Source organism: Pristiophorus japonicus, chromosome 7 (genome assembly GCF_044704955.1).
Source record: "Pristiophorus japonicus isolate sPriJap1 chromosome 7, sPriJap1.hap1, whole genome shotgun sequence".
Classification (NCBI taxonomy): domain Eukaryota; kingdom Metazoa; phylum Chordata; class Chondrichthyes; family Pristiophoridae; genus Pristiophorus; species Pristiophorus japonicus.
This window is the reverse complement of record NC_091983.1, coordinates 230,133,173-230,277,351: the sequence shown is the minus strand read 5'-3', so window position 1 is coordinate 230,277,351 and position 144,179 is coordinate 230,133,173. Positions and strand designations below refer to the sequence as shown.

General features: G+C 52.2%; 1 protein-coding gene across 1 annotated transcript; it reads left to right on the top strand.

Annotated features, from left to right (window-relative positions):
• The first annotated feature begins 35,185 nt into the window (after window positions 1-35,185).
• On the top strand, window positions 35,186-108,049 carry LOC139266689 (heme-binding protein 2-like). The gene is made up of 4 exons (XM_070884279.1): window positions 35,186-35,317; window positions 36,272-36,401; window positions 37,373-37,547; window positions 107,884-108,049. The coding sequence occupies exons 1-4, from the start codon at window positions 35,186-35,188 to the stop codon at window positions 108,047-108,049; spliced, it is 603 nt and encodes a 200-aa protein (XP_070740380.1).
• The last annotated feature ends 36,130 nt before the right edge of the window (window positions 108,050-144,179 follow it).

Genomic DNA, 144,179 nt, shown 5'->3' with positions numbered 1-144,179 from the left:
GGTACCTTCAATAATTCCCACAATGGTTTTGCTCCCTCTGCGAAGTGGGGAATGAAAGATCGCTGGTATCCCACTAATCCGAGGAGTGACCTCAGTGTCTTTGAAACTGGTAGGGGAAGTCTTTGAATAATGTGCACCTTGTGCTGATCAGGACTGTGCACTTTCTGCAAGATGAGAATGCTTCAAATCCCATTTACAATGTCCAGGGTGGAGAACCACCTGGTTTTCCTTGGTATTTGGGAGAGTAATGTGGGCGTCCCTCGCACTACATGGGTACATGCCAGTGTTTAATGTTCGGTAATCGATCATCATCACAGGAGGTTCCTTGGAATCGAGGAAGACTTGCTTCCACTCTTAAAATGAGTTCTAAGGTGGCTGAATAGTCCAATACGAGAAACAGAGACTCTGTCACAGCTGGGATAGATAGTTGTTATGGGAAAGGGTGGGTGGAACAGGTTTGCCACATGCTTTCCGCTGCCTGCGCTTGTTTTCTGCACGCTCTCGGCGATGAGACTCGAGGTGCTCAGTGCCCTCCCGGATGCACTTCCTCCACTTAGGGCGGTCTTTGGCCAGGGACTCCCAGGTGTCGGTGAGGATGTTGCACTTTATCAGGGAGGCTTTGAGGGTGTCCTTGAAACATTTCCTCTGCCCGCATTTGGAGTTCTGAGTAGAGTGCTTGCTTTGGTAATCTCATGCCGGGTATGCGAACAATGTGGCCTGCCCAGCGCCAGGCCCTCAAAACTACCACCCAGCTCATGGTCTACAGGGTTGTAGTGATACCCGCCCTCCTGTCTTGCTCAGAGACATGGACCATGTTCGGCAGACCCCTCAAGTCGCTGGAGAAATACCACCAACGATTTCTCCGCAAGATCCTACACATCCCCTGGGAAGACAGCCGCGCCAACATCCCCAGCATTGAAGCGGTAATCGATAGTGAGCCACCAACTCCCATCTGGTTTCTTAACTGGACAATTGGTGAATTATTCGTAAAGATGCCCTGCTGTAGCAATGCGTCTTGTGTGGTTTGTAGCGCTAACTGACTCTCAGCTGGAATGGGACACTGTTTTACTTTAACATGGGCCGGCCCATTACCCACCTCCTCCTCTATTGAGCACCCACAATCGTGTTTGTGAGTAGCGAACATGGCCTGATACTGAGTTAACAGAGCTTGTGTTCGGGTCTGTGTGTGTCTGTAACTACCACGCATGTCTCATGCTCCTCAATCGCAGAAACAACATGCGTGTCTGATATCGCTCTGGCGTGAGAATTTCCTTTCCCAAACCGTAATAGATCATTCGCATAATCCACAATTACACCGCATTTATCGAGGAAATTTGACCCACAATACCTTCCCCGTTCATTAAGTGCATCACAACCGGCCTCTCTAGAGTAACATGCTCCAGCCCAAATTTAAACCGTCCCTCCTTTATCTCGGGTGCCTATTGTATCGATCCTACAAAGGCAGTTAAATAAATAATCTTCCCTGTGGCCAGAGAGTGGCGCTCAGGGCATGGGGTGTGTTTAATGGTAACAGCCCAACCAGTGTCCACAAGCATTGTCTGCCGCTGGCCTCCATTAATTACCACAGGATCTACCGGACGATTATCATCACGCCAGAACCCCATTACCCACTTTGGGGAAGCCTCTGCCCATCAGTAAAGTTTCTATTAACCTTCCCACCACCGACATTAAGCTCACTGGGCTTTAGTTCCCTGGACTTTTTCTATCTCCCTGTTTAATATAGGAATCACATTAGCTGTACACCAGACCCCTGTCACTATCCCTATTTATCTGTGTGTATATATATGTGAATTTTTATCAATATGTAATAGTGCCTCTGCAATCTCTCTGTTTGCTTCTTTTAGTATTCGTGGATGCAATCCATCCATACAGGGGTTTTATCCTCCATAAGTTTAATTAGTTTATCAAATAAATCCCATCTTGCTGTCTCAAAACTCATTATATTTTTTGATCTCTTTTAATGTCCTATCCATCTTATTAGTGCCCCTGGTAAATACTTTCTCATAACCTCCGTGTTTTTGTATTCTCTGCCTCTATTTATAAAGCTATCGATCCGGTTTGTATTTCAGCAGTGTGACTAACTTGTTCAGTCACCTGCAAAGATATTTGTACATAAACCCCAGGTCCCTCTCTACCTGCACCTGCTTTAAAATTGTACCATTTAGTTTATAATAATTTAGTTTATATCGCCTCTCCTCCTTCACCCTGCAAAATGCATCACTTCACCCTGCTCTCCATTTCTGTGTGTCGGCCCATTTCACCAGTTTGTTTATTACTTTTCTGAGTTTCATCTCATCTGCACAATATGAAGTTATGCACGGTATATCCAATTCCACATCAGTGATAGCTATCAAAATGAGCAGTGGTCTGAATACCGACCCCTGGGGACATCACTGGAAAACACCCGTTCACCACTGGTCTCTGCTTTCTGTCCCTCAGCCAATTTGTATCCACAAAGCCACTGGCTCTTCAGTTATGTTGTGTTCTCAGAACACATTCATATACTTCCCAAAACATATTTATATATCCAGCATGCATTTATATATCCAGAATACATTCATGTACCCAAAACAGATTCATGTACCCAAAACACATCCATGCATTTCCCAGAACACATTTATATACTGCCCAGATATACAGGGTGTTCGCAGGCACAAAGCTTTGAATGAGACAGACAAAGTTTAAGAAAGCGTACGGACCCTTGGTTTTACAATAGGGCATAGTGTACAAATGCAAGGATGTTATGGTAAACCTCAATAAATCAACGTTTGGACCTCAGCTCGAATATTGTTCACAAATCTGGGCACCACAGTTCAGAAAGGGGTCAAGGCCTTGGAGAGATCCAGAGGAGATTAACATGAATGGTTCTAGGGATGAGGGCTTTCAGTTACTTGGATAGACTGGAGAAGCTTGGATTGCTTTTCTTGGAGCAGAGAATGTTAAGGGAGATTTAGTAAAGAAGTTTATGAGGGGTTCTGATAGATGTGATAGGGCGAAACTGTTTTCACTGGGCAGGACGTTTGGTAACCAGAGGACACAGATTTAAAATAATCCTGAAATAAGCCAGGGGAGAGATGAGGAGTATTTATTTTTACCCTGAGAGTTGTTATGATCTGAAATGCATTACCTGCAAGGGTGGTGAAAGCAGATTCAATAGTGACTTTCAAACTGGGAATAGGATCTCGAGTTAAAAAGTTAAAATGGGGAAAGTGTGGAGAGTGGTACTAATTGGTACATTTTTCAGAGGCTGCACCGGCTCGATGGGCCAAATGGCCTCCTTCTGTTCTGCACGATTCAATGATTCTACAACACATTCACATACTTCCCACAATGCATTCATGGACTTCAACAACAGCAACAACTGGTATTCAAGGGGCTGGAGGAGGTTACAGAGATAGGGAGTGGCAAGGCCATGGAGAGATTTGAAATTAAGGATGACAATTTTAAAATGAAGTATTTGCTGGATCGGGAGCCAATGTAGGTCAGCGAACACAGGAGAGATGTGTGAACGGGACTTGGTACAAGTTAGGATAGGGGCAGTGAGCATAGGGGTGATGGGTGAACGGGACTTGGTGCGAGTTAGAATAGGGTCAGTGAGCACAGAGGTGATGGGTGAACGAGACTCTGCGAGTTAGGATAGGGGCAGTGAGCACAGGGATGATGGGTGAATGGGACTCAGTGTGATTTAGGATAGGGTCAGTGAGCACATGGGTGATGGGTGAACGAGACTCAGTGAGAGTTAGGATAGGGTCAGTGAGCACTGGAATGATGGGTGAACGGGACTCAGTGCAAGTTAGGATAGGGTCAGTGAGCACAGGGGTGATGGGTGAACGGGACTTGGTGTGAGTTAGGATAGGGTCAGTGAACACAGGGATGATGGGTGAACGGGACTTGATGCGAGTTAGGATAGGATCAGTGAACACAGGGGTGATGGGTGAACGGGACTCTGCGAGTTAGGATAGCGGCAGTGAGCACAGGGGTGATGGGTGAACGGGACTTGGTGCGAGTTAGGATAGGATCAGTGAACACAGGGGTGATGGGTGAACGGGACTCGGTGCGAGTTCATTTAGGGACGGCAGAGCTTTGGATGAGCTCAAGTTTATAGAGGGTGGAAGATGGGAGGCAGGCCAGGAGAGCATTGCAATAGTCAAGTTCAGAGGTAACAAAGCCATGGATGAGGGTGTCTGCAGCAGCTAAGGTGAAGCAGGGATGGAGACAGGTGATGTTATGGAGATGTAAGTAGGCAATCATTGTGATGAGTGAACTTGGGGTCAGAATATCATCTCATGGTCAAATAGGACACCAAGGTTACAAACGGTCTGGTTTGGCCATAGATAGAATAAAACTAGGAAATTTTACTGTGTGATTGGAGAATCAACTGGAAAGTGATGTAGTGTTTCACCGGTCAGAAGTAGTTGAACAAAGACGATATAGAAATTGAAGACATAAATGGGGAAACTTGGATCAGATGTTCTCAGTTAAAGTAACATTATAATGATTTGTGGCCCACTGTAAAGGTGCAGGCAGCAATGGCCTGGGGGATAAAGGGAGAGATTCACTGTTCCAGGACCATGGGAAGAACGATTAGTTAACACTTCTCAGAGTTCGACTCTGGAAAATAATGACAAGACACCAATAAGTATAGTTCACACTTTGTGTGACCATCTTTACTGAGTCTGATCAACCTGTTATCAACATTACATCTATCAGTCTGTCCCGTGAGATGCTAAGCTATGTTATAGTTACCAGTTCCTCAGTTCCCTGCATGCTCACAATCGTCCCAGTGGTTCGCTGACGATTCGTGATGCGCGTCTTCTGATGACTGACCAGGTCACCCTTCCTTGACTGCAGCCGTGTTCCCACTCTTCTTTACTGAGTCTCTGCCTTAGTTTCCCTGCACACTCACAATCGACCCGGTGGTCTGACAGGTTCGTGGAGCACAACTTCTGATGACTGACCAGGTCACCCTTCTCTGACTACTGCTGTCTCCTTGCTCCCTTCATCTGTGAGATTTGACCCTGCTTTTTCTCATGTGTTGTTTCCATGGCTACCTGCCACACCAACCTTCACTCTTTTGATCCATCGATGATGTATATCTTCCTTGAGCATACATAAGCACTTCAGAAACTGGTCACTATTGTCTATAGTCCAGCACTATCACAGACCTTACTGTGTCTCATTGATTATATTTCTTGCACTTTAAGTAGTCACTATCAGTGTCTACATTTCTACAAAGGTTTCTTACTGACAGTATTGCTTCTATTGTGTTGGGGTTTCTCTTAATGTTTGTGCTGATTATAGTTTGTGCGTTTTTACATTCCTACACACAAGGTTTCTTACAGTCCAAGTGTTGGGGTGTCTCTTCAGGGGTTTCTCATCGTTAGCACAGATCAACATTAAACATTTTAAGCAGAAGTCTCCAGAAGTTCTTACAGATTACAGAGAGTCAGTATTGACAGCGTTTGTGTTTTACATGTGCATTAATACAGAACGTTTAAAAAGGTTAATCACAGAATTTGGTTTCTTTGGCCTTACACTGGGAGCTTTATATAGAAGCTTCTTTTGAAAGTTATTACTGATTTTCAAAAGTGAGGTTTTCAAGCCCGACAGTGTCCGGTGTCGAATATCAGAAAGGGATACAATGGCTCCAAGAACAGCTGAGAGGAAAGAGAGACACAATGTGTGCAATGACCCAAGCGGGTAGCAATGGAGACAAGGTAGACAGGGAAGGGTTGGCAGAGGAGGCTACGAACTATCGCTCCCTACACAACACAGTGACTGACACAAGGAGCCGATAATGAGAATAAAGTAGATTATGAAGGATTGAATGAGAAATGCTAAAGGGAAGTTGCAGAAATCAAAGACACATTTCAGTAAACCCAAAGCGTGTTACAGGATAAAAGACCAGAAGGGAGAGAGGAAGTCGCAGAGGTTGTAGAAAGAGACTGGAACTGTGGGCTGGTTCCCCAGGAGCCCCTTTCCATTCACTACACCCCGTCCTTCCAGCAATGGAGGAGGAGAATACTTTTAAACAGGAGCCACTACAAGCCTGACAAATAGTCTTTCCCACGTGGGATTTTAAATTGACAGGCTGAGTGTCTGATCAAATTATCAAATTACTGGTTTTCTGGGAGGGCCACGACAGACAGCGAGTTATTTAAACTATATTGATGTTCCTTGGGTGTACGATCTGTCAGTTCATAACCATTACAGGGAATTCAGATATTTTTTAAGGTGGATGAGAGTAAATAAGAATTGAATGATTGAGTGTGATTAAGGAACCGGGAGTGTTACGTTGAAAGCTTGAATATGGTTGTTAAACTGAAATTAATGTCACACATTTCAGATGGTGTCCCCAGTAATAGGAGATTTAAGGAAAACTCCTGTGCTTTAATGAAATGTGGAAATTTTAAATCAAAGATGCTGGTCAGAATTTTATTTTGACTGAAGTTTGTATTATACCACTGTTAAAATGCACCATGAGTTTATTTAAAGATGGTATAAAGGAGCTTTTTCTTGACTTAAACAGCAGGTCTGAAACGGCCGTGGTGCTGGTTGACTCCTCCCCACCCTCAGGGGTTTTTCACAGTGAACAAGTAATTAACCCCTTACTTCTATTTGCCACATCGGATTGCTGAATGCAAAGACAGGCTGTATTAGGTTTTTAAGTAACAGCTCGAAATGAGACCACAACGCCCATTTCTGAAAAAGTTCTTGTGAAACAAGTTATTTCGAGGTGGGGAGTTCGAGGTGATCGACAGTGATAATGGAGCGTGAATTGTGGGCTTGGTCATGAAAGAAATGTACACAATGTTCGGGATAGAATAGGTTTTGCACATCCCATAATACCCGCATGTGTCAGGCTTGGTGGAAAGAATAAATCGAACAGTTGAATCTATGTTGGAGAAAGTAGTCAGTGAGACACAGATCTTAAATACCCCGGAGTTTGATGGCAATTGGAGGAACTGTTTAAAAGTTCTGATGTGTCACAAATTTTCCTACTCTTGTTAAATTTTCTTTTGTACCTTTGCTTTCTGATTGAGGCAACCATATGATTGCAGAATTTCACCATCCAGTGCTAAGAGAAATGGGAACGATTTTACGAAGAGCAATTCGGGAAGAAAATCAGGTGAATTGACATAAAGAGAATGTGGGAACATGATAAACCATGCACAAGTAATTAAAGGGACTGTTTAAAGGAATAAATAGGCAGGCAGAGGATGTTATATCAGAACAACAAAGACGACAAGGAACAATTGATCGCAAAGGCAAATACATGTAGTATGTATGGAGATTTATAAATAATCAGATCCAAAAGGGCTTAAATGATTGGTTCCCAAATTTTGTATTAGGTATACAAATGGAAATCTGGAAATCAAATGGGAATATGGTTTGGTGTAAGGTGTGAAGATTCCCATTGTATTATGCCAGGAAACCTTGCAAGCAAAGGGACAGTATTTCACAGGCAATAAAACATCCATTTCTTGAGACTAATTGTGCAAGTTATTCCTGAGATAATTTAATGATGGGACTGTATCAAGCCTCTCCAGGAATAGACAAGCAGGAATGAATTGATCAATTAAATGAAAGATAATTTTTGGAACAAAATGTAGAATTTAATATAATTTCTTAAAGCAGGTTTTTCCCGCTCCATAAAACTTGACTCAAATGTTTCCACAAAAACAAGCACTGATAAAATGTCTTTCTGTCTCTTAGTTACAAAAGTAAAATGAGCTGGCACAAACAAGGCAGCAAACAGTGGGCTCCTGAATATACTTACTTTGAATGAAATGGACCCTAAAGGCTCAAGGCAGTAAACTTCATGGCAGAAATCAGCCATCTCCTGATCTGTTCCTGTTCCCACAATCACAAGCCACACATTCTCAAGGGAAATTAGGGATGGACAATAAATGCTGGCCTTGCCAGCAATGCCCTCAACCCATGAATGAATAAAAAATATCTCCCCTTGTTTAAATATGGGTCTCTGATAATCGGCGGTTGTCTCAGTGGGTAAGTTGTCCTGTGTTGTGGAACTGAACCATACAGATCAGGAAGGACCCAATGGATTAAACTTGTCTTGGGCGGCAGAGCAAATCGGGCGATAGCAGATCGGCCGCTAACGTTTTACATTCCGCCCGGTTCCATTGAATTCAATAGAAAAGAAAATCAAGCTTCCGCCCAGGACGGGTTTCACCCCCTGGTGTAATCTGCAGTCTGTGCTGAGTTATCGGATCTCAGACAGGTAAAACGGGCGGCCGATGCAGTGACCCAGTGGTGGTGTAACAGGGGCACCCACCCTGGTGACCAGGTGGAATATGGGAACAGCTCCTTACTGGTCTATGAGGAGTGTAACAGCCTGGTGTGGCTGAAGAACTTGGTCCGTCAATGTCTTTCTGAATACTGGTCCCTCATTGGTGGGCCCAGAATTAAATGATTTCCTCGGTGGGGCCCAAAAAAGCACCTAACCAGCTTAATGCAGCGTATGTAAATACAGCTCTCTGGCGGGATATCCGGGCCGCCTGGGGAAACCCCCAGATTCAGCACAAACTAATGGCAGGATGTGGCCCGGGTGGGGGGTGTTGCGGGGAGTGGAAAGAAGCACCCAAACCCACTGCAATGAAATGCACCATTCCTGCTTCCCTGGAATTGCATAACACGTACAGCACAGAAACAGGCCATTCAGCCCAACAGGTGTTTATGGTCCACATGAGCCTCCTCCCACACCAATTCATCTAACCCCAGCAACATTATCTTCTATTCCTTTAACCTTGGGCCTGTCTCGCTTCCCCTTGAATGTATCGATGTTATTCACCTCAACGACTCCCTCAACTACTTGTGTTTGTGCTGTGTCCTTGCTCGAGCAATCCAAACCTAATCGCACCGTCCTGCTTTGTCCAAGAAGCTCTGTAACTTGCTGTGCTTCAAATCTGAGTCTATTATAGAGATGGTGTGTGGGCAACTGATGGGCTGTTGCTTCTCCCAAGCCCCCTGTCTGAGTGATGGAAAAGAAGAGATGCTGCTGATGAGGTGGGAGTGAGGAGGACCTTTTCAAACAATTGTTGAGATTTTAGAATCACTGGCAAAGCTGTATTTATTGCTTATCCCCAGTAGCCCTCAGAAGGTGGTGGTGGGCCCTCTTCTTGAATTGCTGCTGTCCTTGTGTTGATGGTGCTCCCACAATGGTGTTATGTGGGGAAAAGCAGCCGATATAAATACTGTGGGGCACATGGCTCAATCAGAATACCAGTCCAGCCTTCGCTGCAGAACTCATGTCTTCTTCTCTTCTCTCTCACAGGAGGAAGTGTCCCATAACCACCCGGAATCTCAGGTCCTGAGTTGTGGCCCCTCTTGGAATAGACAGCTGACCCCTCATGGGGGAGGAGACTTGGTGATCCTGAGCAGCCATGCAGCCGAACCTGTTGGGGACACGGCCATTCCGGGGCCAGTGGCTGCTGCAGCTTATTCTGGATCATCTGCAGCTTGCCTGTGTAAAGGTTTGGGAGCGCAAACAAAGGTACAACACGATCAGGCACCTACTGAAACTACAGAGGATCGTCATGGTAAGTGCCGATATACCATCTCTACCTGTGTTATTGCTTTAGATCACCTTAATTAGGTGCTGCTGTGGGGAGGAGTAAGAAAGATACAAGTGGTCTTCTACCTCTGCCCTACCAGTGACATCTTCACCCACCTGTCATTCCCCGAACAAGGGCCATAACCAATTCCTACCCCGGAATTAGCTGCTCTTCTCTTCCTCCCACTTGCTTCTGCCACATCCAGTTCAGGAATGAGGACTCTTCTCTTTGAGTGCAGGCTGCCTTTAAATGAGCTTACTCTCTGCCTTCTTCCCTCTCTCCAGCAAGTTGTTTGACAGAGCTCTCCCACTGCGCTGCACTTTCCACTTCGTCTGGCAATTTTCTCCCCTTCAGTTATTTAACCAATACTTTTTGAAAGTTACAATTGAATTTGCTTCCACCATCATTGCTGTGCATTCCAGATCATAAAAACTCGCTGCATAAAAAACATTTTCATCTCACCTCTGACTCTTTTGCCAATTTCCTTAAGTTTGTGTCCTTTGGTTCTCGACACTTCTGCAAGTGGAAACAATTGCTCCTTACTTTCTTTATCAAAACCCTTCACGATTTTGAACCTCTCTATTTAACCTCCGTAAATCTGAGTTTGTTTTGGTGCAAGTGTTTCCGGTCAATGAGAACATTTGAAAGTTTGACCCGAAACACCCTGCTCCCCCCTTTGGCCACAATAGTATCGGGAAGCCACTTGGGACCTTGTCCATAATTCAATGCAAATACAGGATCATTGATTTCAATCTCGCGTGACACATTTGTGCTATCATGTTATTGACTTTTTTGAAGCCGCCTGCTCTCTACCTGTTCATGTAGATCGGGGTGAACTAACGAGAGCCTTGCCTTAACTGCTCTTTTCATGAGCAGTTCAGCAGGTGGGATCCCAGTGAGCGAGTGGGGTCTCGTGTGGTAGCTAAGCAGGACTCGGTACAGGCGAGTCTGCAGTGAGCCTTCTGTTACCCTCTTCAAGCCCTGCTTGATGGTTTACACTGCTCTCTCTGCCTGATCATTGGATGCTGGTTTAAACGGGGCAAATGTAACATGTTTGATCCTGTTGCGGATCATGAATTCTTTCAACTCAGCACTGGTAAGACATGGCCCGTTGTCGCTCACAAGGACATCGGGCAGACCGTGCGTGGCAAACATGGCCCGCAGGCTTTCAGTGGTGGCAGCGGACGTGCTTGCCGATATTATCTCACATTCAATCCATTTGGAGTATGCATCTACAACCACAAGGAACATTTTGCCCAAGAATGGGCCTGCATAGTCGACATGGAGCCTAGACCATGGTTTGGAGGGCCAAGACCATAAACTTAGTGGTGCCTCCCTGGGTACATTGCCTGGCTGTGAGCATGTGTTACATCTGTGCACACAGGACTCTAAGTCCGCATCAATACCGGACCACCATACTTGGGATCTGTCTATCGCTTTCATCATTATGATGCCTGGGTGGGTACTGTGGAGGTCACGAATGAAGGTGTCTCTGCCCTTCTTGGGAACCACTACTCGATTACCCCACAGAAGGTAGTCTGCTTGTATAAACATTTCATCTTTGTGCCGCTGGAACGGCTTTATCTCTTCTTGCATTTCCACTGGGACACTGGACCAGCTCCCGTGAAGCACTCAGGTTTTAACTAGGGACAGTAAGGGGTCCTGGCTTGTCCAGATTTTAATCTGTCCAGCTGTGACGGGTGATTACTCACTCTCAAATGCTTCCATAACCATGATTAAATTTGCCAGCTGCGCCATTTCACCTCCATGGTGGGCAATGGCAGCCTACTGAGAGCATCGGCGCAGTTTTCTGTGCCTGGCCTGTGGCAGATGGCATAGTTGTATGCGGACAACATGAGTGCCCATCTCTGGATATGGGCCGATGCTTTAGTATTTACCCCTTTACTCTCAGAAAGCAGTGATATAAGTGGCTTATGGTCAGTTTCCAATTCGAATTTTAGCTCAAACAGATATTGATGTATTTTCTTTACCAAGACACATGCTAACACTTCTTTTTCAGTCATGCTGTAGGCTCTCTCAGCCTTAGACAGACTCCTGGATGCATAAGCAACCGGTTGCAATTTCCCAAAATCATTAGCTTGTTGCAATACACACCCGACGCCAAATGACGACGCATCACATGCTAGTAACAAACGCTTACATGGATCATACAACACAAGCAATTTGTTTGAGCATCACAATTTTCTCGCTTTTACAAAGGCATTTTCTTGGCTTTTGCCCCATACCCATTCATCCCCTTCATGCAGTAAGGCATGCAGAGGTTCTAATAGTGTGCTGAGACCCGGTAAGAAGTTACCAAAGTAGTTCAGGAGTCCTAGAAATGACTGCAGCTCCATCATGTTCTGTGGCCTCAGTGCGTTCTCGATTGCTTCCATCTTCGAATTGGTTGGCCTGATGCTGTCTGCCGCGATCCTCCTCCCCAGGAACTCCACCTCAGGCGCCAGGAAAATGCACTTCTAGCATTTTAGCCTGAGCCCCACGCGGTTGAGTTGACTCAGAACCTCCGCCAGGTTCTGCAGATGCTCGACTGTGTCCCGACCTGTGACCAAGATGTCGTCCTGGAAGACCACCGTATGCGGGACCGACTTCAGTAAGCTTTCCATGTTTCTCTGGAATATCGCCGCAGCTGATCGAATTCCAAATGGGCATCTGTAATAAATGAAGAGGCCTTTGTGCATGTTGATGCAGGTGAGGCCCTTCGATGATTTCTCCAGCTCCTGCGTCATGTAGGCTGAAGTTAGATCCAGCTTCATGAATGTCTTTCCTCCCGCCAACATTGCAAAGAGGTTGTCGGGCTTTGGTAGTGGGTATTGATCCTGCAAGGAGAAACAATTGATAGTTACTTTGTAATCACCACAGATTCTGAATATGTCATCTCCCTTGAGGACTGGGATGATCGGGCTGGCCCACTCATTGACTTCGACCGGTGAAATGATGTCCTCTCGTTGCAGCCAGTCTAGCTCAATCTCTACCCTTTCTCTCATTACGTATGGTACTGCTCTCACCTTGTGATGGATGGGTCGCGCCCCCGGAATTAGGTGGCTCTGCACTTTTGCTCCTTGGAATTTCCCGATACTTGGTTCGAACAGCGAAGGGAACTTGTTTAAGACCTGGGCACACGAAGTATCGTCAGCGATGATAGAGCTCGGACGTCATCCCAGCTCCAGTGTAACTTTCCCAGCCAGCTCCTACCGAGCAGCGTGGGGCCATCGGCCGGTACCACCCAGAGTGGTAGCTTATGCACCGCTCCATCGTAGGAGACCTTTACAGTAGCACTGCCAATTACGGGAATCAGTTCCTTTGAATAAGTTCTTAGTTTCGTGCGAATTGGTGTTAAGACTGACCTTGAAGCCTTGCTGCACCACAGTTTTTCAAAAGTCTTTTTATTCATGATGGATTGGCTTGTGCCCGTGTCCAGCTCCATTGACACCGGGAGTCCATTTAGTTCAACATTCAGCATTAGCGGGGGACACTTTGTGTGAATGTGTGCACCCCATGTACCTCTGCCTCCTCGGTCTGAGGCTCTGGTTCAACGTGATCCGCCGTGGATCTATCCTCCTCTGCAACATGGTGGTTTGCCGGATTAACAGGATTTGCAGCTCACCTGCACACTCGTTGGAGGTGTCCCATTGTTCCACAGCCCTTGCAAATGTACCCTTTGAAGCAGCATGAATGGAAACTATGATCACCCCCGCAGCGCCAACAAGATGTTAATGGCCTGCATTCATCACATTTGATGGTGGACTCTGAGACATCTGCGGACATGCAGCTACAGACATGTGTGACCTGCCCTGTACGTTGCAATTTGAAAATAACTTCACTTTGTTCACAGTACTTGTAGCAGCAATTGTGTGCTGAGAAAAATTGCTTTGTATTGTCATTGGTGGCAATGAATGCCTGGGCTATTGCTATAGTCTTACTCAAGGTTGGTGTCTCTACAGTCAAAAGTTTGCTAAGTATTGTTTCGTGGCCAATGCCAAGTAAGAAAAAGTCTCTGAGCATGTGCTCCAAATGTCCTTCAAATTCGCAATGTCCTGCAAGGCGTCTTAGCTCGACGACATAACTCTCCACTTCCTGGCTTTCAGACCTTTTGTAGATGTAGAACCAATACCTTGCCACCAGAACGCTTTCCTTCAGGTTCAAATGCTCCCGGACCAGTGTGCACACATCATCGTACGATTTCTCTGTGGGTTTTGCTGGAGCAAGCAGATTTTTCATGAGGCCATGCGATGGTACCCCGCAGACGGTGAGGAGAATCGCCCTTCTTTTGGCAGCATTCGCTTCTCCATCCAGCTCGTTGGCTACGAAGTATTGGTCGAGTCGCTCCACAAAGGATTCCCAATCATCTCCCTCTGAGAATTTCTCCAGGATGCCCACTGTTCTCTGCATCATTGGGTTCGCTGTCTGTATCTCGTCGACAGTTGTTATGTATGAAGAAAAAGTCAGACTCAATACTGTGAGCTCAAAGTAAAGTATGACCTTCCTCTTTTATTGCAGGTCTCCAGAGTGCCTCTCCAACCTGTGAGGCCTCCTTAAATACCAGTGCTCACAAGGGATTATGGGATCCCTTGGGACTCCAGGGGATGAGCCCCCTGGTGGCTGTACAGTGTATATACAAGCTTACATATATAACACATACGAGGTGCATACTCGCCTGTGAAGGTTCCCACAAGTTCCGTGTTTGCGCATGTGAAGCGTATGCACCTAAACCCGGCACTTGCAATCTGTCAAAAGTTCTATTCACAGATTGCCACATGCGAAACTAAAAGACCTCCTCAGCTGGAGAGTTGGGCGATTTGCCCAAATCCTGCCCAACGAATGTTCTTCAAATTCTTACAAATGGAAAAAGCAAGCGTAAGGCCTGCTTTTATCAATGTAAAAATTTTAAAGTACATTAAAGTACAAATGTAAAAAATACATTTTTTACACATAATTTAAACATTTAAAATCCTGTTTATTTAAGGTAAGTTTATTTTTAGACCCTTTAAAATATGTAAATTTATTTTTCAAAGAGTTAAATTTTTGTTTTAAATAATTAATTAAATTCCATTTTTATTAATTGAAATATATTATTTTTTTTATTTTCAAAATATACTTTATTCATGTAAAAATTTGTACAGTACATTCAAAAGCAGTTCAGTACATTTAGCTGCGGTCAGCAATCCCATACATTACATTTGGCAGTTGCTGACGGCAGTTCCGTTCGATACATTTCCTTGCTTTTCAGTCAAGTACAATTCGGTACAATACGGGATACATTGTAGTACATTCAACAAAATACATTACATGTGTCACTATACAGTACATGGAATGGGTGACCGTACATTTACATTTTTCTTTTCAACGTGCATTACGAAACAGACCTTGCATTGTACATGGCACTACATAGGTGTTTACAGATCATGGTGCTCCATGTACACAAAAAAGAAGTTATAAGTACAGGCCGAGGGGAGTTTTGTACTGATTCCAGCCCCTGGGTTTACCGTGGCAGAAGGGCTTTAAACTGTGGCCCTTCCCCACCGTGCCTTTGCGGCGAATGCACCAATTTTAAGTGCATCCCTCAGCATGTAATCCTGGATCTTGGATTGCGCCAGTCTGCAACACGCAGGCGTGGACATCTCCTTGCTCTGGAAGACCAGCAAGTTTCGGCAAGACCAAAGAGCGTCTTTGACCGAGTTGATGGCCCTCCAGCAGCAGGTGATGTCTGTCTCGGTGTGTGTCCCTGGGAACAGTCCGTAGAGCACAGAGTCCTGTGTTACGGAGCTGCTTGGGATGAACCACGACAGCAACCACTGCATCTCTTTCCAAACCTGCCTTGCGAAGGCGCAATCCTGAAGGAGATGGGTGACAGTCTTGTCTGCCCCGCAGCTGACTCGGGGGCACCGTGCCGTTCTGCTGAGATGTCTGCTGTGAATGAATGCTCTGATGGGTAAGGCCCTCCTCACCACCAACCAAGCTATGTATTGGTGCTTGTGTGACAGCTCTGGCGATGAGACGTTCTGCCAAACGAGTTCGACAGTCTGCTCGGGGAACCATCCAACAGGGTCCACACTCTCCTTCTTTCGTAGGGCGTCCAGGACCTTACGTGCTGACCACTGTTTTATGGCCTTGTGGTCAAAGGGGTTTTTTGTTATAAACTTTTCCACAAAGGACAGGTGGACAGGCATGGTCCAACTGGTGGGGGCGTTTTGCGGCAGCGTGGACAGCCCCATCCTTCGCAACAATGGGAACAGGTAGAACCTCAGCACATAGTGACACTTGGTGTTTGCATACTGGGGGTCTGTGCACAGCTTGATGCAGCCGCACACAAAGGTCGCCATCAGGATGAGGGTCACGTTCGGAACATCGTTTCCTCCACTGTCCAGAGATTTGTACATTGTGTCTCTGCGGACACGGTCCATTTTGGACCTCCAGACAAAGTGGAAGATGGCCCGGGTGACTGCCGTGGCACAGGAGCGAGGGATGGGCCAGACCTATGCCACGTACAGCAATCCAGAGAGCACCTCACTCCTGATGACCAGGTTCTTTCACCAGCTTCCACCATCCCAGTTTTTGCTTCACTTTGGCAATACGCTCTTCCAAGTTTTCTGTGTTTTGGGGATATTCCCATTCATACTTATGGTGATTCCATAGATACCATCAGTATGGATGGGAGATGCCCCTACTCTGATCGGTTGTTCCGGCCCACGCGATATCATTGAATCGTACAAAACCCTTACGATCCTGAGATACATGTGCGTCTACGAAGGTCTTAGTGTAGAGGACCAGGACCAGAAGTCTCCAAACCTCCGCAACCACCAGGTAGATTCATAAAAATTTTTCAGGTCAGAACCGCGGGATATATTCAAAAGGGAGTTAGATGTGGCCCTGACTGCTAAAGGGATCAAGGCGTATGGAGAGAAAGCAGGAATGGGGTCCTAAGGTTGCAAAAATAATCAGCCATGATCATATTGAATGGTGGTGCAGGCTCGAAGGACCGAATGGCCTACTCCTGCACCTATTTTCAATGTTTCTATGAAGCCTCCAACTGCAATTTGTGATAATGATCAGATAATCTGTTTTCGTGATGTTGATTGAGGAATAAATATTGGCCAGGACACTGGGGATAACTCCCCTAATCTTACACAAGAACATAAGAACATAGGAAATAGGAGTAGGAGTAGGCCATATAGCCCCTCGCACCTGCTCTGCCATTCAATACGTTCATGGCTGATCTGATCATGGACTCAGGTCCACTTCCCCGCCCACTCCCCATAACCCCTTATCCCCTTATCATTTAAGAAACTATCTATTTCTGTCATAATTTTATTCAATGTCCTAGCTTCCACAGCTCTCTGAGGAAGCAAATTCCACAGATTTACAACCCTCTGAGAGAAGAAATTTCTCTTCATCTCAGCTTTAAATGGGTGGCCCCTTATTCTAAGATTATGCCCTTTAGTTATAGTCTCCTACAATCAGCGGAAACATCCTCTCTACATCCAACTTGTCAAGCCCCCTCAGAATCTTATACGTTTCGATAAGATCACCTCTCATTCTTCTGAATTCCAATGAGTAGAGGCCCAACCTACTCAACTTTCCTCATAAGTCAACACCCTCATTTCTGAAATCAACCGAGTGAACCTTCTCTGAACTGTCTCCAAAGCAAGTATATCCTTTCGTAAATATGGAAACCAAAACTGCACGCAGTATTCCAGGTGTGGCCTCACCAATACCCTGATTAACTGTAGGACAACTTCCCTGCTTTTATACTCCATCCCCTTTGCAATAAAGAACAATATCCCATTGGCCTTCCTGGTCACTTGCTGTACCTGCATACTATCCTTTTGTGTTTCATGCACAAGTACCCCCAAGTCCTGCTGTACTGCAGCACTTTGCAATTTTTCTCCATTTAAATAATAACTTGCTCTTTGATTTTTTTGCTGCCAAACTGCATGATCTCACACTTTCCAATATTATACTCCATCTGCCAAACTTTTGCCCATTCACTTAGCCTATCTATGTCTTTTTGCAGATTTTTTGTGTCCTCCTCACACGTTGCTTTTCCTCCCATCTTTGTGTCGTCAGAAAATTTGGCTACATTACACTCAGTCCCTTCTTCCTAGCCGTTAATATTGATTGTAAATAGTTGGGGTCCCAGCGGCACCCCACGAGTTACTGATTGCCAACCCGAAAATGAACCATTTATCCCGACTCTGTTAGTTAGCCAATCCTCTAACCATGCTAATATATTACCACCAACCCCGTGAACTTTTATCTTGTGCAATAACCTTTTATGTGACATCTTGTCAAATACCTTCTGGAAGTCCAAATAGACTACATCCACTGGTTCCCCTTTATCCACCCTGCTCGTTACATCCACAAAGTATTCCAGCAAATTTGTCAAACATGACTTCCCCTTCATAAATCCCTGCTGATTCTGCCTGACCGAATTTTGCTTTTCCAAATGTCCTGCTACTGCTTCTTTAATAATGGACTCCAACATTTTCCCAATCACAGATGTTTGGCTAATTGGTCTATAGTTTCCTGCTTTTTGTCTGCCTCCTTTTTTAAATAGGGACGTTACATTTGCAGTTTTCCAATTTCCCCAGAATCCAGGGAATTTTGGTAAGTTACAACCAATGCATCCACAATCCCTGCCACTACTTCTCTTAAGACCCTAGGATGCAAGCCATCAGGTCCAGGGGACTTATCTGCCTTCAGTCCCTTTGAAATAGTGCAATGGGACCTTTTAGGTCCACCTCAGGGAGCCTCGGTTTAAGGTTTCATCTGAAAGACGGCACCTCCGACAGTGCAGCACTCCCTCAGCACCATACTGGAGTGTCAGCCTAGAATTTTGTGCTCAAGTTTCTGGAGTGAGACTTGAACCCACAACCTTCCGACTCAGAGGTGAGGGTACTACCAATTGAGCCACAGCTGACTCTTAACTAAATACATTGGTGTATCCAGGGAAGTATATGAATCTGTTCTCGGAATGTATATTGGGCAGTATATGTATGTATTATGGTATATGAATGAGTTGTAGTATTTTAATATGCTCTGGGTACATGAATGGTTTTCAGGGAATACATTGGCCTGGATATTTACTGGGACGGTTATGTAGGCGGGGGAAGCAGAGTTTCGGACAGGTAACCTGAAGTCTGGGTTTCCCAGCATGCTGTGGAGATTTAACTCACAGCGGTGTCTATTGGCCCTGACAGGTTCCCCCCCCCGGAGGTTTGCCTGATTGACAGGCTTGGCTTCCAGTCGGGTGGGGAGCACTCCAGACCAGGTGGCAGGACCAGGTAGATCCGATCCATTACTCTGGCGGAGTTTGACCCTGAGGGGTCCGATCCGAAACCTGACCCCGGGCATGGGTCCGGTACTGGGGTCGTCCAATCCCTGACCCGGGGGTCTTTGTATTGTGGGGGAGTGTGATGTGTTCAGGGTGGGTATTGGCATCTGTTTTAGGAATGTATACTGGGATGTGTATTGATGTGTTATGGGAAATATATGAATGTGTTCTCGGTATATAAATACATTCTGCGACGTACATGAATATGTTCTGCGATGTATATAAATATGTTGTGGGAATTATATGAATATGTTATGGGATATATTTGAATGTGTAATGGGATGTATATGAATCTGCTCTCAGAAATATATGAATCTATTCGAGGAATATGTATTGTGAAGCATATCAATGTGTTACGATATGTGAATGTGTTCTGGCAAGTCAAAGATTCATCTCTGTTCCCCAATGGTTGATGCTCAGAAATATTGGAGGAGAATCGATTTTTGCAATTGTGTGAAATCTTGTGCGGTGAAGTATGTAGTTGGTCACTATCTACCTGTATGGACAATCCCCACCTGCTGATCACCTCACTCAGCACCAAGCGCCCTGCAGTAATTGCCCCGTCAGTTTTACATGGGAAGGTCCCAATCCACTTGGTGAATTTGTTGATAATCACCAGGCAGTATTGATGCCCTGCATTGGACCGTTGCAGGGGTCCAATCAAATCGATTTGAAGGTGTGTCCACGGCCCCTTCGAGGGTGGGGCAGACTGGAGAAAAGTGCGATTAGTGAGCAGAGAAAGGTTATGTTGTAAACAAACTAAACATCGTTGACGCGTTTTGTAATTTCAGCTTTTATACTGGGCCACCAAACACATTACACACGTTTTGAGACGTAACCTCGGCTGAATAGTGACCTCTGTTGGATGGGAATGAAACATGTGGAAGGAATCCTCCGCCAGCTGTGGTGGGACACACACGATTGGTACAGACTCCCCCAGTACTGCAGGGGGTGGTGTGTGGGGTCAGTCGCCTCCCCTGACCCAGAGCGGTTGCGAGTCGCTCCCACTCCCTGGTTCTCAAGCCTGGATTTATTAATCAGGGTGTGATAAAGTGCAGCAGACAACTGTTTTGTACGAAGAAGGTATGGATTTTATTCAAGAAAGCAAAGAACACAAATATACTCCAGTAAAACTGTAAAATCTTACAAAAGGTTCTAAACAATGGGGAATACTTTGTTTCGGTAATAAACACGACAGAAATACCTCCCACCTCCCACTTACTCTCTAGCTAAGTTAGACTCTAGGGCAACAGGGATAATGCTCACCAATCCTTCCTTTGACAGTTAGGGCTGTTTCGCGGTTTCGGGGTTCTTTGGTTATAGCCGGTTTGCCTTGTCATACCCTGGACGTGGCAGAAGACCCCTGCTGCGTATTGAAGCCAGTTGGGGCGAGTTATTTTCTCCGATGTTTCTTCCTGCATTTTCTTGCCGTGTGCTCTCAATCTTGTTGTTCCAAAGTGCTTGGTCAGAAAAGTTCTTTCTGTGATGGTCAGCATAGAGATAGCTCTCTTGGTACGATAGGCCCTGAATTATACTCGGAGAGACTGTTTAATCTTCGCGCCAAATCTAACGTTTCTTTTGTTTAAGTTTTGCTGCCCAGCTAACTGAAACTTGATTAAGTTTTAATCTGGCGTTGATAGATTTTTTTGAGTTGATGAGCTCTTGTCCATTGTGATAGCACTGCTTTTTTTGCTTCCAGAAGTGTGGCCTGAGCCAGATATTTATATGTCTGTTGAAAAGGTGTTGGAATAGGTATGTGATATTTGGGTCCTCTGGGTGGGGTGAATAATGTTTCTTCCGTGGTCGACTGTTTAAATGCTAATGTTTTCTAGGGGCAGATTTTGAGGATAAACAGTTCATTAGCTCCAATGTCCAAACTGGCCTTTTAGAGATTGATCCCACCCCTTTTCTTGCAGACCCAACATTCACCTTTTAAAAATCCCAAACTTGGTTAAAAACTCATAGATTTCTTCCATAAGCATTTTAGGATCCCAAACTTTCTGTTTGATAGTCCCAAATTGAATTTCCTTTCCAATGAGTCCAAACACTGAGGGAGGGGTTTCCACGAATTTTGGAATCTTACAGTTCCCCATTTGACACTCTTCGCCACAGAGTATCATCCTCAATGATCAAAATTCCTGATTCCCGAGAGCCAACCTTACCCTGTGGTTTACCTAGCTAAACCCAGACGTATGTATTACTGTTTACAGGGCAATTCAGTCATAAGTTACATTACAGCATAGAGGGTGTCCAACACCCCTCCATGACTCCAGTTTCACAAAAGTACACAGTAAAACACACCTAGTACAAACTTTTTAACACTTGACCTCTGCGTTTTACAGCAGGTGGAATCTGAACCCGACCCCACCGGGTGACTGCGATTTTCCTGCAGTGTCCTCTCATATTTTGTGTTTCCCTCCCTGATGCAACTCTCAAGTTGCTAGGGCTCGTCCAGCACCCTCTGGTGGCGGGACCGATGACCTCTGCCTCTCACCCTGCAGGTAGTACACCATAGATAAAGAGTAATCGCGAGCTATTCTGATCCCGGCTGGGACCTCTATATTTCTGAAAATATCCCACCAGGGTGGAACTGTGATCTCCGAAATCTCGCCCCCTATCTCAATTGTTTTTTGTTATAGAGTATAGAAATGTTTCTGCGATATTTCTACAGCTTTGAGTAGAGCGGTAAGATGTTCGGGGAGAGGGGGAATTTTGTAACCAAAATGTGAAACATAGTCTTGCAGGTTTGTTATGTTGTCACTTACAGTGAGATGAACAGTGGAGGGTTCAGGAATGGGGACAATCCGTTCCTGGGCCACTTGAACTTCTGCCTCGGGTTTAAAACAGAAATTGCTGTCACTTACCGGACACCAGATGTGCTGTCCATGCTGGGCGCACTTGCGGTGACACAATATGTCCCACCCCCTATGAATGCTACCTGTGGAGGAACATGGTCTTGTGCCATCACTTCCATGGCGCAATTGATAGGTTCCGCGCCTGCAGAAGCAAACTCACATTCTGATCGAGCAAAACCATTCAAGTGCTGGGGACACAGTATTACTTGTGCACCCCGGTTCTGGCATCCGGAGAGATCAATGCCTGTCATAGCATGCTCCCACTTTATGACATACGGCGGGACCGCTTTAAAACATGCACTCCTCTGCGAATGACCCCGATATTCTCAACCCTGTATACCGGTGCTGGCTGGGGTGACCTGCCCATTACCGGCATCCTTACTACAATTCCCATCATTGTATGGTTGGACCGCCCGCAATCTACAGGGACAGGGTAGGCTTCAGAGGCTAAACGAAGCTGGCACGGGCTCAATAAATTGCTATACGGGTGCAGCACAGCAAGATGCTTGTTGCTTATCCATGAAGGGACGCAACCTTGCCTCAGGTCCTCCAGGTTGCTGCGGCCCTCGTCCAGCAACCATGCTCCATACAGCAAGCACACCTCATTCCATGCGGCCTGCTCCGAGGTGCTCCTGTCCTCCTGTATCAAATTATTAACAGTTATTAGCGTGCCTCTCCAGCTCCGCAATTACCTCCTTTAAATGAACTCATGAAGCTCTGAACCCACTATTGTATTCTCTTCCCCTAAAATCTTATGCAGTGGTTTTTTAACCCAGTGATCTGTATCTGGAGTTGCACATTATCCATACTATTAACAATACCCGTTCCTGTACTGAACACTGGGGCTACATCGTTCCAGGTTTCTCTTCTCTGCCTCCCGGACCCCACACTATTCCCAACATTCAGACCATAAAACTGTTCTTTATCTACATTTCCATAGTCCAGTTCATAAAATTCCTGAAACATCACTTTTAACATCACTTTGTCAGTAGGGATTAACACTAACTCGTTCCCTGGACCCCTGGTGGTGGTGGGGACACCTATCTACAGTTGTCTGTACCATCGGGGCCCTGGGCGGGGGCTTCCTGGTGTATGAGATGAGCTCTGTGGCGTTGATGGTGTTCGGGGGATTTGGGATCACAGACATTGAGCCTCAAACCCACACCGACAAACAATGTATTCTGGGCCTCAAACCCATGCAGACAAGACATTGGGCCTCGAACCCACACAGACAAGTCAGACATGGATCCCTTGTTTCTCCTTCCACCACTATTCCCAACACAATCTCGTATCTTTGGCTCGATTCGTTCCCATTAAGACAAAAAGAAAAGAAAAATCTTTCGCTCTGTTGGGGCTGCCCCCTCACAGGTCCTTCTCCAGTTATTCAATTTTTTCATCTTTAAATCAATTTAGCTGAGTCAAATGTCCAGCCTTTGTGATCTAATTACTGGAGTTCACACAGCAATGTCCCATCCAGGTTCAAGTTCAGCTGCACCTTGAGGTCATTTCCCTATAAATGAATTACACCTCTCCGGTAATTGGCTATTTGAAAGAAACTAAAAAACATCCATTGTGGCTTTTCTGCCCGCCCAATGGGTTAATTCATCCAGCTATTTTCCCCTTACTGTTACTGAGGGAAAACATCCACTCAAAATATAACTTAAAATATAACTTCAACATTTTACAAATGCTCAGAATAATAATACACTCTTGACAAGGTGTTGCTTTCTGCTTGTGCAGAGGGTTACCTTTTTTTTCGACAAACTCGCCGACTAATGCATGGTACCACACATACCAATAGCTTACACATTACAATGGTTCTCTCTTTCATGTCTAATAGCAGCACACAGCCTTTTCTCCACTGGTTACATTCTTCAATTGGTCAGAAAATTATTATTTTAAAATACCAAATATATGTGATTCCACCATGGCCATAATGAAAGTTTGGTTTTCCCAGGTTAATTAATCTCAATTCCAAATTAATTCAAACCAATTTCAAACTAACCAGTGCCAGTTGAAAAAAAACTATAGACACACACACACTTAAAGACAAGTTACAGACCATCCACATGCTTTTAATAATTATTCACACTGAAACATCAGAGATTTTTAGTCCAGTATTTCTCCACCTGAGCCCATAAGCTGCTGTAATGTGGCCACTAACATTTGTACCGGGTCGTCGGCTGCCTTCCTGTGGCTCTGTTTTGCCTCAGCACCCTCGTAACCTGGCTTCCCTCCTTTCGGGAGCCTACAATTCCAGCTCCAGTGTCCCAAAATTCCACAGTTATAACACTCTTGGGATTGACCCACATTACCTCCCTCTTGTCTCCCTGTGCCCATCGTGTTCCCAGCGTGTAGGGTGTATAAATCTGCTTTGTCTACGTTGCCAAAATCGAACTCGTAAAATTTCTTGAACATTTCTCTGAGTAGGGCCTGGTATAGCTGCTCCGTTTCCTTCGGGCACAATACAGGTAAGTGTACTTCTGTAAGGTTTAAGATAAATGAAGCTACTGTATAGTGTACCCCCTGGTATTCCTCGATGTCACCTCTGTGACCCATACTCGCCCCCATTAGGGCAAGCAGTAGCAAGGCCCCTCTCCTCATTCGGTTCTTTCTGTGCAGGGACAAAATAGATAGCCCTGTCCTTGAGAAAAACAGTTCTCTGGCTTGGCAAAGGTGATCCAGTTCTACAATTCAACTTGAACTTTAAAATTTTAAAATTTCTAAAATCTAAACTTAACTCCCAAAAATATTTAAAACACCCTTAAAATCGTACAGTAACACTACGTACATTCGCCACCCGTCTCCAGGTGGCCAGGCTAAATCCTGTTCTGCTCCTTCCTTTTGCGGCCTCTGGGCAGCTTGCATGGCTGGATGTAAGGTGGTCTATACCACAGGACCCCGAGAACTGGGGGTTTCCCTGAGTCCCAGATGATCGGGGGAATGGCCCCTCCGGTACTACAGTACACTACCCCCTTCTGTGTAACTGCTGGGTCCATGTCCTTCCCTGTGTGTTCTGTGCAGCCTGAGGCTGCAGGCTGCGGACTCTCAGTTGGTGGCTGGTCCACCACTACCTCTCCCGTCAATCTCTCACCGCTGAAGGCTGCTGGCTGGGGAGTCCCTGTCCGTAGACTGATCCCTGATTTTGGGTATTCTTTTACGGATGGCAAACCTCCCGGGGCTGAACCACTGAAACTGGGGCACTGGTGATCACGGTATCTTAGGCTCTGGTGTGCGGGGAGTCCTTCTTAAGGCTCTGGCTACTGGGGGTGTGTCCGAGTCCCAAATGATTGGGGGGATAGCTCCTCCAGTAATACAGTTCACCGCCCCTATCGGTGCAATCTGTGAGTCTGCAACGTCCCCTGTGGGCTTTCCACAGTCAGAGGCTGGTGGCTGAGGATCCCTGTCCCTAGAACGGTTCACTGTTCCCAATGATAGTGGGATGGAGAACAACCCAGCCTGTTCGTTCCCTGTGAAACCTTCTCGACTGTACTGGACCCCATTAGATAGAGGTGAGGCGGCTGGGTTATCTGTGTATACAATGGTGCTTGAAGTTCCAGTATCTAGCAGATAGGTCCCTGTCACGTCCTCCACCTCCATCTTAATGCATGGAAAAGGGGAGGTGCAAAGAGACCTGGGTGTCATGGTACATCAGTCATTGAAGGTTGGCATGCAGGTGCAGCAGGCGGTAAAGAAAGCAAATGGCATGTTGGCCTTCATAGCAAGGGGATTTGAGTACAGGGGCAGGGAGGTGTTGCTACAGTTGTACAGGGCCTTGGTGAGGCCACACCTGGAGTATTGTGTACAGTTTTGGTCTCCTAACCTGAGGAAGGACATTCTTGCTATTGAGGGAGTGCAGCGAAGGTTCACCAGACTGATTCCCGGGATGGCAGGACTGACCTATCAAGAAAGACTGGATCAACTGGGCTTGTATTCACTGGAGTTCAGAAGAATGAGAGGGGACCTCATAGAAACATTTAAAATTCTGACGGGGTTAGACAGGTTAGATGCAGGAAGAATGTTCCCAATGTTGGGGAAGTCCAGAACCAGAGGTCACAGTCTAAGGATAAGGGGCAAGCCATTTAGGACCGAGATGCGGAGGAACTTCTTCACCCAGAGAGTGGTGAACCTGTGGAATTCTCTACCACAGAAAGTTGTTGAGGCCAATTCACTAAATATATTCAAAAAGAAGTTAGATGAGGTCCTTACTACTAGGGGGATCAAGGGGTATGGCGAGAAAGCAGGAATGGGGTACTGAAGTTGAATGTTCAGCCATGAACTCATTGAATGGCGGTGCAGGCTAGAAGGGCCGAATGGCCTACTCCTGCACCTATTTTCTATGTTTCTATGTTTCTATGTCTCTTGTGTGCATTGTATTCTCGGGGACACAGGTACACAGGGGTGCCGGTTCTAGTCATGGGTCATGTAATGTCTGTTAGCTTGTAATGTTTGTAGCTCCACACTGTGGATCTGCATGTATTGTGTACTGCAAGTGCATAGTTAATCATTAAACAGAACCAGGCAGTTTCCGGAGTCTTCTGAGAGAGCTGCCTCCATGTAAAGAAGCTGTGTGTGCTGTGCTCTGTGAAAATATCACAGTTGACGACTGAGATTGGATTTTTCGGATGATTTAAAGCTAAAATTTTGTTGGTGAAGGATTCAGCCAGCTGACAGAGAGACATTGGAAGTTTCTGTCTTTGGAAAAAAGCTACAAAATCCGAGGTAAAATACAGCACATGGTGAGAACAGCTAGAGATTAAAATGGCAGGTGTAATCGGATATTTGGGAGAATATAGACAAGACCGGGAACATTTTAAAGCGTATGTGGATCGGCTAGAAATGTATTTCACTGCAAATAATATAATCGAAGTTCCAGACAATGCAGTCCAGAACCAGGCTGTGTTGGAATGTAAGATTACATATCGAAATACTCCTCATACAACTACTGGTAGAACACCAGCAGAGTTGTTTCTCAAATGACAGCCACGAACCAGATTCTCGTTGTTAAAGCCAAATTTGGCACAGTCCGTAGAAGAGTCACAATTAAGACAGAAAGAGAATCATGATAAAGGTAGAGTAAAAGAGAGAAGTGTGAAATTAAACCAGAAGGTGAGTGTGAAAAACCATCACCATAAATGGTTAAAGTTGTTACCAGGAAGAGTGGTGAAGATATGTGGTCCTCGCACATATTTGTCAAAGACAGTGTTAGGTTTGTTCATATTGATCATATTTTACCTACAGACATGGAAGGAGTTGAAGGTGGGAATGATTTTAATTATTTCTGACTCATCAGACAGTTTTGATATACCAGTTGCAAATAATAAATCCAATGTACTGGAAACAAATCCAGGAGAGAATCAGAATGAAAGTCTGAGTCCGAGTCAGGAAAACAAAGAGCCTGAAGTTAGAGTGAGTTCAAATGAAAATCAAGGAAATTCCGTGGAGGAAAACATTCCTCAGGATGAGCCTCGAATGAGTTTAGATTCGACACCATGTTTGGAAGGTACTGTTCGAGAGCGAAGGTATCCTCTTCGAAACAGAAAACAAGTGGTGAAGTTAAATTTGTAAATATAAAAAAAAATAAGTTTATATCCTGTGTTATGTAGAAACATGAAAGTTATGTATGATGTTTGTTGTGATGGCTTCTTCATTTAGGAGGGAGAAGTGTAATGTCTGTAAGCTTGTAATGTTTGTAGCTCCACACTGTGGATGTGGACGTATTGTGTACTGCAAGTGCATAGTTAATCATTAAACAGAACCAGGCAGTTTCTGGAATCTTCCGAGAGAGCCTCCTCCATGTTAAGAAGCTGTGTGTGCTGTGCTCTGTGAATATATCACAGGTCAGGATTTGGCGGGGCGGATGGGGTTCCCCTTCCGATGGCTGTAGCTACCTTCCCTGGGCCGTCCAATACGGACCAGAGCGCGGCCACGAACTCCTCGAAGGAAGAGGGAGAGTTCTGCGCTCCAGGTCCGGGTCCGGCCTTTTGGGCAGGTGCTGGGAGTTACTTAGCTACATTATCCTTCCAATGGTTCCTCCAACCCTTTCTCCAATGCCCACTTTTCTCGCATCCAAAGCAGTTATGCTTGGTGTCGGAAGTGATACCCCCTTCCTGGTGCCATTCCCTCTTTGCTTGGTGGGGCCTTAACTCATCTACCCTCCCCTTGGGTGGGTTCTCCTCTGTCCCTCGGCCGCTCCTAAAAGCCAGGGTTAGTTGCCTAATCACTGACTCCTCGGTGGCGTTGGGATCCCTAGGATCGAACCACAGCTCAGCTTTGGCCTTCACCCATGGCAAACTCTTTGCCACCAGGCTCCGGAACCAGTGAGCCTTCTCATCCCGGGTCAAGTGATCCCGGTTGAGGGTCCCACTGCAGGCACTCTTGTAGACGAGCCACAGCCTGTCTGTGAAAGCTTGTGGGGTTTCCCCTGCCTGTTGCAGTGTCCTCTCCACTCGGGAAAACGGGCTCCCATTGTTGAGGCCCATAGCCTCCAGGATTTCTTCCTGGATGGCCGCAGATATACTTTGCCCGCACTTGGTGTTTGTGGAGAGAGGCTGGTACAATCTACTTTCTCGGGAGAATAGGAGCATTTTTTCCGTTTCGGAGTCGTCGCACCCATTGATGCCTGTCGCTTGGTCTATTTCCATAAAGTGAACCGAAGGGTCCCCTTTATGGGTGAGCTTGTCCTTTATGGGTGGGTTACCATGGTTCCAGGCTGCTGGGTGCTGTGGGGGACCACGAAGTTACTTTCGAGGGGCCCTGCTGCCTCACCGAGAATGGGCGTACCGTACTTCTGCTGCCGGACCGGGCACATCGGCACCAGTCCCGGCCCTTGTCGTACTGGTGTCACTCCCACCTCACCCTGCTGCCAAGTCGCGTTACAACCCGATGTCACAGGTGGTGGTGCACCGTCCCCATCTGCCCCGCAAACTGTTCGCCCCTCCTGCTGCCAGACCGGGCTAAGCCCCAGTGCCACAGATACTGGGTGAATGTCCCTCTCCGTTCGCCCCTCCTGCTGCTAAACCGGGCTAAGCCCCAGTGCCACAGATACTGGGTGAATGTTCCTCTCCGTTCGCCCCTCCTGCTGCTAAACCGGGCTAAGCCCCGGTGCCACAGATACTGGGTGAATGTCCCTCTCCGTTCGCCCCTCCTGCTGCTAAACCGGGCTAAGCCCTGGTGCCACAGATACTGGGTGAATGGTCCTCTCCGTTCGCCCCTCCTGCTGCCAAACCGGGCTAAGCCCCGGTGCCACAGATACTGGTCGAACGGTGCCCCCTGCTCTTCCTGCCGTACTCGGGTTTATTAGGCAGAACATGTCTTTGGCCTTGGAAAGAGCAAGGCTCAGACTCTCAATTTGCTTTTGGCAGGGACCGTGGTCTCCAGTCTCGAACCCTCAGCTGCTTGCTACCTTATAAGTGGCCTGAACGTCCCTTAACTTCTCCTCCTGCGCTTTAATTATTCTGGTGAGGCGGGTGTTTACCTCCTGCAACACCAGTTCTTATCCCTTCGCTTCGGTGACCTGGTACTGAAGGTAATCCTGGCCGTTTCTATGTGTTTCCACTAACTGTACTTTTCCTTGCTTTTGCTTGCCTAACTCCTCAAATGATCACTCCCCCATGATAGCTCTGGCACTCGAGTGTTCCTCGGACTCCCTGAGGTCTGCCTCCAGAGACTCGACTTTCTTGTCCAATTGCTAGACTTGTCGGTGTAGGCAGACTAACCATATTGCTTTCTCCACAGAGCGCTTATGGTCCTTACTCTCAGTCCATTTGGCTGCAGCGTCCACAGGATGCTCAGCGCGCAATAGGTTCAGTACCATTTCTTTGTTATATTGACTTTCTTGAACATGTAAGAGGAAATCCTCTCTTCCATTTTGCTTCTTTTCTCAAAAACAGTGTCTACTGCATCACACCCTTTTGACCACGCTCCTAACTGGCTCACCATTCTGTAGGGGGTGGTGTGCGGGGTCAGTTTGCCTCCCCTGACCCAGAGCAGTTGCGAGTCGCTCCCACTCCCTGGTTCTCAAGCCTGGATTTATTAAACAGGGTGTGATAAATTACAGCAGACAACTGTTTTGTACAAAGAAGGTATGGATTTTATTCAACAAAGCAAAGAACACAAATATACTCCAGTAAAACTGTAACATCTTACAAAAGGTTCTAAACAATGGGGAATACTTTGTTTCGGTAATAAACACAACAGAAATACCTCCCACCTCCCACTTACTCTCTAGCTAAGTTAGACTCGAGGGCAACAGAGATAATGCTCACCAATCCTTCCTTTGACAGTTAGGGCTGTTTCGATGTTTCGGGGTTCTTTGTTTATAGCCGGTTTGCCCTGCCATACCCCGGACGTGGCAGAAGACCCCTGCTGCGTATTGAAGCCAGTTGGGGCGAGTTCTTTTCTCCGATGTCGCGATGTTTCTTCCTGCGTTTTCTTGCCGTGTGCTCTCGATCTTGTTGTTCCGAAGGGCTTGGTCAGAAAAGTTCTTTCTGTGATGGTCAGAATAGAAATAGATCTCTTGGTACGATAGGCCCTTAATTATACTCTAAGAGTCTGTTTAATCTTCGCGCCAAATCTAACGTTTCTTTTGTTTAAGTTTTGCTGCCCAGCTAACTGAAACTTGATTAAGTTTTAATCTGGCATTGATAGATTTTTTTGAGTTGATGAGCTCTTGTCCATTGTGATAGCACCGCTTTTTTTGCTTCCAGAAGTCTGGCCTGAGCCAGATATTTCTCTGTCTGTTGAAAAGGTGTTGGAATATGTGTGTGACATTTGGGTCCTCTGGTTGGGGTGGATAATGTTTCTTCCGTGTTTGACTGTTTAAATGCTAATGTTTTCTTGGGGCAGGTTTCTAGGGTAAACAGTTCCCAGGCAATTTGATTAGCTCTAATGTCCAAACTGGCCTTTTAGAGATTGACCCCACCCCTTTTCTTGCAGACCCAACATTCACCTTTTAAAAATCCCAAACTTGGTTAAAAACTCATAGATTTCTTCCATAAGCATTTTTGGATCCCAAACTTTCTGTTTGATAGTTCCAAATCGAATTTCCTTTCCAATGAGTCCAAACACTGAGCGGTTTCCACGAATTTTGGAATCTTGCTGTACTCGGTGGAACAGCAGAGGCTGCTCTGTCCCCATCACCTCTGTTTGCTCCACCCAGTCGGTGGGTGGAGGTGACGCAGTCCCATTTGAGGGACATTCATTGACCACTCGGTGAGGGCCAAATGTATCCTGCAGGGTCACCCAATCTAATTCATGTGGGGCCCCTGTTGTTATGTGGGTAAATTCCCAGGACCGACAAGAATAAAGAGTCAGAGAATTGCAGGAATATTTTGTGTCCCATGTTATAAAAGCTCCAATTAGTAAAATTCAGGTTTTTGGTTTGTCCAAAGGAACAGGTGCAGATGAGGTCACTTTACGAACTGTAACAATGTTTTTCTTCATCTCTCATTCGTTCAACATAAAAAGATGTAAAACCCCATGTAAATGTTACTGAGAACAGGAGCCAAGAGAGGACTTGCGTGTCTCTTATTGCAAAGTAGTAAAATCAGCTCGAAACTTCGCTCAAAAACAGGGTCATTGTAAATGTCGGAGAGATCTAGACCACCCAAAGTTCACTGAAGTAAAGCCGACCTCCAAAGGCAGATCTGAAGCCAAATCCCAATTCTTCATCCCGATATTTACAGGGTCGGCATTTCAGAGCAATACGTGGAGCTGATTTTTACATTTGTAAATTGTTAAAGTGCTCTTCGGTCACGCAGTAAAAATAAAGCTGTATAAACTTTAACCTGGGACATATTTAGCCGGATCATTGCACATTGAGCTCACTGTATTGTTTATTCCTCCTTGGGTTATGGGTGTCGCTGGCAAGGCCGGCATTTATTGCCCATCCCCAGGTGCCCTTGAGAAGATGACGGTGAGCATCAAAGTTCCTGTAATATTTTTTCGGGCCCTGCGTCTCCTTTAAGGGGCTCCGCGGCCCATTTAAAATACCGTGCATGTGTGTTTATCTATTGAAAAGCCGACTGCGTGGGACCCCTGGAGCACTGTGCAGACATGCGGCTGTGCGGCCACGGGGCTTACAGGGAACATTAGTGAGCATTCTTCTTGAACCGCTGCAGTCCGGTGGTGAAGGTATGTCCACATTGTTGTTAGGTAGGAAGTTGCAGGATCTTGACCCAGTGACGATGAAGAACAGTGAGATATGTCTTGGTGAGGAACTTGGAGGTGCTGGTGTTCACGTGCACCTGCTGCTCTTTTCCTTCTCGGTGGTGGAGGTCGTGGGTTTGGGAGGAGCTGCCGAAGAAATCCTAGGGACTTGTTGCAGTGCCCCCTGCATGTGGGAATATGCCGGTGTTACCGTGTTCAAGGTTCGGTAATCGATCGTGAGCCGCCAGCTCCCATCTGCTTTTTTAACTGACAAAATTGGTGAATTATTTGCAAAAATGTCCTGCCCTATAATGCCCTGCTGTAGCAATGTGTCCAGTGTGGTTTGTAGCGCTAACTGACTCTCAGCTGGAATGGGGCACTGTTTTACTTTAACATGGGCCGGCCCGTTAACCACCTCCTCCTGTATTGAGTGCCCACAATTGTGCTTGTGAGTAGCAAACACGGCCCGATACTGAGTTAACAGAGCTTGTGTGTTCGGGTCTGTGTGTGTGTGTAGTTATCTCGTATGTCTCAGGCTCCTCAATCACAGAAATAGTCGGGACCCCTCTGCCATGAGAATTTTGGTCTCCTAAACTGAGGAAGTTCTTGCTACTGAGGGACTGCAGTGAAGGATCATCAAACTGATTCCCAGGATGGCAGGACTGGCATATCAAGAAAGACTGGATCAACTGGGCTTGTATTCACTGGAGTTTAGAAGAATGAGAGAGGATCTCATAGAAACGTTAAAATTCTGATGGGGTTAGACAGGTTAGATGCAGGAAAAATGTTCCCAATGTTGGGGAAGTCCAGAACCAGGGGCCACAGTCTAAGGATAAGGGGTAAGCCATTTACGACCGACATGAGGAGAAACTTCTTCACCCAGAGAGTAGTGAACCTGTGGAATTCTCTACCACAGGAAGTTGTTGAGGCTAATTCACTAAATATGTTCAAAAAGGAGTTAGATGTAGTCCTTACTACTAGGGGGATCAAGGGGTATGGCGAGAAAGCAAGAATGGGGTACTGAAGTTGCATGTTCAGCCATGAACTCATTGAATGGCGGTGCAGGCTCGAAGGGCCGAATGGCCTACTCCTGCACCTATTTTCTATGCTTCTAATGTTCCCAATGTTGGAGAAATCCAGAACCAGGGGACACAGTCTAAGGATAAGGGGTAAGCCATTTAGGACTGAAATGAGGAGAAACTTCTTCACTCAGAGAGTTGTTAACCTGTGGAATTCCCTACCGCTGAGAGTATTGATGCCAGTTCATTGGATATATTCAAGAGGAAGTTAGATATGGCCATTACGGCTAAAGGGATCAAGGGGTATGGAGAGAAAGCAGGAAAGGGGTACTGAGGTGAATGATCAGCTATGATCTTATTGAATGGTGGTGCAGGCTCAAAGGACCGAATGGCCTACTCCTGCTATTTTCTATGTTTATATGTTTCTATGTTTTCTTTTCTGAACCATAGTAGATCATAATCCACAATTATACCACCCTTATCGAGTAAATCAGTAAAGACCCCATGAACCTTCCCATCACTGACTTTAAGCTAAATAGTCTTTCGCTCCTTGGACTTGTTCTATCTCCCACTTTAAATATAGGAATCACATTAGTTGTGTGCCAGTCCTCTGGCACTATTCCCTTTTATACATTTATCAATATATAATAGTGCCTCTGCTTTCTCTCCCTTTGCTTGTTTTAATATTCACAGATACAATCCATCTGGACCAGGGGTTTATACTCCCAAAGTTTGATTAGTTTATCAATCATCTCCCCTCCTTCTGTCTTAAATATCTTTGTATCTTTTTTGATCCATTCTTCTAATTTCATGTTCACATTGTTAGTCTCCCTGGTAAATACTTTACACTAACTTCCTTGGTATTTTAATCAATTCCTCTGTTTATAAAGCCAAGGATCCTGTATGCTTTTTTAACATTCTTAAAAACTTGTCTTCCACCTTCGAAGATTTCCATTCATAAAACTCCAGGGCCCAGAAATTTGAGTCCGCCACGAGAGTTGCCTTAGTAATGGGGTGGCTCGGGTTAACGGCCACTGAAAATGGTCATGGCGGTCAGAGAGAAAGATTCGTGCTGGGGATGAAAGATTTTTAGCCCAGCACTAACTCACTGTGTAACACCCTCCTGGTGGAGTTAGTGCAGGCATTTGAGGCAAAGTTGGTGTCCAGAAGCGGCGTTCCATCTTCCAACCATCTCTGGAAGCAAGGCAATAAATTCACTAGGAATTGTCGGATATTAAAAGGCCAATGTCTTCTGAACTGATCAAAATAAAATTGAAGGGAGAAAATGCAGTTTTCAGCCCTGACTGCCTTTAAAAAAAAATTAGCATTAAAAAGAAATCCCAAATGGAAGTATTTAGCTCCTAAAGCTGAATTCCCTTCCACACCTCAAAAAATGGGAAAAGTGCTTCAGCACTAATACAAATGGGTGAGCAAGCCAGGGAAGGGCACCCAGGGTCTCGCACGCAGCACTCCAGCTTTGTACAGGGGGCCAACACTGCAGGAGAGGTCCTCCGCCCACAGGGGCCAGGAGGCCCTCCAGAAAGAATGATGTGGGACCACATCACCGAGGCCGTCACTGCCAGCAGTGTCGCCCCAACCACCTGGCTCCAGTGCCCAAAGAAGCTTCATGGCCTCAGACCAGGGGTCAAAGTCAGTGACTCCATCTTCAAAAGCCATTTCCTACCAACTGATTCACCAGCCTCACACACTGCTCAATGCACGACTCCGGCCATGCTGATCACTCACCTGCAGCAATCTGCACCAATCACAAGGCACAGCTCCCATTCCTAGCCTCACCTCACCATCTGGGAAGAGACAGTGCAGGCCATTCTTGGTAGCAGCATGGCTAAGCCATTGGCCAGCTCCTGGGAAATCAATCATCCATTCCCGTAGATCCCAAACAGAGAGGGTTGGCAACCCGAAGGGTGTGAGCTGGAATAATTGCAAAATGGTTGCCCCAAATGTTCAGACTTCCCGGGAACCGACTCTCAGAGAGTTAATATTTCTAAATCCATCACATGGATGGAACAGAGTAACATTTCCATAATCAGTCAGCGACGGTATTTCTTCAACACAACGCTCCTACCTGCAGCTAAACTGTATTCAAAACCGTCTTCATAAAACACTATAAAAAGATGTGAACTCGCTGCTCAAACACCAGAAGGGACTGAGAGTCATTCAGTGTGTTCGACAGTGATCGGAGCGGACACCAAGATGCTGAGACTCTGCTTAACTGTGTCTGTCCTCTTCGGACGTCAGATCGCTGCAAAGGAACAAGATCAAGATTTGTACGATTTCTGTGGTGACTATGGCTGCCCTCAGCCCATAGAAGTGATTCAGTTCAACGTGAGTATAGTTAGCAGTTCACTGCGTTCTATGTTTGTACCTGTGGGAATGGTTTATGGCCCGTTTTTTAGTCCATAACGAGCGATGCGCCGACAGCACGTGTCCCAACCGAGAGGCCTGAGGTCGACCCGAAATTGGTCCTCGGGCCACATTAACATTTTATGGGTTTCTGTAACCCCCTGCTGTGTCTCCACGGGCAGCTTGTTCATTTTACTAAGAAGAATATCGGGCCACTTGTCTCTCCAGCAGCGGCTGTAAGCTAAACCCTGGGAGTGGGGGGTTGGTGTGGCCACAGAGAGGGGGCATTGGGGCGATGGCAGGGACTGTGGAGTCGGGGAGCACTCCTGCTTCTCCTGGCTCCACTCAATCCAAGTCGGTTTCTGAAAGGAAGCTTGTAACAAGCATAAGGCACCTACTTTACATATGTAAGAGACCCAACGCATTTTTTGGGCAGCCCCCCAGGATGCTGGCGAAGCCATATCAATATTGTGACGCCTTTAATGCAGGCACAGATTGGGCCTGAGGCTTTGCACTCTGAAATTATGCCTTTTTGTCCCAGTCTTCTTCACAGAAATGCGGACCAATTTCTAACCCAGTGGAATTTCCCTGTATATATAAAGTGGGAAAAGACTCACAGGGAAACACGGTACCTGGACAATGGGTCATTAGCACTGATTCAGTGTGGGAGGCTTTTAATAATGTTCTCCATGTTTGCTTATTGAAAACCCATAAGGACCAAGGCCCATAGTGCAGGACATCACCAAGGGTGAAAGAGTGAGAGAGACAGGAAGCTGAGGCCAAGAGCCCATCATAAAATCCTAACTCTCTTTCTAGCCCAGTCCATCCAGGACATGAATACTGCTGCCACACCTGGGCACCTCGGACAGTCCTCTCAACACAGATTTGTTTCAGTAACTGTACAGTTGTGCCATGTGTTAATATCTTTTCTCTTAGAATTATGACGAGATGGAATATTTACCCGTTCAATGGATTGAAATAGAGGTTAATGGAATGGATATCAAGAGTGCACTCGCGACTGGCCTGGACAAACTACAGAATTATTCATGGTTTTTGAATGCTGCAGGTACATGAGATATTCCTTCAATGTAACAATAGAATATAAAACAACCCTTCGCTGTTTGAAATGTTTTCTTTGAAACTTCCTGTATAGAGAGACACACTGACCAAATAATGCCACCATTTTCAATCCCAAGGGTTGTGCTAGGATTGTGCCCATTGTGCCCTCCATAACTGACCCAGCCTCAGTTTGTGAGATCATTGACATGTTGCTGGTGGGCAGAAGTGCCACATGGGCTACTTCTTTGGTGCTTGCAGGCCATGTGTGCCCAGAATCTGACGAGGCTGCCCACACATGGGGGTTTGGGATACCAAGCTCATGTTCCGACTCCAGCCATGGCCCTTGAATTGTCTCTGGATAATAAAGGTTCTTTGCCAGACCTGAACCAGAGTCCACATACACCCTTGTGGAAGCCCATACTCTTCATTTCTCTCAGCTCACTGGCTGCTACTGGAATGCCGGGTCCTGACTGAGGCTCAGTTCTGTTTAGAGAAGGTTAAGAGCAGATTTGATAAAGATGTTCAAAATCATGAATGGTTTTGATAGAACAAATAAGGAGAAACAGTTTTCAGTGGCAGAAGGGTCGGTAACCAGAGGAGGCAGATTTCAGGTGATTGGCAACAGAACCAGAGGCGACACGAGGAAACATTGTGTTGTACAGAGAGTTGTTGCCTGAAAGCAGAGTGAAAGCAGATTCAATAGTAATATTCAAAAGAAAATTGGATAAATAGCTGAAGGGAAAAAATGCAGGGCTGTGGTTACGAACATGGGAGTGGATTAGTTAGAAAGCTCTACAAAGAGCGAGCCACTTTCTGTGCTGTACCATTCTATCATTCTGTGATTCAGTGTATCACATGAGTGTCTTCCACACCCCAGCACTGTCCCCCTGCCCCAACCTGTAACTTCAGACTCACCATGAGCAATGCCGCAGGTGACCTTCCAGTAGAATGCTGTAACAGTGTTTTCTCTGTCTGCAGATACAATTGTTCCTGTCTCTGCACCTTGGGGACTTCAGGGATACTTGGTAAATGGCACAATACAACAGAAATTCGGGGTATTTGTTGTACTAGTTCCTGAACTCACCAGCCCACCTGAACCAACGGATCCAACCATTAAAATAGGAATGTCACATATCGGCTGGTTCTATGTCAGGTGAGTTTAGTTGGTGATATATTGTGATTGATATTTCTTTACATCAGATACTTAGCCAACATTATTTAACCTGTAGCAAGCCTGTGATTAATGGGCTGGTCCAGTCAGGTGGGTCGTTGGCCAACATTAATCGTGTAATAAGTTGGTTCGTGTCTCATAACCTTCAGTTCCTTCCTCTGAGGACACGGCTAGACCTCCACACTCACATCACTCAGGTTCATATCGAGCACTGGACATAGCCGAGCCACAATTCCTCGGGACGCGATCCCAGGATGTGAATTCTACACTTTGTAACTAAAGTAGTTGGGCTTTTCTCTGCTGGAATGTCCCAAGAGCATAGACTTCCCTATTGTAACAATAATGGGGCTGGCTCCTGTTTTCAGACATTCTCACACACACCACATTCTGGGGGTTATTTTGACCAAAGGGTGAAAACAGGCGCTAAATGGCTGCAGTGCTAATAAGACTAACCTATTTGAAAGTCTGGATTTAGCACACAATTTGGGTCCTAATTGCTGAATGCCAAAATTTGAACTTGCTGGAGATGGTACAACACAAACCTGCAGGTTTAACACTCAAGTGCTGATTAGACACCATTTTCATGGAGCAGTATATGTGGCCTTCTCGCACCCACTTCCACTGAAGGTGTGGAGTGCTCTGGCTGGTACACAGCGGCACATTGCAGGATGGCTCAGGGACCGAGGGAGAGGGTGCAAAGGTTCTCGGATGTGGTACTGGAGACTGGGGTGGAGGAGTTCCAGAGGAGGAGGGACGTCTTGTACCCTCAGGGGGGGAAGGACATCACCTCGCCCTCCTGTCCATCTCTTCTACAGCATCTGGTGCTGCTCTGCCAGGCCTCATGTCCTCCTCCCATTCCTCGTCCAACCCAAGAGGGTGCCCTCGCAGGTGACGATGACCAAGCACTCCCTTTCTCCTGGTGACTCCCATAAGGTGTCCAATAAGGTGGAGTAGCTCAGCACTTACTCATTTTAGGTGAAGTCCTCAGAAAAATTCTGGAATAAATGTTACTCAAGTGTTGGTGAGGTCTTGACAAAGTATCCCAGAAAGTCTGCTGATGTGCCTCAAAAGTTCTCTTCACAACTGCAGCAGCAATGAATTTTTGATGAGGTAACCAGGAGAGTCGATGAGGGTAGTGCATTTGATGTAGTGCATATCAATTATAGCAAGGCTTTTGATAATGTGCCACATGGCAGACTGGTCAGGAAAGTGAAAGCACATGGGATCCAGGGCAAAGTGGCAAGTTGTATCCAAAATTGGCTGAGAGGCAGGAAGCAAAATGTAATGGTTGATGGGTGTTTTTGTGACTGGAAGGCTGTTTCCAGTGGGGTTCCGCAGGGCTCAGTACCAGGTCTCATGCTTTTTGTGATTATATAACAATGATTTACACATGAATGTAGGGGGTACGATTAAGAAGTTTGCAAATTATACTAAAATTGGCTGTGTGGTTGATAATGAAGAAGAAATCTGTAGACTAAACGGTGGAACAGTGGAGGACTTTTAAGGAGCTCTTTCATAGAGCTCAACAAAAATATATTCCAGTGAAAAAGAAGGGTGGTAAGAGAAGATATAACCAGCCGTGGATAAACAAGGAAATAAAGGAGAGTATTAAATTAAAATCCAATGCATATAAGGTGGCCAAGATTAGTGGGAAACTAAAAGATTGGGAACATTTTAAACGACAGCAAAGAATGAATAATAAAGCAATAAAGAAAGGAAAGACAGATTACGAAAGTAAACTTCCGCAAAACATAAAAACAGGTAGTAAAAGCTTTTACCGATATATAAAACGGAAAAAAGTGACTGAAGTAAATGTTGGTCCCTTAGAAGATGAGAAGGGGGATTTAATAATGGGAAATGTGGAAATGGCTGAGACCTGAAACAATTATTTTGCTTCGGTCTTCACAGTGGAAGACACAAAAACCATGCCAAAAATTGCTGGTCACGGGAATGTGGGAAAGGAGGACCTTGAGACAATCACTATCACTAGGGGGTGGTGCTGGACAGGCTAATGGGACTCAAGGTAGACAAGTCCCCTGGTCCTGATGAAATGCATCCCAGGGTATTAAAAGAGATGGCGGAAGTTATAACAGTTGCATTTGTTATAATCTACCAAAATTCTCTGGAGTCTGGGGAGGTACCAGCGGATTGGAAAGCAGCTAATGTAACGCCTCTGTTTAAAAAAGGGGGAAGACAAAAGGCAGGTAACTATAGGCCAGTTAGTTTAACATCTGTAGGGGGGAAATGCTTGAAGCTATCATTAAGGAAGAAATAGCGGGACATCTGGATAGGAATAGTGCAATCAAGCAGACGCAACATGGATTCATGAAGGGGAAATCATGTTCAACTAATTTACTGGAATTCTTTGAGGATATAACGAGCATGGTGGATAGAGGTGTACCGATGGATGTGGTGTAGTTAGATTTCCAAAAGGCATTCGATAAGGTGCCACACAAAAGTTTACTGCAGAAGATAAAGGTACACGGAGTCAGAGGAAATGTATTAGCATGGATCGAGAATTGGCTGGCTAACAGAAAGCAGAGAGTTGGGATAAATGGGTCCTTTTCGGGTTGGAAATCGGTGGTTAGTGGTGTGCCACAGGGATCGGTGCTGGGACCACAACTGTTTACAATATACATAGATGACCTGGAAGAGGGGACAGAGTGTCGTGTAACAAAATTTGCAGCTGACACAAAGATTAGTGGGAAAGCGGGTTGTGTAGAAGACACAGAGAGGTTGCAAAGAGATTTAGATCGGTTAAGTGAATGGGCTAAGGTTTGGCAGAGGGAATACAATGTCGGAAAATGTGAGGTCATCCACCTTGGGAAAAAAACAGTAAAAGGCAATATTATTTGAATGGGGAGAAATTACAACATGCTGCGGTGCAGAGGGACCTGGGGGTCCTTGTGCATGAAACTCTTTTGAGTTTACCTGCAAAACATAAAAACATTAAACGGTGCCACCCAACCTGGGTGACACTCCAGACATTTACAAGGCCCTTTTTTTTCCCCCCCCTTTTTTTTTGTTTTTTTTTGTGTTTTTCTTTTTTGGTTTTTTTTTTTGGGCACTAAATTCACAATTTTCCCCAGTGCCCCCTATAAAAGGGAAGGGGGACACTAAAAGCACCGGCAATTAAAACAAATTAAACTTAAAAAACGTAAAATCAAATTAAAATTTGGTTGCCGGGCGTGATGATGCACTCCAGTCCCTCCGGTGCCCACCTCTCGCGGAAGGCCGCGAGCGTACCGGTGGACACCGCGTGCTCCATCTCCAAGGACACCCTGGACCGGATGTAAGAGCGGAAGAGAGGCAGGCAGTCAGGTTGAACGCCCCCCTCGACCGCCCGCTGCCTGGACCGGCTGATGGCACCCTTGGCCGTGCCCAGGAGCAGTCCTACGAGGAGGCCTTCGGACCTACCCGCTCCCCTCCGCACAGGGTGCCCAAAGATCAGGAGAGTGGGACTGAAGTGCAGCCAGAATTTCAGGAGCAGCCCCTTCAAATAGTGGAACAGGGGCTGCAACCTTGTGCACTCAATAAAAACATGGAACACGGACTCCTCCAGACCGCAGAAATTGCAGGCGGCCTGGGAGTCCGTGAACCGGCTTAAAAATTTGTTGCACGGCACTGCTCCGTGCACCACCCTCCAGGCCAAGTCCCCGATGAATAGTGGGAGGACCCCTGCGTAGAGTGCCCTCCATCGGGGACCCCCGCCTCCTCCGGACGGCAAGATGGTACGCCATGGCGTGTCCGGACGGCCGGCGAGGATGGCAAAGTTGAGGGTGTGCAGGAGCAGCCCGTACAGGAAACCCCTCCGCGCGGAACTGAAAGGCACGGAGGGGATTTCCCCGAGGCAGCTCAAGTTGTGAGGCGCCGGCCCCCGAGGGAGGTTCCGGGGTTTGGCGCCGATGAGGAATTCCGTCCGGACGGGGGTCAGTTCGGACGGGATCTCCCCACGTGCTTGAGCCTACTCGATGCACCTAACGGAGTCAGGGCCCAGAGCTGTTTTTAGCGACTCGATGGCATCGGCCGCGTGGCGGACGTTGGCAGAATTTAGGCGCCGCGCCAGCGTGTCTGGCGCCATCCAGCCCGCTCCTCCGCCATCGAGCAGGTCCCTGACCCTGGTCACCTCACCAGCCACAGCCCTCTCTTCCGACCGCCACATAAAGCCTCGGCCGTGGAGGTACGGATTCCCGAGCAGCGGTTCCTGCAGGACGGCCGCCACTCCAGCCGGCGGAGAGCTGCGCTTGGTGGAGACTTTGTTCCAGACCCTGATGAGTTCCCTGTAAAAGACAGGCAGCTCCCGGAGGGCGGTCCTGGCACCCCCCAAGTTCACAAACAGGAGCTGCATGTCATAATTGAGGTCGAGCTGCTGGCGGAAGAAATACCTCGCCAGAGCGCACCACCTAGGAGGGGGCTCGACGTAAAGGTATCTCTGCAGGGTCTGAAGACGGAAAGTCGCGAGCTGGGCGCTGACGCACACCAACGACTGACCGCCCTCCTCAAGCGGGAGACTCAAGACCGCAGCAGAGACCCAGTGCTTCCTGTTGTTCCAGAAGAAGTCCACCAGCTTCTTCTGTATCTTGGTGACAAACGCAGGGGGAGGGGTCAAAGTGACCAGCCGGTACCACAACATTGCGGCCACCAGCTGGTTTATGACTAGCGCTCGACCCCTGTAGGACAGCACTCGGAGCAGTCCTGTCCAGCGCCCTAGGCGAGCGGCGACCTTGGCCTCCAGCTCCTGCCAGTTCGCCGGCCAGGCTCCCTCGTCGGGGCTAAGGTAGACTCCCAGATAGAGGAGATGGGTCGTGCTCCAGGCAAAAGGCCTGAGCTCCTCCGGCAGGGAGTCCACCCGCCACTGACCCACCAGGAGTCCGGAACATTTCTCCCAGTTGATCCTGGCGGAGGACGCGGCCGAGTAAATCTCCTGGCACTCACGCATCCTCCGCAGGTCAGCGGGATCCTCTATCGCGAGGAGCACGTCATCGGCGTAAGCCGAGAGGACGACCTCCACGCCCGGCCCTTGCAGAGCCAGTCCCGTCAACCTCGTCCGCAAGAGGCGCAGGAAAGGCTCCACGCAAACGGCGTATAACTGGCCGGACATGGGGCATCCCTGGCGCACCCCTCTCCTAAAGCGAAGGGGCGCCGTCAAGGACCCGTTAACCTTAATCAGACACTCCGCGGCGGCGTACAAAAGTCGGATCCGGGCGACGAAATGCGTCCCGAACCCGAAAGCGCGCAGAGTTCCGAGCAGATAGTCGTGATCCACCCTGTCGAACGCCTTCTCTTGGTCGAGGGATAGGAAGGCGACCGACAGACCAGCCTCCTGGGAACAATGGATGAGGTCCCGGACCAGATGGATGTTATCGTGCATTGTCCGGCCCGGGACCGTGTATGACTGGTCGGGGTGGATCATGTGGTCCAGCACGGCACCAAGGCGAGCAGACATCGCCCTGGCGAAGATTTTGTAGTCCGTGCTGAGGAGGGAGACCGGGCGCCAGTTCTTAAGGAGGCGGAGATCGCCCTTCTTAGGCAGCAGGACGATGACTGCCCTGCGCCAAGAGAGGGGCATCTCCCCGGTCGCCAGACTTTCCCCCAGGACCCGCGCGTAGTCGCTCCCCAGGACGTCCCAGAACGCCCTGTGGAACTCCACGGTCAGCCCGTCCAGCCCCGGGGATTTTCCCCTCGAGAGCCGGGCGAGGGCACCGGTCAGCTCCGCCAGGCTTAGCGGAGCTTCCAGATTTTCGGCGCCCTCCGGGCCGACCTTCGGCAGGTCCTCCCACAAAACTCTACGCGCTTCCTCGCTGGACGGATCCGGAGAGAACAGAGCCCCGTAATATTCACGGACCCTGTTGTTGACGCCCTCCGGATCCGAGACGAGAGAGCCGTCGTCGGCCAGCAGCGTCAAGAGCTGCTTACGGACACTCTGCCTTTTTTCCAGCGAGTAGAAGAAGGGGGAGCCGCGGTCCAGATCCCGCAGGAACCGGATCCGCGACCTCACAAACGCGCCTCGGGACCCGACGAGCTGCAGGTCCTTCAGCGCGGCCTTCTTCGCTTCGTACACCGTCCACAGGGCCGGGTCCTGGACGACTTGACCGAGACGGGCTTCCAGGTCGAGCACCTCTTTTTCTAGGCGCCCGACTCTGGCCGCCCGCCTCTTGGTCGACCCCCTCGCGTACTCTTGACAGAAGACGCGGACGTGAGCCTTGCCCACGTCCCACCATAGCCTCAAGGAGGGGAAGCCCCCCTGCTTCCTTCTCCAGTCGGACCAGAATCGACGGAACGAGTCCTGGAACCGCACGTCCTCCAGCAGCCGGTTGTTAAAGTGCCAGTACGCGGACCCCGTCCTCGCGCGGAGCGAAGCGAGCTCCGCCCACACCAGGTGGTGGTCCGAACACGGCACCGGCCGCATGGAGGCCGCCGGGACGCAGGAAACGTACGCCCGAGACACGTAAAGGCGGTCGACTCTAGACCATCCAACTCCAGGCCTCACCCAAGTAAAGGCGCTGGAGTCGGGGTGGAGATTTCGCCAGACGTCCACCAAGTCGAAGGACCCGACCAGGTCCCTCAACTTCTCCATCGCCGTCATGCACTGCGGGGCACCGGAGCGGTCCCTCGCCTCGAGGGTGCAGTTAAAATCCCCCCCGAGGACAATGCAGTCGCCGACGTCGACGGAGCCAAGAAGAGCGGACACCTCTTCAAAGAAGCGCGTTTGCTGCGGGCCGGGATGAGGGGCGTACACGTTCACGAGATGGAGCGGCACGTCCCCCAGGCGAACCGTTACGTGCAGCAAGCGGCCCGGCACGGGCTCCTCGACCCCCAAGATCTCCGGCTGAAAATGCGGGCCCAGCAAGATGGCCACCCCACTAGAAATGGCGGTGAGGTGGCTCATGCGGACCTCTCCTTGCCATTCCAGGAGCCACGTGGCTTCGTCTCCCGGAACGGTGTGGGTTTCTTGCAGGAAGCACACCGCATATTTCCCCTCCCGCAGGAGCGAAAAATTGTCAAATCTACGGCGTGCCCCTCTGCCGCCGTTGATGTTGAGGCTGGCTATGGTTATCTTCATGGCAAAAGCATAGTGCAACCTCTACCTTAACCTATTGTGGGGGAGGGAGCGGAGTCTTTTGTTGAACTCCGCTCCCTCCGCAGCCCAGCGAGAAGTCCCTCGAGCTCGCGCAGCTCAAGGTGCTGCTCCTTTGTCAAGGGCCCGCCCGCGGCCAAGGTTTTAACGGCGGCGCGGACGGACCCCTTGATCAGCTCCGGCTCGGACCATTTTTCCAGGGCCAGTCGGGCTTGGTCGCGGCGACCCCGGCTCTGGGCCAAAAAGTCCCGGAGTTCCTTTGCAGGAATGAGGAGGGCCTCAGCGGCGGCCGCGAGCAGATCCACCGCCTCACTGGCGGTGGTCTCTAGGTCTTCACCCGCGTCCCCCACCGAGTCCCCGTCCTCCTCCGGGAGGTGGCCGCCAGCAGCCGGCCCATCGACCGCACAAGGTACGGCAAATGAACCGGCCGCTCCAACCGGCCCTGGCACTGCCCCGATCCCACCCCCAGGATCGTCGGCAGAGGAGTCCCCACTGGGCTCTTTTAAAAATGGTGCTGGGTCGGGAAATGACAGCGGAAGGGGTTCCCCCTCCGCCCCAGGAACCGGAGAACAAGGAGAGACCCGGCCATAGGAGATCCCCAGGCTCCCCAAGTGCTCCAGCTCCAAAGTAAGAGGCGAGGGTGGGTGTTCCTCCCCCTCCCCGCTGCCACCCCCCGGCCCAGCATCTACAGTTTCATTAAAAACAGTAAATTGTGTTTCTGCCGGATCGAGCGTCTCCCGGGGGAAGTTGGGAATTGGCTGGGCGGGCTCAGGTTCGGCCTTTTCGGCCTCGCCCGCCTCAGTCCCCGGGACGCCCGGCCCGGCGGCTACGCATTCCTCCGCGGTCCCCACGCCCCCCACGACAGACAGATCTTCCACTCCATCCCCAGGAGGCAGCGGCTGGGCAGCCTCGACTACCTCACCCTCCCCGGGGACAGACTCTTCGCGCCTGCAGCGCAATTTGGGAGCGCTGGTGGGGGACGCGGGACACGCGGCGGGCACCGACTCCTCCGCGGAGGGATGTTGTTCCCCCTCCGCCTCATCGGAGCCGCGCCTCCTTTTGTTCCTGGGGGTGCGCGGAGGCAGGGAGACCCCCGTGTCTGCCGAGGCCTCCCGCTCCGCCCCCCCCTTTTCCTTTCCTTTCCCCCGCCCGGGCCCCTCTGTGGTGTTATTCAAGGGCTCGGGCACGGGCTCAGGGCACCCCGCGCTCGCCGGTGACTGGGTTGGGCTGAGCGCGGTGGTCAAATTATCTGGCGCACCGAGGGGACCCGCCTCTAGATGTTTTGCCTTCTTCCGCGCCTTCTTTCCGGTCGGACGCTCTCCCTCCCCCCCGCCGGAGGCCCTGAAAACAAAGGCCTCCGACGCTGCCCGCGCACCCATGGCTCCCGGCACGCGGACGCAACTAGGGGGAGGGGTGGCGGCGGCGCCAGCCTTGGCCGCCTTCGGTGGTTTGGCGGCCTTGGAGGCGGGGCAGTTCTTACGAACATGCCCCACCTCCCTGCAGGCATGGCACCGCACGCCGTCCGACGTCCAGAAGACGCGGTAGGCAGTCCCCTCGTGCACCACATTAAAATTCCCCTCCGTCGTCTCCTCCCGCGCCAGCCGGACAAAGAGCTGGCGGCGGAAGGAGAACACGTGGCGCAGGCTGTTCTCCCTGAGGCCGAGCGGTATGGGGTTGATCCCTGACCTTACCTCCCCCAGTTGTTGTAGGTGAGGGAGGAGGAGCTCAGCGGGAACAAAGGGCGGGACGTTTGAAATGATGACCCTCTGCGCGGTGGCCTCGAGAGGGTCCACCGGCAGGAACGTCCCGCCCACCGTGAGCCCCTTTTCAAGGGCCAGGGACACCGCCCGCTCCGACCCCAGGAAGAACACGGCCTTCCCAGACATCTTGGAGGCTGCGACAATGGCCGAGGGGCCGACTACCCCAGCCATCGCCCGCACGCACTCCTCGATGGTCATTGTGGGGTGAGTGTAGCTCTTGACCCCGTGTTTTTTAGTAATGAGTCTGAAAGGTGGCAGGGCAGCGGGTGGCGCAGGAGGGGCCGTGGAAGCGGTTGCCACCTGCGCATATGTCTTCGCTGGCCCTGCCACCGGCGTGGATGGGGTCGCCATCACGGGGTCCCTTTAAGGGCCACACCCACCCCAAAGTCACAGGCCTTAATGGTCTTTAATGGCCTCGTATATTAACTGAGCAGAGGAGCCCTTAACGAGGCACCTCTCCCCTCGTTGACAATTGGGGAGAGGCCTTGCTCCCTCTGCTCAGTTGTCTTAATTGTTTTTTTTTTTTTTTTTTAAATTAGGAAGAAAAGGGGCCTCAGAGAGAGAGGGGAGAAACAGAGGGTAACGGAGAAAGAGAGAGGGGGGTGGGAAGGGGGGGGGCTGCGAGGGCAGGTCTCCCCTCGCAGCTGTGGGTGGGTGCACTCCCCAGATGGCAAAACACACAAGTCTTTGGGGTGGTCTTCAGGTGGGGGGAGAAGATGTCTTCACCTGGGGTAGCTGGAGCCACCAGGCACTCCTAACGATCTTTAATTGGGTGATTAAGAAAAACAACAATCTTCAGCCTGGTAGCTCCAGCTATCCCAGGCTAGGCAAATGTGGGGGGTGGGGGGGGGGTTCCAATTGTGGGGGGGGCCTAGTTGTAAGCACGGCCCCCACGCACACTACCACACACACACACACCCCCCGCGATGTTCCGGCCCTCAGTGGTCTTCTTTCCTCCCCCCACCGATACAACAAAGTCTTTTTGGGAAATGCACCCACACCCACCTGTATAAATGTAGAGTCTCCCTCCTTCCACACTGGATGTTGTTGGTCTTTTCCCCCTCTCTCCAACTCTTTGCAGAAATGGTAAAGTTGTTAAAGTTTTCTGTTCTCCTCCTCTCCCTCTGGGTAAAGTTGGTGGTGAAGCCCCTTCCTTCCTTCTTTTCCTGGGCTGGTCTCAGGGCTCTCCAGGCAGGAGCTCAAGTTGCTAGCAGCTTCACTCACTGCTCACAGCTCCAACTGAGCAGGACACGCCTCCACAGCTCCACGATTGGTCCCTTGTGCATGAAACTCTTTTGAGTTTACCTGCGAAAACATAAAAGATTAAACGGTGCCACCCGACCTGGGTGACACTCCAGACATTTACAAGGCCCTTTTTTTTTTTTTCCCCCCCTTTTTTGTGTTTTTTTTTTGTGTTTTTCTTTTTTTGGTTTTTTTTTGGGCACTAAAATCACAATTTTCCCCAGTGCCCCCTATAAAAGGGAAGGGGGACACTAAAAGCACCGGCAATTAAAACAAATTAAACTTAAAAACGTAAAATCAAATTAAAATTTGGTTGCCGGGCGTGATGATGCACTCCAGTCCCTCCGGTGCCCACCTCTCGCGGAAGGCCGCGAGCGTACCGGTGGACACCGCGTGCTCCATCTCCAAGGACACCCTGGACCGGATGTAAGAGCGGAAGAGAGGCAGGCAGTCAGGTTGAACGACCCCCTCGACTGCCCGCAGCCTGGACCGGCTGATGGCACCCTTGGCCGTGCCCAGGAGCAGTCCTACGAGGAGGCCTTCGGACCTACCCGCTCCCCTCCGCACAGGGTGCCCAAAGATCAGGAGAGTGGGACTGAAGTGCAGCCAGAATTTCAGGAGCAGCCCCTTCAAATAATGGAACAGGGGCTGCAACCTTGTGCACTCCATAAAAACATGGAACACGGACTCTTCCAGACCGCAGAAATTGCAGGCGGCCTGGGAGTCCGTGAACCGGCTTAAAAATTTGTTGCACGGCACTGCTCCGTGCACCACCCTCCAGGCCAAGTCCCCGATGAATAGTGGGAGGACCCCTGCGTAGAGTGCCCTCCATCGGGGACCCCCGCCTCCTCCGGACGGCAAGATGGTACGCCATGGCGTGTCCGGACGGCCGGCGAGGATGGCAAAGTTGAGGGTGTGCAGGAGCAGCCCGTACAGGAAACCCCTCCGCGCGGAACTGAAAGGCACGGAGGGGATTTCCCCGAGGTGGCTCAAGTTGTGAGGCGCCGGCCCCCGAGGGAGGTTCCGGGGTTTGGCGCCGATGAGGAATTCCGTCCGGACGGGGGTCAGTTCGGACGGGATCTCCCCACGTGCTTGAGCCTCCTCGATGCACCTAACGGAGTCAGGGCCCAGAGCTGTTTTTAGCGACTCGATGGCATCGGCCGCGTGGCGGACGTTGGCAGAGTTTAGGCGCCGCGCCAGCGTGTCTGGCGCCATCCAGCCCGCTCCTCCGCCATCGAGCAGGTCCCTGACCCTGGTCACCTCACCAGCCACAGCCCTCTCTTCCGACCGCCACATGAAGCCTCGGCCGTGGAGGTACGGATTCCCGAGCAGCGGCTCCTGCAGGACAGCCGCCACTCCAGCCGGCGGAGAGCTGCGCTTGGTGGAGACTTTGTTCCAGACCCTGATGAGTTCCCTGTAAAAGACAGGCAGCTCCCGGAGGGCGGTCCTGGCACCCCCCAAGTTCACAAACAGGAGCTGCGTGTCATAATTGAGGTCGAGCTGCTGTCGGAAGAAATACCTCGCCAGAGCGCACCACCTAGGAGGGGGCTCGACGTAAAGGTATCTCTGCAGGGTCTGAAGACGGAAAGTCGCGAGCTGGGCGCTGACGCACACCAACGACTGACCGCCCTCCTCAAGCGGGAGACTCAAGACCGCGGCAGAGACCCAGTGCTTCCTGTTGTCCAGAAGAAGTCCACCAGCTTCTTCTGTATCTTGGCGACAAACGCAGGGGGAGGGGTCAAAGTGACCAGCCGGTACCACAGCATTGCGGCCACCAGCTGGTTTATGACTAGCGCTCGACCCCTGTAGGACAGCACTCGGAGCAGTCCTGTCCAGCGCCCTAGGCGAGCGGCGACCTTGGCCTCCAGCTCCTGCCAGTTCGCCGGCCAGGCTCCCTCGTCGGGGCTAAGGTAGACTCCCAGATAGAGGAGATGGGTCGTGCTCCAGGCAAAAGGCCTGAGCTCCTCCGGCAGGGAGTCCACCCGCCACTGACCCACCAGGAGTCCGGAACATTTCTCCCAGTTGATCCTGGCGGAGGACGCGGCCGAGTAAATCTCCTGGCACTCACGCATCCTCCGCAGGTCAGCGGGATCCTCTATCGCGAGGAGCACGTCATCGGCGTAAGCCGAGAGGACGACCTCCACGCCCGGCCCTTGCAGAGCCAGTCCCGTCAACCTCGTCCGCAAGAGGCGCAGGAAAGGCTCCACGCAAACGGCGTATAACTGGCCGGACATGGGGCATCCCTGGCGCACCCCTCTCCTAAAGCGAAGGGGCGCCGTCAAGGACCCGTTAACCTTAATCAGACACTCCGCGGCGGCGTACAAAAGTCGGATCCGGGCGACGAAATGCGTCCCGAACCCGAAAGCGCGCAGAGTTCCGAGCAGATAGTCGTGATCCACCCTGTCGAACGCCTTCTCTTGGTCGAGGGATAGGAAGGCGACCGACAGACCAGCCTCCTGGGAACAATGGATGAGGTCCCGGACCAGATGGATGTTATCGTGGATTGTCCGGCCCGGGACCGTGTATGACTGGTCGGGGTGGATCATGTGGTCCAGCACGGCACCAAGGCGAGCAGACATCGCCCTGGCGAAGATTTTGTAGTCCGTGCTGAGGAGGGAGACCGGGCGCCAGTTCTTAAGGAGGCGGAGATCGCCCTTCTTAGGCAGCAGGACGATGACTGCCCTGCGCCAAGAGAGGGGCATCTCCCCGGTCGCCAGACTTTCCCCCAGGACCCGCGCGTAGTCGCTCCCCAGGACGTCCCAGAACGCCCTGTGGAACTCCACGGTCAGCCCGTCCAGCCCCGGGGATTTTCCCCTCGAGAGCCGGGCGAGGGCACCGGTCAGCTCCGCCAGGCTTAGCGGAGCTTCCAGATTTTCGGCGCCCTCCGGGCCGACCTTCGGCAGGCCCTCCCACAAAACTCTACGCGCTTCCTCGCTGGACGGATCCGGAGAGAACAGAGCCCCGTAATATTCACGGACCCTGTTGTTGACGCCCTCCGGATCCGAGACGAGAGAGCCGTCGTCGGCCAGCAGCGTCAAGAGCTGCTTACGGACACTCTGCCTTTTTTCCAGCGAGTAGAAGAAGGGGGAGCCGCGGTCCAGATCCCGCAGGAACCGGATCCGCGACCTCACGAACGCGCCTCGGGACCCGACGAGCTGCAGGTCCTTCAGCGCGGCCTTCTTCGCTTCGTACACCGTCCGCAGAGCCGGGTCCTGGACGACTTGACCGAGACGGGCTTCCAGGTCGAGCACCTCTTTTTCTAGGCGCCCGACTCTGGCCGCCCGCCTCTTGGTCGACCCCCTCGCGTACTCTTGACAGAAGACGCGGACGTGAGCCTTGCCCACGTCCCACCATAGCCTCAAGGAGGGGAAGCCCCCCTGCTTCCTTCTCCAGTCGGACCAGAATCGACGGAACGAGTCCTGGAACCGCACGTCCTCCAGCAGCCGGTTGTTAAAGTGCCAGTACGCGGACCCCGTCCTCGCGCGGAGCGAAGCGAGCTCCGCCCACACCAGGTGGTGGTCCGAACACGGCACCGGCCGCATGGAGGCCGCCGGGACGCAGGAAACGTACGCCCGAGACACGTAAAGGCGGTCGACTCTAGACCATCCAACTCCAGGCCTCACCCAAGTAAAGGCGCTGGAGTCGGGGTGGAGATTTCGCCAGACGTCCACCAAGTCGAAGGACCCGACCAGGTCCCTCAACTTCTCCATCGCCGTCATGCACTGCGGGGCACCGGAGCGGTCCCTCGCCTCGAGGGTGCAGTTAAAATCCCCCCCGAGGACAATGCAGTCGCCGACGTCGACGGAGCCAAGAAGAGCGGACACCTCTTCAAAGAAGCGCGTCTGCTGCGGGCCGGGATGAGGGGCGTACACGTTCACGAGATGGAGCGGCACGTCCCCCAGGCGAACCGTTACGTGCAGCAAGCGGCCTGGCACGGGCTCCTCGACCCCCAAGATCTCCGGCTGAAAATGCGGGCCCAGCAAGATGGCCACCCCACTAGAAATGGCGGTGAGGTGGCTCATGCGGACCTCTCCTTGCCATTCCAGGAGCCACGTGGCTTCGTCTCCCGGAACGGTGTGGGTTTCTTGCAGGAAGCACACCGCATATTTCCCCTCCCGCAGGAGCGAAAAATTGTCAAATCTACGGCGTGCCCCTCTGCCGCCGTTGATGTTGAGGCTGGCTATGGTTATCTTCATGGCAAAAGCATAGTGCAACCTCTACCTTAACCTATTGTGGGGGAGGGAGCGGAGTCTTTTGTTGAACTCCGCTCCCTCCGCAGCCCAGCGAGGAGTCCCTCGAGCTCGCGCAGCTCAAGGTGCTGCTCCTTTGTCAAGGGCCCGCCCGCGGCCAAGGTTTTAACGGCGGCGCGGACGGACCCCTTGATCAGCTCCGGCTCGGACCATTTTTCCAGGGCCAGTCGGGCTTGGTCGCGGCGACCCCGGCTCTGGGCCAAAAAGTCCCGGAGTTCCTTTGCAGGAATGAGGAGGGCCTCAGCGGCGGCCGCGAGCAGATCCACCGCCTCACTGGCGGTGGTCTCTAGGTCTTCACCCGCGTCCCCCACCGAGTCCCCGTCCTCCTCCGGGAGGTGGCCGCCAGCAGCCAGCCCATCGACCGCACAAGGTACGGCAAATGAACCGGCCGCTCCAACCGGCCCTGGCACTGCCCCGATCCCACCCCCAGGATCGTCGGCAGAGGAGTCCCCACTGGGCTCTTTTAAAAATGGTGCTGGGTCGGGAAATGACAGCGGAAGGGGTTCCCCCTCCGCCCCAGGAACCGGAGAACAAGGAGAGACCCGGCCATAGGAGATCCCCAGGCTCCCCAAGTGCACCAGCTCCAAAGTAAGGGGCGAGGGTGGGTGTTCCTCCCCCTCCCCGCTGCCACCCCCCGGCCCAGCATCTACAGTTTCATTAAAATCAGTTTGTGTTTCTGCCGGGTCGAGCGACTCCCGGGGGAAGTTGGGTATTGGCTGGGCGGGCTCAGGTTCGGCCTTTTCGGCCCCACCCGCCTCAGTCCCCGGGACGCCCGGCCCGGCGGCTACGCATTCCTCCGCGGTCCCCACGCCCCCCACGACAGGCAGATCTTCCACTCCATCCCCAGGAGGCAGCGGCTGGGCAGCCTCGACTGCCTCACCCTCCCCGGGGACAGACTCTTCGCGCCTGCAGCGCAATTTGGGAGCGCTGGTGGGGGACGCGGGACACGCGGCGGGCACCGACTCCTCCGCGGAGGGATGTTGTTCCCCCTCCGCCTCATCGGAGCCGTGCCTCCTTTTGTTCCTGGGGGTGCGCGGAGGCAGGGAGACCCCCATGTCTGCCGAGGCCTCCCGCTCCGCCCCCCCCTTTTCCTTTCCTTTCCCGCGCCCGGGCCCCTCTGTGGTGTTATTCAAGGGCTCGGGCACGGGCTCGGGGGAACCACGCGCTCGCCGGTGACTGGGTTGGGCTGAGCGCGGTGGTCAAATTATCTGGCGCACCGAGGGGACCCGCCTCTAGATGTTTTGCCTTCTTCCGCGCCTTCTTTCCGGTCGGACGCTCTCCCTCCCCCCCGCCGGAGGCCCTGAAAACAAAGGCCTCCGACGATGCCCGCGCACCCATGGCTCCCGGCACGCGGACGCAACTAGGGGGAGGGGTGGCGGCGGCGCCAGCCTTGGCCGCCTTCGGTGGTTTGGCGGCCTTGGAGGCGGGGCAGTTCTTACGAACATGCCCCACCTCCCTGCAGGCATGGCACCGCACGCCGTCCGACGTCCAGAAGACGCGGTAGGCAGTCCCCTCGTGCACCACATTAAAATTCCCCTCCGTCGTGTCCTCCCGCGCCAGCCGGACAAAGAGCTGGCGGCGGAAGGAGAACACGTGGCGCAGGCTGTTCTCCCTGAGGCCGAGCGGTATGGGGTTGATCCCTGACCTTACCTCCCCCAGTTGTTGTAGGTGAGGGAGGAGGAGCTCAGCGGGAACAAAGGGCGGGACGTTCGAAATGATGACCCTCTGCGCGGTGGCCTCGAGAGGGTCCACCGGCAGGAACGTCCCGCCCACCGTGAGCCCCTTTTCGAGGGCCAGGGACACCGCCCGCTCCGACCCCAGGAAGAACACGGCCTTCCCAGACATCTTGGAGGCTGCGACAATGGCCGAGGGGCCGACTACCCCAGCCATCGCCCGCACGCACTCCTCGATGGTCATTGTGGGGTGAGTGTAGCTCTTGACCCCGTGTTTTTTAGTAATGAGTCTGAAAGGTGGCAGGGCAGCGGGTGGCGCAGGAGGGGCCGTGGAAGCGGTTGCCACCTGCGCATATGTCTTCGCTGGCCCTGCCACCGGCGTGGATGGGGTCGCCATCACGGGGTCCCTTTAAGGGCTACACCCACCCCAAAGTCACAGGCCTTAATGGTCTTTAATGGCCTCGTATATTAACTGAGCAGAGGAGCCCTTAACGAGGCACCTCTCCCCTCGTTGACAATTGGGGAGAGGCCTTGCTCCCTCTGCTCAGTTGTCTTAATTGGGTTTTTTTTTTGTAAATTTGGAAGGGAAGAGGCCTCAGAGAGAGAGGGGAGAAACAGAGTAGCAGAGAAAGAGAGAGGGGGGTGGGAAGGGGGGGGGACTGCGAGGGCAGGTCTCCCCTCGCAGCTGTGGGTGGGTGCACTCCCCAGATCGCAAAACACAAAAGTCTTTGGGGTGGTCTTCAGGTGGGGGGAGAAGATGTCTTCACCTGGGGTAGCTGGAGCCACCAGGCACTCCCAACGATCTTTAATTGGGTGATTAAGAAAAACAACAATCTTCAGCCTGGTAGCTCCAGCTATCCCAGGCTAGGCAATTGGGGGGGGGGTGGGGGGGGTTCCAATTGTGGGGAGGGCCCAGTTGTAAGCACGGCCCCCACGCACACTACCACACACACACACACCCCCTGCGATGTTCCGGCCCTCAGTGGTCTTCTTTCCTCCCCCCACCGATACAACAAAGTCTGTTTGGGGAAATGCACCCACACCCACCTGTAGAATGTAGAGTCTCCCTCCTTCCACACTGGATGTTGTTGTTCTTTTCCCCCTCTCTCCAACTCTTTGCAGAATGGTAATAAAGATGTTAAAGTTTTCTGTTCTCCTCCTCTCCCTCTGGATAGAAGTTGGTGTTGAAGCCCCTTCCTTCCTTCTTTTCCTGGGCTGGTCTCAGGGCTCTCCAGGCAGGAGCTCAAGTTGCTAGCAGCTCCACTCACTGCTCACAGCTCCAACTGAGCAGGACACGCCTCCACAGCTCCACGATTGGTCCCTTGTGCATGAAACTCTTTTTGGAGTTCACCTGCAAAACATAAAACATTAAACGGTGCCACCCGACCTGGGTGACACTCCAGACATTTACAAGGCCCTTTTTTTCCCCCCTTTTTTGTTATTTTTTGTGTTTTTCCTTTTTTTTTTTTGTTTTTTTTTTGGGCACTAAAATCACAATTTTTCCCCAGTGCCCCCTATAAAAGGGAAGGGGACACTAAAAGCACCGGCAATTAAAAACAAATTAACTTTAAAACGTAAAATCAAATTAAAATTTGGTTGCCGGGCGTGATGATGCACTCCAGTCCCTCCGGTGCCCACCTCTCGCGGAAGGCCGCGAGCGTACCGGTGGACACCGCGTGCTCCATCTCCAAGGACACCCTGGACCGGATGTAAGAGCGGAAGAGAGGCAGGCAGTCAGGTTGAACGACCCCCTCGACCGCCCGCTGCCTGGACCGGCTGATGGCACCCTTGGCCGTGCCCAGGAGCAGTCCTACGAGGAGGCCTTCGGACCTACCCGCTCCCCTCCGCACAGGGTGCCCAAAGATCAGGAGAGTGGGACTGAAGTGCAGCCAGAATTTCAGGAGCAGCCCCTTCAAATAGTGGAACAGGGGCTGCAACCTCGTGCATTCAATAAAAACATGGAACACGGACTCCTCCAGACCGCAGAAATTGCAGGCGGCCTGGGAGTCCGTGAACCGGCTTAAAAATTTGTTGCACGGCACTGCTCCGTGCATCACCCTCCAGGCCAAGTCCCCGATGAATAGTGGGAGGACCCCTGCGTAGAGTGCCCTCCATCGGGGACCCCCGCCTCCTCCGGACGGCAAGATGGTACGCCATGGCGTGTCCGGACGGCCGGCGAGGATGGCAAAGTTGAGGGTGTGCAGGAGCAGCCCGTACAGGAAACCCCTCCGCGCGGAACTGAAAGGCACGGAGGGGATTTCCCCGAGGCGGCTCAAGTTGTGAGGCGCCGGCCCCCGAGGGAGGTTCCGGGGTTTGGCGCCGATGAGGAATTCCGTCCGGACGGGGGTCAGTTCGGACGGGATCTCCCCACGTGCTTGAGCCTCCTCGATGCACCTAATGGAGTCAGGGCCCAGAGCTGTTTTTAGCGACTCGATGGCATCGGCCGCGTGGCGGACGTTGGCAGAATTTAGGCGCCGCGCCAGCGTGTCTGGCGCCATCCAGCCCGCTCCTCCGCCATCGAGCAGGTCCCTGACCCTGGTCACCTCACCAGCCACAGCCCTCTCTTCCAACCGCCACATAAAGCCTCGGCCGTGGAGGTACGGATTCCCGAGCAGCGGCTCCTGCAGGACGGCCGCCACTCCAGCCGGCGGAGAGCTGCGCTTGGTGGAGACTTTGTTCCAGACCCTGATGAGTTCCCTGTAAAAGACAGGCAGCTCCCGGAGGGCGGTCCTGGCACCCCCCAAGTTCACAAACAGGAGCTGCGTGTCATAATTGAGGTCGAGCTGCTGGCGGAAGAAATACCTCGCCAGAGCACACCACCTAGGAGGGGGCTCGACGTAAAGGTATCTCTGCAGGGTCTGAAGACGGAAAGTCGCGAGCTGGGCGCTGACGCACACCAACGACTGACCGCCCTCCTCAAGCGGGAGACTCAAGACCGCGGCAGAGACCCAGTGCTTCCTGTTGTTCCAGAAGAAGTCCACCAGCTTCTTCTGTATCTTGGCGACAAACGCAGGGGGAGGGGTCAAAGTGACCAGCCGGTACCACAGCATTGCGGCCACCAGCTGGTTTATGACTAGCGCTCGACCCCTGTAGGACAACACTCGGAGCAGTCCTGTCCAGCGCCCTAGGCGAGCGGCGACCTTGGCCTCCAGCTCCTGCCAGTTCGCCGGCCAGGCTCCCTCGTCGGGGCTAAGGTAGACTCCCAGATAGAGGAGATGGGTCGTGCTCCAGGCAAAAGGCCTGAGCTCCTCCGGCAGGGAGTCCACCCGCCACTGACCCACCAGGAGTCCGGAACATTTCTCCCAGTTGATCCTGGCGGAGGACTCGGCCGAGTAAATCTCCTGGCACTCACGCATCCTCCGCAGGTCAGCGGGATCCTCTATCGCGAGGAGCACGTCATCGGCGTAAGCCGAGAGGACGACCTCCACGCCCGGCCCTTGCAGAGCCAGTCCCGTCAACCTCGTCCGCAAGAGGCGCAGGAAAGGCTCCACGCAAACGGCGTATAACTGGCCGGACATGGGGCATCCCTGGCGCACCCCTCTCCTAAAGCGAAGGGGCGCCGTCAAGGACCCGTTAACCTTAATCAGACACTCCGCGGCGGCGTACAAAAGTCGGATCCGGGCGACGAAATGCGTCCCGAACCCGAAAGCGCGCAGAGTTCCGAGCAGATAGTCGTGATCCACCCTGTCGAACGCCTTCTCTTGGTCGAGGGATAGGAAGGCGACCGACAGACCAGCCTCCTGGGAACAATGGATGAGGTCCCGGACCAGATGGATGTTATCGTGGATTGTCCGGCCCGGGACCGTGTATGACTGGTCGGGGTGGATCATGTGGTCCAGCACGGCACCAAGGCGAGCAGACATCGCCCTGGCGAAGATTTTGTAGTCCGTGCTGAGGAGGGAGACCGGGCGCCAGTTCTTAAGGAGGCGGAGATCGCCCTTCTTAGGCAGCAGGACGATGACTGCCCTGCGCCAAGAGAGGGGCATCTCCCCGGTCGCCAGACTTTCCCCCAGGACCCGCGCGTAGTCGCCCCCCAGGACGTCCCAGAACGCCCTGTGGAACTCCACGGTCAGCCCGTCCAGCCCCGGGGATTTTCCCCTCGAGAGCCGGGCGAGGGCACCGGTCAGCTCCGCCAGGCTTAGCGGAGCTTCCAGATTTTCGGCGCCCTCCGGGCCGACCTTCGGCAGGTCCTCCCACAAAACTCTACGCGCTTCCTCGCTGGACGGATCCGGAGAGAACAGAGCCCCGTAATATTCACGGACCCTGTTGTTGACGCCCTCCGGATCCGAGACGAGAGAGCCGTCGTCGGCCAGCAGCGTCAAGAGCTGCTTACGGACACTCTGCCTTTTTTCCAGCGAGTAGAAGAAGGGGGAGCCGCGGTCCAGATCCCGCAGGAACCGGATCCGCGACCTCACGAACGCGCCTCGGGACCCGACGAGCTGCAGGTCCTTCAGCGCGGCCTTCTTCGCTTCGTACACCGTCCGCAGGGCCGGGTCCTGGACGACTTGACCGAGACGGGCTTCCAGGTCGAGCACCTCTTTTTCTAGGCGCCCGACTCTGGCCGCCCGCCTCTTGGTCGACCCCCTCGCGTACTCTTGACAGAAGACGCGGACGTGAGCCTTGCCCACGTCCCACCATAGCCTCAAGGAGGGGAAGCCCCCCTGCTTCCTTCTCCAGTCGGACCAGAATCGACGGAACGAGTCCTGGAACCGCACGTCCTCCAGCAGCCGGTTGTTAAAGTGCCAGTACGCGGACCCCGTCCTCGCGCGGAGCGAAGCGAGCTCCGCCCACACCAGGTGGTGGTCCGAACACGGCACCGGCCGCATGGAGGCCGCCGGGACGCAGGAAACGTACGCCCGAGACACGTAAAGGCGGTCGACTCTAGACCATCCAACTCCAGGCCTCACCCAAGTAAAGGCGCTGGAGTCGGGGTGGAGATTTCACCAGACGTCCACCAAGTCGAAGGACCCGACCAGGTCCCTCAACTTCTCCATCGCCGTCATGCACTGCGGGGCACCGGAGCGGTCCCTCGCCTCGAGGGTGCAGTTAAAATCCCCCCCGAGGACAATGCAGTCGCCGACGTCGACGGAGCCAAGAAGAGCGGACACCTCTTCAAAGAAGCGCGTCTGCTGCGGGCCGGGATGAGGGGCGTACACGTTCACGAGATGGAGCGGCACGTCCCCCAGGCGAACCGTTACGTGCAGCAAGCGGCCTGGCACGGGCTCCTCGACCCCCAAGATCTCCGGCTGAAAATGCGGGCCCAGCAAGATGGCCACCCCACTAGAAATGGCGGTGAGGTGGCTCATGCGGACCTCTCCTTGCCATTCCAGGAGCCACGTGGCCTCGTCTCCCGGAACGGTGTGGGTTTCTTGCAGGAAGCACACCGCATATTTCCCCTCCCGCAGGAGCGAAAAATTGTCAAATCTACGGCGTGCCCCTCTGCCGCCGTTGATGTTGAGGCTGGCTATGGTTATCTTCATGGCAAAAGCATAGTGCAACCTCTACCTTAACCTATTGTGGGGGAGGGAGCGGAGTCTTTTGTTGAACTCCGCTCCCTCCGCAGCCCAGCGAGGAGTCCCTCGAGCTCGCGCAGCTCAAGGTGCTGCTCCTTTGTCAAGGGCCCGCCCGCGGCCAAGGTTTTAACGGCGGCGCGGACGGACCCCTTGATCAGCTCCGGCTCGGACCATTTTTCCAGGGCCAGTCGGGCTTGGTTGCGGCGACCCCGGCTCTGGGCCAAAAAGTCCCGGAGTTCCTTTGCAGGAATGAGGAGGGCCTCAGCGGCGGCCGCGAGCAGATCCACCGCCTCACTGGCGGTGGTCTCTAGGTCTTCATCCGCGTCCCCCACCGAGTCCCCGTCCTCCTCCGGGAGGTGGCCGCCAGCAGCCGGCCCATCGACCGCACAAGGTACGGCAAATGAACCGGACGCTCCAACCGGCCCTGGCACTGCCCAGATCCCACCCCCAGGATCGTCGGCAGAGGAGTCCCCACTGGGCTCTTTTAAAAATGGTGCTGGGTCGGGAAATGACAGCGGAAGGGGTTCCCCCTCCGCCCCAGGAACCGGAGAACAAGGAGAGACCCGGCCATAGGAGATCCCCAGGCTCCCCAAGTGCTCCAGCTCCAAAGTAAGAGGCGAGGGTGGGTGTTCCTCCCCCTCCCCGCTGCCACCCCCCGGCCCAGCATCTATAGTTTCATTAAAAACAGTAAATTGTGTTTCTGCCGGGTCGAGCGTCTCCCGGGGGAAGTTGGGTATTGGCTGGGCGGGCTCAGGTTCGGCATTTTCGGCCTCGCCCGCCTCAGTCCCCGGGACGCCCGGCCCGGCGGCTACGCATTCCTCCGCGGTCCCCACGCCCCCCACGACAGGCAGATCTTCCACTCCATCCCCAGGAGGCAGCGGCTGGGCAGCCTCGACTACCTCACCCTCCCCGGGGACAGACTCTTCGCGCCTGCAGCGCAATTTGGGAGCGCTGGTGGGGGACGCGGGACACGCGGCGGGCACCGACTCCTCCGCGGAGGGATGTTGTTCCCCCTCCGCCTCATCGGAGCCGCGCCTCCTTTTGTTCCTGGGGGTGCGTGGAGGCAGGGAGACCCCCATGTCTGCCGAGGCCTCCCGCTCCGTCCCCCCCTTTTCCTTTCCTTTCCCGCGCCCGGGCCCCTCTGTGGTGTTATTCAAGGGCTCGGGCACGGGCTCGGGGCACCACGCGCTCGCCGGTGACTGGGTTGGGCTGAGCGCGGTGGTCAAATTATCTGGCGCACCGAGGGGACCCGCCTCTAGATGTTTTGCCTTCTTCCGCGCCTTCTTTCCGGTCGGACGCTCTCCCTCCCCCCCGCCGGAGGCCCTGAAAACAAAGGCCTCCGACGATGCCCGCGCACCCATGGCTCCCGGCACGCGGACGCAACTTGGGGAGGGGTGGCGGCGGCGCCAGCCTTGGCCGCCTTCGGTGGTTTGGCGGCCTTGGAGGCGGGGCAGTTCTTACGAACATGCCCCACCTCCTGCAGGCATGGCACCGCACGCCGTCCGACGTCCAGAAGACGCGGTAGGCAGTCCCCTCGTGCACCACATTAAAATTCCCCTCCGTCGTGTCCTCCCGCGCCAGCCGGACAAAGAGCTGGCGGCGGAAGGAGAACACGTGGCGCAGGCTGTTCTCCCTGAGGCCGAGCGGTATGGGGTTGATCCCTGACCTTACCTCCCCCAGTTGGTGTAGGTGAGGGAGGAGGAGCTCAGCGGAAACAAAGGGCGGGACGTTTGACACGATGACCCTCTGCGCGGTGGCCTCGAGAGGGTCCACCGGCAGGAACGTCTCGCCCACCGTGAGCCCCTTTTCAAGGGCCAGGGACACCGCCCGCTCCGACCCCAGGAAGAACACGGCCTTCCCAGACATCTTGGAGGCTGCGACAATGGCCGAGGGGCCGACTACCCCAGCCATCGCCCGCACGCACTCCTCAATGCTCATTGTGGGGTGAGTGTAGCTCTTGACCCCGTGTTTCTTCGTAATGAGTCTGAATGGTGGCAGGGCAGCGGGTGGCGCAGGAGGTGCCGTGGAAGCGGTTGCCACCTGCGCATATGTCTTCGCTGGCCCTGCCACCGGCGTGGATGGGGTCGCCATCACGGGGTCCCTTTAAGGGCTACACCCACCCCAAAGTCACAGGCCTTAATGGTCTTTAATGGCCTCGTATATTTAACTGAGCAGAGGAGCCCTTAACGAGGCACCTCTCCCCTCGTTGACAATTGGGGAGAGGCCTTGCTCCCTCTGCTCAGTTGTCTTAATTGGGTTTTGTTTTTTAAAATTAGGAAGAAAAGGGGCCTCAGAGAGAGAGGGGAGAAACAGAGGGTAACGGAGAAAGAGAGAGGGGGGTGGGAAGGGGGGGGGGCTGCGAGGGCAGGTCTCCCCTCGCAGCTGTGGGTGGGTGCACTCCCCAGATGGCAAAAACACAAACACAGTCTTTGGGATGGTCTTCAGGTGGGGGGAGAAGACGTCTTCACCTGGGGTAGCTGGAGCCACCAGGCACACACTCCTAAACGATCTTTAATAGGGAGATTAATGACAATCTTCAGCCTGGTAGCTCCAGCTATCCCAGGCTAGGCAAATGTGGGGGGTGGGGGGGGTTCCAATTGTGGGGGGGGCCTAGTTGTAAGCACGGCCCCCACACACACTACCACACTCACACACACCCCCCGCGATGTTCCGGCCCTCAGTGGTCTTCTTTCCTCCCCCCACCGATACAACAAAGTCTGTTTGGGGAAATGCACCCACACCCACCTGTAGAATGTTGAGTCTCCCTCCTTCCACACTGGATGTTGTTTGTCTTTTCCCCCTCTCTCCAACTCTTTGCAGAATGGTAAAGTTGTTGCAAAGTTTTCTTTTCTCCTCCTCTCCCTCTGGGTTAAAGTTGTGGTGAAGCCCCTTCCTTCCTTCTCTTCCTGGGCTGGTCTCAGGGCTCTCCAGGCAGGAGCTCAAGTTGCTAGCTGCTCTCCTCACTGCTCACAGCTCCAACTGAGCAGGACACGCCTCTACTGCTCCACGATTGGTCCCTTGTGCATGAAACTCTTTTGAGTTTACCTGCAAAACATAAAGACATTAAACGGTGCCACCCGACCTGGGTGACACTCCAGACATTTACAAGGCCCTTTTTTTCCCCCCTTTTTTGTTTTTTTTGTGTTTTTTCTTTTTTTTTTTTGTTTTTTTTTTTGGGCACTAAAATCACAATTTTTCCCCAGTGCCCCCTATAAAAGGGAAGGGGACACTAAAAGCACCGGCAATTAAAACAAATTAACTTTAAAACGTAAAATCAAATTAAAATTTGGTTGCCGGGCGTGATGATGCACTCCAGTCCCTCCGGTGCCCACCTCTCGCGGAAGGCCGCGAGCGTACCGGTGGACACCGCGTGCTCCATCTCCAAGGACACCCTGGACCGGATGTAAGAGCGGAAGAGAGGCAGGCAGTCAGGTTGAACGACCCCCTCGACCGCCCGCTGCCTGGACCGGCTGATGGCACCCTTGGCCGTGCCCAGGAGCAGTCCTACGAGGAGGCCTTCGGACCTACCCGCTCCCCTCCGCACAGGGTGCCCAAAGATCAGGAGAGTGGGACTGAAGTGCAGCCAGAATTTCAGGAGCAGCCCCTTCAAATAGTGGAACAGGGGCTGCAACCTCGTGCATTCAATAAAAACATGGAACACGGACTCCTCCAGACCGCAGAAATTGCAGGTGGCCTGGGAGTCCGTGAACCGGCTTAAAAATTTGTTGCACGGCACTGCTCCGTGCACCACCCTCCAGGCCAAGTCCCCGATGAATAGTGGGAGGACCCCTGCGTAGAGTGCCCTCCATCGGGGACCCCCGCCTCCTCCGGACGGCAAGATGGTACGCCATGGCGTGTCCGGACGGCCGGCGAGGATGGCAAAGTTGAGGGTGTGCAGGAGCAGCCCGTACAGGAAACCCCTCCGCGCGGAACTGAAAGGCACGGAGGGGATTTCCCGGAGGCGGCTCAAGTTGTGAGGCGCCGGCCCCCGAGGGAGGTTCCGGGGTTTGGCGCCGATGAGGAATTCCGTCCGGACGGGGGTCAGTTCGGACGGGATCTCCCCACGTGCTTGAGCCTCCTCGATGCACCTAACGGAGTCAGGGCCCAGAGCTGTTTTTAGCGACTCGATGGCATCGGCCGCGTGGCGGACGTTGGCAGAGTTTAGGCGCCGCGCCAGCGTGTCTGGCGCCATCCAGCCCGCTCCTCCGCCATCGAGCAGGTCCCTGACCCTGGTCACCTCACCAGCCACAGCCCTCTCTTCCGACCGCCACATGAAGCCTCGGCCGTGGAGGTACGGATTCCCGAGCAGCGGCTCCTGCAGGACGGCCGCCACTCCAGCCGGCGGAGAGCTGCGCTTGGTGGAGACTTTGTTCCAGACCCTGATGAGTTCCCTGTAAAAGACAGGCAGCTCCCGGAGGGCGGTCCTGGCACCCCCCAAGTTCACAAACAGGAGCTGCGTGTCATAATTGAGGTCGAGCTGCTGGCGGAAGAAATACCTCGCCAGAGCGCACCACCTAGGAGGGGGCTCGACGTAAAGGTATCTCTGCAGGGTCTGAAGGCGGAAAGTCGCGAGCTGGGCGCTGACGCACACCAACGACTGACCGCCCTCCTCAAGCGGGAGACTCAAGACCGCGGCAGAGACCCAGTGCTTCCTGTTGTTCCAGAAGAAGTCCACCAGCTTCTTCTGTATCTTGGCGACAAACGCAGGGGGAGGGGTCAAAGTGACCAGCCGGTACCACAGCATTGCGGCCACCAGCTGGTTTATGACTAGCGCTCGACCCCTGTAGGACAGCACTCGGAGCAGTCCTGTCCAGCGCCCTAGGCGAGCGGCGACCTTGGCCTCCAGCTCCTGCCAGTTCGCCGGCCAGGCTCCCTCGTCGGGGCTAAGGTAGACTCCCAGATAGAGGAGATGGGTCGTGCTCCAGGCAAAAGGCCTGAGCTCCTCCGGCAGGGAGTCCACCCGCCACTGACCCACCAGGAGTCCGGAACATTTCTCCCAGTTGATCCTGGCGGAGGACGCGGCCGAGTAAATCTCCTGGCACTCACGCATCCTCCGCAGGTCAGCGGGATCCTCTATCGCGAGGAGCACGTCATCGGCGTAAGCCGAGAGGACGACCTCCACGCCCGGCCCTTGCAGAGCCAGTCCCATCAACCTCGTCCGCAAGAGGCGCAGGAAAGGCTCCACGCAAACGGCGTATAACTGGCCGGACATGGGGCATCCCTGGCGCACCCCTCTCCTAAAGCGAAGGGGCGCCGTCAAGGACCCGTTAACCTTAATCAGACACTCCGCGGCGGCGTACAAAAGTCGGATCCGGGCGACGAAATGCGTCCCGAACCCGAAAGCGCGCAGAGTTCCGAGCAGATAGTCGTGATCCACCCTGTCGAACGCCTTCTCTTGGTCGAGGGATAGGAAGGCGACCGACAGACCAGCCTCCTGGGAACAATGGATGAGGTCCCGGACCAGATGGATGTTATCGTGGATTGTCCGGCCCGGGACCGTGTATGACTGGTCGGGGTGGATCATGTGGTCCAGCACGGCACCAAGGCGAGCAGACATCGCCCTGGCGAAGATTTTGTAGTCCGTGCTGAGGAGGGAGACCGGGCGCCAGTTCTTAAGGAGGCGGAGATCGCCCTTCTTAGGCAGCAGGACGATGACTGCCCTGCGCCAAGAGAGGGGTATCTCCCCGGTCGCCAGACTTTCCCCCAGGACCCGCGCGTAGTCGCTCCCCAGGACGTCCCAGAACGCCCTGTGGAACTCCACGGTCAGCCCGTCCAGCCCCGGGGATTTTCCCCTCGAGAGCCGGGCGAGGGCACCGGTCAGCTCCGCCAGGCTTAGCGGAGCTTCCAGATTTTCGGCGCCCTCCGGGCTGACCTTCGGCAGGTCCTCCCACAAAACTCTACGCGCTTCCTCGCTGGACGGATCCGGAGAGAACAGAGCCCCGTAATATTCACGGACCCTGTTGTTGACGCCCTCCGGATCCGAGACGAGAGAGCCGTCGTCGGCCAGCAGCGTCAAGAGCTGCTTACGGACACTCTGCCTTTTTTCCAGCGAGTAGAAGAAGGGGGAGCCGCGGTCCAGATCCCGCAGGAACCGGATCCGCGACCTCACGAACGCGCCTCGGGACCCGACGAGCTGCAGGTCCTTCAGCGCGGCCTTCTTCGCTTCGTACACCGTCCGCAGGGCCGGGTCCTGGACGACTTGACCGAGACGGGCTTCCAGGTCGAGCACCTCTTTTTCTAGGCGCCCGACTCTGGCCGCCCGCCTCTTGGTCGACCCACTCGCGTACTCTTGACAGAAGACGCGGACGTGAGCCTTGCCCACGTCCCACCATAGCCTCAAGGAGGGGAAGCCCCCCTGCTTCCTTCTCCAGTCGGACCAGAATCGACGGAACGAGTCCTGGAACCGCACGTCCTCCAGCAGCCGGTTGTTAAAGTGCCAGTACGCGGACCCCGTCCTCGCGCGGAGCGAAGCGAGCTCCGCCCACACCAGGTGGTGGTCCGAACACGGCACCGGCCGCATGGAGGCCGCCGGGACGCAGGAAACGTACGCCCGAGACACGTAAAGGCGGTCGACTCTAGACCATCCAACTCCAGGCCTCACCCAAGTAAAGGCGCTGGAGTCGGGGTGGAGATTTCGCCAGACGTCCACCAAGTCGAAGGACCCGACCAGGTCCCTCAACTTCTCCATCGCCGTCATGCACTGCGGGGCACCGGAGCGGTCCCTCGCCTCGAGGGTGCAGTTAAAATCCCCCCCGAGGACAATGCAGTCGCCGACGTCGACGGAGCCAAGAAGAGCGGACACCTCTTCAAAGAAGCGCGTTTGCTGCGGGCCGGGATGAGGGGCGTACACGTTCACGAGATGGAGCGGCACGTCCCCCAGGCGAACCGTTACGTGCAGCAAGCGGCCTGGCACGGGCTCCTCGACCCCCAAGATCTCCGGCTGAAAATGCGGGCCCAGCAAGATGGCCACCCCACTAGAAATGGCGGTGAGGTGGCTCATGCGGACCTCTCCTTGCCATTCCAGGAGCCACGTGGCTTCGTCTCCCGGAACGGTGTGGGTTTCTTGCAGGAAGCACACCGCATATTTCCCCTCCCGCAGGAGCGAAAAATTGTCAAATCTACGGCGTGCCCCTCTGCCGCCGTTGATGTTGAGGCTGGCTATGGTTATCTTCATGGCAAAAGCATAGTGCAACCTCTACCTTAACCTATTGTGGGGGAGGGAGCGGAGTCTTTTGTTGAACTCCGCTCCCTCCGCAGCCCAGCGAGGAGTCCCTCGAGCTCGCGCAGCTCAAGGTGCTGCTCCTTTGTCAAGGGCCCGCCCGCGGCCAAGGTTTTAACGGCGGCGCGGACGGACCCCTTGATCAGCTCCGGCTCGGACCATTTTTCCAGGGCCAGTCAGGCTTGGTCGCGGCGACCCCGGCTCTGGGCCAAAAAGTCCCGGAGTTCCTTTGCAGGAATGAGGAGGGCCTCAGCAGCGGCCGCGAGCAGATCCACCGCCTCACTGGCAGTGGTCTCTAGGTCTTCACCCGCGTCCCCCACCGAGTCCCCGTCCTCCTCCGGGAGGTGGCCGCCAGCAGCCAGCCCATCGACCGCACAAGGTACGGCAAATGGACCGGCCGCTCCAACCGGCCCTGGCACTGCCCCGATCCCACCCCCAGGATCGTCGGCAGAGGAGTCCCCACTGGGCTCTTTTAAAAATGGTGCTGGGTCGGGAAATGACAGCGGAAGGGGTTCCCCCTCCGCCCCAGGAACCGGAGAACAAGGAGAGACCCGGCCATAGGAGATCCCCAGGCTCCCCAAGTGCTCCAGCTCCAAAGTAAGAGGCGAGGGTGGGTGTTCCTCCCCCTCCCCGCTGCCACCCCCCGGCCCAGCATCTACAGTTTCATTAAAATCAGTTTGTGTTTCCGCCGGGTCGAGCGACTCCCGGGGGAAGTTGGGTATTGGCTGGGCGGGCTCAGGTTCGGCCTTTTCGGCCTCGCCCGCCTCAGTCCCCGGGACGCCCGGCCCGGCGGCTACGCATTCCTCCGCGGTCCCCACGCCCCCCACGACAGGCAGATCTTCCATGCCATCCCCAGGAGGCAGCGGCTGGGCAGCCTCGACTGCCTCACCCTCCCCGGGGACAGACTCTTCGCGCCTGCAGCGCAATTTGGGAGCGCTGGTGGGGGACGCGGGACACGCGGCGGGCACCGACTCCTCCGCGGAGGGATGTTGTTCCCCCTCCGCCTCATCGGAGCCGCGCCTCCTTTTGTTCCTGGGGTCGCGCGGAGGCAGGGAGACCCCCATGTCTGCCGAGGCCTCCCGCTCCGCCCCCCCCTTTTTCTTTTCTTGCCCGCGCCTGGACCCCTCTGTGGTGTTATTCAAGGGCCCGGGCACGGGCTCGGGGCACCCCGCGCTCGCCGGTGACTGGGTTGGGCTGAGCGCGGTGGTCAAACTTTCCGGCGCACCGAGGGGACCCGCCTCTAGATGTTTCTCCTTCTTCCGCGCCTTCTTTCCGCTCGGACGCTCTCCCTCCCCCCCGCCGGAGGCCCTGAAAACAAAGGCCTCCGACGATGCCCGCGCACCCATGGCTCCCGGCACGCGGACGCAGCTAGGGGGAGGGGTGGCGGCGGCGCCAGCCTTGGCCGCCTTCGGTGGTTTGGCGGCCTTGGAGGCGGGGCAGTTCTTGCGAACGTGCCCCACCTCCTTGCAGGCATGGCACCGCACGCCGTCCGACGTCCAGAAGACGCGGTAGGCAGTCCCCTCATGCACCACATTAAATGATCCCTCCGTCGTCTCCTCCCGCACCAGCCGGACAAAGAGCTGGCGGCGGAAGGAGAACACGTGGCGCAGGCTGTTCTCCCTGAGGCCGAGCGGTATGGGGTTGATCCCTGACCTTACCTCCCCCAATTGTTGTAGGTGAGGGAGGAGGAGCTCAGCGGAAACAAAGGGCGGGACGTTTGACACGATGACCCTCTGCGCGGTGGCCTCGAGAGGATCCACCGGCAGGAACGTCCCGCCCACCGTGAGCCCCTTTTCAAGGGCCAGGGACACCGCCCGCTCCGACCCCAGGAAGAACACGGCCTTCCCAGACATCTTGGAGGCTGCGACAATGGCCGAGGGGCCGACTACCCCAGCCATCGCCCGCACGCACTCCTCGATGCTCATTGTGGTGTGAGTGTAGCTCTTGACCCCGTGTTTCCTGGTTATAAGTGTAAAAGGTGGCAGGGCAGCGGGTGGCGCAGGAGGTGCCGTGGATGTGGACACCGCCTGCGCATACGTCCTTGCTGGCCCTGCCACCGGCGTGGATGGGGTCGCCATCACGGGGTCCCTTTAAGGGCTACACCCACCCCAAAGTCACAGGCCTTAATGGTCTTAATTAGGCCTCGTATATAAACTGAGCAGAGGAGCCCTTAACGAGGCACCTCTCCCCTAGTTGGTAATTTGGGAGAGGCCTTGCTCCCTCTGCTCAGTTGTCTTAAATGTTTTTTTTTTATTAATTTGGAAGAAAGAGGCCTCAGAGAGAGAGGGGAGAAACAGAGTAGCAGAGAAAGAGAGAGGGGGGTGGGAAGGGGGGGGGGGGGACTGCGAGGGCAGGTCTCCCCTCGCAGCTGTGGGTGGGTGCACTCCCCAGATGGCAAAAACACACAAAAAACACAGTCTTTGGGATGGTCTTCAGGTGAGGGGAGAAGACGTCTTCACCTGGGATAGCTAGAGCCACCAGGCACACACTCTTAACGATGTTAATTGGGTGATTAAAGAATCTTCAGCCTGGTAGCTCCAGCTATCCCAGGCTAGGCAAATGTGGGGTTGTGGGGGGGGGTTCCAATTGTGGGGGGGGGCCTAGTTGTAAGCACGGCCCCCACGCACACTACCACACACACACACACACCCCCCGCGATGTTCCGGCCCTCAGTGGTCTTCTTTCCTCCCCCCACCGATACAACAAAGTCTTTTTGGGAAATGCACCCACACCCACCTGTAGAAAGTGCAGAGTCTCCCTCCTTCCACACTGGATGTTGTTGGTTTTTCCCCCTCTCTCCAACTCCTTGCAGAATGGTAAAAAGTTGAAATGTTTCTGTTCTCCTCCTCTCCCTCTGGATAAAAGTTGGTGTTGAAGCCCCTTCCTTCCTTCTGTTCCTGGGCTGGTCTCAGGGCTCTCCAGGCAGGAGCTCAAGTTGCTAGCAGCTCCACTCACTGCTCACAGCTCCAACTGAGCAGGACACGCCTCTACTGCTTCACGATTGATCCCTTGTGCATGAAACTCTTTTGAGTTTACCTGCAAAACATAAAAACATTAAACGGTGCCACCCGACTGGGTGACACTCCAGACATTTACAAGGCCCTTTTTTTTCCCCCCCTTTTTTTGTTTTTTTTTTGTGTTTTTCTTTTTTTGGTTTTTTTTGGGCACTAAAATCACAATTTTTCCCCAGTGCCCCCTATAAAAGGGAAGGGGACACTAAAAGGACCGGCAATTAAAACAAATTAACTTTAAAACGTAAAATCAAATTAAAATTTGGTTGCCGGGCGTGATGATGCACTCCAGTCCCTCCGGTGCCCACCTCTCGCGGAAGGCCGCGAGCGTACCGGTGGACACCGCGTGCTCCATCTCCAAGGACACCCTGGACCGGATGTAAGAGCGGAAGAGGGGCAGGCAGTCAGGTTGAACGACCCCCTCGACCGCCCGCTGCCTGGACCGGCTGATGGCACCCTTGGCCGTGCCCAGGAGCAGTCCTACGAGGAGGCCTTCGGACCTACCCGCTCCCCTCCGCACAGGGTGCCCAAAGATCAGGAGAGTGGGACTGAAGTGCAGCCAGAATTTCAGGAGCAGCCCCTTCAAATAGTGGAACAGGGGCTGCAACCTCGTGCATTCAATAAAAACATGGAACACGGACTCCTCCAGACCGCAGAAATTGCAGGCGGCCTGGGAGTCCGTGAACCGGCTTAAAAATTTGTTGCACGGCACTGCTCCATGCACCACCCTCCAGGCCAAGTCCCCGATGAATAGTGGGAGGACCCCTGCGTAGAGTGCCCTCCATCGGGGACCCCCGCCTCCTCCGGACGGCAAGATGGTACGCCATGGCGTGTCCGGACGGCCGGCGAGGATGGCAAAGTTGAGGGTGTGCAGGAGCAGCCCGTACAGGAAACCCCTCCGCGCGGAACTGAAAGGCACGGAGGGGATTTCCCGGAGGCGGCTCAAGTTGTGAGGCGCCGGCCCCCGAGGGAGGTTCCGGGGTTTGGCGCCGATGAGGAATTCCGTCAGGACGGGGGTCAGTTCGGACGGGATCTCCCCACGTGCTTGAGCCTCCTCGATGCACCTAACGGAGTCAGGGCCCAGAGCTGTTTTTAGCGACTCGATGGCATCGGCCGCGTGGCGGACGTTGGCAGAATTTAGGCGCCGCGCCAGCGTGTCTGGCGCCATCCAGCCCGCTCCTCCGCCATCGAGCAGGTCCCTGACCCTGGTCACCTCACCAGCCACAGCCCTCTCTTCCGACCGCCACATAAAGCCTCGGCCGTGGAGGTACGGATTCCCGAGCAGCGGCTCCTGCAGGACGGCCGCCACTCCAGCCGGCGGAGAGCTGCGCTTGGTGGAGACTTTGTTCCAGACCCTGATGAGTTCCCTGTAAAAGACAGGCAGCTCCCGGAGGGCGGTCCTGGCACCCCCCAAGTTCACAAACAGGAGCTGCGTGTCATAATTGAGGTCGAGCTGCTGGCGGAAGAAATACCTCGCCAGAGCGCACCACCTAGGAGGGGGCTCGACGTAAAGGTATCTCTGCAGGGTCTGAAGGCGGAAAGTCGCGAGCTGGGCGCTGACGCACACCAACGACTGACCGCCCTCCTCAAGCGGGAGCCTCAAGACCGCGGCAGAGACCCAGTGCTTCCTGTTGTTCCAGAAGAAGTCCACCAGCTTCTTCTGTATCTTGGCGACAAACGCAGGGGGAGGGGTCAAAGTGACCAGCCGGTACCACAGCATTGCGGCCACCAGCTGGTTTATGACTAGCGCTCGACCCCTGTAGGACAGCACTCGGAGCAGTCCTGTCCAGCGCCCTAGGCGAGCGGCGACCTTGGCCTCCAGCTCCTGCCAGTTCGCCGGCCAGGCTCCCTCGTCGGGGCTAAGGTAGACTCCCAGATAGAGGAGATGGGTCGTGCTCCAGGCAAAAGGCCTGAGCTCCTCCGGCAGGGAGTCCACCCGCCACTGACCCACCAGGAGTCCGGAACATTTCTCCCAGTTGATCCTGGCGGAGGACGCGGCCGAGTAAATCTCCTGGCACTCTCGCATCCTCCGCAGGTCAGCGGGATCCTCTATCGCGAGGAGCACGTCATCGGCGTAAGCCGAGAGGACGACCTCCACGCCCGGCCCTTGCAGAGCCAGTCCCGTCAACCTCGTCCGCAAGAGGCGCAGGAAAGGCTCCACGCAAACGGCGTATAACTGGCCGGACATGGGGCATCCCTGGCGCACCCCTCTCCTAAAGCGAAGGGGCGCCGTCAAGGACCCGTTAACCTTAATCAGACACTCCGCGGCGGCGTACAAAAGTCGGATCCGGGCGACGAAATGCGTCCCGAACCCGAAAGCGCGCAGAGTTCCGAGCAGATAGTCGTGATCCACCCTGTCGAACGCCTTCTCTTGGTCGAGGGATAGGAAGGCGACCGACAGACCAGCCTCCTGGGAACAATGGATGAGGTCCCGGACCAGATGGATGTTATCGTGGATTGTCCGGCCCGGGACCGTGTATGACTGGTCGGGGTGGATCATGTGGTCCAGCACGGCACCAAGGCGAGCAGACATCGCCCTGGCGAAGATTTTGTAGTCCGTGCTGAGGAGGGAGACCGGGCGCCAGTTCTTAAGGAGGCGGAGATCGCCCTTCTTAGGCAGCAGGACGATGACTGCCCTGCGCCAAGAGAGGGGCATCTCCCCGGTCGCCAGACTTTCCCCCAGGACCCGCGCGTAGTCGCTCCCCAGGACGTCCCAGAACGCCCTGTGGAACTCCACGGTCAGCCCGTCCAGCCCCGGGGATTTTCCCCTCGAGAGCCGGGCGAGGGCACCGGTCAGCTCCGCCAGGCTTAGCGGAGCTTCCAGATTTTCGGCGCCCTCCGGGCTGACCTTCGGCAGGTCCTCCCACAAAACTCTACGCGCTTCCTCGCTGGACGGATCCGGAGAGAACAGAGCCCCGTAATATTCACGGACCCTGTTGTTGACGCCCTCCGGATCCGAGACGAGAGAGCCGTCGTCGGCCAGCAGCGTCAAGAGCTGCTTACGGACACTCTGCCTTTTTTCCAGCGAGTAGAAGAAGGGGGAGCCGCGGTCCAGATCCCGCAGGAACCGGATCCGCGACCTCACGAACGCGCCTCGGGACCCGACGAGCTGCAGGTCCTTCAGCGCGGCCTTCTTCGCTTCGTACACCGTCCGCAGGGCCGGGTCCTGGACGACTTGACCGAGACGGGCTTCCAGGTCGAGCACCTCTTTTTCTAGGCGCCCGACTCTGGCCGCCCGCCTCTTGGTCGACCCACTCGCGTACTCTTGACAGAAGACGCGGACGTGAGCCTTGCCCACGTCCCACCATAGCCTCAAGGAGGGGAAGCCCCCCTGCTTCCTTCTCCAGTCGGACCAGAATCGACGGAACGAGTCCTGGAACCGCACGTCCTCCAGCAGCCGGTTGTTAAAGTGCCAGTACGCGGACCCCGTCCTCGCGCGGAGCGAAGCGAGCTCCGCCCACACCAGGTGGTGGTCCGAACACGGCACCGGCCGCATGGAGGCCGCCGGGACGCAGGAAACGTACGCCCGAGACACGTAAAGGCGGTCGACTCTAGACCATCCAACTCCAGGCCTCACCCAAGTAAAGGCGCTGGAGTCGGGGTGGAGATTTCGCCAGACGTCCACCAAGTCGAAGGACCCGACCAGGTCCCTCAACTTCTCCATCGCCGTCATGCACTGCGGGGCACCGGAGCGGTCCCTCGCCTCGAGGGTGCAGTTAAAATCCCCCCCGAGGACAATGCAGTCGCCGACGTCGACGGAGCCAAGAAGAGCGGACACCTCTTCAAAGAAGCGCGTTTGCTGCGGGCCGGGATGAGGGGCGTACACGTTCACGAGATGGAGCGGCACGTCCCCCAGGCGAACCGTTACGTGCAGCAAGCGGCCTGGCACGGGCTCCTCGACCCCCAAGATCTCCGGCTGAAAATGCGGGCCCAGCAAGATGGCCACCCCACTAGAAATGGCGGTGAGGTGGCTCATGCGGACCTCTCCTTGCCATTCCAGGAGCCACGTGGCTTCGTCTCCCGGAACGGTGTGGGTTTCTTGCAGGAAGCACACCGCATATTTCCCCTCCCGCAGGAGCGAAAAATTGTCAAATCTACGGCGTGCCCCTCTGCCGCCGTTGATGTTGAGGCTGGCTATGGTTATCTTCATGGCAAAAGCATAGTGCAACCTCTACCTTAACCTATTGTGGGGGAGGGAGCGGAGTCTTTTGTTGAACTCCGCTCCCTCCGCAGCCCAGCGAGGAGTCCCTCGAGCTCGCGCAGCTCAAGGTGCTGCTCCTTTGTCAAGGGCCCGCCCGCGGCCAAGGTTTTAACGGCGGCGCGGACGGACCCCTTGATCAGCTCCGGCTCGGACCATTTTTCCAGGGCCAGTCGGGCTTGGTCGCGGCGACCCCGGCTCTGGGCCAAAAAGTCCCGGAGTTCCTTTGCAGGAATGAGGAGGGCCTCAGCAGCGGCCGCGAGCAGATCCACCGCCTCACTGGCGGTGGTCTCTAGGTCTTCACCCGCGTCCCCCACCGAGTCCCCGTCCTCCTCCGGGAGGTGGCCGCCAGCAGCCAGCCCATCGACCGCACAAGGTACGGCAAATGGACCGGCCGCTCCAACCGGCCCTGGCACTGCCCCGATCCCACCCCCAGGATCGTCGGCAGAGGAGTCCCCACTGGGCTCTTTTAAAAATGGTGCTGGGTCGGGAAATGACAGCGGAAGGGGTTCCCCCTCCGCCCCAGGAACCGGAGAACAAGGAGAGACCCGGCCATAGGAGATCCCCAGGCTCCCCAAGTGCTCCAGCTCCAAAGTAAGAGGCGAGGGTGGGTGTTCCTCCCCCTCCCCGCTGCCACCCCCCGGCCCAGCATCTACAGTTTCATTAAAATCAGTTTGTGTTTCCGCCGGGTCGAGCGACTCCCGGGGGAAGTTGGGTATTGGCTGGGCGGGCTCAGGTTCGGCCTTTTCGGCCTCGCCCGCCTCAGTCCCCGGGACACCCGGCCCGGCGGCTACGCATTCCTCCGCGGTCCCCACGCCCCCCACGACAGGCAGATCTTCCATGCCATCCCCAGGAGGCAGCGGCTGGGCAGCCTCGACTGCCTCACCCTCCCCGGGGACAGACTCTTCGCGCCTGCAGCGCAATTTGGGAGCGCTGGTGGGGGACGCGGGACACGCGGCGGGCACCGACTCCTCCGCGGAGGGATGTTGTTCCCCCTCCGCCTCATCGGAGCCGCGCCTCCTTTTGTTCCTGGGGGCGCGCGGAGGCAGGGAGACCCCCATGTCTGCCGAGGCCTCCCGCTCCGCCCCCCCCTTTTTCTTTTCTTGCCCGCGCCTGGACCCCTCTGTGGTGTTATTCAAGGGCCCGGGCACGGGCTCGGGGCACCCCGCGCTCGCCGGTGACTGGGTTGGGCTGAGCGCGGTGGTCAAACTTTCCGGCGCACCGAGGGGACCCGCCTCTAGATGTTTCTCCTTCTTCCGCGCCTTCTTTCCGCTCGGACGCTCTCCCTCCCCCCCGCCGGAGGCCCTGAAAACAAAGGCCTCCGACGATGCCCGCGCACCCATGGCTCCCGGCACGCGGACGCAGCTAGGGGGAGGGGTGGCGGCGGCGCCAGCCTTGGCCGCCTTCGGTGGTTTGGCGGCCTTGGAGGCGGGGCAGTTCTTGCGAACGTGCCCCACCTCCTTGCAGGCATGGCACCGCACGCCGTCCGACGTCCAGAAGACGCGGTAGGCAGTCCCCTCATGCACCACATTAAATGATCCCTCCGTCGTCTCCTCCCGCACCAGCCGGACAAAGAGCTGGCGGCGGAAGGAGAACACGTGGCGCAGGCTGTTCTCCCTGAGGCCGAGCGGTATGGGGTTGATCCCTGACCTTACCTCCCCCAATTGTTGTAGGTGAGGGAGGAGGAGCTCAGCGGAAACAAAGGGCGGGACGTTTGACACGATGACCCTCTGCGCGGTGGCCTCGAGAGGATCCACCGGCAGGAACGTCCCGCCCACCGTGAGCCCCTTTTCAAGGGCCAGGGACACCGCCCGCTCCGACCCCAGGAAGAACACGGCCTTCCCAGACATCTTGGAGGCTGCGACAATGGCCGAGGGGCCGACTACCCCAGCCATCGCCCGCACGCACTCCTCGATGCTCATTGTGGTGTGAGTGTAGCTCTTGACCCCGTGTTTCCTGGTTATAAGTGTAAAAGGTGGCAGGGCAGCGGGTGGCGCAGGAGGTGCCGTGGATGTGGACACCGCCTGCGCATACGTCCTTGCTGGCCCTGCCACCGGCGTGGATGGGGTCGCCATCACGGGGTCCCTTTAAGGGCTACACCCACCCCAAAGTCACAGGCCTTAATGGTCTTAATTAGGCCTCGTATATAAACTGAGCAGAGGAGCCCTTAACGAGGCACCTCTCCCCTAGTTGGTAATTTGGGAGGGGCCTTGCTCCCTCTGCTCAGTTGTCTTAAATGTTTTTTTTTTATTAATTTGGAAGAAAGAGGCCTCAGAGAGAGAGGGGAGAAACAGAGTAGCAGAGAAAGAGAGAGGGGGGTGGGAAGGGGGGGGGGGGGACTGCGAGGGCAGGTCTCCCCTCGCAGCTGTGGGTGGGTGCACTCCCCAGATGGCAAAAACACACAAAAAACACAGTCTTTGGGATGGTCTTCAGGTGAGGGGAGAAGACGTCTTCACCTGGGATAGCTAGAGCCACCAGGCACACACTCTTAACGATGTTAATTGGGTGATTAAAGAATCTTCAGCCTGGTAGCTCCAGCTATCCCAGGCTAGGCAAATGTGGGGTTGTGGGGGGGGGTTCCAATTGTGGGGGGGGGCCTAGTTGTAAGCACGGCCCCCACGCACACTACCACACACACACACACACCCCCCGCGATGTTCCGGCCCTCAGTGGTCTTCTTTCCTCCCCCCACCGATACAACAAAGTCTTTTTGGGAAATGCACCCACACCCACCTGTAGAAAGTGCAGAGTCTCCCTCCTTCCACACTGGATGTTGTTGGTTTTTCCCCCTCTCTCCAACTCCTTGCAGAATGGTAAAAAGTTGAAATGTTTCTGTTCTCCTCCTCTCCCTCTGGATAAAAGTTGGTGTTGAAGCCCCTTCCTTCCTTCTGTTCCTGGGCTGGTCTCAGGGCTCTCCAGGCAGGAGCTCAAGTTGCTAGCAGCTCCACTCACTGCTCACAGCTCCAACTGAGCAGGACACGCCTCTACTGCTTCACGATTGGTCCCTTGTGCATGAAACTCTTTTTGGAGTTCACCTGCAAAAACATAAAACATGTATCCGTGCCACCCGACCTGGATAACACACACAAGACATTTACAAGGCCCCTTTTTTATTTATTTTTTTGTGTTTTTTTTTTGGGGCACTAAAATCAAATTTTTCCTTTTTCCAGTGCCCCCTATAAAAGGAGAGGGGGACACTAAAAGCACCGGCAATTAAAACAAATTAAACTTTAAAACGTAAAATCAAATTAAAATTTGGTTGCCGGGCGTGATGATGCACTCCAGTCCCTCCGGTGCCCACCTCTCGCGGAAGGCCGCGAGCGTACCGGTGGACACCGCGTGCTCCATCTCCAAGGACACCCTGGATCGGATGTAAGAGCGGAAGAGAGGCAGGCAGTCAGGTTGAACGACCCCCTCGACCGCCCGCTGCCTGGACCGGCTGATGGCACCCTTGGCCGTGCCCAGGAGCAGTCCTACGAGGAGGCCCTCGGACCTACCCGCTCCCCTCCGCTCAGGGTGCCCAAAGATCAGGAGAGTGGGACTGAAGTGCAGCCAGAATTTCAGGAGCAGCCCCTTCAAATAGTGGAACAGGGGCTGCAACCTTGTGCATTCAATAAAAACATGGAACACGGACTCCTCCAGACCGCAGAAATTGCAGGCGGCCTGGGAGTCCGTGAACCGGCTTAAAAATTTGTTGCACGGCACTGCTCCGTGCACCACCCTCCAGGCCAAGTCCCCGATGAATAGTGGGAGGACCCCTGCGTAGAGTGCCCTCCATCGGGGACCCCCGCCTCCTCCGGACGGCAAGATGGTACGCCATGGCGTGTCCGGACGGCCGGCGAGGATGGCAAAGTTGAGGGTGTGCAGGAGCAGCCCGTACAGGAAACCCCTCCGCGCGGAACTGAAAGGCACGGAGGGGATTTCCCCGAGGCGGCTCAAGTTGTGAGGCGCCGGCCCCCGAGGGAGGTTCCGGGGTTTGGCGCCGATGAGGAATTCCGTCCGGACGGGGGTCAGTTCGGACGGGATCTCCCCACGTGCTTGAGCCTCCTCGATACACCTAACGGAGTCAGGGCCCAGAGCTGTTTTTAGCGACTCGATGGCATCGGCCGCGCGGCGGACGTTGGCAGAATTTAGGCGCCGCGCCAGCGTGACTGGCGCCATCCAGCCCGCTCCTCCGCCATCGAGCAGGTCCCTGACCCTGGTCACCTCACCAGCCACAGCCCTCTCTTCCGACCGCCACATGAAGCCTCGGCCGTGGAGGTACGGATTCCCGAGCAGCGGTTCCTGCAGGACGGCCGCCACTCCAGCCGGCGGAGAGCTGCGCTTGGTGGAGACTTTGTTCCAGACCCTGATGAGTTCCCTGTAAAAGACAGGCAGCTCCCGGAGGGCGGTCCTGGCACCCCCCAAGTTCACAAACAGGAGCTGCGTGTCATAATTGAGGTCGAGCTGCTGGCGGAAGAAATACCTCGCCAGAGCACACCACCTAGGAGGGGGCTCGACGTAAAGGTATCTCTGCAGGGTCTGAAGACGGAAAGTCGCGAGCTGGGCGCTGACGCACACCAACGACTGACCGCCCTCCTCAAGCGGGAGACTCAAGACCGCGACAGAGACCCAGTGCTTCCTGTTGTTCCAGAAGAAGTCCACCAGCTTCTTCTGTATCTTGGCGACAAACGCAGGGGGAGGGGTCAAAGTGACCAGCCGGTACCACAGCATTGCGGCCACCAGCTGGTTTATGACTAGCGCTCGACCCCTGTAGGACAGCACTCGGAGCAGTCCTGTCCAGCGCCCTAGGCGAGCGGCGACCTTGGCCTCCAGCTCCTGCCAGTTCGCCGGCCAGGCTTCCTCGTCGGGGCTAAGGTAGACTCCCAGATAGAGGAGATGGGTCGTGCTCCAGGCAAAAGGCCTGAGCTCCTCCGGCAGGGAGTCCACCCGCCACTGACCCACCAGGAGTCCGGAACATTTCTCCCAGTTGATCCTGGCGGAGGACGCGGCCGAGTAAATCTCCTGGCACTCACGCATCCTCCGCAGGTCAGCGGGATCCTCTATCGCGAGGAGCACGTCATCGGCGTAAGCCGAGAGGACGACCTCCACGCCCGGCCCTTGCAGAGCCAGTCCCGTCAACCTCGTCCGCAAGAGGCGCAGGAAAGGCTCCACGCAAACGGCGTATAACTGGCCGGACATGGGGCATCCCTGGCGCACCCCTCTCCTAAAGCGAAGGGGCGCCGTCAAGGACCCGTTAACCTTAATCAGACACTCCGCGGCGGCGTACAAAAGTCGGATCCGGGCGACGAAATGCGTCCCGAACCCGAAAGCGCGCAGAGTTCCGAGCAGATAGTCGTGATCCACCCTGTCGAACGCCTTCTCTTGGTCGAGGGATAGGAAGGCGACCGACAGACCAGCCTCCTGGGAACAATGGATGAGGTCCCGGACCAGATGGATGTTGTCGTGGATTGTCCGGCCCGGGACCGTGTATGACTGGTCGGGGTGGATCATGTGGTCCAGCACGGCACCAAGGCGAGCAGACATCGCCCTGGCGAAGATTTTGTAGTCCGTGCTGAGGAGGGAGACCGGGCGCCAGTTCTTAAGGAGGCGGAGATCGCCCTTCTTAGGCAGCAGGACGATGACTGCCCTGCGCCAAGAGAGGGGCATCTCCCCGGTCGCCAGACTTTCCCCCAGGACCCGCGCGTAGTCGCTCCCCAGGACGTCCCAGAACGCCCTGTGGAACTCCACGGTCAGCCCGTCCAGCCCCGGGGATTTTCCCCTCGAGAGCCGGGCGAGGGCACCGGTCAGCTCCGCCAGGCTTAGCGGAGCTTCCAGATTTTCGGCGCCCTCCGGGCCGACCTTCGGCAGGTCCTCCCACAAAACTCTACGCGCTTCCTCGCTGGACGGATCCGGAGAGAACAGAGCCCCGTAATATTCACGGACCCTGTTGTTGACGCCCTCCGGATCCGAGACGAGAGAGCCGTCGTCGGCCAGCAGCGTCAAGAGCTGCTTACGGACACTCTGCCTTTTTTCCAGCGAGTAGAAGAAGGGGGAGCCGCGGTCCAGATCCCGCAGGAACCGGATCCGCGACCTCACGAACGCGCCTCGGGACCCGACGAGCTGCAGGTCCTTCAGCGCGGCCTTCTTCGCTTCGTACACCGTCCGCAGGGCCGGGTCCTGGACGACTTGACCGAGACGGGCTTCCAGGTCGAGCACCTCTTTTTCTAGGCGCCCGACTCTGGCCGCCCGCCTCTTGGTCGACCCCCTCGCGTACTCTTGACAGAAGACGCGGACGTGAGCCTTGCCCACGTCCCACCATAGCCTCAAGGAGGGGAAGCCCCCCTGCTTCCTTCTCCAGTCGGACCAGAATCGACGGAACGAGTCCTGGAACCGCACGTCCTCCAGCAGCCGGTTGTTAAAGTGCCAGTACGCGGACCCCGTCCTCGCGCGGAGCGAAGCGAGCTCCGCCCACACCAGGTGGTGGTCCGAACACGGCACCGGCCGCATGGAGGCCGCCGGGACGCAGGAAACGTACGCCCGAGACACGTAAAGGCGGTCGACTCTAGACCATCCAACTCCAGGCCTCACCCAAGTAAAGGCGCTGGAGTCGGGGTGGAGATTTCGCCAGACGTCCACCAAGTCGAAGGACCCGACCAGGTCCCTCAACTTCTCCATCGCCGTCATGCACTGCGGGGCACCGGAGCGGTCCCTCGCCTCGAGGGTGCAGTTAAAATCCCCCCCGAGGACAATGCAGTCGCCGACGTCGACGGAGCCAAGAAGAGCGGACACCTCTTCAAAGAAGCGCGTCTGCTGCGGGCCGGGATGAGGGGCGTACACGTTCACGAGATGGAGCGGCACGTCCCCCAGGCGAACCGTTACGTGCAGCAAGCGGCCTGGCACGGGCTCCTCGACTCCCAAGATCTCCGGCTGAAAATGCGGGCCCAGCAAGATGGCCACCCCACTAGAAATGGCGGTGAGGTGGCTCATGCGGACCTCTCCTTGCCATTCCAGGAGCCACGTGGCTTCGTCTCCCGGAACGGTGTGGGTTTCTTGCAGGAAGCACACCGCATATTTCCCCTCCCGCAGGAGCGAAAAATTGTCAAATCTACGGCGTGCCCCTCTGCCGCCGTTGATGTTGAGGCTGGCTATGGTTATCTTCATGGCAAAAGCATAGTGCAACCTCTACCTTAACCTATTGTGGGGGAGGGAGCGGAGTCTTTTGTTGAACTCCGCTCCCTCCGCAGCCCAGCGAGGAGTCCCTCGAGCTCGCGCAGCTCAAGGTGCTGCTCCTTTGTCAAGGGCCCGCCCGCGGCCAAGGTTTTAACGGCGGCGCGGACGGACCCCTTGATCAGCTCCGGCTCGGACCATTTTTCCAGGGCCAGTCGGGCTTGGTCGCGGCGACCCCGGCTCTGGGCCAAAAAGTCCCGGAGTTCCTTTGCAGGAACGAGGAGGGCCTCAGCGGCGGCCGCGAGCAGATCCACCGCCTCCCTGGCGGTGGTCTCTAGGTCTTCACCCGCGTCCCCCACCGAGTCCCCGTCCTCCTCCGGGAGGTGGCCGCCAGCAGCCGGCCCATCGACCGCACAAGGTACGGCAAATGAACCGGCCGCTCCAACCGGCCCTGGCACTGCCCCGATCCCACCCCCAGGATCGTCGGCAGAGGAGTCCCCACTGGGCTCTTTTAAAAATGGTGCCGGGTCGGGAAATGACAGCGGAAGGGGTTCCCCCTCCACCCCAGGAACCGGAGAACAAGGAGAGACCCGGCCATAGGAAATCCCCAGGCCCTCCAAGTGCTCCAGCTCCAAAGTAAGGGGCGAGGGTGGGTGTTCCTCCCCCTCCCCGCTGCCACCCCCCGGCCCAGCATCTACAGTGTCATAATTATTTGTTTCATTCTCTGCCGGGTCGAGCAAATCCCGGGGGAAGTTGGGTAATAGCTGGGCGGGCTCAGGTTCGGCCTTTTCGGCCTCGCCCGCCTCAGTCCCCGGAACGCCCGGCCCGGCGGCTACGCATTCCTCCGCGGTCCCCACGCCCCCCACGACAGGCAGATCTTCCACTCCATCCCCGGGAGGCAGAGGCTGGGCAGCCTCAACTGTCTCACCCTCCCCGGGGAAAGACTCCTCGCGCCTGCAGCGCAATTTGGGGGCGCTGGTGGGGGACGCGGGACACGCGGCGGGCACCGCCTCCTCCGCGGAGGGATGTTGTTCCCCCTCCGCCTCATTGGGGCGGTGCCTCTTTTTGTTCCTGGGGGCGCGCGGAGTCAGGGAGACCTCCATGTCTGCCGAGGCCTCCCGCTCCGCCCCCCCCTTTTCCTTTTCTTGCCCGCGCCTGGGCCCCTCTGTGGTGGTATTCAAGGGCCCGGGCACGGGCTCGGGGCACCCCGCGCTCGCCGGTGACTGGGTTGGGCTGAGCGCGGTGGTCAGACTTTCCGGCGCACTGAGGGGACCCGCCTCGAGATGTTTCGCCTTCTTCCGCGCCTTCTTTCCGGTCGAACGCTCTCCCTCCCCCCCGCCGGAGGCCCTGAAAACAAAGGCCTCCGACAATGCCCGCGCACCCATGGCTCCCGGCACGCGGACGCAACTAGGGGGAGGGGTGGCGGCGGTGCCAGCCTTGGCCGCCTTCGGTGGTTTGGCGGCCTTGGAGGCGGGGCAGTTCTTACGAACATGCCCCACCTCCCTACAGGCATGGCACCGCACGCCGTCCGACGTCCAGAAGACGCGGTAGGCAGTCCCCTCGTGCACCACATTAAAGTTCCCCTCCGTCGTCTCCTCCCGCGCCAGCCGGACAAAGAGCTGGCGGCGGAAGGAGAACACGTGGCGCAGGCTGTTCTCCCTGAGGCCGAGCGGTATGGGGTTGATCCCCGACCTTACCTCCCCCAGTTGGTGTAGGTGAGGGAGGAGGAGCTCAGCGGGAACAAAGGGCGGGACGTTTGAAATGATGACCCTCTGCGCGGTGGCCTCGAGAGGGTCCACCGGCAGGAACGTCCCGCCCACCGTGAGCCCCTTTTCAAGGGCCAGGGACACCGCCCGCTCCGACCCCAGGAAGAACACGGCCTTCCCAGACATCTTGGAGGCTGCGACAATGGCCGAGGGGCCGACTACCCCAGCCATCGCCCGCACGCACTCCTCAATGCTCATTGTGGGGTGAGTGTAGCTCTTGACCCCGTGTTTTTTGGTTATAAGTCTGAACGGTGGCAGGGCAGCGGGTGGCGCAGGAGGTGCTGTGGAAGCGGTTGCCACCTGCGCATACGTCCTTGCTGGCCCTGCCACCGGCGTGGATGGGGTCGCCATCACGGGGTCCCTTTAAGGGCTACACCCACCCCAGAGTCACAGGCCTTAATGGTCTTTAATGGCCTCGTATGTTAACTGAGCAGAGGAGCCCTTAACGAGGCACCTCTCCCCTCGTTGACAATTGGGGAGAGGCCTTGCTCCCTCTGCTCAGTTGTCTTAATTGTTTTTTTTTTGCAAATTTGGAAGGAAGAGGCCTCAGAGAGAGAGGGGAGAAACAGAGTAGCAGAGAAAGAGAGAGGGGGGTGGGAAGAGGGGGGTGGGAAGGGGGGGGGGGGACTGCGAGGGCAGGTCTCCCCTCGCAGCTGTGGGTGGGTGCACTCCCCAGATGGCAAAAACACAAAAGTCCTTGGGGTGGTCTTCAGGTGGGGGGAGAAGATGTCTTCACCTGGGGTAGCTGGAGCCACCAGGCACTCCTAACGATCTTTAATTGGGTGATTAATAACAATCTTCAGCCTGGTAGCTCCAGCTATCCCAGGCTAGGCAAATGTGGGGGGTGGGGGGGGTTCCAATTGTGGGGGGGGCCCAGTTGTAAGCACGGCCCCCACGCACACTACCACACACACACACACCCCCCGCGATGTTCCGGCCCTCAGTGGTCTTCTTTCCTCCCCCCACCGAAACAACAAAGTCTTTTGGGGAAATGCACCAACACCCACCTGTAGAATTGTAGAGTCTCCCTCCTTCCACACTGGATGTTGTTTGTCTTTCCCCCTCTCTCCAACTCCTTGCAGAATGGTAAAAGATGTTTAAAGTTTTCTGCTTCCTCCTCCTCTCCCTCTGGTAAAAGTTGTGGTGAAGCCCCTTCCTTCCTTCTGTTCCTGGGCTGGTCTCAGGGCTCTCCAGGCAGGAGCTCAAGTTGCTAGCAGCTCCACTCACTGCTCACAGCTCCAACTGAGCAGGACACGCCTCTACTGCTTCACGATTGGTCCCTTGTGCATGAAACTCTTTTAGAGTCTACCTGTGAAAACATAAAACAATAACGGTGCCACCCAACCTGGGTGACACTCCAGACATTTACAAGGCCCTTTTTTTCCCCCCCTTTTTTTGTTTTTTTTTGTGTTTTTCTTTTTTTGGTTTTTTTTTTGGGCACTAAAATCACAATTTTTCCCCAGTGCCCCCTATAAAAGGGAAGGGGACACTAAAAGCACCGGCAATTAAAACAAATTAACTTTAAAACGTAAAATCAAATTAAAATTTGGTTGCCGGGCGTGATGATGCACTCCAGTCCCTCCGGTGCCCACCTCTCGCGGAAGGCCGCGAGCGTACCGGTGGACACCGCGTGCTCCATCTCCAAGGACACCCTGGACCGGATGTAAGAGCGGAAGAGAGGCAGGCAGTCAGGTTGAACGACCCCCTCGACCGCCCGCTGCCTGGACCGGCTGATGGCACCCTTGGCCGTGCCCAGGAGCAGTCCTACGAGGAGGCCCTCGGACCTACCCGCTCCCCTCCGCACAGGGTGCCCAAAGATCAGGAGAGTGGGACTGAAGTGCAGCCAGAATTTCAGGAGCAGCCCCTTCAAATAGTGGAACAGGGGCTGCAACCTTGTGCATTCAATAAAAACATGGAACACGGACTCCTCCAGACCGCAGAAATTGCAGGCGGCCTGGGAGTCCGTGAACCGGCTTAAAAATTTGTTGCACGGCACTGCTCCGTGCACCACCCTCCAGGCCAAGTCCCCGATGAATAGTGGGAGGACCCCTGCGTAGAGTGCCCTCCATCGGGGACCCCCGCCTCCTCCGGACGGCAAGATGGTGCGCCATGGCGTGTCCGGACGGCTGGCGAGGATGGCAAAGTTGAGGGTGTGCAGGAGCAGCCCGTACAGGAAACCCCTCCGCGCGGAACTGAAAGGCACGGAGGGGATTTCCCCGAGGCGGCTCAAGTTGTGAGGCGCCGGCCCCCGAGGGAGGTTCCGGGGTTTGGCGCCGATGAGGAATTCCGTCCGGACGGGGGTCAGTTCGGACGGGATCTCCCCACGTGCTTGAGCCTCCTCGATACACCTAACGGAGTCAGGGCCCAGAGCTGTTTTTAGCGACTCGATGGCATCGGCCGCGCGGCGGACGTTGGCAGAATTTAGGCGCCGCGCCAGCGTGACTGGCGCCATCCAGCCCGCTCCTCCGCCATCGAGCAGGTCCCTGACCCTGGTCACCTCACCAGCCACAGCCCTCTCTTCCGACCGCCACATGAAGCCTCGGCCGTGGAGGTACGGATTCCCGAGCAGCGGTTCCTGCAGGACGGCCGCCACTCCAGCCGGCGGAGAGCTGCGCTTGGTGGAGACTTTGTTCCAGACCCTGATGAGTTCCCTGTAAAAGACAGGCAGCTCCCGGAGGGCGGTCCTGGCACCCCCCAAGTTCACAAACAGGAGCTGCGTGTCATAATTGAGGTCGAGCTGCTGGCGGAAGAAATACCTCGCCAGAGCACACCACCTAGGAGGGGGCTCGACGTAAAGGTATCTCTGCAGGGTCTGAAGACGGAAAGTCGCGAGCTGGGCGCTGACGCACACCAACGACTGACCGCCCTCCTCAAGCGGGAGACTCAAGACCGCGACAGAGACCCAGTGCTTCCTGTTGTTCCAGAAGAAGTCCACCAGCTTCTTCTGTATCTTGGCGACAAACGCAGGGGGAGGGGTCAAAGTGACCAGCCGGTACCACAGCATTGCGGCCACCAGCTGGTTTATGACTAGCGCTCGACCCCTGTAGGACAGCACTCGGAGCAGTCCTGTCCAGTGCCCTAGGCGAGCGGCGACCTTGGCCTCCAGCTCCTGCCAGTTCGCCGGCCAGGCTTCCTCGTCGGGGCTAAGGTAGACTCCCAGATAGAGGAGATGGGTCGTGCTCCAGGCAAAAGGCCTGAGCTCCTCCGGCAGGGAGTCCACCCGCCACTGACCCACCAGGAGTCCGGAACATTTCTCCCAGTTGATCCTGGCGGAGGACGCGGCCGAGTAAATCTCCTGGCACTCACGCATCCTCCGCAGGTCAGCGGGATCCTCTACCGCGAGGAGCACGTCATCGGCGTAAGCCGAGAGGACGACCTCCACGCCCGGCCCTTGCAGAGCCAGTCCCGTCAACCTCGTCCGCAAGAGGCGCAGGAAAGGCTCCACGCAAACGGCGTATAACTGGCCGGACATGGGGCATCCCTGGCGCACCCCTCTCCTAAAGCGAAGGGGCGCCGTCAAGGACCCGTTAACCTTAATCAGACACTCCGCGGCGGCGTACAAAAGTCGGATCCGGGCGACGAAATGCGTCCCGAACCCGAAAGCGCGCAGAGTTCCGAGCAGATAGTCGTGATCCACCCTGTCGAACGCCTTCTCTTGGTCGAGGGATAGGAAGGCGACCGACAGACCAGCCTCCTGGGAGCAATGGATGAGGTCCCGGACCAGATGGATGTTGTCGTGGATCGTCCGGCCCGGGACCGTGTATGACTGGTCGGGGTGAATCATGTGGTCCAGCACGGCACCAAGGCGAGCAGACATCGCCCTGGCGAAGATTTTGTAGTCCGTGCTGAGGAGGGAGACCGGGCGCCAGTTCTTAAGGAGGCGGAGATCGCCCTTCTTAGGCAGCAGGACGATGACTGCCCTGCGCCAAGAGAGGGGCATCTCCCCGGTCGCCAGACTTTCCCCCAGGACCCGCGCGTAGTCGCTCCCCAGGACGTCCCAGAACGCCCTGTGGAACTCCACGGTCAGCCCGTCCAGCCCCGGGGATTTTCCCCTCGAGAGCCGGGCGAGGGCACCGGTCAGCTCCGCCAGGCTTAGCGGAGCTTCCAGATTTTCGGCGCCCTCCGGGCCGACCTTCGGCAGGTCCTCCCACAAAACTCTACGCGCTTCCTCGCTGGACGGATCCGGAGAGAACAGAGCCCCGTAATATTCACGGACCCTGTTGTTGACGCCCTCCGGATCCGAGACGAGAGAGCCGTCGTCGGCCAGCAGCGTCAAGAGCTGCTTACGGACACTCTGCCTTTTTTCCAGCGAGTAGAAGAAGGGGGAGCCGCGGTCCAGATCCCGCAGGAACCGGATCCGCGACCTCACGAACGCGCCTCGGGACCCGACGAGCTGCAGGTCCTTCAGCGCGGCCTTCTTCGCTTCGTACACCGTCCGCAGGGCCGGGTCCTGGACGACTTGACCGAGACGGGCTTCCAGGTCGAGCACCTCTTTTTCTAGGCGCCCGACTCTGGCCGCCCGCCTCTTGGTCGACCCCCTCGCGTACTCTTGACAGAAGACGCGGACGTGAGCCTTGCCCACGTCCCACCATAGCCTCAAGGAGGGGAAGCCCCCCTGCTTCCTTCTCCAGTCGGACCAGAATCGACGGAACGAGTCCTGGAACCACACGTCCTCCAGCAGCCGGTTGTTAAAGTGCCAGTACGCGGACCCCGTCCTCGCGCGGAGCGAAGCGAGCTCCGCCCACACCAGGTGGTGGTCCGAACACGGCACCGGCCGCATGGAGGCCGCCGGGACGCAGGAAACGTACGCCCGAGACACGTAAAGGCGGTCGACTCTAGACCATCCAACTCCAGGCCTCACCCAAGTAAAGGCGCTGGAGTCGGGGTGGAGATTTCGCCAGACGTCCACCAAGTCGAAGGACCCGACCAGGTCCCTCAACTTCTCCATCGCCGTCATGCACTGCGGGGCACCGGAGCGGTCCCTCGCCTCGAGGGTGCAGTTAAAATCCCCCCCGAGGACAATGCAGTCGCCGACGTCGACGGAGCCAAGAAGAGCGGACACCTCTTCAAAGAAGCGCGTTTGCTGCGGGCCGGGATGAGGGGCGTACACGTTCACGAGATGGAGCGGCACGTCCCCCAGGCGAACCGTTACGTGCAGCAAGCGGCCTGGCACGGGCTCCTCGACCCCCAAGATCTCCGGCTGAAAATGCGGGCCCAGCAAGATGGCCACCCCACTAGAAATGGCGGTGAGGTGGCTCATGCGGACCTCTCCTTGCCATTCCAGGAGCCACGTGGCTTCGTCTCCCGGAACGGTGTGGGTTTCTTGCAGGAAGCACACCGCATATTTCCCCTCCCGCAGGAGCGAAAAATTGTCAAATCTACGGCGTGCCCCTCTGCCGCCGTTGATGTTGAGGCTGGCTATGGTTATCTTCATGACAAAAGCATAGTGCAACCTCTACCTTAACCTATTGTGGGGGAGGGAGCGGAGTCTTTTGTTGAACTCCGCTCCCTCCGCAGCCCAGCGAGGAGTCCCTCGAGCTCGCGCAGCTCAAGGTGCTGCTCCTTTGTCAAGGGCCCGCCCGCGGCCAAGGTTTTAACGGCGGCGCGGACGGACCCCTTGATCAGCTCCGGCTCGGACCATTTTTCCAGGGCCAGTCGGGCTTGGTCGCGGCGACCCCGGCTCTGGGCCAAAAAGTCCCGGAGTTCCTTTGCAGGAACGAGGAGGGCCTCAGCGGCGGCCGCGAGCAGATCCACCGCCTCCCTGGCGGTGGTCTCTAGGTCTTCACCCGCGTCCCCCACCGAGTCCCCGTCCTCCTCCGGGAGGTGGCCGCCAGCAGCCGGCCCATCGACCGCACAAGGTACGGCAAATGAACCGGCCGCTCCAACCGGCCCTGGCACTGCCCCGATCCCACCCCCAGGATCGTCGGCAGAGGAGTCCCCACTGGGCTCTTTTAAAAATGGTGCTGGGTCGGGAAATGACAGCGGAAGGGGTTCCCCCTCCGCCCCAGGAACCGGAGAACAAGGAGAGACCCGGCCATAGGAAATCCCCAGGCCCTCCAAGTGCTCCAGCTCCAAAGTAAGGGGCGAGGGTGGGTGTTCCTCCCCCTCCCCGCTGCCACCCCCCGGCCCAGCATCTACAGTATCATTAAAATCAATTGTTTCATTCTCTGCCGGGTCGAGCAAATCCCGGGGGAAGTTGGGTAATAGCTGGGCGGGCTCAGGTTCGGCCTTTTCGGCCCCGCCCGCCTCAGTCCCCGGGACGCCCGGCCCGGCGGCTACGCATTCCTCCGCGGTCCCCACGCCCCCCACGACAGGCAGATCTTCCACGCCCTCCCCAGGAGGCAGCGGCTGGGCAGCCTCGACTGCCTCACCCTCCCCGGGGAAAGACTCCTCGCGCCTGCAGCGCAATTTGGGAGCGCTGATGGGGGACGCGGGACACGCGGCGGGCACCGCCTCCTCCGCGGAGGGATGTTGTTCCCCCTCCGCCTCATTGGGGCGGTGCCTCTTTTTGTTCCTGGGGGCGCGCGGAGTCAGGGAGACCTCCATGTCTGCCGAGGCCTCCCGCTCCGCCCCCCCCTTTTCCTTTTCTTGCCCGCGCCTGGGCCCCTCTGTGGTATTATTCAAGGGCCCGGGCACGGGCTCGGGGCACCCCGCGCTCGCCGGTGACTGGGTTGGGCTGAGCGCGGTGGTCAAACTTTCCGGCGCACCGAGGGGACCCGCCTCTAGATGTTTCTCCTTCTTCCGCGCCTTCTTTCCGCTCGGACGCTCTCCCTCCCCCCCGCCGGAGGCCCTGAAAACAAAGGCCTCCGACGATGCCCGCGCACCCATGGCTCCCGGCACGCGGACGCAACTAGGGGGAGGGGTGGCGGCAGCGCCAGCCTTGGCCGCCTTCGGTGGTTTGGCGGCCTTGGAGGCGGGGCAGTTCTTGCGAACATGCCCCACCTCCCTGCAGGCATGGCACCGCACGCCGTCCGACGTCCAGAAGACGCGGTAGGCAGTCCCCTCGTGCACCACATTAAAGCTCCCCTCCGTCGTCTCCTCCCGCGCCAGCCGGACAAAGAGCTGGCGGCGGAAGGAGAACACGTGGCGCAGGCTGCTCTCCCTGAGGCCGAGCGGTATGGGGTTGATCCCCGACCTTACCTCCCCCAGTTGGTGTAGGTGAGGGAGGAGGAGCTCAGCGGGAACAAAGGGCGGGACGTTTGAAATGATGACCCTCTGCGCGGTGGCCTCGAGAGGGTCCACCGGCAGGAACGTCCCGCCCACCGTGAGCCCCTTTTCAAGGGCCAGGGACACCGCCCGCTCCGACCCCAGGAAGAACACGGCCTTCCCAGACATCTTGGAGGCTGCGACAATGGCCGAGGGGCCGACTACCCCAGCCATCGCCCGCACGCACTCCTCGATGCTCATTGTGGGGTGAGTGTAGCTCTTGACCCCGTGTTTTTTTGTTATTAGTCTGAAAGGTGGCAGGGCAGCGGCTGGCGCAGGAGGTGCCGTGGATGTGGACACCGCCTGCGCATACGACCTTGCTGGCCCTGCCACCGGCGTGGATGGGGTCGCCATCACGGGGTCCCTTTAAGGGCTACACCCACCCCAAAGTCACAGGCCTTAATGGTCTTTATTAGGCCTCTTGTAGATTGACTGAGCAGAGGAGCCCTTAACGAGGCACCTCTCCCCTCGTTGACAATTGGGGAGAGGCCTTGCTCCCTCTGCTCAGTTGTCTTAATTGGTTTTTTTTTTTAAAATTTGGAAGGAAAGGGTTCTCAGAGAGAGAGGGGAGAAACAGAGTAGCAGAGAAAAGAGAGAGGGGGGTGGGAAAGGGGGGGGGCTGCGAGGGCAGGTCTCTCCCCGCAGCTGTGGGTGGGTGCACTCCCCAGATGGCAAAACACAAAAGTCTTTGAGGTGGTCTTCAGGTGGGGGGAGAAGATGTCTTCACCTGGGGTAGCTGGAGCCACCAGGCACTCCTAACGATCTTTAATTGGGTGATTAATAACAATCTTCAGCCTGGTAGCTCCAGCTATCCCAGGCTAGGCAAATGTGGGGGGTGGGGGGGGTTCCAATTGTGGGGGGGGGCCCTAGTTGTAAGCACGGCCCCCACGCACACTACCACACACACACACACCCCCCGCGATGTTCCGGCCCTCAGTGGTCTTCTTTCCTCCCCCCACCGATACAACAAAGTCTGTTTGGGGAAATGCACCCACACCCACCTGTAGAGTAGTTGAGTCTCCCTCCTTCCACACTGGATGGTTGTTGTGGTTTTTCCCCCTCTCTCCAACTCTTTGCAGAAATGGTAAAGTTGTTGAAAAGTTTTCTGCTTTTTCCTCCTCTCCCTCTGGTTAAAGTTGTGGTGAAGCCCCTTCCTTCCTTCTCCTCCTGGGCTGGTCTCAGGGCTCTCCAGGCTGGAGCTCAAGTTGCTAGCTGCTTCCCTCACTGCTCACAGTTCCTACTGAGCAGGACACGCCTCTACTGCTTCACGATTGGTCCCTTGTGCATGAAACTCTTTTGAGTTTATCTGTGGAAACATAAAACATTAAACGGTGCCACCCGACCTGGGTGACACTCCAGACATTTACAAGGCCCTTTTTTTCCCCCTTTTTTGTGTTTTTTTTTTGTGTTTTTTCTTTTTTTTTTGGTTTTTTTTTTGGGCACTAAAATCACAATTTTTCCCCAGTGCCCCCTATAAAAGGGAAGGGGACACTAAAAGCACCGGCAATTAAAACAAATTAACTTTAAAACGTAAAATCAAATTAAAATTTGGTTGCCGGGCGTGATGATGCACTCCAGTCCCTCCGGTGCCCACCTCTCGCGGAAGGCCGCGAGCGTACCGGTGGACACCGCGTGCTCCATCTCCAAGGACACCCTGGACCGGATGTAAGAGCGGAAGAGAGGCAGGCAGTCAGGTTGAACGACCCCCTCGACCGCCCGCTGCCTGGACCGGCTGATGGCACCCTTGGCCGTGCCCAGGAGCAGTCCTACGAGGAGGCCTTCGGACCTACCCGCTCCCCTCCGCACAGGGTGCCCAAAGATCAGGAGAGTGGGACTGAAGTGCAGCCAGAATTTCAGGAGCAGCCCCTTCAAATAGTGGAACAGGGGCTGCAACCTCGTGCATTCAATAAAAACATGGAACACGGACTCCTCCAGACCGCAGAAATTGCAGGCGGCCTGGGAGTCCGTGAACCGGCTTAAAAATTTATTGCACGGCACTGCTCCGTGCACCACCCTCCAGGCCAAGTCCCCGATGAATAGTGGGAGGACCCCTGCGTAGAGTGCCCTCCATCGGGGACCCCCGCCTCCTCCGGACGGCAAGATGGTACGCCATGGCGTGTCCGGACGGCCGGCGAGGATGGCAAAGTTGAGGGTGTGCAGGAGCAGCCCGTACAGGAAACCCCTCCGCGCGGAACTGAAAGGCACGGAGGGGATTTCCCCGAGGCGGCTCAAGTTGTGAGGCGCCGGCCCCCGAGGGAGGTTCCGGGGTTTGGCGCCGATGAGGAATTCCGTCCGGACGGGGGTCAGTTCGGACGGGATCTCCCCACGTGCTTGAGCCTCCTCGATACACCTAACGGAGTCAGGGCCCAGAGCTGTTTTTAGCGACTCGATGGCATCGGCCGCGCGGCGGACGTTAGCAGAATTTAGGCGCCGCGCCAGCGTGACTGGCGCCATCCAGCCCGCTCCTCCGCCATCGAGCAGGTCCCTGACCCTGGTCACCTCACCAGCCACAGCCCTCTCTTCCGACCGCCACATAAAACCTCGGCCGTGGAGGTACGGATTCCCGAGCAGCGGCTCCTGCAGGACGGCCGCCACTCCAGCCGGTGGAGAGCTGCGCTTGGTGGAGACTTTGTTCCAGACCCTGATGAGTTCCCTGTAAAAGACAGGCAGCTCCCGGAGGGCGGTCCTGGCACCCCCCAAGTTCACAAACAGGAGCTGCGTGTCATAATTGAGGTCGAGCTGCTGGCGGAAGAAATACCTCGCCAGAGCACACCACCTAGGAGGGGGCTCGACGTAAAGGTATCTCTGCAGGGTCTGAAGACGGAAAGTCGCGAGCTGGGCGCTGACGCACACCAACGACTGACCGCCCTCCTCAAGCGGGAGACTCAAGACCGCGACAGAGACCCAGTGCTTCCTGTTGTTCCAGAAGAAGTCCACCAGCTTCTTCTGTATCTTGGCGACAAACGCAGGGGGAGGGGTCAAAGTGACCAGCCGGTACCACAGCATTGCGGCCACCAGCTGGTTTATGACTAGCGCTCGACCCCTGTAGGACAGCACTCGGAGCAGTCCTGTCCAGCGCCCTAGGCGAGCGGTGACCTTGGCCTCCAGCTCCTGCCAGTTCGCCGGCCAGGCTTCCTCGTCGGGGCTAAGGTAGACTCCCAGATAGAGGAGATGGGTCGTGCTCCAGGCAAAAGGCCTGAGCTCCTCCGGCAGGGAGTCCACCCGCCACTGACCCACCAGGAGTCCGGAACATTTCTCCCAGTTGATCCTGGCGGAGGACGCGGCCGAGTAAATCTCCTGGCACTCACGCATCCTCCGCAGGTCAGCGGGATCCTCTACCGCGAGGAGCACGTCATCGGCGTAAGCCGAGAGGACGACCTCCACGCCCGGCCCTTGCAGAGCCAGTCCCGTCAACCTCGTCCGCAAGAGGCGCAGGAAAGGCTCCACGCAAACGGCGTATAACTGGCCGGACATGGGGCATCCCTGGCGCACCCCTCTCCTAAAGCGAAGGGGCGCCGTCAAGGACCCGTTAACCTTAATCAGACACTCCGCGGCGGCGTACAAAAGTCGGATCCGGGCGACGAAATGCGTCCCGAACCCGAAAGCGCGCAGAGTTCCGAGCAGATAGTCGTGATCCACCCTGTCGAACGCCTTCTCTTGGTCGAGGGATAGGAAGGCGACCGACAGACCAGCCTCCTGGGAGCAATGGATGAGGTCCCGGACCAGATGGATGTTGTCGTGGATTGTCCGGCCCGGGACCGTGTATGACTGGTCGGGGTGGATCATGTGGTCCAGCACGGCACCAAGGCGAGCAGACATCGCCCTGGCGAAGATTTTGTAGTCCGTGCTGAGGAGGGAGACCGGGCGCCAGTTCTTAAGGAGGCGGAGATCGCCCTTCTTAGGCAGCAGGACGATGACTGCCCTGCGCCAAGAGAGGGGCATCTCCCCGGTCGCCAGACTTTCCCCCAGGACCCGCGCGTAGTCGCTCCCCAGGACGTCCCAGAACGCCCTGTGGAACTCCACGGTCAGCCCGTCCAGCCCCGGGGATTTTCCCCTCGAGAGCCGGGCGAGGGCACCGGTCAGCTCCGCCAGGCTTAGCGGAGCTTCCAGATTTTCGGCGCCCTCCGGGCTGACCTTCGGCAGGTCCTCCCACAAAACTCTACGCGCTTCCTCGCTGGACGGATCCGGAGAGAACAGAGCCCCGTAATATTCACGGACCCTGTTGTTGACGCCCTCCGGATCCGAGACGAGAGAGCCGTCGTCGGCCAGCAGCGTCAAGAGCTGCTTACGGACACTCTGCCTTTTTTCCAGCGAGTAGAAGAAGGGGGAGCCGCGGTCCAGATCCCGCAGGAACCGGATCCGCGACCTCACGAACGCGCCTCGGGACCCGACGAGCTGCAGGTCCTTCAGCGCGGCCTTCTTCGCTTCGTACACCGTCCGCAGGGCCGGGTCCTGGACGACTTGACCGAGACGGGCTTCCAGGTCGAGCACCTCTTTTTCTAGGCGCCCGACTCTGGCCGCCCGCCTCTTGGTCGACCCCCTCGCGTACTCTTGACAGAAGACGCGGACGTGAGCCTTGCCCACGTCCCACCATAGCCTCAAGGAGGGGAAGCCCCCCTGCTTCCTTCTCCAGTCGGACCAGAATCGACGGAACGAGTCCTGGAACCGCACGTCCTCCAGCAGCCGGTTGTTAAAGTGCCAGTACGCGGACCCCGTCCTCGCGCGGAGCGAAGCGAGCTCCGCCCACACCAGGTGGTGGTCCGAACACGGCACCGGCCGCATGGAGGCCGCCGGGACGCAGGAAACGTACGCCCGAGACACGTAAAGGCGGTCGACTCTAGACCATCCAACTCCAGGCCTCACCCAAGTAAAGGCGCTGGAGTCGGGGTGGAGATTTCGCCAGACGTCCACCAAGTCGAAGGACCCGACCAGGTCCCTCAACTTCTCCATCGCCGTCATGCACTGCGGGGCACCGGAGCGGTCCCTCGCCTCGAGGGTGCAGTTAAAATCCCCCCCGAGGACAATGCAGTCGCCGACGTCGACGGAGCCAAGAAGAGCGGACACCTCTTCAAAGAAGCGCGTCTGCTGCGGGCCGGGATGAGGGGCGTACACGTTCACGAGATGGAGCGGCACGTCCCCCAGGCGAACCGTTACGTGCAGCAAGCGGCCTGGCACGGGCTCCTCGACCCCCAAGATCTCCGGCTGAAAATGCGGGCCCAGCAAGATGGCCACCCCACTTGAAATGGCGGTGAGGTGGCTCATGCGGACCTCTCCTTGCCATTCCAGGAGCCACGTGGCTTCGTCTCCCGGAACGGTGTGGGTTTCTTGCAGGAAGCACACCGCATATTTCCCCTCCCGCAGGAGCGAAAAATTGTCAAATCTACGGCGTGCCCCTCTGCCGCCGTTGATGTTGAGGCTGGCTATGGTTATCTTCATGGCAAAAGCATAGTGCAACCTCTACCTTAACCTATTGTGGGGGAGGGAGCGAAGTCTTTTGTTGAACTCCGCTCCCTCCGCAGCCCAGCGAGGAGTCCCTCGAGCTCGCGCAGCTCAAGGTGCTGCTCCTTTGTCAAGGGCCCGCCCGCGGCCAAGGTTTTAACGGCGGCGCGGACGGACCCCTTGATCAGCTCCGGCTCGGACCATTTTTCCAGGGCCAGTCGGGCTTGGTCGCGGCGACCCCGGCTCTGGGCCAAAAAGTCCCGGAGTTCCTTTGCAGGAACGAGGAGGGCCTCAGCGGCGGCCGCGAGCAGATCCACCGCCTCCCTGGCGGTGGTCTCTAGGTCTTCACCCGCGTCCCCCACCGAGTCCCCGTCCTCCTCCGGGAGGTGGCCGCCAGCAGCCGGCCCATCGACCGCACAAGGTACGGCAAATGAACCGGCCGCTCCAACCGGCCCTGGCACTGCCCCGATCCCACCCCCAGGATCGTCGGCAGAGGAGTCCCCACTGGGCTCTTTTAAAAATGGTGCCGGGTCGGGAAATGACAGCGGAAGGGGTTCCCCCTCCGCCCCAGGAACCGGAGAACAAGGAGAGACCCGGCCATAGGAAATCCCCAGGCCCTCCAAGTGCTCCAGCTCCAAAGTAAGGGGCGAGGGTGGGTGTTCCTCCCCCTCCCCGCTGCCACCCCCCGGCCCAGCATCTACAGTGTCATAATTATTTGTTTCATTCTCTGCCGGGTCGAGCAAATCCCGGGGGAAGTTGGGTAATAGCTGGGCGGGCTCAGGTTCGGCCTTTTCGGCCTCGCCCGCCTCAGTCCCCGGGACGCCCGGCCCGGCGGCTACGCATTCCTCCGCGGTCCCCACGCCCCCCACGACAGGCAGATCTTCCACTCCATCCCCGGGAGGCAGAGGCTGGGCAGCCTCAACTGTCTCACCCTCCCCGGGGAAAGACTCCTCGCGCCTGCAGCGCAATTTGGGGGCGCTGGTGGGGGACGCGGGACACGCGGCGGGCACCGACTCCTCCGCGGAGGGATGTTGTTCCCCCTCCGCGTCATTGGGGCGGTGCCTCTTTTTGTTCCTGGGGGCGCGCGGAGTCAGGGAGACCTCCATGTCTGCCGAGGCCTCCCGCTCCGCCCCCCCCTTTTCCTTTTCTTGCCCGCGCCTGGGCCCCTCTGTGGTGGTATTCAAGGGCTCGGGCACGGGCTCGGGGCACCCCGCGCTCGCCGGTGACGGGGTTGGGCTGAGCGCGGTGGTCAAATTATCCGGCGCACTGAGGGGACCCGCCTCTTGATGTTTTGTCTTCTTCCGCGCCTTCTTTCCGGTCGGACGCTCTCCCTCCCCCCCGCCGGAGGCCCTGAAAACAAAGGCCTCCGACGATGCCCGCGCACCCATGGCTCCCGGCACGCGGACGCAACTAGGGGGAGGGGTGGCGGCGGCGCCAGCCTTGGCCGCCTTCGGTGGTTTGGCGGCCTTGGAGGCGGGGCAGTTCTTGCGAACGTGCCCCACCTCCCTGCAGGCATGGCACCGCACGCCGTCCGACGTCCAGAAGACGCGGTAGGCAGTCCCCTCGTGCACCACATTAAAATGACCTTCCGTCGTCTCCTCCCGCGCCAGCCGGACAAAGAGCTGGCGGCGGAAGGAGAACACGTGGCGCAGGCTGTTCTCCCTGAGGCCGAGCGGTATGGGGTTGATCCCCGACCTTACCTCCCCCAGTTGTTGTAGGTGAGGGAGGAGGAGCTCAGCGGAAACAAAGGGCGGGACGTTTGAAACGATGACCCTCTGCGCGGTGGCCTCGAGAGGGTCCACCGGCAGGAACGTCCCGCCCACCGTGAGCCCCTTTTCAAGGGCCAGGGACACCGCCCGCTCCGACCCCAGGAAGAACACGGCCTTCCCAGACATCTTGGAGGCTGCGACAATGGCCGAGGGGCCGACTACCCCAGCCATCGCCCGCACGCACTCCTCAATGCTCATTGTGGGGTGAGTGTAGCTCTTGACCCCGTGTTTCCTGGTTATAAGTCTGAATGGTGGCAGGGCAGCGGGTGGCGCAGGAGGTGCCGTGGATGTGGACACCGCCTGCGCATACGTCCTTGCTGGCCCTGCCACCGGCGTGGATGGGGTCGCCATCACGGGGTCCCTTTAAGGGCTACACCCACCCCAAAGTCACAGGCCTTAATGGTCTTTATTAGGCCTCTTGTAGATTGACTGAGCAGAGGAGCCCTTAATGAGGTACCTCTCCCCTAGTTGACAATTGGGGAGGGGCCTTGCTCCCTCTGCTCAGTTGTCTTAAATGTTTTTTTTTTTTTTAAATTAAATTTGGAAGAAAGAGGCTCTCAGAGAGAGAGGGGAGAAACAGAGTAACAGAGAAAGAGAAAGGGGGGGTGGGAAGGGGGGGACTGCGAGGGCAGGTCTCCCCTCGCAGCTGTGGGTGGGTGCACTCCCCAGATGGCAAAACACAAAAGTCTTTGGGGTGGTCTTCAGGTGGGGGGAGAAGATGTCTTCACCTGGGGTAGCTGGAGCCACCAGGCACTCCTAACGATCTTTAATTGGGTGATTGATGACAATCTTCAGCCTGGTAGCTCCAGCTATCCCAGGCTAGGCAAATGTGGGGGGTGGGGGGGGTTCCAATTGTGGGGGGGGGCCTAGTTGTAAGCACGGCCCCCACGCACACTACCACACACACACACACCCCCCGCGATGTTCCGGCCCTCAGTGGTCTTCTTTCCTCCCCCCACCGATACAACAAAGTCTGTTTGGGGAAATGCACCCACACCCACCTGTAGAGTAGTTGAGTCTCCCTCCTTCCACACTGGATGTTGGTTGTGGTTTTTTCCCCCTCTCTCCAACTCTTTGCAGAAATGATAAAGAATGTTGAAAAGTTTTCTGTTCTCCTCCTCTCCCTCTGGATGGAAGTTGTAGTGAAGCCCCTTCCTTCCTTCTCCTCCTGGGCTGGTCTCAGGGCTCTGCAGGCAGGAGCTCAAGTTGCTAGCTGCTTCCCTCACTGCTCACAGCTCCAACTGAGCAGGACACGCCTCTACTGCTTCACGATTGGTCCCTTGTGCATGAATGACAGAAGGATAGTTTGCAGGTGAAGCAGGTAACCAGGAAGGCGAATGGAATGTTGGCCTTCATTGCGAGAGGGATGGAGTACAAAAGCAGGGAGGTCCTGCTGCAACTGTACAGGGTATTGGTGAGGCCACACCTGGAGTACTGCGTGCAGTTTTGGTCACCTTACTTAAGGAAGGAAATACTAGCTTTGGAGGGCATACAGAGATGATTCACTAGGCTGATTCCGGAGATGAGGGGGTTACCTCATGATGATAGATTGAGTAGACTGGGTCTTTACTCGTTGGAGTTTAGAAGGATGAGGGGTGATCTTATAGAAACATTTAAAATAATGAAAGAGATCGACAAGATAGAGGCAGAGAGGTTGTTTCCACTGGTCGGGGAGACTAGAACTAGGGGGCACAGCCTCAAAATATGGGGGAGCCAATTTAAAACCGAGTTGAGAAGGAATTTCTTCTCCCAGAGGGTTGTGAATCTGTGGAATTCTCTGCCCAGGGAAGCAGTTGAGGCTAGCTCATTTAATGTATTCAAATCACAGACAGATAGATTTTTAAATAATCAGGGAATTAAGGGTTACGGGGAGCGGGCGGGTAAGTGGAGCTGAGTCCACGGCCAGATCAGCCATGATCTTTTTGAGTGGCGGAGCAGGCTCGAGGGGCTAGATGGCCTACTCCTGTTCCTAATTCTTTTGTTCTTATGTTCTTATGCCTCCAGGAAGATATCAATGTACTGGTCAGGTGGCCAGAACAGTGACAGATGGAATCCAATCTGGTTGTCGAAATCTCAACTCATACACCTTCAGCCTGGCAGATGTTCCTTTAATTTTACTTGCTAGCAAGGGAAAAGTCTCACTCAGTCAACGGCTAAGTGAATACTTTCGAAATGGTACAATTTCACAGGATATTTATACAGTAAAAACCCAAGTTGTGGCCTCATCCTGTGTATTGGCTGCATCTTGCAGTCAGTGAATACAGATAAAGAGTAATTACTGCATCCTTGTCCTGACATGGTTTCAAATATTTCCTTTTGTCAGGGTTATTAGTTGGCCATTCAGCCATTACTTGATGAGAGTGTGGTAATGAGCTATTACCGGCATTGCATTGTGTCAGGATTGTCCAGTTTCCTGGTCAGTTATCGTTTTGCATCAAATAGATGAGGTCTGTACAAGAGATAATGGCTGGTGGTTTGAGTATTTTGAAAAGGGTGGGGCAGAATGGAACTGGTGTTGTATGGACAATAGGAGAGCACCATGGGTGGTACTTGTCTCAGCAGGTCTTGTCTCCGAGCTGTCTGGTGGCCATTGATTAGTTATCAGCCGTTTCAAGCCAGGTTTAGCTGTTTATGCAAACTGACTGTCTGTTGCAGAAATTTCTGGAAGGACCAGGACTCCATTTTATTTTATATCAAAAAGGGCACAATTATACAGTGTGATACAGCTTAGATAAAAATACATTTCCACATTCCCCCATTTTGTTCTTCACAAGGACAACTTAATCCATTCTGATCTTGCATAGTCTCTCTATTTCTATTTCCACGCAGGAACTTTCAGCTGTTGTTGCTCCCAAAACTCTAGTCGTGGCCTCGGTAGGTAACACGGTTTTTCCCAACCTGGCACAGCAACACTTAACCAAGACAAATAAAAGATATAGGGCAAAGACTATCAGCAGGAATATGATCAAACCCTGTACCACATTTCTCCCTAGGGGTCCCAACCATCCCGATGCCCAATCCCACAAGGTGGTACCGTCCTGGCCAACTGTCTGTTTATACTCCATTACCTTGTTCCTAATGTATTCAGCTAGACTGCCGATTTCTTCTGACTTATCCGGGATATACGTACAACATTCTCCACCTATTAATGCGCATGTCCCTCCTTCTTTGGCTGGAAGATAATCTAAGGCCGTACGATTTTGGAGAGCCACTGTTCGAATGGCTACCATTTCATCATTCACCCCTTCGAAGGCTTGGGAAGTTGCATTGGCTACTGATTCGACTAAATTAGCCCATTGCCGTAACTGCCATTCGGTTGATGCTATTCCATAGGGTGGCACCATTACCTTGAATATTCCATTTAGCCATGTCAAATCCCGTTTAAATCTATGACTTCCTTAGTCATCCCTTAGAGTCTTTGTTGATCTGATAAAGGGTACCACATATCCTAAGTAACAGGACTCTGTCCAGTTGGCTGGTAACCATGGGTAGGCTTTATGGCCACAAATAAATTAGGTGCAATTATAGGACGTCAGCTTCTGGTCCTTTCGTGCCATCCATACTCGAGTGGTCTCACCTGAGGCTTTGTTATGGACCATTGTCCAGCTAACGGTTGCTATCTTTCTTCCATCAGTGGGATTTGTTGTGGCTTGCCATTTAGTCATTTGGGAACACTTGCTGCGTCCCATTTCTGGTCCTTTAGTCTCATTGCTCACTAGACTTATTATACCTTCAGGATTTCCTATTCCGGGAGTAGTACTTAGGAAGGGTGGCTGATGGTTATTATTATAATTTGGCTGGTACCATCTCTGGAAGGTTGTAAGTTTATACCCTGGTGACGTCCATTCTGTTAGATCCTTCGTTTCTGACACCTTGGTTAGGTTTGTTCTATTTTGCACAATTAACCACTCTACCATTTCTGATTCGTTAAAGGGGACGGTTCTTAGTGGAATACCCCCTTCTGAGTGGACAGGTACATGGGAAAATATCCAACAACTAGACAAGTTTCTGTCCTGAGCATACTTATGACTCAGCGCCATAAATATGTTTACCTGCAGTTCCCTTCGTTTGCGTGTCTGTACCCCTGGTATAATCAATAATGCAAAGCAAAACCCTGTCAAGCCCAGCACCATCAGTCCCCATAGTCCGTACAGTTCCTTATTCAGTCTTCCTTTTCCTGTTCCTCTGGTTCCTTCTTCCCTTCCCCCTGGTCGGGTGCCCTTTTGCAATGGGACGCATGGATCCATGTTGGTCTTTCCTTTACCTTGATTGCAGTATTAGTCACCAGCAAGACCTGGTATGGTCCTTCAAATCTTGGTTGTAGACTGCTTTTTCTTTTAAAGATTTTGATGTAAATGAATTCCCCGGGCTCCAGGTTATGACACTTCCCTTCCGCTGGCTTGAGTTGAGCTTCTTTTACCTGCAAATGAAAGCTGGAAATACATTTGGTTAGTGCAATACAATAATTTAACATATTTTCCTCCATTTTGTGGATGTCCATTTGTTTTGCAGTAAATGGTGCTGTAAAAGGTAGTTGTTGGGGACATCCCATAATTATCTCATGCGGTGACAGGCCTGTTGTTCTGTTGGTTGCAGATCGCATTACCATCAAGGCTAAGGGCAGCAGTTCTATCCATTTCAGTCCAGTGTCATTCCATAATTTTGCCAGCTTATTTTTAAGCATTCCATTATATCTTTCAACAAGTCCAGCAGACTGTGGATGATAACTGCAATGAAAATGTTGGTTAATCTGTAAAGCTTTACACATTTCTCTTATAACAGTTCCTGTGAAATGTGACCCGTTATCACTTGAAAGCTTAGCAGGGATTCCGAAGTGCTGTATGATTTCTTTTAACAAACATTTAGCAACAGTAGTGGCATCGGCCTTTTTACATGGAAAGGCTTCAATCCATCTAGAGAACACATCTACAATAACTAATACATACTTGAATCCCATACACATAGGTAATTCAATAAAATCCATTTATAAATGTACAAAAGGCCCCACTGGATTTGGGTGGGAGGCAGATTCTACTTTTTCCGTCTTACCCGGATTCATTGTCTGACAGGTAACAAAATTTCACAGATTTGTTTTGCAATTGCCGAAATACCTGGTGCATACCAAGTTGCCAAAATATAATCTGCCACCCCCTCTTTTCCCGCATGTGTGAATGTATGAACACATCGGGCAATCCATGGAAGTAAGGACTTGGGCGCCACCACGCGGCCGTCATGGTAAACCCATATTCCTTCTGCATTTTTATAACATTGATCCTTCGTCCAGGTCACCACCTCCTCCGTACTGGCCTGTGTCTGAAAGGCCAGCACGTCATTAATAGTGGGTGGCGGGTCTGAGCAATTATTTTTCCTTAGTGGGAACAATGACACCTGCATCCCCCCTTTTGACAGAGTTGCTGATTTAGCTGCATTATCAGCTCTGGCGTTCCCAAGTGCCACCTCATTCGACTGGTCTGTATGTGCTTGGCATTTGATAATGGCAAGTTTCAAGGGGCATTGAATGGCTCGCAGGAGATTTTCCACTTGTTCTGTATTTTTGATAGTGTTTCCTGAAGTCAGGTCCCTGCGAATTTTCCAAATTTGTCCATAGTCATGGATACCCCAAAAGCATATCTGGAGTCAGTGTAGATATTAACTGTTTGTCCTTCAGCCAGAATACAGGCTCGAGTTAACGCAAACAATTCGGCTTGTTGGGCTGAAAAGGAGTCTGGAAGAGAGGCTGTTTCGACAACATTAAACTGGGTCACAATTGCATAAGCCGCTCTAGGTTGGCCCCTATCATTTCGTAAGGCTGATCCATCAACATAGTACACTAGATCAGGGTTACACATTGGTACTTCTGTTAAATTGATACGTGGTTTAGTCACTAATTCGGTTACCATTTCACATGAATGAGGTTCGCCGTCTTCTTCCGTGGGGAATAGAGTGGCTGGGTTTAAGGTAGTACATCTTTTAATGATAAGGTTCGGATTTGATAACAGTTCAACTTCATATTTAGTGGTTCTTGCAGAAGTTAGGTGTTGGGTGGCACATTTAGTAAGTAAAATCTCGACAGAGTGTGGGATATATAAAACGGTTTGCTGATTTAGAATTATTGTCTGAGCCTGTTGTACAGGGTAATAAGCTACTGCCAATGAAGGAAGACATCCTGGTAGTCGGCGTGCCACTGGGTCTAGTTGGGCACTGAAATACGCTACCGGTGGCTGCCTGTCCCCATGTAACTGAGTCCAAACAGATTGTGCAAAACCCGACTTGTGATGAACAAATAAGTTGAATGTCTTAGTGTAATCTGGTAATCCCAAGGCTGGTGCTGAAGTGAGCGACCATTCCAGGATACTTGATTCCAAATCCTTCTTTTAGCATTGTGAGAATATAGTAGATTCATTCACAGCTCGTAGGTCTTGAACAAACCTCCATTTGTCACTATTGGGCTTCTAAACCGGAAGAATCGGAGTGTTACACGAACTTCTCATTTATGCTTATAGTGATTCACAGATCACAGAATGCAAAGTACTTGTTTTATAATTTTATTAAAAGGCTTCCAAACCCAAGCTTTTTTCAATACACCCAAAATGTTGATCAAGGAGAATCACCTGAAATATCTCAAAATCCCATTTCAAATTTTATACTGCCAATCTTTTATTTAAAAATCTTCTTACTGAGCTAGAAGTTTTCGCGTCAAGGTTTTACACAAAGGACAATGGAAGCGTACTCCCCCAGCCTGCAACCTCGAGAGACCCACAAAGGCTTTTTTTAAAAAAGGCATTGAAACTTTCCTTCCCCGTTCTTAAACTCACTCCTAGACTAAATTTATGTCTTTCAACCCAATGTAATCAATGATTGCGTGTCTTCTTTCGACAATTAAGTGGGCGTGTCAAATAAATTCTCTTTCTTTTTAACCACCGGGACCATATCTCAACAAACCTATCCTTTGTGCATTTCCTAGCTCTGTAACTCCTCATCCGAATAAATCCACACCTGCGTTTCTAACTTAAAATGTCTTAAACTTCCCACATACAGGACAACACCACGAAAGGTTAAAAAAAAACCTTCACTCTGTTTGAAAAAGTGGCTGGAGCTAAAACAAACAGGCAGTTCCACCACCTTTCCAAACAGGCTTCCAGACACATGAAAAATTCCGCAGTCAAAAAAAAACACACACAAGCACTCTCATTCAAAGACAGACATTCACAAAAGTCTCTCTTCATTCAACAAAGCTTTTTGTTGGCCAGCTCTATTTTGGATCCATAAGTCACTATCACGTTCTCTTTTTTTCTTACATATTGATTTGCTTTCTCTGTTAATTTTACGTGGGCTTGAAGAATCGGAACCCAGGCCTTTTCTATTACTTTCCTTTTTTTTTTCTTTACCTCTTCTGGGTCTCTGTTTATAAGACACTCCTCGAGACATGTTGTTCTCTCTAAATTAAATGAACCATCAGGTGGAAATGGCCTGTTTTCATCCTTAGTCCACTTTACCCATTTTTTTTTTTTAGGTGTTCAATTGAAGACTGACCACAATTCTGGAGCATAAAATAGGCTGGTGTGCCCTTTTGTGGTGTTTTACTTGCTCCAGCATTCATTCTGAATGATTAAGATTTTCCACAGTTTCTGATCTCACAATCCTCTTGGCCAACCGAGTTCTCTACGCCCATTTCTCCTGGCTGTTACGTGGCCTGAAAAGGCTCTTAATTCGGGCTCAGTCTGGGTTGTGAGAGATGTTGGCACGAACCAACCGCAGTTGATCAATCAGTTACTGTTTCTTTTCTCAATCAATCCTTGTTTTCCTGAATCACAATTTTCCCGAGTGACTCTTCCCGTTTCTCTAATTGCAATGTCGCACAAAGGTTTTAAACACAACAGTATAACAAGGACAACTAGGACAAATAATATTCACGCGAGTATACAAATCATAACCTTAAACTCTATCTAAATAAATAATCAATTCTCAGTCTGCGTTGTACACCACTACAGACCGAGTCCATAACTTATCCTAATAAAACTTATAAAACTTATGGTCCCATTACCTTAACTCATATCACATAAGAACTGTCGATCGATTAGCGCTTTTTTCCCCCCGAATCTTATCACATAAGAACCGTTTCCTAATCTTATCACATAAGAACCATTTTAGAAAAATTAAAACATAGAAAATAGGTGCAGGAGTAGGCCATTCGGCCCTTCGAGCCTGCACTGCCATTCAATGAGTTCATGGCTGAATATGCAACTTCAGTACCCCATTCCTGCTTTCTCGCCATACCCCTTGATCCCCCTAGTAGTAAGGACTACATCTAACTCCTAATGAAAATCTCCCCGGGCTGTTTCAAAATATTTCCAGGACCAGATCCCTTCTGCTTGCAAGCTGAGAAAGAAATGATCACAAAAACAACTTTAGCTTTCAAATGTCGAGTCTTGTAGATCGTATTACGTCCCCTGTAGTCAACAGATTACATATGCGATTCAACAGTGAAGAAACCTCTTGTGAGAAAAAGGCTCACCTTATTCTGGCCAGTGAAACCCTTCACTGAAGAGGCACTATGCCCACATCCATTTAACTCACAGATTAGAGAGTAAGCAATCTCGGTGGAACCTCCAAGATGTAACTGTCGAAATCTCGACTCACAATATACAACTCAGACACCTTCAGCCCGGCAGATGTTCCTTTAATTTTACTTGCTAGCAAGGGAAAGGTCTCACTCATCAATGGCTAAGTGAACACCTTCGAAATGGTACAACTTCACGAGATATTTATACAATAAAAACCCAAGTTATGGCCTCATCCTGTGTATTGGCTCCGTCTTACAGTCAGTGAATACAGATAAAGAGTTAATTACGACATCCTTGTCCTGACATGGTCTCCAAATATTTCCTTTTGTCAGGGTTATTAGTTGGCCAGTCAGCCATTACTCGATAAGAGTGTGGTAATGAGCTATTACCGGCATTGAATTGTGTCAGGATTGTCCAGTTTCCTGGTCAGTTATCTTTGTGCATCAAATGGATGAGGTCTGTACAAGAGATAATGGCTGGTGGTTTGAGTATTTCAAAAAGGGTGGGGCGGAGTGGAACTGGTGTTGTATGGACAATAGGAGAGCACCATGGGTGGTACTTGTCTCAGCAGGACTTGTCTCCTAACTGTCTGGTGACCATTGATTAGTTATCAGCCGTTTCAAGCCAGGTTTAGCTGTTTATGCAAACCGACTGTCTGTTGCAGAAATTTCTGGAAGGACCAGGACTCCATTTTGTTTTATATCAAAAAGGGCACAAAAATACAGTGTGATACAGCTTAGATAAAAATACATTTCCACATGGTGAAGTGTGAGGTAAAGCGTTTGGGGAAGGCTAACAAGGCAAGGGAATACTCATTAAATGGTAGGACACTGAGAAGTGCAGAGGGACCTTGGTGTGCATATCCACAGATCCCTGAAGGTAGCAGCCCAGGTAGATAAGGTGATTAAGAAGGCAATAGGAATACTTGCCTTTATTAGCTGAGGCATAGAATAGAAGAGCAGGGAGGTTATGCTTCAACTGTATAAAACACTATATTAAGTCAGGCAATAGCTAGAGTACTGCGTGCAGTACTCATCACCACATTACAGGAATGATGTGATTGCATAAGAGAGGGTACAGACGAGATTTACGAGAATGTTGCCTGGACTGGAGGATTATAGCTATGTGGAAAGATTGAATAGCCTGGGTTTGTTTTCTTTGGATCAGAGGAGCCTGAGGAAAGACCTTATTGAGCTGTATAAAATTATGAGGGACCTAGAGTGGATAGAAAGGACCTATTTCCCTTAGCAGAGAGGTCAACAACCAGGGGACATAGATATAAAGTTATTGCTTGGAGGTTTAGAGGTTAGTTGAGGGGTGCATACTTAGCCAGAGGGTGGTGGGGGTCTGGAACTCACTGCCTGAAAGGATGGTAGAGGCAGAAAACCTCACCACATTTAAAAAGTACTTGGATGTGCACTTAAAGTGCCATAACCGACAGGACTATGGACAAAGAGCTGGAAAGTGGGATTAGGCTGGATAGTTATTTGTCAGCCAGCGCAGACACGATGGGCCGAAATAGCCTCCTTCCACGCTGTAAATTTCTATGATTATATATCTCTAAATCCTTGGAGTGAGACTTGAACCCATTACCTTCTCACTCAGAGGTGAGCATGCTATCCACTGAGCCACAGCTGACTAAAACAATTTGGACCAAAGAAAGATAAATCGGAGTATTTTCTAAATGGTGAGAAACTGGAAACTGTCGAGGAGCAAAGAGATCTGGGAATCCAAGCGCACCAATCATTTAAAGTGAGCCAACAAACAGAAAAAGCAATGAAAATGACCAATGGAATGTCGGCCTTTATCTCGAGGGGAGTGGAGTACAAAGGGGAAGAAGTGATAATTCAGTTGAACAGAGACTTGTCAGACTGTATCTGGAGTACTGCGTTCATTTATAGGCACCGCACCTCACAAAGGATAAATTGGCATTGGAGTGGCTTCAGGGCAGATTCACCAGAATTATACCGCGGGTTAGAGGGTTAAATTCTGAAGCCAGGTTGCCTCAACTTGTCTTCTCCTGAGTATAGGAGATTGAGGGGTGACCAGAATGAGGTGTTTGCAATGTTAAAAGGATTCAATCAGGTAGATACAGAGAAACTATTCCCTCTGATGGGAGAATCTAGAACAAGGCGACATCATGTTAAAATTAGAGCTCGGCCATTCAGCAACAAAATGAGGAAGCACTTTTTCACACAAAATGTGGAACTCTCTCCCCCCTAAAAGGCTGTGGATGCTGGGTCAATTGGATGGTTCAAGACTGAGATCGAGAGATTGTTGTTGGGTAACGGTATCAAGGGATATGGAGCTAAGGCGGGTAAATGGAGCTGAGGTGCAGATCAGCCAGGATCTAACTGAATGGCAGAGGATGCTCGAGGGGCTGAATGGCCTACTCCTGTTCCTATCTTCCTTTCAATCTGATTGGTTTCCAGACTGGATCTGCCAGGAAGAAAAAAGTAATCATTCTGAATTCTGTTGCAGGACTTTCGACACCAAAGTTGACGACCAACAATACGAAGGACGTGTCATTGAATTCCTCAATGACTTGGAAAAAGACAAGCAATCCTTCGATAGGAGTTTCTTTCACCTAGTTTTCTTTAACACAAATGGGCTGATGGAAGTAGCCTTTAACAAGATAGGAGAATGAAACTTTTCTGAAGGTTCTGTTACCTTTACAGACATCAAACAGTGAGATGTGCTTAACTCTATTCATAACCTCCTTTGACCTCCCACCTAGTACACATTGGATTTAACCCTGAGCATGTGCCAGTATTGGGATATTGAACGATTCCCCCCATGCCCCATCTCCAGAGCCCTGTGCATGGTGACCCTGTTTATAAATACTGCCCCCTACTGGCAGTTGCCAGTGTTTGTCTCCCACCCACAATGCTGCATTGTGAGGTGGAGCTTCTTTACTCAGAATTATTCAGCTACATTAACTCCAACACTGAGCTTTTCTTTGCCAGTTCCTGGTTTGTATTTTACATTCAGTGTTCACATTATTTGGTTTTGTGCGCTGAGTCTAAACAACAGCTCTTTCCAGGTGCCCAGTTCAATGTACCACCACTTATCGTCCTGTGGCAGAGAGTCCCGGGTTATCACCAGGGGGCCGACCTCCTTGTCATTCCCAGATGTAATATGTTGGGGAGCCACGTGGTCTTCCACCCACACGTTAACCAGACATTGGGCTCTGGCCCTGGCAGATCTGACTGTCCCTGGCAGAGGGGTCCTGGCTGCTGTTGTTCCTTTTAATATTGTTTATAATTAGGTGCCCCCTTCAATTCCAAGTTATTTGCCAATGTCCCAGATTCATTGCTGACTGACCACCTCTGAGGGGCAGCTTTGGTGATCGAGCAGTTGTGTAAGTGCGGAGAAACCGCACTGAAAGATAAAGGAGAATTACTCAGCCAGGAATAGGAAGATCCACATTTAAACATTTCTGGTTAGAAACCTGGGGTTTAGAAACAGAGCCATCAAGTCACAAAGATATTAGTTTAAAGTCCCCATACTGCACAGACACAGGGTAAACCCAGTTGTACATGGGTGGTGGGCCCTCCTTGGGGCAACAGGGATTAATCACTGCAGTAATTTCCCTTTTCTGTAAACTTTCTTTAAATGAATGGTGCACAGACTGAGATTGAGATGGTTCTGTTACCAGATATAGTTCCAGGATGTTCAATCTTCACACAGCGATGGATTATGTTTATGTTTATCCCAGTCATGCTGACCCGAACATTGAAAGGTGATGTGAAAAGAGCCAATAGAAAATGGGAAGTGTTGCCGAGCACAGAGCGTTGAAGTTGTTACATGTGAAATCATGGAGTGGTCAGATGTGGGATCGTACCTGGGCTCTCACACTCTGAGTTAGTTCCACATTGAATCATTTCATTACAAGGGAATGTTTAAACTGTAAGACCCAGTGTGTTCACCATTTGTAAAATGTTGAGCCTTTCATCACATCACCTTGAAGAATGTCCTCTGTGTTTAAATTGTTCTGTCCCCTGTACCCTGAAATATACTGGGAATGGACTGTATAACAGACTGTGTCGACTGCACGCTGTGCACTGTAGGAAGAGCAACACATTCACTGGAGAAACCTGCTAATGGGGACACTCTCTGTGGGAAGTAAAGTATTCCCTTTTCCTGCCATTCCTGATAATCAAACACTGGACATTGTGGTGGGGATGAGCAGAAAGGTTGTTTCTCAATCCAGTTTGGCCTCACTCAGATCAGCACAGGTTCAGAAAACAGATGGGCCCAGGTGAGGAGAGTGAAGCGGAAGGTTTTGGGAGCACAGGTGTTCATAGAATCATCGGAATTACAGCACGGACAGGCCATTTCGGCCCATCGTGTCCGCACCGGCCGACCAAGAGCTATCCAGCCTAATCCCACTTTCCAGATCTTGGTCCGGAGCCCTGTAGGTTACGGCACTTTAAGTGCACATCCAAGTATATTTTAAATGTGGTGAGGGTTTCTGTCTCGACCATCCTTTCAGGCAGTGAGTTCCAGACCCCCACCACCCTCTGGGTGAAGAAATTTCCCCTCATATCTCCTCGACACCTCCCCCCAATTACTTTAAATCTATGCCTCCTGGTTGTTGACACTTCTGCCAAGGGAAACAGGTCCTTCCTATCCACTCTATCCAGGCCCCTCATAACTTTATGCACCTCAATCATGTCTCCCCTCAGCCTCCTCTGTTCCAAAGATCTCCAATCTTTCCTCACAGCCAAGGTTAAAACTGCTCCTTAAAATAGAGAATGAATCCCAATCCAAAATTAGGATCCAGGGACTGAAGATGGACTAAAGTTCAGATTCTGATCTCCTCACACCTATACTGGGCACTCACACTTGGAATATACACGGACTGAATCTGTGATTGAGAAAATGATCTATTCAGATATTGCTCCTGTTAACAGGCGGCCCATTCACAGGCTTCTCTTGTTCAGAAAATAAGCCGTTGTCTTCTAGCCTTTGATTGTCTTTTGTTTTTCAAACTGCTGGGAATGTATTCTCACTGTGAAATAAAGAGGGTGATGCATCAAACACTTGGTCTCATGTTAGATTCTTACTCAGAAACAGAACTGGTTACTGATCACATCACTAGTTTCATATTAGTCCTCCCGGACTCCCCTCATACTCAGAACAACTGGAGAAGGTATGGGGTTCACCTTGGACACACCTCTCTGTGCTGTCCTATGGAGGAGGAGGAACAGCAGAATTTTCACACAATAAACCCTTGCTGCAGTCCCATCAGTGGACGTTCCATATGCCAATAGGAGGCCTCATGCCTGTAGTAAATTGTACCGGACGCCTCTGGTGTCGGGCCGGCTAAATTCTCTGGAACCTGCGGCCTAGCTGGCGGTCCTTAAAGGGACCACTGGAGGCTGCCAACAAAAAGGTTCATTTAAAAAACACTTACCTGAATGTGGAACCACAAGGTGCAGGAGATCCCCTCCCAGCCCCACTGCAGTGTCGAAGACCGTTACCAGTCTCCGATAAGCTCCCTCCCTCCCGTCCAATCATCTCCCTCCTCCTTTCCACTCGGTCTCCTCCCTCACGGTCATTTCCCCCTCACCTGGTCGTTCCCCCTCCCAACCGGTTCCTACCCCTCTCCAGGCCACCCCCTCCCTCCTGGTCAAAACAGAAGGCTGTGAGTTGAATTTCTCCTCCAATACAGAGTGTGGTCAGAATGTGGAATTCTCTGCCACAACACGGTGTTGAAGCAAAGTCCATGAATGCTTTTATTACAGAGTTACTCTCTGGAATAAAGAGGAATATTAAAGTGTGGGGAAATAGCCGGAGTGTGGGATAAAACTAGGGGCACGGTTTTCACTCAAACGGGAGTGAAGTTGGCGGTGTGTCCCCTCAATAGATTGAGTGAGAGGCCCCAAACCAGTGTTGGGTTCGGGCCTCATTAACATACAGTCAGCAAGCTGCCCTGTGCTCAATGTGTGCTAACGGGTCGCTCACCGAACTGGGAGGGCCAAAAATCCAGTGGCCCCATGGGTGGGCCGAGCCAGAGGTCAGCGGGAAACGGAGGGGGGATGAGGGAGGAAATTGCCCAGGCCCCAGATAATATATTTCAGGCCTCTATTGAGGGTGGATGAGGGCCGGAGGACTGGAGATTGGGCCGTGTAGGACTCATTTTTTAAATGGAGGCACCTGTGAAAGGAAGGGCAATAAGTTTACAGACCTCAAACCGTCTCACACACCCCCCACCCCCACTATACCCTCCCACACACCCCCCACCCCCACTATACCCTCCCACACACCCCCCACCCCCACTATCCCCTCCCACACACCCCTCACCCTCACTATACACTCCACACACCCCCCACCCTCACTATACCCTCCCACACACCCCCCACCACCACTATACCCACCCACACCCCCCCCCCCACTATACCCACCCACACACCCCCCACCCCCGCTATACCCTCCCACACACCCCGCACCCCCACTATACCCTCCCACACACCCCCCACCCCAACAATATCCTCCCACACACCTCCCACCCCCACTATACCCTCCCACACACCCCCCACCGCCACTATACCCTCCCACACCACCCCCACCCCCACGATACCCTCCCACATATGGTCCACCCCCACTATATACCGTCCCAGCAATATCATCAACACATCAGTGGTGAAGACATCGGATAGGATGGTGTCATTGCTTCACGTCTAAGATAAGTTCAGGGAGTCTCCCATTTTACAGGGATTGAGGAGCTGCAGTTCATTCCCAAGATTTAACCTGCACTCCAACAGTTTCCAAGGCAACGGCTCCCTCTAGTGTTGGACTGTTGAATATAAAAATCAATCCAACAACCAGCCATTGACCACAGCATGTATTAATCATACTCAGAAACTAGAAACCCCGATACACAGCAAGTCTATTCGTGTGTTAACCATGAATCAGCTAAGAGAACATGCCTGAGAAGTTTGGTGGTGCGTTTCACCCAACCAATAACAATAACCGCAGGTAAAGGGTACACAGCCAGATAGGGGGGTCATCCCCCTGCAAAACAGATATACCGCTTTGGGTACTGTTGAGGGGGATGACTCATCAGGGGAGAGCAGCAGAAGCCTAATCCATGGCACCATGGGTGGCTCTGCTGCACAGTAGGGCAGGAAAAAGTGTGGGAGAGCAATAGTGATAGTGGATTCTATTGTAAGGGGAATATAGACGTTTCTGCGGCCGCAACCGAGACTCCAGGATGGTATGTTGCCTCCCTGGTGCAAGGGTCAAGGATGTTTCGGAGCGGGTGCAGGACATTTTGAAGGGGGTGGGTAAACAGCCAGTTGTCATGGTGCATATAGGTACCAACGACATAGGTAAAAAATGGGATCAGGTCCTACAAGACGAATTTAGGGAGCTAGGAGCTAAATTAAAAAGTAGGACCTCAAAAGTAGTAATCTCAGGATTGCTACCAGTGCCATGTGCTAGTCAGACTAGGAATCGCAGGATAGCTCAGATGACTATGTGGCTTGAGGAGTGGTGCAGAAGGGAGGGACTCAAATTCCTGGGACATTGGAACCGGTTCTGGGGGAGGAGGGACCAGTACTAACCAGATGGTCTGCACCTGTGCAGGACTGGAACCAATGTCCGAGGGGGAGTGTTTGCTCTTGCTGTTGGGGAAGGGTTAAACTAAAATGGCAGGGGGATGGGAACCTATGCAGGGAGACAGAGAGAAGTAGAATGGGGGCAGAAGCAAAAGATAGAAAGATGAAAAGTAAAAGTGGAGGGCAGAGAAACCCAAGGCAAAAAGCAAAAAGGGCCACATTGCAGCAAATATCTTAAAGGGTCAAAGACTGTTAAAAAGACAAGCCTGAAGGCTCTGTGCCTCAATGCGAGGAGTATTCGGAATAAGGTGGACGAATTAACTGCGCAGATAGGTGGATAGGCAAACATTTAAGGATCACATGGATGAACTTCAACAATTGTACATCCCTGTCTGGAGTAAAAATAAAACTGAGAAGGTGGCTCAACCGTGGCTAACAAGGGAAATTAAGGATTGTGTTAAATCCAAGGAAGAGGCATATAAATTGGTTAGAAAAAGCAGCAAACCTGAGGACTGGGAGAAATTTAGAATTCAGCAGAGGGGGACAAAGGGTTTAATTAAGAGAGGGAAAATAGAGCATGAGAGGAAGCTTGCAGGGAACATAAAAAATGACTGCAAAAGCTTCTATAGATATGTGAAGAGAAAAAGATTAGTGAAGACAAACGTAGATCCCTTGCAGTTGGATTCAGGTGAATTTTTAATGGGGAACAATGAAATGGCAGACCAATTGAACAAATACTTTGATTCTGTCTTCACGAAGGAAGACACAAATACCCTTCCGGATGTATTAGGGGACCGAGGGTCTAGTGAGAAGGAGGAACTGAAGGATGTCCTTATTAGACGTGAAGTTGTGTTCGGGAAATTGATGGGATTGAAGGCCAATAAATCCCCGGGGCCTAATAGTCTGCATCGCAAAGTACTTAAGGAAGTAGCCCTAGAAATAGTGGATACATTGGTGATCATTTCCCAACAGTCTATCGAATCTGGATCAGTTCCCATGGACTGGAGGGTAGCTAATGTAACACCACTGTTTAAAAAAGGAGGGAGAGAGAAAACGGGTAATTATAGACCGGTTAGCCTGACATCAGTAGTGGGGAAAATGTTGGACTCAATCATTAAGGATGAAATAGCAGCGCATTTTGAAAGCAGTGACAGGATCGGTCCAATTCAGCGTGGATTTATGAAAGGGAATTCATGCTTGACAAATCTGCTGAAATTTTTTCAGGATGTAACTAGCAGAGTAGACAAGGGAGAACCAGTGGATGTGGTGTATTTGGACTTTCAAAAGGCTTTTGACAAGGTCCCACATAAGAGGTTAGTGTGCAAAATCAAAGCACATGGTATTGGGGGTAATGTATTGACGTGGATAGAGAACTGGTTGGCAGACAGGAAGCAGAGAGTCAGGACAAACGGGTCCTTTTCAGAATGGCAGGCAGTGACTAGTGGGGTGCCGCAGGCCTCAGTGCTAGGACTCCAGCTCTTTACAATATACATTAATGATTTAGATGAAGGAATTGAGTGTAACATCTCGAAGTTTGCAGATGACACTAAACGGTGTGAGCCATGTGGAGGATGCGAAGAGGCTGCAGGGTGACTTGGACAGGGTAGGTGAGAGGGCAAATGCATGGCAGATGCAGTATAATGTGGATAAATGTGTGAAGTTATCTACTTTGTGGGCAAAAACACAAAGGCAGAATATTATCTGAATGGCGGCAGATTAGGAAAAGGGGAGGTGAAAGTTGGCATGCAGGTACAGCAGGCATTGAAGAAGGAAAATGGTATGTTGGCATTCCTAGCTAGGGGATTTGAGTATAGGAGCAGGGAGGTCTTATTGCAGTTGTACAGGGCCTTGGTGATACCTCACCTGGATTATTGTGTTCAGTTTTGGTCTCCTAATCTGAGGCAAGACCTTCTTGCTATTGAGGGAGTGCAGCGAAGGTTCACCAGACTGATTCCAGGGAAGGTTGGACTGACATATGAGGAGAGCCTGGATCAACTGAGCCTTTATACACTGGAGTTTAGAAGGATGAGAGGGGATCTCATAGAAACATATAATATTCTGACGGGACTGGACAGGTTAGATGCGGAAAGAATGTTCCTGATGTTGGGAAAGTCCAGAATCAGGGGACACAGTCTTAGGATAAGGGGTAGGCCATTTAGGACTGAAATGAGGAGAAACTTCTTCACTCGGAGAGTTGTTAACCTGTGGAATTTCCTGCCACAGAGAGTTGTTGATGCCAGTTCATTGGATATATTCAAGAGGGAGTTAGATATGGCCCTTATGGCTAAAGGGATCAAGGGGTATGGAGAGAAAGCAGGAAATGGGTACTGAGGGAATGACCATCATGATCTTATTGAATGGTGGTGCAGGCTAGAAGGGCCGAATGGCCTACTCCTGCACCTATTTTCCATGTTTCTATGTTTCTAACGGATATGATGTAATTGACATCACGGAGACATGGCTCCAGGGTGACCAAGGCTGGGAACTCAACATCCAGGGGTATTCAACATTTAGGAAGGAGAGACAGAAAGAAAAAGGAGGTGGGGTGGCGTTGCTGGTTAAAGAGGAAATTAATGCAATAGTAAGGAAGGACATTATCTTAGATGATGTGGAATCTGTATGGATGGAGCTACGGAATACCAAAGGGCAGAAAACGCTAGTGGGAGTTGTGTACAGACCACCAAACAGTAGTAATGAGGTTGGGGACAGCATCAAACAAGAAATTAGGGATGCGTGTAATAAAGGTACAGCTGTTATCATGGGTGACTTTAATCTACATATTGATTGGGCTAACCAAACTGGTAGCAATGCAGTGGAGGAGGATTTCCTGGAGTGTATTAGGAATGGTTTTCGAGACCAATATGTCAAGGAACCAACTAGAGGGCTGGTCATCCTCGACTGGGTGATGTGTAATAAGAAAGGACTAATTAGCAATCTTGTTGTGCGAGGCCCCTTGGGGAAGAGTGACCATAATATGGTAGAATTCTTTATTAAGATGGAGAGTGACACAGTTAATTCAGAGACTCGAGTCCTGAACTTGTGGAAAGGTAACTTCGATGGTATGAGACGTGAATTGGCTAGAATAGACTGGCGAGTGATACTTAAAGGGTTGATGGTGGATAGGCAGTGGCAAACATTTAAAGATCACATGGATGAACTTCAACAATTGTACATCACTGTCTGGAGTAAAAATAAAACGGGGAAGGTGGCTCAACCATGGCTAAAACGGGAATAGTGTTAAATCCAAGGAAGAGGCATATAAATTGAGAAAAAGCAGCAAACCTGAGGACTGGGAGAAATTTGTAATATAGCAGAGGAGGACAAAGGGTTTAATTAGGAGGGGGAATATAGAGTATGAGAGGAAGCTTGCTGAGAACATAAAAACTGACTGCAAAAGCTTCTATATTTATAAGAAGAGAAAAAGATTAGGGAAAACAAACATAGGTTCCTTGCAGGCAGATTCAGGTGAATTTATAATGGGAAACAAAGAAATGGCGGACCAGTTAAACAAATACTTTTGTGCTGTTTTCACGAAGGAAGACACAAATAACCTTCTGGAAATATTAGGGAACCGAGGCTGTAGTGAGAAGGAGGAACTGAAGGATATCCTTATAAAGTGGGAAATTGTGTTCGGGAAATTGATGAGATTGAAGGCCGATAAATCGCTGGGGCCTGATAGGCTGCATCCCAGAGTACGTAAGGAAGTGGCCATAGAAATAGTGGATGCATTGGTGATCATTTTCCAACAGTCTGTGCACTGGAGGGCAGCTAATGTAACACCACTGTTTAAAAAAGGAGGGAGAGAGAAAACGGGTAATTATAGACCGGTTAGCCTGACATCAGTAGTGTGGAAAATGTTGGAATCAATCATTAACGATGAAATAGCAGCGTATTTGGAAAGCAGTGACAGGATCGGTCCAAGTCAGCATGGATTTATGCAAGGGAAATCATGCTTGACAGATCTTATAGAATTTTTTGAGGATGAAACTCGCAGAGTATGACAAGGGCAAACCAGTGGATGTGGTGTATTTCGACTTTCAAAAGGCTTTTGACAATGTCCCACACAAGAGATTGGTGTGCAAAATTAAAGCACATGGTATTGGGGGTAATGTGCTGACGTGGATAGAGAACTGGTTGGCAGACAGGAAGCAGAGAGTCGGGATAAATGGGTCCTTTTCAGAATGGCAGGCAGTGATTAGTGTAGTACCGCAAGGCTCAGTGCTGGGACCCCAGCTCTTTACAATATACATTCATGATTTAGATGAAAGAATTGAGTGTAATATCTCCAAGTTTGCAGACGACACTAAGCTGGGTGGCGGTGTGAGCTGTGAGGAGGATGCTAAAAGGCTGCAGGGTGATTTGGACAGGTTAGGTGAGTGGGCAAATGCAAATTTCTCCCTCCAACTCCTTTAGAAGTTGGTTTACTTCCGTTTCTCTATCTTCTATCTTCTTTCGTAACTTAATGTTTGCACATTCCATGAACTTAACCTGGCTTCGATTGGCCAACAACCAGATGGCTATCTTCAACCTCAGCCGACAAGTGGACCCTTGGGTCCATAAATCAGCCTCCACCACCGATCACCATCTATAATGATCAACACCCACCCCTCTCTGGTGGGGAAACTTCTTCATCACATTCTTTGTAACTGACTCTTCTATGGTCCTTGACATTTTTTGTTTGTCTATCACAAGTCCCTGATCAGGTACCAAAACTGTAAGACTTATTTTAATTAAGACAGATTTTAGCCTGTAAGATTTATCTACACTTTACAGAGTTCAGATTTGTGAGATAAAAAAACCAACACACACAGATTCAGGATGTTTCTTTTCTCACCCCTATCCAGGGGTTATCTTTACTTAGAATAATCAAAAGAAGTACAATCAATTTACGACAGAATCAAATGCACAAGAATTTATAATCATTAGCCCGCACCAATCTATCCCATAATGGTTAAAATTGACTGTCCACTAAGTGATGAATAGAAAGCAAAGTCACTCACACAGGGTTCATTCCAGACGTGGTCAACGATCAGAAATTAACTCCCTGATTCCCTTTGTAACTGACCAGGTTACCAATTCTCTTGACTGCCACCCCTGACCTCATGTGTTACAGCAATTTTATGTTGTTTTCCTGGATGTCTGTCTACTGTGTACGCAATTGTCTAGGTTCAAAACAAAGGGACACTCTCTCACAATGAATAGGTCTTTCATTCTCTTTTATCCTGGACAGTGTTTTTCCACAGTTCTCAGATAAGTGTTTTGCAGCTGTGAGGTGTTTAAAACTCATGAGAAAGTCTTTGAATTCGCAAAGTCTTGTGGGTCACTAAAACATGGCAAAGCCAGGTTCAGCCATCTTGGAGCAGTTTTCAAGCACAGATATTAGCTGAAAATAACACAAAAAAATGCTGTATTCTTCCACCCACCATCGAAGATGCCAGTGTCCAGTAAATTCACTTCACTCCACGTGATATAAAGAACGGTGGAGCAAACTGGATACAGCAAAGCCCCAACAACATGCCGGTTCCAGAACTATCCGTATCTCTAGCCAAGTTGTTCCTGTACTGGAATTTACCCGACAAATGGAAAATTTGACAGGTATTTCCTGCTGGAAAAAAGCCGGACTAATCTAACAGCCAATGACCACCCACGTACTTATGCACAAATAACCTGTGTACCGATGCTCAATTTGGTTTCTGCCAGGACCACATTGCTCCTGACCTGATTACAGCCGTGGTCCAAACATGGCCAAAGGAGCTGAATTCCAGAGGTGAGGTGAAAGTGACTGCCCTTGACATCAAGGCAGCATTTGACCGAGTGTGGCACCAAGGAGCCCGAGCAAAACTGATGTTAATGAGGCTAAGGGGAGAAATTCTCCACTGGATGGTGTCATATCTGGCACAAAGGAAGATTGTTGTGGTTGTTGGAGAAATCATCTCAGCCCCCACTCAAGAAGCTCGACACCATCCAGGACAATGCAGCCCACTTTTTTGGCACACCATTCATCATCTTAAGTATTCACTCCCTCCACCACCGGTGCACTGTGGCTGCTAGGGCACACAATCTACTCTGGTTGGGGTGTTCAATGTCCATCAACAAGAGTGACTCGGTAGTACCACATTGAATGAGCAGCCGATTCCTGAAGGACATAGCTGCCAGACTGGGCTCACAGCAGGTGGTGAGAGAACAAACACGAGGGAAAACTTACTTGATCTCGTCCTCACCAATCTACCTGTTGCAGATGTATCTGTCCATGATAAGACTGTCATCCATCTCCTTTGGGACTGCCCCTTTGCAAGGCAGGTCTGGAAGGAGATGCAGTGGTTGCTGTCGAGGTTCATCCCAAGCAGCTCCGTAACACAGGACTCTGTGTTCTATGGGCTGTTCCCAGGGACACACACCGAGACAGACATCATCTGCTGCTGGAGGGCCATCAACTCGGTGAAAGACGCACTTTGGTCTTGCCGAAACTTGCTGGTCTTCTAGAGCAAGGACATGTCCACGTCTGCGTGTTGTAGACTGGTGCAATCCAAGATCCAGGAGTATGTGCTGAGGGATGCACTAAAAATTGGTGCATTCGCCGCAAAGGCACGGTGGTGAAGAGCCACAGTTTAAAGCCCTTCTGCCACGGTAAACCCAGGGGCTGGAATCAGTATAAAACTCCCCTCGGGCTGTACTTGTAAACCTTTGTATACATAGAGCACATGATCTGAAAACACCTATGTAGTGCCAAGTATAATGCAAGTTCTGTTTAGTAATGTATGTTGCAAAGAATTGTAACTGTACCCTCACCCATTCCGTGTACCATATAGTGCCACATGTAACGTAATTTGATGACTATATTACAATGTATCCTGGATTGTACTGAATTGTACTTTGAAATGTAAAGCAAGCAAATGTATTGAACGGAACTGCCGTCAGCATCCAAATGTATTGTATGGAATTTCTGAGCGTATCCAAATATATTGAACTGCCTTCCAGTGTATCGTGCAAATTTTTATATGAATAAAGTATATATTTTGAAATTTAAAAAAAAATCTGTCCATGACAGTGTTGGTAGCAGTGATCACTGCACAGACCTTGTGCAGAAGAAGCCCTATCTTCACACTGACGACACCCCATCATTGTGTTGTGTGGCACTAACACCGTGCCAAATGGTGATACTACCGAGTCACTGAGGACACCCCTTCAACGTGTTGTGTGCATTACCACCGCGCTAAATGGGATAGATTAAGAACATAACTAGAAGCTCACAACTGGGCACCATGAGGCACTGTTGGCAATCAGCAGAAACAGAATTGTATTCCACCATAATCTGTAACCTCCTGGGCTGGCATATCCCTCACCTTTTGTTTCGATTAAACCGACCCTTGTTCAATGAGGAGTGTTGAAGAGCATGCCAGAAGCTGCACCATGTGTACCTGAAAATCAAGATACCAACTCGGAGAAGCTACAACACAGGACTCGAGGCATGTTAACCAGTGGAGGCAGCATGCTACAGACAGAGCTAAGTGATCCCATACCCAATGGATCAGATCAAAGCTCTGCAGTCCTGCCACATCCAGTCATGAATAGTGATGGACACTGAAACAATAACAGGAGGAAGAGGCTCCAAGAATATTCCCATCCTCAACGATTACGGAGAACAGCACGTGAGTGTAAAAGACAAGGCTGAAGCCTTCGCTACTCTCTTCAGCCAGAAGTACCGAGTGGATGACCGATCTCTGCCTCCTCCTGAGGTCCACACCATCGAAGTTGGCAGTCTTCAGTCAAATCAGTTCACTCCATGTGATATAAAGAATGGTAGAGTGAACTGGATACAGCAAAGGCAATGGACCCCGACAACATGCCAGCTGTAGACCTCAAGACCTGAGTTCCAGAACTAGCCACATCTCTAGCCAACCTGTTCCTCTACTGGCAGTTACCCCACAAATGGAAAATTTGCCAGGCATTTCCTATCCACAAAATGCCAAACTGATCCAACAGCCAACTATCATCCAATCAGCCTTCTCTCAATCGTTAGTAAAGTGATGTTAGTTGTCAGCGGCAGTGCTATCAAGCGACAATTACACACAAATAACCTGCTCACCGATGCTCAGTTTGGTTTCTGACAGGACCACTTGATTCCTGACCTCATTACAGCTGTGGTCCAAACATGGATAAAAGAGCTGAATTCCAGAGGTGAGGTGAGAGTGACTGCCCTTGACATCAAGGCAGCATTTGACCGAATGTGGCATCAAGGAGCGCCAGTAAAACTGAAGTCATTGGGGATCAGGGTGAAAACTCTCCACTGGATGGTGTCATATCTAGCACAAAGGAAGATTGTTGTGGTTGTTGGAGGGCATTCATCTCAGCCCCCACTCAAGAAGCTCGACACCATCCACGACAAAGCAGCCCACCTGATTGGCACACGATCCACCATCTTAAACATTGATTCCCTCCACCACCGGCACACCGTGGCTGCTAGGACACACAATCTACTCTGGTTGGGGTGTTCAATTTCCATCACCAAGAGTATCTCGGTAGTACCAACATTAACTGACCAACGATTCCTGAAGGACATAGCTGCCAGACTGGGCTCACGGCAGCTGGTGAGAGAACAAACACAAGGGAAAAACCTTCTTGATCTCGTCCTCACCAATCTACCCGATGCAGATGCATCTGTCCATGACAGTACTGGTAGCAGTGATCACCACACAGAACTTATGGAGACAAAGCCCTGTCTTCACACTGAGAACACCCCTTCATCGTGTTGTATAGCACTACCACCGTGCTAAATGGGATAGATTAATAACTCATCTAGAAGCTCAAAACTGAGCATCCATGAGGCGCTTGGGCCATCAGCAGAAACAGAATTGTATTCCACCACAATCTGTAACCTCATGGGCTGGTATATCCCTCACTCTTCTGATCCATCAAACCAAACCTGGTTCAAAGAGCAGGTTTGAAGAGCATGCCAGGAGCTGCATCATGAAGATCAGATACCAACTTGGTGACAACACAGAACTCTAGACATGTAAAACAGTGAAAGCAGCATGCTGCAGACAGAGCTAAGTGATCCCAACCCAATGGATCATAGAAACATAGAAACATAGAAAATAGGTGCAGGAGTAGGCCATTCGGCCCTTCGAGCCTGCACCACCATTCAATATGATCATGGCTGATCATTCCCTCAGTACCCCACTCCTGCCTTCTCTCCATACCCCCTGATTCCTTTAGCTGTAAGGGCCACATCTAACTCCCTTTTGAATATATCCAACGAACCGGACTCAACAACTTTCTGTGGCAGAGAATACCATTGGTTCCCAACTCTCTGGGTGAAAAAGTTTCTCCTCATCTCGGTCCTATATGGCTTACCCCTTATCCTTAGACTGGGACCCCTGGTTCTGGACTTCCCCAACATCAGGAACATTTTTCCTGCATCTAACCTGTCCAATCCCGTCAGTATTTTACATGCTTCTATGAGATCCACTCTCATTTTTCTAAATTCCAGTGAATATAAGCCTAATTGATCCAGTCTTTCTTCATACGTCAGTCCTGCCATCCCGGGAATCAGTCTGGTGAACCTTCGCTGCACTCACTCAATAGCAAGAATGTCCTTCCTCAGATTAGGAGACCAAAACTGCACACAATACTCAAGGTGTGGTCTCACCAAGGCCCTGTATAATTGCAGCAAGACCTCCCTGCTCCTATACTCAAATCCTTTCGCCTTGAAGGCCAACATGCCATTTGCTTTCTTAACGGCCTGCTGCACCTGCATGCCTACTTTCAATGACTGATGTACCATGAGACCCAGGTCTCGTTGCACCTCCCCTTTTACTAATCTGTCACCTTTCAGATAATTATCTGCCTTCCTGTTTTTGCCACCACAGTGGATAAGCTCACACTTATCCACATTATACTGCATCTGCCATGCATTTGCCCACTCATCTAACCTGCCCAAGTCACCCTTCAGCCTCTTAGCTTCCTCCTCACAGCTCACACCGCCACCCAGCTTAGTGTCATCTGTAAACTTGGAGATATTGCATTCAATTCCTTCGTCTAAATCATTAATATATATTGTAAATAGCTGGTATCCCAGCACTGAACCTTGCGGTACCCCACTAGTCACTGCCTGCCATTCTGAAAAGGACCTGTTTATTCCCACTCTTGGCTTCCTGTCTGCCAAGCAGTTCTCTGTCCACATCAATACATTACCCCCAATCCCATGTGCATTAATTTTGCACACTAACCTCTTGTGTGGGACCTTGTCAAAAGCCTTTAGAAATCCAATACACCACATCCACTGGTGCTCCCTTATCTACTCTACTAGTCACATCCTCAAAAAATGTAAGAAGATTTGTCAAGCATGATTTCCCTTTCATAAATCCATGCTGACTTGGACCGATCCTGTCACTGCTTTCCATATGCGCTGCTATTACATCTTCATTAATTGATTCCATCATTTTCCCCACGACCGATATCAGGCTAACCAGTCTATAATTCCCTGTTTTCTCTCTCCCTCCTTTTTTAAAAAGTGGTTTTACTTTAGCTACCCTCCAATCCATAGGTAATGATCCAGAGTCCATGGAATGTTAGAAAATGACCACCAATGCATCTACTATTGCTCAGGCCACTCCCTTGATTACTCTGGGATGCAGACTATCAGGCCTTCGGGATTTATCGGCCTTCAATTTCATCAATTTTTCGAACACCATTCCTGACTCATAAGTATTTCCCTCAGTTCCCTCAGTTCCTCCTTCTCAATAGATCCTCGGTCCCCTAGTATTTTCGGATGGTTATTTCTGTCTGCCTTAGTGAAGGCAGAACCAATGTATTTGTTCAATTGGTCTGCCATTTCCTTGTTCCCCATTATGAATTCACCTGATGCTGACTGCAAGGGATCTACATTAGTCTTCATCAATCTTTTTCGCTTCACATATCTATAGACGCTTTTGCAGTCAGTTTTTATGTTCCCTGAAGACTTGTGCAACATATCAAGCTGTACCTTTATCCAAGCTATTCTCTTGTAGCTACAATACCGGCATCTACCCGAAAAAATGGAAAGTTGCCCAGGTATGCCTTGCCTACAAAAAGCTGGACTAATCCAAAAACAAATTACCGCCTGATCAGCCATCTCTCAAACATCAGCAATAGGATGGAATATTTCATCGACAATGCTCTCAAGCAGCACAACATGCTCATCGATGCCCAGTTTGGTTTCCGTCAGGACCATTCAACTCCTGACCTCATTACAGTCTTGGTCCAAACCTTGGACAAAGGAGCTGAATTCCAGCGGTGAGGAAAGAGTGACTGTCCTCAAAGTCAAGGCAGCATTTAACCGAGTGTGGCACCAAGGAGCGCTAGTAAAACTGAACTCAGTGGGGATCAGGGGAAAACTCTCTATTGAATGGTGTCATATATAGGACAAAGAAGACAGTTGTGGTTTTTGGAGGCCAATTATTTCAGCCCTAGGTCATTGCTGCAGCAGTTAGTCAGGACAGTGTCCTCGGCACAACACTTTCAATTGTTTCATTAAAGACCTTCAGAATTGTGCAAGTTTGCTGCTGATTGCACAGTGTTAAGTTACATTCACATTTCTTCAGATAATGAGGTAGTCTGTGATGGCATACAGCAACACATTTATTGATCACATGGATGAACTTCAGCAATTGTACATCCCTGTCTGAAGTAAAAATAAAATGGGGAAGGTGGCTCAATCGTGGCTAACAAGGGAAATTAAGGATAGTGTTAGATCCAAGGAAGAGGCAGATAAATTGGCTAAAAAAAGCAGCAAACCTGAGGACTGGAAGAAATTTAGAATTCAGCAGAGGAGGACAAAGGGTTTGATTAGGAGGTGGAAAGTTGAGTACGAGAGGAAGCTTGCCGGGAACATAAACACTGCCTGCAAAAGCTTCGATAGATACGTGAAGACAAAAAGATTAGTGAAGACAAATGTAGGTCCCTTGCAGTCGGACTCAGGTGAATTTATAATGGGGAACAAAGAAATGGCAGACCAATTGAACAAATACTTTGGTTCTGTCTTCACGAAGGAAGATACAAATAACCTTCCGGATGCACTAGGGGACCGAGGGTCAAGTGAGAAGGAGGAACTGAAGAATATCCTTATTCGGCGGGAAATTCTGTTGGGGAAATTGATCGGATTGAAGGCCGATAAATCCCCGGAGCCTGATTGTCTGCATCCCAGAGTATTTAAGGAAGTGGCCCTAGAAATAGTGGATGCATTGGTGATCATTTTCCAACAGTCTATCAACTCGGGATCAGTTTCTATGGACTGGAGGGTAACTAATGTAACACCACTTTTTAAAAAAGGAGGGAGAGAAAAAACGGGTAATTATAGACTGGTTAGCCTGACATCAGTAGTGGGGAAAATGTTGGAATCAATTATTAAGGATGAAATAGCAGCACATTTGGAAAGCAGTGACAGGATCGGTCCAAGTCAGCATGGATTTATGAAGGGGAAATCATGCTTGACAAATCTTCTGGAACTTTTTGAGGATGTAACTAGTAGAGTGGACAAGGGAGAACCAGTGGATGTAGTGTATTTGGACTTTCTAAAGGCCTTTGACCAGGTCGCACATAAGAGACTGGTGTGCAAAATCTAAGCACATTGTATTGGGGGTCATGTACTGGCGTGGATAGAGAATTGGTTGGCAGACAGGAAGCAGAGAGTTGGGCTAAACGGGTCCTTTTCGGAATGGGAGGCAGTGACAAGTGGAGTGCCGCAGGGCTCAGTGCTGGGACCCCAGCTCTTTACAATATACATTAATGATTTGGATGAAGGAATTGAATGTAATATCTCCAAGTTTGCAGATGACACTAAACTGGGTGGTGGTTTTGAGCTGTGAGGAGGATGCTAAGAGGCTGAAGGGTGATTTCGAATGGTTAGGTGAGTGGGCAAATGCATGGCACGTGCAGTATAATGTGGATAAATGTGAGGTTATCCACTTTGGAGGCAATAACACGAACGCAGAATATTTTCTGAATGGCGGCAGATTAGGAAAAGGGGAGGTGCAACGAGACCTGGGTATCATGGTTCATCAGTCATTAAAAGTTGGCATACAGATACAGCAAGTGGTGAAGAAGGCAAATGGCATGTTGGCCTTCATAGCTAGGGGATTTGAATATAGGAGCAGGGAGGTCTTACTGCAATTGTACAGAGCCTTGGTGAGGCCTCATCTGGAATATTGTGTTCAGTTTTGGTCTCCTAATCTGAGGAAGGACATTCTTGCTATTGAGGGAGTGCAGCGAAGGTTCACCAGACTGATTCCAGGGATGGCTGGACTGACGTATGAGGAGAGACTGGATCAACTGGGCCTATATACACTGGAGTTTAGAAGGATGAGAGGGGATCTCATAGAAACATGTAAGATTCTGACGGGATGGGACAGGTTAGATACGAGAAGAATGTTCCCGATGTTGGGGAAGTCCAGAACCAGGGGACACAATCTTACGAATAAGGGGTAGGCCATTTATGACTGAGTTGAGGAGAAACTTCTTCACTCTGAGAGTTGTTAACCTGTGGAATTCCCTGCCGCAGAGAGTTGTTGATGCCAGTTCATTGGATATATTCAAGAGGGAGTTAGATATGGCCCTTACGGCTAAAGGGATCGAGCGGGGTATGGAGAGAAAGCAGGAAAGGGGTACTGAGGTGAATGATCAGCCATGATCTTATTGAATGGTGGTGCAGGCTCGAAGGGCTGAATGGCCTACTCCTGCATCTATTTTCTATGTTTCTATGTTTCTAAGACCTGGACAACATTCAGGTTGGGGGATGATACGAAACATTTGTACCACACATGTGCCAGCCAATCACAATCTCCAACAAGAGTCTAACCACCTCCCCTGACATTCAATGACATTACCATCATTGAACACCCCCTCCCCATCCCCACTGTCAACATCCTGAGGGTCACCATTGACTAGAAATCTAACAAGACTGGGCAAATAAATACTATGGCTATCAGGGCTAGTCAGACACTGAGTATTCTGCAGCAAGTGACTCATCTCCTGACTCCCTAAAATCTTGGCACCATCTACAAGGCACTAGATAGGAGTGTGATGGAATATTCTCCCTTGCCTGTATGGTTGTAGCTCGAACAATACTCAAGAAGCTTGACACAATCCAGATGAATGCAGTCCGCATGATCAGCTCCCCATCCTCCATCTTAAACATTTTCTCCCTCCACCACCAGCACACTGTGGCTGCTAAGGCACAGGATGTACTCTGGGTGGGGGACTTCAATGTCCATCATCAAAAGTGGCTCAGTAATGGTTTGTGTTTGTTTTCTCACCATCTGACATGAACCCAGTCTGGCAGATCTGTCCTTCAGGACTCGGCCAGATCAGTCAATGGTGCTACTCCCGAGCGACTGAGAACATGCCTCAACGTGTTATGTACACTAGCACCGTGCTAAATGGGATAGATTAGAACACATCTAGTAGCACAAAACTGGGCATCCATGAGGTGCTGTTCGCTATCAGCAGCAGCAGAATTGTATTCCAGCACAATCTGTAACCTGGCATATCCCTCACTCTTCCGTTTCCATCAAAGCAAACCTGGTTCACTGAGGAGTGTTGAAGAGCATGCCAGGAACCACACCATGTGTACCTGAAAATCAGATACCAACTTGGTGAAGCTACAATACAGGACTCTAGGCATGTTAACCAGCAGAGGAAGCATGCTGCAGACAGAGCTAAGTGATCCCACACCCAATAGATCAGTTCAAAGCTCTGCAGTCTGCCACATCTTACCCATTCTTACCCAGTCTCTCACTCTAACCCATTCTTATCCAGTCTCTCACTCTAACCCATTCTTACCCAGTCTCTCACTCTAACCCATGAATGGTGATGGACAATAAAACAACAAATGAGAGGGGGTGGCTCCTTGAATATCCCATCCTCAATGATGGTGGAGAACAGCATGTGAGTGACCTCATTACAGCTTCATGACAGCCTTGATCCAAACATGGATAAAGAGCTGAATTCCAGAGGTGAGGTGAGAGTGACTGCGCTCAAATTAAAGGCAGCCTTTGAACAAGTGTGGCACCCAGGAGCCCTATTAAAACTGAAGCGAATGGGGGCTCAGGGGGAAACTCTCCAGTGGATGGTGTTATATCGAGCACAAAGGAAGATTGCTGTGGTTGTTGGAGGGCAATCATCTCAACCCCCACTCAAGAAGCTCGACACCATCCAGAATAAAGCAGGCCACCTGATTGCCACCCCATACACCACCTTAAACATTCACTCCCTCCACCATCGGCGCACTGTGGCTGCAGTTTGTTCAATCTACAAGATGCACTGCAGCAACTCGCCAAGGCTTCCTCGACATCACCTCCCAAACCCGCGACCTCTACCACCTAAACGGACAAGGGCAGCAGGTGCATAGGAACACCGCCACCACCAAGTTCCCCTCCAAGTCTCACAGAATTCTGGAACTCCCCACCTAACAGCATGTTGGGAGTACCTTCATGACAAGGATTGCAGCGGTTCAAGAAGGTGGCTCACCACCTTCCCAAGGGCAACTAGGGATGGGCAATAAATGCTGGCCTTGCGAGTGATGCCCACATCTCGAGAATGAATAAGTGAAAAATAAAAACGTATTTTTTTATATGTTGCGCTCCTTGTTTTTCTTAATTATAATTTAATTTTGCTTCAACTTTTTCCTGCTCTCTTGTCCTCATTTCCTGTTTATTTTTTAGCCTCCACAGTCATTCCATGTCCAGGTCCCAGAGATTTCTTCCAACAAATCACACTCTGCTTCTACTGGGTCTGGACTGACACCTGGGTTCACAATTACAGAAAATAGACGGCAGGAAAGTCTGTAAAATAAGGAAAGGAATCAGAGGAAGACCAGTAAGGTCAACCCGAGTGTTTGATGCAGGAGATGGTAAAGGCAGGTTGTGCTGCTGATGGGAGAAAAAGACCCAGGGACAGTGTTGGTGCCATTCGAGGGGATCCTCCTCCCACTCATGAAGGGCACAGACTGGATTCTACATCAGTCAGATGAAGCTTTCCATGGCTATGGGGATGTCATAAGTTCTTCAGAGGGACAGGGCCTTGTGTCCCCAATCTGGCCCAGCATGAACAGGAATGGTGACTAAGGGAGCCAGAAGTTCCCACCCAAAGAGTTATGGGTGAGATAAAAGATGAGAAAATGATCTCTATAATTTCCCCTGTGATTCAGCGTTGGCCAGAGTCTGTACATTGGTCAGCTCTGTACCATCAGCCTCTGGACAGGAAGCATAATAATAAACTGAATTGAAACAAATTGGATGTTAGAAACAAATGTTGAGATTGACTGTAAGCCCATCTAATGGGGCCGACCCAGTCCACAATCAGCAGTGGGAAAGTGTATGAAAGGGGAAATGTTGGTCCTCCTATTCAGTCCATGGCACAGCACGTCAGTGCTTCAATGTCCCGGTTATTACAGATTAACACCTTCCTTCATTCTGTTCCCCTGCCTTCCTGCAGGGTCACATTTAATCTGTCTCTAATTCAGATCGTCCCATTGATCAATACTTCAGTGCTATTTATCTTTGTCCTGTTTGGTTTCCGATCCCTGTGTAACAGGCCTCATATTGACTGTTACTCCTCTTGAGCTGCAGCATTCAGGAGGAATTGTGGACAACAAACATTTTTGACACATGTATCTGGAATGAATATTCCGCCATGATCTGGCGAACCTCATTTTGTTCAGAATCCCGTTCCTCAAAGCTTTATATTTCCTGATTCTTTCTGTCACCATCTCTTGTGTCGAGTGACTGAATGTCTTTTGCAGCAGAGCTGCCGATGCCTTTCTCCACAGGGGATCTCCAGCATTTCTCGATCTGCCACAGCACAGCACCAGGTCTGGGCAAGGTGGATGTTGCTGAGTGTGACTGTACATGTCCTACCTCTTCAGTGACACTCTCTTGTCATTTGTCCAGCCAACCACAAGAAAATGATAAATTAGGCTGGGCACGGACAGGGGTTCCTCTCTAGAGGTTGCTGATTTATCTGCAGAGGTAGTGTCACACCATCCCAGGGTCAGCTCCTGTGACTGGGATCTTTTCTGCTCTCGTGCTGATCTCTGTGAGTATACGGAATGTATCAGGCCAGTACTGGGTATATGAATGAAATAGTCAATGAAGGTATCAGCCAGTCTCAGTTAAATGCAGAGAAAAACTCCCTCTAAACTGTCTCATCAAACACTCCCAGGCCCGGTAGAGCAAGGATTAGGTATAGAGTAAAGTTCCTTCTGCACTGTCCTATCAAACACTCCGAGGGTAGGTACAGCACGAGTTAGATGGAGTGTAAAGCTCTCCTTAAATTGTTTCATCAAACACAGCCAACTGAGATACACAGCATGTGTTAATTCAGCGTACAGCTCCTCTGACGCTATCCAATGAAGCACACCAGCTCAGGTACAGCATGGGATGAATAGAGAATAAAAATCCATCAACATATAAATGTCATGCAGTCCCAGGTATGGGCCAGCTTTACATATGAGTTAAGCTCTGTTGGACTTGCTGCATCAAAGGCGGACTCTTATGGCATCGATCGAAGAAGTTCCCACTAGATGGTTAGACTCTCACCTTGGCAATATCCTGGACTGATGGGATCCTCAATAAAGTTCCTCACCTTTACAATCATTGTTGAGGCTTCTTATTTCATCCCATCTTTGACATTGAGGGTCTTGGTCCCACCAGATCTGCTCTGTGAATCCAGCAACATTTCTCCAGTCCCAGTTAGTGTGATGATGATTCAAATCCTCTCTCTCCACCTTCTTGAGATACTGTTCACTCCATGAACATTTTAATATAAAAATTAATATTCATGCTAGAATCTGTAATTGGAATACAGTCGGACTATTTTTGTGACAATGATTATATTTAACGTGAATATATTGGTAATTAATGATATTTGGTTGACCTTACCTTAATATTAAATTGTTCTTTCCTTTCCCCTATTTATATGGACTAAACTCACTCGCAGTATCAGCTGCCAAGTGCAGCTCCTCCCACAGTGACTCCCACTGATGCTGTGTAACCAGGGGCGGAAACCTGTCTCCAGGTGACATCACAAAGGATCCAGGACCCATGTCACAAAGCAGCCCAAGCCCCTCCCACTCTAGGTATTACAGGGTCACATGACCAGGCTCTGGTGGACATGACATTAGACAAAAAGATCAATAAAGAGGTTCCAGAAGTTGGGGCAAAATCTGTTTCCGCCCCATGGAAGCAGGAACAGCAAATTCCAGTGGGGCTCGGGTGCTTCTTCCTCCTCCGCCTCCCAACCTGACGTTAGTTTTCCCAGGCAGCCTGAAAACCCCATCAGATAGCTGTATTTACTTACACTGCAGAAAGCTGGTGAGGCACCTTCCTGTCTTCCTTTGGGTTCCACTGATATAATCATTTTATTCTGGGACCAGCATTGAGGGACCAGCATTCAGAAAGGCATTGACATACCAAGGTCGTCAGGTACACGAGTCTGTTATACATAGGCCAGCAAGGAGCTGTTCCAATGTGTCAGAATAAAAGTGTATGTTAGTGATAGAATTATGATGTGTGATGGACTCGAGACTATTGATGTAATCGAGATGAATATGGTGTGTATCTATGACCTTACAAACACAAAATGGATACAAAATGGCTCTGAACAGAGAAAAGACATCAAGTTCACTGCTCCTGTGACTTAAGGAACAAAAGATAGCCTGACTTTCGGGGTAAACAAACCCACCAAATCTCACCATACGATCAGAACCATTAGAAGGTGTTAATACGGAAACGATGAAACTGATCAAGAAACGGCACCAGTTTCTGCAGACAGTCACATGTGTGAGGAAAGCCAATTAAAGAACTGCCATGAAACTAAGACCAATCCTGGGGCTTTACCGACTTATGCCAAGAGACAATGGACTAAAAAGATATAAAAAAGGAACCCAAAGCCAGCTCACTTTCTCTTGATGACCACACGGAAAAACAGGAAGCCTTCCTCTACAGAGCAGACCAAGGAGCAAGGAAGAAGACCACGAGCTTTGCTTGACTCAGAGCGAAGTATAAGTTCTGTTTAAATCTGTAACTCATTACGTCACCTGTTGTAATTAAGTCGAACCAATAGGATACAAGTAGGTTTTTGTTTTGTCCAATAGGCTGAGTGCATCTGTGTGTGTTTCATAAATTTCTTCCAAATTGTTTTAATAGAATTGGTCTTGCTGTCAATTTAATGCCAAAGAGAGAAAATCTAACACATATTCCACCTGGTCATCAGGGTGGGTGCCCTGTAACACCACCACTGGGGGGGTTACCCACCCCTAATGGCATACAAATTGGCCAGAAATAGCAGCAAACCCGGGGACTGGGAGAAATTTAGAACTCAGCAGAGGAGGACAAAGGGTTTGATTAGGGCAGGTAAAATGGAGTACGAGAAGAAGCTTGCAGGGAACATTAAGACGGAATGCAAAAGTTTCTATAGATATGTAAAGAGAAAAAGGTTAGTAAAGACAAACGTAGGTCCCCTGCAGTCAGAATCATGGGAAGTCATAACGGGGAACAAAGAAATGGCGGACCAATTGAATAAGTACTTTGGTTCGGTATTCACTAAGGAGGAGACAAACAACCTTCCGGATATAAAAGGGGTCAGAGGGTCTAGTAAGGAGGAGGAACTGAGGGAAATCTTTATTAGTCGGGAAATTGTGCTGGGGAAATTGATGGGATTGAAGGCCGATAAATCCCCAGGGGTCTGATGGACTGCATCCCAGAGTACTTAAGGAGGTGGCCTTGGAAATAGCGGATGCATTGACAGTCATTTTCCAACATTCCATTGACTCTGGATCAGTTCCTATCGCGCGGAGGGTAGCCAATGTAACCCCACTTTTTAAAAAAGGAGGGAGAGAGAAAACAGGGAATTATAGACCGGTCAGCCTGACATTGGTAGTGGGTAAAATGATGGAATCAATTATTAAGGATGTCATAGCAGTGCATTTGGAAAGAGGTGACATGATAGGTTCAAGTCAGCATGGATTTGTGAAAGGGTAATCATGCTTGACAAATCTTTGGAATTTTTTGAGGATGTTTCCAGTAGAGTGGACAAAGGAGAACCAGTTGATGTGGTGTATTTTGACTTTCAGAAGGCTTTCGACAAGGTCCCACACAAGAGATTAATGTGCAAAGTTAAAGCACATGGGATTGGGGGTAGTGTGCTGACATGGATTGAGAACTGGTTGTCAGACAGGAAGCAAAGAATAGGAGTAAATGGGTACTTTTCAGAATGGCAGGCGGTGACTAGTGGGGTACCGCAAGGTTCTGTGCTGGGGCCCCAGCTGTTTATACTGTACATTAATGATTTAGACGAGGGGATTAAATGTAGTATCTCCAAATTTGCGCATGAGACTATGTTGGGTGGCAGTGAGAGCTGCGAGGAGGATGCTATGAGGCTGCAGAGCGACTTGGATAGGTTAGGTGAGTGGGCAAATGCATGGCAGATGAAGTATAATGTGGATAAATGTGAGGTTATCCACTTTGGTGGTAAAAACAGAGAGACAGACGAGAATCTGAATGGTGACAGATTAGGAAAAGGGGAGGTGCAACGCGACCTGGGTGTCATGGTACATCAGTCATTGAAGGTTCGCATGCAGGTACAGCAGGCGGTTAAGAAAGCAAATGGCATGTTGGCCTTCATAGCGAGGGGATTTGAGTACAGGGGCAGGGAAGTGTTGCTACAGTTGTACAGGGCCTTGGTGAGGCCACACCTGGAGTATTGTGTACAGTTTTGGTCTCCTAACCTGAGGAAGGACATTCTTGCTATTGAGGGAGTGCAGCGAAGGTTCAACAGACTGATTCCCGGGATGGCGGGACTGACCTCAAGAAAGACTGGATCAACTGGGCTTGTATTCACTGGAGTTCAGAAGAATGAGAGGGGACCTCATAGAAATGTTTAAAATTCTGATGGGTTTAGACAGGTTAGGTGCAGGAAGAATGTTCCCAATGTTGGGGAAGTCCAGAACCAGGGGACACAGTCTAAGGATAAGGGATAAGCCATTTAGGACCGAGATGAGGAGAAACGTCTTCACCCAGAGAGTGGTGAACCTGTGGAATTCTCTACTACAGAAAGTTGTTGAGGCCAATTCACTAAATATATTTAAAAAGGAGTTAGATGAAGTCCTTACTACTAGGGGGATCAAGGGGTATGGTGAGAAAGCAGGAATGGGGTACTGAAGTTGCATGTTCAGCCATGAACTCATTGAATGGCGGTGCAGGCTAGAAGGGCCGAATGGCCTACTCCTGCACCTATTTTCTATGTCTATGTTTCGAATGTGGTAATGACCCCATGAAATTCAGCGAGTTGTTTGACCACAGACAACATCACAACTGAACCCAGTCCTGTCCTCCCCCAACACCCACATACGTACATTTATCAGCAGGGCTCGCTGGGTAATCCCCTCAGCTGGAACAATGCTGATTTTTATCCCTTCCCAGACAAGGGAGGTGAGACTACCTGTTGTGCCCCGACTGCCACCTGGCTGAGATTGGAGAACTCAGCACAGACTGCAGGTTACACCAGGGGTATAAATCCATCTTGGGCGGCAGCACAAAACGTGCGATGGTGCATTGGCCACCCGTTTTACCTGTCTGAGATCCGATAACTCAGCACAGACTGCAGATTACACCAGGGGGTGAAACCCGTCCTGGGCGGGAGCTCGATTTTCTTTTCTATTGACTTCAATGGAACCGGGCGGAGTGTAAAACGTTAGCGGCTGATCTGCTATCGCCCGATTTGCTCTGCCGCCCAAGACCAGTTTCACCCATTGGGTCCTTCCTGGTCTGTATGGTTTAGTTCCACAACACAGGACAGCTTACTACACAGTAAAACTTCATCTTTTGTTCTGTCCGAGGCCGAACCAGACCGTTTGTAACCTTGGCGTCCTATTTGACCGTGAGATGATATTCTGACTCTTGTCCACCCCATTACACAGACAGCCTACTTCCACCTCCATAACATCACCCGTCTCCACCCCTGCTTCACCTTAGCTGCTGCAGACACCCTCATCCAAAGCCTTGTTACATCTAGACTTGACTATTGCAATGTGTTCCTGGCCGGCCTCCCATCTTCCACCCTCCATAAACTTGAGCTCAAACAAAACTCTGCTGCCCCTATCCTAACTCACACTGAGTCCCGTTCACCCATCACCCCTGTGCTCACTGAACCGATCCCAACTCGTACCGAGTCCCGTTCACCCATCACCCTGTGCTCACTGACCCTATCCCAACTCGTACCGAGTCCCATTCACCCATCACCCCTGTGCTCACTGCCCCTATCCCAACTCGTACCGAGTCCCATTCACCCATCACCCCTGTGCTCACTGACCCTATCCCAACTCGTACCGAGTCCCATTCACCCATCACCCTGTGCTCACTGCCCCTATCCTAACTCGTACCGAGTCCCATTTACCCATCACCCCTGTGCTCACTGCCCCTATCCTAACTTGCAACGAGTCCCATTTACCCATCACCCCTGTGCTCACTGCCCCTATCCTAACTCACACTGAGTCCCGTTCACCCTTCACCTCTGTACTCGCTGACCTACATTGACTCCCAGTCCAGCAAATTCACCATTTTAAAATTGTCATACTTGTTTTCAAATCCCTCCATGGCCTCACCCCTCCCTATCTCTGTAACCTCCTGCAGCCCCTTGAATGCCTGTTGTTGAAGTACATGAATGCATTTTGGGAAATATGTGAATGTGTTATAGAATCATTGAATCGTGCAGAACAGTAGGATTTGACCAGTGCCATCATCAGTGTGTGTATGGGCCGGATGGGTTTTTGGACTTTTAAAATGGATCTGTACCCTTTTAAAATGGAGACACATTTGGGCTGCATTTCAAAATGGAGTTGGGACTTTTGGACTTTAAAAGGACTGATTTTTGGCTTCTGTGAAGTAGAGCAGGAGCTGTCTGTCTTTCGGGTTGTCATGGGACCAGTCTCAACGCTGACGTCATGAAAGGCAAAGGCCTTTTCATTTCGAACTTTGTGTGATTTATGGAAATATACCTTTTGTCCACGGGACCGGGATGTCTGGGTGGACCATGAGGTTTGCAGGCCAAATGTAACACCTCTGGACTCTTTCAATGAAGGAGCAGTCAAGAACTCAACAAACAGTTAGCACTTCGAGAACTGCTCATCTACAGAAATGGCCTACCATTGTTTTCATCAAGTTGACCAATCCAGGACAGAGACGTCACCAGGAAGACCAACTAGCATCTCTGTGACCATGGTAACCAGGAACTGCCCAGTCAGTTTTGTGTATTATAATTCTCCCCATCTCTCCAGGCTTTTTTTGACAATTATTTAAAACATGTGTCCTTTGGCTCCTGACTGTCCTACCAGTGGAAACAGTTTTGTCCTCTCTATTCTATCAAATCCCCTCATAAACACCTTCATTTAATCTCCATTTAACATTCTCTTATCTAAGAAGAACAATCCCAGCTTCTCCAGTCTATCCAGGTAACTGAAACCCCTCATCCCTGGAACCATTCACGTTAATCTCCTCCAGACCCTCTCCAAGGCCTTGACCCCTTTCTACACCGTGGTGCCCAGATTTGTGAACAATACTCTCGCTGAGATCCAAACGTTTTGGGAAGTATATGAATCAGTTCTGTGAACATAACATGGAAGGCCCTGGGATTCCAGGGCCAGCGGCAGTGTGGATATAAAATTGGCTGCGGGACAGAAAGCAGAGAGCAGTGGTGAACGGGTGTTTTCCAGTGATGTCCCCAGGGGTCAGTATTCAGACCACTGCTCATTTTGATAGATATCAAGGAGCTGGAATTGGATATAAAGGATATAATTTCATATTGTGCAGATGGCATAAAACTCCTGTACACTGAGGAGGAACTCCCTCCTGAACAGCACTGAGGGAGTTCCATCACCACAAGGACTGCAGCGGTTAAAGAAGGCGGTTCACCACCACCTTCTCAAGGGCGATGAGGTATGGGCAATAAATGCTGGCCTTGCCAGCGACGCCCACATCCCGGAACAAATAAAACAGCAGCAGACTTCAGGAGGAATGACACAGACTGGTGAAGTGGGCCGACACACGGCAGGTGTTAAAGTAGAGACGTGGGAAGTGATATATTGTGGAAGGAAGAATGAGGTGAGGCAATATAAACTCAATGGTGCAATTGGAAAAGGGAGTTCAGGTGCAGAGAGACCTGAGGGTTTATGAACAAAAATCTTTGTAGGTGGCCGAACAAGTTAATCAAACTGCTGGAAAATCAAAGGGATCCTTGGCTTTATAAAACGAGGCAGAGAGTAAATCACTCCTCCACCAGTGGGACACTTCCATTTCCCTCACCACTTGATCTTTCCCCACCCTGAGTCACATTATCAATGTGTGAACAGTTAGAGCCATCCTTTGAGAGGAAAGGATAGTTTGCTGTCCACTTTACCACTCGTTCCACAGCTGAGCTCACTCGTCTCAGGCAAGTCAAAGCTTCAACACTGGTCCCCAGAGCAGATGCTCAGAAATATTGGGGTGAGAATTATTTACAGCCCATTTTTGGGTCCATAACCAGCGGTGCGCCGACAGCACGTGTCCGAAGCCCAAGGCCTGCCTGAAATTGGTCCTCAGTCCTCATTAACATTTTATACATGAGCTGCCATTGTCTGTTTGGTTTCTACAGGCAGTGGCACATTTTAGTGAGAGGGATATCGGGAATCTTGTCTCACCGGCAGCGGCCTGAATCGAAAACCTGGAAGGGGTGTTGGAGCGGTGACATGGGAGCGATCGCAGGGACTGTGGAGTCGGGGAACACTCCTGCTTCTCCTGACTCTGTTCAATCCCAGACAATTTCTGCAAGGAGGCAGAAAACAAGTAATAGATCCCTCAATTACATCGTAAGAGACCTAACGCCTGTTTTAGATGCTGCTCGGGATGACGGCAAAACCGCCTTTATTAATATGGCAGAGCCCTTAAAACAGGCACTCATCTGGTGCGGGATGTGCTCTGGAATTTTTCCTTTTTGTCCCAATTACTTGCCTGGAAACAACGAGGACCAAATTCTACCCATTTGAAATTTCTCTGTTTCGATAACGTGGTACAGGACTCACAGAGAAACACGGTACCTGGTCATGGGGTCATAGGGTTCATTCAGTGTGGGAGGCTTTTATTAATGTTCTCCATATTTTTATTAAAAACTCAAGGGGAAGAACAAAGGCCCATAGTGCAGGACACCACCAAGGGTGAAAACATGAGAGAGAAAGTAAGATGAACCAGAAAGTGCTGATGCTAAGAGTCCCATCAAAACCTCCTAACTTTCTTCAAATCCCAGTCCAGGACATGAATACTGCCGCCACACCTGGCCACCTAGGACAGTCCCCTCAACACAGATGTGTGTCAGTGACTGTACAGATGTGCCATGTTGTAATATAGTTTCACTTGTTACCTGAGAATTATGAAGTGATAGAATATCCAGCCCTCAGTTGGATGGAAAGGGAAGTTAATGGAATGGATATGAAGATTGCAGTAACGACTGGCCTGGACAATCTTTTGAAACTTGCACATTTTTCGAATGCTCTGGGTGAATTATTTGTTCCTTCAATGTAACAACGGAATATAAAACAAACTTTCACTGTTTGACCCGTCACATTTGAACCTGTATAAAGAGACACACTGGTCAAATAATTTCACCATTGTCAATCCCAGCGGTTGTGCCAGGATTGTGCCCATTGTGCTCTCCATAACTGACCCAGATAAAGTTTTTACATCGGATTACATCGAATATACGGCACAGAAACAGGCCATTCGGCCCAACCAGTCTATGCCGGCGTTTTTACACCACTGGAGCCTCCTCCTGTCTTTCCTCATCTAAATCTATCAGCATCACCCTCTATTCCCTTCTCCCCCATTTGCTTGTCGAGCCCCTCACCTTAAATGAATCTGTATTGTTCGCTTCAACCACTCCGTGTGGTAGTGGGTTCCACATTCTCACCACTCTTTGGGGAAAGAAGTTTCTTCTGAATTCCCTGTTCGGTTTCTTGGTGCTGCTTATATTGATGGCCTATAGTTACGCGCTTCCCCACAAATGTTAACAGCGCATTTAGCACTGGGCTGTTGCAACTATCATTTAAAATAGTAGGCAGCACAAAGTTTGCGTGCTGCCTGAATTAATTTAAACGGGTGCTGGTTAATGCGATCCCCCACCTGCGTTTTTGGGTGCTTTCAAATTTTTAGCCCAGTGATTTAACGGGAGCTTTAATTATTCAACCAATTAGAGCTGTGCTGATTAGGCCTGCGTTTCCATCGATGTGTGGAAGTAAATTACCTGCGACAACCTGGGCCTCTCCTCCTCCATCGACAACCTGGGCCTCTCCTCCTCCATCGACAACCTGGGCCTCTCCTCCTCCATCGACAACCTGGGCCTCCCCTCCTCCATCAACAACCTGGGCCTCCCCTCCTCCATCGACAACCTGGGCCTCTCCTCCTCCATCGACAACCTGGGCCTCCCCTCCTCCATCGACAACCTGGGCCTCTCCTCCTCCATCGACAACCTGGGCCTCCCCTCCTCCATCGACAACCTGGGCCTCTCCTCCTCCATCGACAACCTGGGCCTCCCCTCCTCCATCGACAACCTGGGCCTCTCCTCCTCCATCGACAACCTGGGCCTCTCCTCCTCCATCGACAACCTGGGCCTCCCCTCCTCCATCAACAACCTGGGCCTCTCCTCTTCCATCGACAACCTGGGCCTCTCCTCCTCCATCGACAACCTGGGCCTCTCCTCCTCCATCGACAACCTGGGCCTCTCCTCCTCCATCGACAACCTGGGCCTCCCCTCCTCCATCGACAACCTGGGCCTCTCCTCTTCCATCGACAACCTGGGCCTCTCCTCCTCCATCGACAACCTGGGCCTCTCCTCTTCCATCGACAACCTGGGCCTCTCCTCCTCCATCGACAACCTGGGCCTCTCCTCCTCCATCGACAACCTGGGCCTCTCCTCTTCCATCGACAACCTGGGCCTCTCCTCCTCCATCGACAACCTGGGCCTCTCCTCCTCCATCGACAACCTGGGCCTCTCCTCCTCCTGCGGGGACTGGGCCTCTCCTTCTCCTGCGGGGACCGGGCCTCTTCTTTCTCAATGTCCGTTCTATCAAAACTTTCATAATTTTAAAGACCTCTATTAGGTCCAGTTTGTGAGATCAGTGGGAGGGCTCCTCATTCACATGTTGCTGGTGGGCTAAAGTGCCACATGGGCTATTTCTTTGGTGCTCACAGGCCCTGTGTGCCCAGAATCTGGAGAGGCTGCCCACACATGGGGGAGTTGGGATGTCAAGCTCACGCCCCCAACTCCAAGACCAGCCATGGCTCCAATCGACCCTTGAGTTGTCTTTGGTGCTATAGACTAGGCCTGGAGCCCACTGTCGGAGTCCAGGTGCACCCTTGTGTAGGCCGATACACTTCATGTCTCTCGGTGTCCTGGCTACCACTGGAATGCTGGATCCTGACTGAGGCTTGTTTGTTGCCCGGGGTGTGAGTGAGGATGAGCGAATGGCGAGCCCGCTGATGACCATTTTCTACCGAGCTTGCACAGGTTATATTCCCCACCATGGACTCGGACTCCGAACTCTGCCCTTTAACATCTACGGTTAGAAGCAAGAAAGTCTGCCATTCTTTTTAGAATAACAAACTTCCTGACATGAAAGTTAATTTGCCCTTTTCCACTTTGACCCAGAGACCCCATTTCCCTCACTTACCCAACCCGTACACTTTAGTTTTCCGGATTTATCTTTTCTAGACCATTTACTATTTTAAGGATCTCTAAACGCTTCCTTTCCCAGCTAGAAAGCCCACGTTTCTGCTGTGTTTGCTCATAATTCAGTCCCTTTCCCCAGGGATCAGTCTCATGCAGTGCCTCAATGGTACTGAAATTTATTCAATGACCGATCCCCCACAGCTTTCTGGGGCAGAGAATTCCACAGATTTACAACCTCTGAGAGAAAAAATTCATCCTCATCTCAGTTTTAAATGGGCGGCTCCTTATTCTGAGACTATGTCCCCTAGTTTTAGTTTCCCCTATGAGTGGAAATATCCTCTCTGCGTCCACCTTGTCGAGCCCCCTTATTATCTTACATGTTTCGATAAGATCACTTCTCATTCTTCTGAAGTCCAATGTGTATAATCCCAAACTACTCAACCTATCTTCATAAGTCAATCCCCTCATCTCCAGGATCAACCTAGTGAACCTTCTCTGAAGCTATATGTGAGATGACCCATTGACAATGACATTTAGCATCGATCCTGTCATGTGGGAATGTTTGAGAATGTAATGTCACCGGGGCTTGCAGGCCCCAATGAAATCACGCACTTTTTAACAATATTTCATTGTTATTATTACTGTTGGTATTGGTTAGGTGAAACGCACCATCAAACTTCTCAGGCTTGTGCACTTAGCTGATTCATGGTTAACACACAAATAGACTTGCTGTATATCGGGGTTTCTGGTTTCTGAACATGATTAACATCATCATCATCACAGGCAGTCCCTCAAAATGAGGATGACTTGCTTCCACACCAAAAAGGGATGAGTTCCCAGGAGTTTCAATGAAGAACCTAATATTCCAGGTACCGAACTACATCTTGAAAGGTGGAAGATGCCTGTGCGTGGATTTTTTTAACGTGTGGTGGCCATTGTACACCAGCCACCACACGGGCTTGACAGAGCTAGGTCTTGGTCCACTGGCAAGAATTAACCAAGATGACTGGAGACCAGCTCTGCTGCATGGACCAAGTGTGCACACATATCGCAGTGTGGGCTAGCCCGTGCTGCCCCTGAGCCCTTGCCTCTTCTGGACCCCGAACTCTCACCTCTCCTGGGCCCCGATCATGTCCCTCTACGATCTCTTACCGCTCCTTCGCCCTGACCTCGCCGTTTCTTCACCCCGACCTCGCCCCGACCTCGCCGCTCCTTCGCCCCGACCTCGCCCCGAACTCACCGCTCCTTCACCCCGACCTCGCCACTCCTTCGCCCCGACCTCGCCCTGACCTCGCCGCTCCTTCGCCCCGACCTCGCCCTGACCGCGCCGCTCCTTCGCCCCGACCTCGCCCTGACCTCGCCGCTCCTTCGCCCTGACCTCTCTACTCCTTCTCCCCGACCTCGCCGCTCCTTCGCCCTGACCTCGCTCCGACCTCGCCCTGACCTCGCCGCTCCTTCGCCCTGACCTCGCTCTGACCTCGCCCTGACCTCGCCGCTCCTTCGCCCCGACCTCGCCGCTCCTTCGCCCCGACCTCGCCGCTCCTTCGCCCCGACCTCGCCGCTCCTTCACCCCGACCTTGCCACTCCTTCGCCCCGACCTCGCCGCTCCTTCACCCCGACCTTGCCACTCCTTCGCCCCGACCTCGCTCCTCTTCTGCTGTCATCTGAAAGATGCTTAGTTTTCCTCCAGCAGATGGGATATAATCAGTACATAAGCAGACACTCTTTGCATATTATATTGCTCGTAAATGGATTTGTATGTGGTTAGGGACTACCTCCAAGTGTGAACAGATTATGAGAATGACCATACCTGTCAGATCAGAAGTAGGGACAAATTATTGGAAACCTAATGAACGGCTCTTGTACCCATTCTAATGGTTGGCTGCCCAGTAGTTTTGGTAGCATCTGCCACAAATCCATTCAGACATTTTTCATTTTCCAGATTGAGTAACGGGAGAATGTTATAATTGTCTCCAAATATGACTTTCATCACTATTTGAAGAAAGTTTCATTTTATGATTGTACATTCATTAATGCTTTTCTTCTTTCTTTAAATGGTCCCTCTCTCAATTATATCGCCACCTCCTCCATTTACAGAAAGGGATTTATTTCAATGGTGCATTCATTCACATGCCATTTCCACACAGAAAAACTGGGTAGTGTTTCAACTTGTTTCCATGTGTGGCTTGCAAGTACATTGAAAGAATAATGTAACAATTGAAGATTCATTTATTGTTTGTTTGCCGTTATAGAATCAAAGAAATTGAAGCACAGATAGAAGCCTTTCATTCCACTGTATTTAGCTATTAAACCGGAGTAATCTACTCTAATCCCAATTCCATGTCCTGTCTATATATATAACTTTTTACATTCTTTTTCTGTGTAAAAAATTCTATCCTGTATATAAGCATAATACCTATATTTAAGGGGATAGAACATGTCCAGGGAATTTTAGACCAGTCACTTAACATCGGTGGTCGGAAAAGTAATGGAACCCCTATTAAAGGAGAAAATAGAAGAACATCTAGAAACCAAAAATATAATAATGAATAGTCAGCATGGATTTCAAAAGGGAAAGTCATACTTGACCAACTTCATTGAATTTTTTGAAGAGGTAACAGAGAGAGTAGACAAGGGTAATGCAATAGATGTCATTTATCTGGATTTTCAAAAGGCCTTCGATAAGGTATCTCATAATAGACTGATGAACAAGGTCAGAGAATGTGGAGTCAGGGCACAAGCAGCAGAATGATTAATACAAGCTGTGGTTAATGTCTGGTTATTGCATTGATTTTTATATTCAACAATCCAACACTAGAGGGTGCCATTGCCTTGGGAACTATGGAAGTGCGGGTTCGATCCTCAGAGTGAGTATTTGCACTCGGTTTTTCTGTGTCCTTCTGAGCATGCGCATTGGACTCCGCCCGCTTTTTTGAGCATGGGCCCTCAACTCGGTTGCGCATGCGCAGTGCAATGTACGAGGAAGTCGGAAGTGGGGCGCAAGGCAGAGAGACAGCCGTTGGAGTTGGAGCTGGAACTGCTTCGAGCTTTTGGATTATTTGGAATATTTTCACAGCCTTCTGTGGGAGAGAAAACATCGGAAGTAGTGGGAGAGAGAGAGAGAGATACAGACTGGGGAGGGAGAGAGAGAGAGAGAGAGACTGGGGAGGGTGAGAGAGAGAGAGACTGGGGAGGGAGAGAGACTGGGGATGGAGGGAGAGAGAGAGAGAGCGAGACTGGGGAGGGAGGGAGAGAGAGAGACTGGGGAGGGAGGGAGAGAGAGAGACTGGGGAGGGAGGGAGAGAGACTGGAGAGGGAGGGAGAGAGAGAGCGAGAGAGAGACTGGGGAGGGAGAGCGAGAGAGAGACTGGGGAGGGAGAGAGAGAGGGAGAGAGATTGGGGAGGGAGAGAGAGCGAGAGACTGGGGAGGGAAAGAAGGAGAGAGAGACTAGGGAGAGAGAGAGAGAGAGAGACTGGGGAGGGAGA

Coding starts and splice junctions, on each gene's coding strand:
- LOC139266689 (XM_070884279.1), top strand. CDS start 35,186: ATGCTGAGACTCTGCTTAACTGTGTCTGTCCTCTTCGGACGTCAGATC. Junction 36,402..37,372: donor ATGGTTTTTGAATGCTGCAG/GTACATGAGATA, acceptor CTCTGTCTGCAG/ATACAATTGTTCCTGTCTCT. Junction 37,548..107,883: donor ATCGGCTGGTTCTATGTCAG/GTGAGTTTAGTT, acceptor ATTCTGTTGCAG/GACTTTCGACACCAAAGTTG.